General features: G+C 36.6%; 4 protein-coding genes across 5 annotated transcripts; 1 reads left to right on the top strand and 3 right to left on the bottom strand.

The window, feature by feature from the left end:
• Positions 1–46,366: 46,366 nt before the first annotated feature.
• Positions 46,367–53,481, bottom strand: LOC121421445. Its single transcript, XM_041616137.1, has 3 exons — positions 53,318–53,481; positions 51,520–51,654; positions 46,367–47,106 (listed from the first exon to the last, which is right to left on the bottom strand). The coding sequence occupies exons 1-3, from the start codon at positions 53,370–53,372 to the stop codon at positions 46,883–46,885; spliced, it is 414 nt and encodes a 137-aa protein (XP_041472071.1). The 5' UTR covers positions 53,373–53,481; the 3' UTR covers positions 46,367–46,882.
• Positions 53,482–58,401: 4,920 nt separating this feature from the next.
• On the top strand, positions 58,402–66,968 carry LOC121420986 (proton-coupled folate transporter-like). Its single transcript, XM_041615551.1, has 7 exons — positions 58,402–59,287; positions 61,190–61,474; positions 63,308–63,517; positions 64,142–64,273; positions 64,563–64,646; positions 65,437–65,593; positions 66,193–66,968. The coding sequence occupies exons 1-7, from the start codon at positions 58,756–58,758 to the stop codon at positions 66,257–66,259; spliced, it is 1,467 nt and encodes a 488-aa protein (XP_041471485.1). The 5' UTR covers positions 58,402–58,755; the 3' UTR covers positions 66,260–66,968.
• A 7,217-nt stretch (positions 66,969–74,185) lies between these two features.
• LOC121422145 (tetraspanin-11-like) lies at positions 74,186–105,849 on the bottom strand. Of its 2 annotated transcripts, none has more exons than XM_041617042.1 (8): positions 105,758–105,849; positions 85,993–86,115; positions 83,554–83,751; positions 82,921–82,995; positions 81,760–81,864; positions 78,205–78,390; positions 76,459–76,542; positions 74,186–74,847 (listed from the first exon to the last, which is right to left on the bottom strand). In XM_041617042.1, the coding sequence occupies exons 2-8, from the start codon at positions 86,071–86,073 to the stop codon at positions 74,803–74,805; spliced, it is 774 nt and encodes a 257-aa protein (XP_041472976.1). In that variant the 5' UTR covers positions 86,074–86,115; positions 105,758–105,849; the 3' UTR covers positions 74,186–74,802. The 2 variants fall into 2 exon arrangements, with proteins under 2 accessions (XP_041472976.1, XP_041472975.1); XM_041617041.1 differs by lacking the exon at positions 105,758–105,849 and adding an exon at positions 92,405–92,510.
• Positions 105,850–114,161: 8,312 nt separating this feature from the next.
• LOC121422144 lies at positions 114,162–136,055 on the bottom strand. Its single transcript, XM_041617040.1, has 12 exons — positions 135,935–136,055; positions 132,953–133,123; positions 130,663–130,797; positions 127,744–127,849; positions 127,287–127,398; positions 125,234–125,311; positions 124,412–124,530; positions 123,627–123,736; positions 119,188–119,263; positions 118,233–118,304; positions 116,693–116,826; positions 114,162–115,847 (listed from the first exon to the last, which is right to left on the bottom strand). Exons 2-12 carry the CDS (start codon positions 133,118–133,120, stop codon positions 115,695–115,697), a joined length of 1,263 nt encoding a protein of 420 aa, XP_041472974.1. The 5' UTR covers positions 133,121–133,123; positions 135,935–136,055; the 3' UTR covers positions 114,162–115,694.
• Between the last annotated feature and the right edge of the window lie 8,124 nt (positions 136,056–144,179).

Raw genomic sequence — 144,179 nt, 5'->3', positions numbered from 1 at the left:
TCTTACAAAGAGTTCCGATTGATTCGATCAGCCACAACTTTGGACGGCTAGCGATGTCAACATCTGAAATGCACGTTTGTTCAAATATATTTTCTAGATGTGATGTATAATCATGCATTCATCGTTTTCTTAAAAATTCAGTGACCGTGCTTCTCTTCGTTCACAAAGGACATTGTGCAAATTTCCTGGCGAAAAAATATGGCATTCTTGGATTTCCATAAAGTTCAAGATGATCGAATCAATCGTAACTCTTCCACTCTTAAAAAGGATTGGTCAAAATGACCAATCTGTTGGTTAATATGTGTCCGACCGATAAAATTGATCAATATCAACCAAAATTTTGGTCGATTTGAACCAATAATTCGGTTGCTTTTGACCAATTCTATCGGTCGGACACATATTAACCAACAGAATCCTTTTTAGAGTGTAGTGTAAGACGGGGCCAAGAAGTCTCATCTGCAATGTAACGCGTGTAATAATAATAACAACAGAAAACATCCTACCGGTTTCACATTGTTTTCGTTTTACAGGGATAGACTTCTTTCCAGGCTTTCCATAAGACCGTTTGTCATCGACATGGTATTTGACCGTCCGAGGCATTCCCTTCCCGTCCTGAACAACTGGTTGACAACTATCTTGACTTCTCTGTCCAGCCGCTGTCCAACCTACAGAGAATCCAATTGTAATAGTAGTGAAAAGGGGTGGGGAAAAAATGCAATCAGTTATTAGCCATAAGTTGGTCAAAATTTGCCCATAAATTCATAACGATATAGCGATGAACACCTCTTCATTAGAAGCCAGGGTTCTCAAACTACTGCACGCGGGCCATATCTGGCCAGATGAGCTTCCCAATCCGACCCACGAGACTCTGATGGGTATACACTCTTTTTTTAATCACTATGCCTATACACTATAAAAAAATTGGGTAAAATTATTACCACCACGAGCGTTTTTATGATTGTGTCCAACCTTGATTGAGGCCGCCATCAATTCAAGCCTAACCGCTCATGATGGCGGTCTCCTGCGTTCATTTATTACATTATATATATATATATATGTTTACATTTATAAAAGATTAATTTATACTCACATCCTCATTTGTATTTATTATGTAATATGACCACATTGTTTATATTGTGAATTATTTTGCATATTGTAATTATAAATAATTTTGTATTGTGTTTTTGAACGCAGAAATAAATGCAAACAAACAAACAATTTGGGGCAGCATTTTACCCAATGTGGGAAGCATATTGTCCAGTAAGGTAAAAAGTGAATAATAAAGAACAAATAATTTCAATTGGAATTTTCATCACATGGATAAATAAAAAGGCCCAAGCGAAATGCCCAGTGTTGTTTGGACACAAAATTACCCCAATGGAGCACTTTCACAAAATATTTTTAGAGTGTATATGTTCCAATAAATATCCCTCTATAAATAAAATGTGTGCCCATGCAACCATGATAGAAACAATCAAAGTCTAATTAAATTAAAATTTTATACAAACTTTAACACGATTGATTAGCAACTATAGTTGCTAATTAATTTTTAACAATTCTTTTAATAATATTTGCTTGAGTATCTGGTGTATGACCAAAACCAAACTGGTGTTGTTTAACACTTATCTGGTGTGGACAGATATAGATTCCGGGCTGGTGTTAAATCAAGACCGAATTTTTGCGGGGTAAAACGGGGTTTTCGGATTCCGGTGACCCTGGTTTGGCGGGGGTTATCTGAATTTCAAAAATAAAATCACATGTCCAAAAATTCAATATCTGCTCTTTTCTTTGATACCTTAATCACAGAAAATGGTCAAGAAGTAAAAAAAAATATGATCCCTCGAAACAATGCTTGTATTTCCATAATTTCATTAAAAATAAACGCGTTTTTACCGGTTTCCTACAGAAGCTAGCACGGTAACAAAAGACTAAATGCATGGCTGATCGTCAACAAAATGGAACGCTAGCCTGTAAAACCTCTTCATTTTATGAAATTATTGAAATTCAAGCCTTATTTCAAATAACCAGAACTTTGCTATTTCTTGACTATTTTCTGTAATTGGGGTATCAAATTAAAGAGCAGATATTGAATTTCTTACAAATGTGGTTTTCTTTTTAAAACCCAGATACGGCCCGCCAAGTGACCTTTGGTATCCCCTTTTCAAATTGTTTTTTCTCACTCATGCATGAATGGGAAATAATCTAAGTAATTCAGATGCAAGAGGAGATTCTAAGCTTTAAAATGGTAAGTCATTTGTCTATTGCATTTGTGATTAAGTCATGATAAATCATCGATAAATCTCGGTTTCGTTTTTTTTTGTGGGACGCACTGTACATAACAGAAAACCTCAACTGTTAAGAACATGAACAAAAGTAATAGTTTAGTATACTACCACCACCACGGTAACAAGTTGGCACCCTTGTACGGAGCCTAATTCGGCGAAAAGGCCCTCTTTTTTCATCACCCATTAATTCTAGCCTTTGGAAGTACTCACTCCCTTATGCAGTCTTGACATTCGTATTACAATTTTCTAGCTGTAATTATTATTTGCAAAATTTTGCTAATTTGACAAACTGCATATAATTATGCAGAAGTCTATTGTATAACATATTTTTGTCAGCATTCTTCTCTACTAAAAATATGTATATGACCGTCTAATGAATTGTTTTGAAATGAATGCCTTTATTTGAAATAAATACCCTTTCCATAAATTTTTTTTTGGGGGGGTCATTCATCGATACATTGATTAATTTCTGAAAGTACTCATCTCATAATTTTCCTCTCGCAGTATTCATGGCCTACCTATAAGTTGGGCGGAAAAAAAGGTATGAAATGCGAGCTACTAGCATCAAATGTTTGAAATTAGGAAATATACATGTACATTATTATTTACATAAGAGTTTATTTAACTCTATCGGCCCCCGATCGGGAGTATGAGAGTTTCACTACAAGAAATTACAATAATGAATATGCGTTTAAAAATCAACATATTTACAATAATAAATTTGCGTATAAAAATAAACATATTTACAATAATGAATATGCGTATAAAAATGAACATGAATAAGTGTATAAAAATGAACATGAATAATAAAATGATCATGATTAATAAAATGAACATTTTTACAATAATGAATGCAATTGTTTGCAATGTAAAAATATATGTTGCAAAAGGTTATAATATAACAACAACAATAGCAACAAAACTCACTGTAAACTAATATTTTACTGTGTTTAACACAATTATACTGTATAACGCACTGGTTGTTTAACCACCCTGCCACTTCTATAGTTACCTCACTCTAGTAACTGTATTATCATTTAAAAAAAAACCTTCCCTCAATAAATAGTTTAGAGAAGTACAAGCCGTACAACATTACTATTATAATGATTTTTTTTATTCAAATGGCACCTTTTATCTACACTAAGCAATCTTCCCATTTGGAAAGCACATTGTCTTATAAGATATTATTTGGGTATATGTAGGATGGGAGGGGGGGGGTCTGGTGTCCGGACACTTAATATTTTTGAAGCCTTCGATTTTGTCTTTGGATTACACAAAAAAAATCAATAGTTCAATAGTTGAAACCATCTTCTAATTTGTTCTCTATAATATTTCCTAACATTTTGTACTAAAAATTGATGAAACTTCACTTGTAAATTCTTCGAAATGACTTTCTAAAATCGATCGTCCGGACACACAACAACTGGGTATACATCTGTCTTTCTTAAATAAAGAAAGGACACGCAAATAAATAATGGAACTCATTCCAACTTCCTTCAGCGAGCATAATGTGTATAAAAATCATCATTCACTGATTCTCAAGAAAATACATGGAATAGCATCACTTACCCTTTTTGAAATAAATGACAAACAAGACCAAGACGAAAATTCCTCTAACAGCCATTGTAGAAAAATGATGTATAAGGTAGGTATGTATGTATAGGTACTACAAGCAGCGTCACTCTAATATCGATGATGTTCAACTTCGTTTGACAGAACTTTCTGACGCACGGGCGGCAATTTCCCCTCAAAGGTGGGGGTGTAGCGGCGGGGTCGGTTTCACTGGCGGATACCGTATCCGCCGATGTAGCGGGTATTTGGTTCCACCGGCGGATACCGTATCCGCCGGCAGATATTTGTTTTGGGGTTTTTTTTATATCTCTTTTTTTTTACAATCAAGCGCACACCAAGTTACAAAAAATGCATATAGCATTTCCATTTATTTGAAAGCAGGATAAAAGAGCATTGTAATTAATTGCCTTGCTCACGGGCATGGGTGACGCATTTCATGTATAGCCAGGCACCTTAGACCACTCGGCCACGGCACCTTCACCGACGGATTAGGTGCCGAGAACCGTATCTGCCAAGCACAGGATCCACCAGTACACCGGCAGATATCGTTCAAACTTAGAACCATATTCGCCAGCTTTGACGCTTTTTTATGTTTGCAGATTGGTTCCTCGGCGGATTTGATTCAGATTGACTGCGTGTATTTTCGTTATGACGTCACCCTCGGGGGCGTATTCGCGGCTCTGGCAATATCGGGGGGGGGGGGGGGGTGGAGCTGATTTAGTTTGAGATAATCGCGCGTAGCCACGTACCATATATATAACACGGTACGTCAGTAGCGGACCGTGACCCGGAGGAGACAAAGCATTGGGGGGCACAGCATTGTTCACAGACAATGCAGTGCCCCCCCCCCCCCTCCAATGCTTTGTCTCCTCCGTGTCACGGTCCGCCACTGCGGTACGTGCATGTAACAAGAACGATATCTGCCAAAGAGAGACTGGTACTGAATCCGCCGGAGTTTTGTGCCTATATACCGTATCTGCCAGGCACTGGATTCCCGCTATACCGGCAGAATTCTTGGAACCACATCCGCCAGGTTTGACGAGGTTTGATGTTTGCAGATTTGGTTCAAACTGACTACCTGTATTCATTATTTATTTCAAATTGACTACCTGTAATTCACTATGAGGTCACCATCGGCAGCGCATGGGCGGCTCTGGAAACATGGGGGAGGGGCCTAGCGAATAGCGAATTAGTTTCATATCGCGCGCGGCAGCGTCATACCACGTGATATATATATAGATAGATAGATAGATGACAATTTGTCGTCTATTACTGTACCCAAGTACTTCTAGCTGCTAGTATATGTATGTATATATGTATGTAATTAAGAAATAATCCCAGAAGGTCAAATAATGAATAGAATCATCGACATGACTTGGATATGATAAATGACAATGGTGTTGTCTCTCTTAATACTAGGGGCCTGGGCGTGGTCACAGATCATTCGCCAGAACTTTTTTACATTTCATTTTTTTATATAATATTGAGTATTATACAAAGTAATATAATCGATTATTTCCCCAAAAATCGATTATTTTCCAAAATAATACAAAAGAAAAATTATTTATACATTCTTCGAATTTCGATAACCGAAAGACAACTGTTATGCCTAAAACTATATCATTTAAAAAAAAAAATCCGAAATACATTTAAAGTATCTTTTAATAAGTATACTTTGATTTTGTTAAACTACACGATATATTTATTGTCCTCAATATGTTTATATGTAATTTCTTGACCTGGGGGTGTTTCACAAAGATTTAAGTATGACTTAGGTCGCACTTAAATGTCGACGCGTACAAGATATGCAACGCGCAATCTTATTGATCAATACGCAGTAGTGCGCGTCCTCTTGGCATGATCTGACCAATGCTGTCATGCCTTTTATACTGCGCGCAACTAGACATTTAAGTGCGACTCTAAGTCATACTTAAATCTTTGTGAAACACCCCCCTGGAATCGTGTCCATGATGAAAACTTCAATCTTTTTGCAAGATCTTCATTTGACCTTGCCGGGGCGGCGAAATGATTTCAAAACCCATAGGCATCGCTCAAGATGACGATCTAAATTCAATACTCTAAAGGCAGAACTGTTTTGAAACGTGGACTTCATTCGAACAGAATACTATGTTTATGGAGCTATACCTATATGTCTCGTATACATATCCGTGGAGCGTTGTGGCCCAGTGGATTAGTCTTCGGACTTTGAAACAGAGGGTCGTGGGTTCGAATCCCAGCCATGGCATAATTTCCTTCAGCAAGAAATTAATCCACATTGTGCTGCACTCGACCCAGGTGAGGTGAATTGGGTACCCGGTAGGATTTATTCCTTGAATGCTTTAGCGCCTATATGACCGCTCAGCTACAGCCGGGGTAATAATGATATACCACGTATATTTCAGCGCCTTGAGCACATAATCAATGTGGATTTGGCGCTTTAGAAATACTCTATATTATTATTATTATTATTATAGAGTGAAGACGAGATTCCAGACTGTGTCACATCAATAGGTTCATGTCAAATCGAAGCAAAAGTGTAAGTAAAAATCTCTATTATTTGAAATAAAATCTGACATCCGAAAATTATTTTTTTACCCAATTGATCGAGGGCCCGGCCCAGCCAAGGTGCAGCGCCAGATCGTCATGGCTCCATTTACCTTTGCGTTTCAGGGACAAGTTCACCCAAACAAAAATATGATTTGAATTAAACGAAAAATCCAACGAGCGTAATACTGAAAATTTCATCAAATTCGGATGTAAAATAAGAAAATTGTGACATTTTCAAGTTTCGCTTAATTTCACAAAATAGTTATATGCACATCCTGGTATGGGACCGATGTCATCACTCACTCACTCACTATTTCTTTTGTATTTTTTTATATGAAATATATAGTATTCTAATTTTCTCCCCATTGTCCTGTGAAACAAAGTTTTATTTCTCCCGAATTACCATTGTTCAACATGTTATTGTTCAGTCAAGTTGGTCCTTCTGGTAAAATCTGTAAAAATTGAAATATTGTATGATTCATACAATAAAAAAAGGAAATAGTGAGTGAGGATGAGTGATTCTTTCATTTGCATGTGACTTAATTGTGCATAATTGTGAAAAATAAGCGAAAAATTAAGATGTCATAACTTTCTTATTTTACATCCGATTTTGATGAAATCTTCAGCATTATGCTTGTCTTATTTTTCTCTATTGATTCAAATCAACATTTTTCTGGGGTGGACTTGACCTTTAATTTATATGAAAAATATATATACATTATTACTTTAAGAACATTTGAAGACAATATTTTGAGGTGCCGAGGTACCATGGCTTAGTAGTCTGAGGCGGCTGATTTGACGTTTAAAAGTCCGTGGTTCGATCCACCGCCACATCACCAATATAACAATTAGCAAGGCATTAAATTGAAAGAACTCTTTTTCATCATGCGTTCAAATAAATGGAAATGATATATGCATTCTTGGAGCTATGTGTGCATTTGTGGGTCTTTTTTATAATTTTTTAAAAGGTATAATTTGATTCTAAATGAATCATGTATCAAAGATATGGTGTGTAATTTAATTGGATTTTAATATATAGTCATTGATAATTTCGAGTTATTGATGTTCTCGTTCAGGACAGTAATGAGGAACAAATTGCTGAATGATAATTAAAAAAAGGCACTATAATATTAAGAAAAAACAAACATATCATTAGGTTTAAAGAGTTTTGTAAGTTTAAAAAGATTTTTTTTTTCTGCATGTTACAGGGCCCAATAGCAACTCACCATATATATGATATTACCAAACACATATTAGTTTCATGATGAAGAAAACTTTTTTGTAGACGGTATACCCAGATTTAAAACAACGCTTTAATGAATAAATTGAAAAAAAATAATCTCGACAGCCTAATCGATTATCTAATTACAATCGATGACAAATTGATCAGCATAAATGTGTGAAATATATATTTTTTTATATATATCTTTAGCTTTATTAATATATGGTGTCGAAAATCTGTCTTTCTGACGGTCAATTGAGTCGGGGTTGCCTTAGCCATTAACCCGTCTCTGTGGTCTAGTGGTTAAGGCACCGGCGTTCAAAGCTGGGGGCCCGGGTTCGATTTCCGGCAGAGACATTTTTTCGGCATCACCAATTTTTCCAAAGGGTAAATAGCTCTGGGGAACCTTGATTTAAGCTACGCCTACCATTGTTCTCTTCATCCATTTCTTTACACGATATATAAAATAAAAGAATTGCCAAAGCTGTTGTACATGTATAGCTTCACACACACAAAGGATGAATAAAAACATTGATATGACTTTGATATGATAAGTAACTAACCACAGTACTGTGTCTCCTAATACCAGGGACTTGGGGGCGTGGTCAAGGATCAATCACCAGAACTTTTCTACATTTCATTTGATTTAATGCTGGGTATTATTTATTATTATATAGAGTGCGCCACTGAATAGGCAACTAAATAGATCGGCGCCTCATAAATGCGATATATTATTATACAACGTATTGATTATAATCGATTAAATTCTTAAATAAAAAATCCTACAGATTTCTAAATTTGATAATCAATAATCAAATATAATATCAATAACTATTTAAAAAAATTAAAATAAAATTCCCCTCCCCCTAATTTCTTTTAAAAAGTCCTTTCATTAGTGCATTTCAATTATGTTAAACTACACGATTTTTTTATTTTCCTCACTATGTTCTTATCCGATTTACATTTCATGACAGTAAACTGTAAACTTCTACACTTTTTGAAGGATCTTCATTTGACTATGCCGGGGCGGCGAAATGATTTCAAAACCCATAGGCATCGTTCAAAGTGACGATCTTGAATCAATACTCTAAAGTCAGAGCTGTAGTCTAGAAAGTCAAATTTCAATACCTCTCGTCTACGTAGAGTGAAGACGAGATTCCAGACATTCTGTGTTAAATCAATTCCATCTTTGGCCGGGGTCTGAACTCCCGACCTCCCGGTTTTGAGACGGACGCTCTACGAACTTAGCCAACACAGAGGTCCCAGTAACTATATTGTGAAACCAGTCTCGCTACATCAGACTTTGCATTATGCACTATGCGAATTGCGGAAACCAAATGTCTTTGCCTGCAGACTTAGCCAATACTATTGCACCTCGATATTTTATTATTATAAGCATTATGATAATAGGTCATAAAGCGTTCCCAAACTAAGGGACTTGGGTGTTGTTACCACTGTGCTCGAGCACGGCCCCGGCAGCGATATACTGCCCTCTCGCGTCGGGTACAAAAGGAGTGACGGAGAAAAAAAATCGCGCCCCGGCAAGCGTTCAGGTACAAGACGTGCCAGGAATAAAATTACGTTGGCTACATATTAACCTCACCTGGGTTGAGAACAGCATATTGTGGCAGAAAGAAATTATGTCATGGCTGTGATTCGAACCACCGACCCTCCGTTCAGAGTCCAGAGATTAAACTCCCCCACCCTGGGAACGGCTGTTAATTTTTTGCATTACTTATGTCGTAGTTCGGAATAGGTCACTTCCAAGAAGTACAAGGGGCACAACAGATTCATGTTCACTTGTTTTTTATTTGTCCATCACAAGACAAAAATAAAAGAAAAAACCCCAGGATCAACACCCACTCGTCCGTGATCGTAAACCAACACTCCACACTGGTTGGATTCAGTTCCAGTGTAGAAATTACTTGTACTGCACACTTCGGAAGATCTAAAGTGTTGGGAATCACCGGCAACGAACTTTCACCCACAAAATGTGATGCTACGCTGATGCAAGCTCAAGAAGGAATGAATCCCGATAACCTGCCCGATGCTACAGGTATTCTGCTCACATCACCAACCTAACCGTATCACTAAGAATTAATACGCCTTGCATCATTAAGACCTTCAATCTTTCACCTTCAACAGTCTTTCTAGATACCTATTTACAATGTACCTTTTAGCTAATTTGCACATCTTCCGACCATTAATCGGTTAACAAAATAAAAGTGCCTACGCTGTTGCTAAGTGGAACTAATTTATCTTTTACGGGAGTATCGCTCACTGATTAGTCTTCAGTCATGAACACGAGACAAAAGTCCAGGGGTGGTATTCTGAGATCCATTTTATCTCAGATAAAATAAAATATTTTATCTCCGTTAAAATCGGTGAGATAAAATACCCTTAAAATCTCTCCGAATTGGTATTCTGAGAACCATTTTATCTTCATTTTATCTCAGTAAGACACACCTATTTTTCAATCAATATCCAATTAGAAACGCGCTTTTATAGCTCTCTCATATCACTCAACCAATTAAAATCCATTCCGCCAGGAGGTGTGGCAAAGGGGCCAGATTGCGTCAATTTATTGACTTCAAATACGCTTGCACTATACGCTTGCGCGTCTTTAAGGAGATTTCTTTTTAACAAAAAGGAGAATACTCTCATCTTTTTTCGAAGTCTATATCGCATCTTTTCAAGCATCATTTCAAAGACAATATTAGTAAAGAAAAGTCTTATGAAATACTCTCTGATTGTACAGGAACAACGTTAAGGTGTTATTCTCAATAAATATATAATTTTTCTTCATTTTCATGTCGCCATTTGGGGTTAATTCACCTAGAAATACTGGTGAAATCAATGTCGCAAAGATAAAATAGCCTCTACCCTCTTTTAAGTTTATTTTATTTTTTCTTCAAAGTAACATGGGCGCAAGCACATCATCTGCGTTGCAATGGCCAGATACGCGATGGGTATGTGTACGCAGGCATTGTTCTGTTGCGTATCATCTGTAGATACGCAAGATAAATTTATACGCAAGATAAAATCTAAAATTTTATCTTAGAGATAAAATGTCATCTCAGAATACCAATTTTATTTTAAGAGATAAAATAAAATATTTTAAAGATAAAATGACCTCAGAATACCACCCCTGCTGTGATTAATAAAAAAAGGAATCCAAAGAACCCTACACTGATTTGCTTTCATTCATAAAATCTAGATGGATGCGATTCTTAGTCATGTTTGACAAAACAAGGAATCCAACAACCTCGCAACCCAGATGACACGTCCTATCGAAAACAAACTTTGCATAGCCAATCCCTAAAATTTCTTTAACTAAGAGAACGCCAAATCGAGCTTCAAATATCTTTATCTATAGAAGGAAATACTTCGGCTAAAACTCAACTTTCCACACTTAAAATGTCGGGGAATTTTGTGTAAAGACTGCGAACTTTTTATATGATGAGCCTAAACCTTCTTGAATATTCCGAATTCATATCATATATATGATAATCGTTCAAAATAAAATTAATTGGATTTACAAATGTGGAATTGAATATAATTCCAACATGCTTATATAGCGCATATCACTGACAAATGCGCACATATGCGCTTAATTGGATATTATTACCCTGGTTTTAGCCCCGCAGCCTTTTACAGAGTGGTTGCATTTCAAGGAATAAATTCTTGCCAGGTGCCTATTTACCTCACCTGGGTCGAGTGCAGCACAATGTGGATAAATCTCTTGTCGAAGGAATTGCGCCATGGCTGGGATTCGAACCCACGACCCTCTGTTTTAAAAGTCCGAAGACTAATCCACTGGGCCACAACGCTCCATAAAACACCATAATGTTCATGAGATCATAATATGTACAAATTTTTAGTGCAAACTAAACAAAATATCGATAAAGCTTCCACTGGTCGAACTTTATAAAGTTTTCTTTATAATAGAGAGTATAACATGTCGATAGGTGCGTGTTTAAAGTTTTAAGTGATTATATTTTAATAAATATAGATTATGAAAGCAAACAAAATGGAATTATAAGGCACAATTGAATCAGGGATTTTAAATGCTTGATCAGATATAAGATTCAACCATTAAACAATTTTTATTTGTTTTTATTAACAATAACTAAACATTTGGATATTTCTGGTTGTTTTATTTTATATGAAAACATATATACATGACTTTAAGAACATGATGATATAATTTTGAAGTGCCGATGTACCGTGGCTTAGTGGTCTGAGGCGGTTGATTTGGCGTTTGAAAGTCCGGTGTTCGATCCAACGCCACAACAAGGCATTCAATTAACATACCTTTTTTTATCATGCTTTTAAATAAATGGAAATGATATATGCATTCTTGGAGCTAGGTCTGCATTAGTGTTTTTTTTTTTTTATAATAATACATGTTTGAAAGGTGAAATTTGATTCTAATTGAGTAATGTCTCAAAGATAAGGTGTGTCATTTCATTGGATTTTAATATACAGTGCGTATCAAAAAAAAGTTTACACTTTGAAAAATCCCTGGGAATACAATATGTGGGTAATTTTTTCACATATGATCTTTGGTTTGGGTCTCATCTATCCAATGAAAGTAAAAGTTTTGACAGAATAATACATTTGAGTGAGCACTGTCCATTTTTGTAAAACTCGCAGAAATCTGTTTGCGCAGAAATGCTCATTTTCACGCTGTGTCAAGGGGAACGGGCAAAATCAAACTTACCCCGAGAATCATTTTTCATGCATTTCCCATGCACTTTTAGTCAATTTAGATAAAACGGATACATTCAAGCATTTTGTAACAATTTTGACACTCATATTGAAATTTCAACACTTAGTAATCACAACCTTTACCCATTTTTGTGCCAGCTGGATCTGAGGACATAACTGAATCTGAACAAAAGTTTACATCAGACATCTCCAGCATTTTTTCACTAAGTTTATATCATGTAATGTGGGTTTTCCTTTCATTTTTCATTTAATACTTGTTTCTTTACACTTTTCCAAAGCTTGACAATGATTAACAAAATGAAAATCAAGCCTAAGCCATTTCATGTAAATCAGAGCTCAGTGTAAAGCAAATATCGTCTTGATAGCCTGGGATTGTGGGGGTGTGGGGTGGGGCGCAATGTACTCTTCGAAGTGTTCTAGGCAAGGAAACAAGTTGAAAAAGGTAAAAGATATCTTCAAATCAATTTTACTAGCTAAATTCCACGTGTTCTACATGATTAAGGTCTACTTTTATTCGCATAGCTATATCAAATTTCTGCACAAATCATTTTTCACCAACTTTTCAAAAGTAAGTGCTGCTCACTCAAGCGGAAATATTTTTCGATGGTTATATCTTCATTTGCTTAAATGGTCTGTACCAATGTTAAAATATGGACAAATCTTCAGGATATTAAAAATGTATAATTTTACAGGATTTTTTCAAAGTGTAATCTTTTTTGATACGCGCTGTATAATCATTCTTTATTTCGAGTTATTGTTCTCGCTTAAGATATTAGGACAGAAATGAGGAACAGATTGCTGAATAATAAAAAAAAGCACTATAATATCAAGAAAAAAAAACATATCATTAGGTTTAAAGAGTTTTGGAAGTTTGGAAATGTTACTCTAACACGGTCCAATAGCATGTCATCATATATATATGAGATCTTTTTTCTATTATGCTTAAAGGCTTTTCAGTCTATTTTAGACTATTTAAGCCTTATCATCTAACACATACTAGCTTTATGATGAAGAGAACTTTTTTTGTAGACGGTAGCCCCTAATTCAAATACAACGCATTGATGAACAATTTGAAAATTAAAAGCTGGTGAGGGAAAAATGTCTCGAAAGTCTGATCGATTATATAATCGATGACAAATTTTTTATATATATATATATATATATATATATATATATATATATATATATAGGGGCCCGGGTTCGATTCCCGGCAGAGACATTTTTTCGGCATCACCAATTTTTCCAAAGGGTAGATAGCTCTGGGAACCTTGATTTAAGCTACGCCTACCATTGTTCTCTTCATCCATTTCTTTACAATATATATATATATATATATAGGAAATAAACCCAGAAGGTCGAAAAATGAATATAAACATCGACATGACTTGCTAGCCTAATACTAGGGCCTTGGCGTGGCGTGGTCAAATATCAATCACCAAAACTTTTTTGCATTTCATTTGATTTAATAATCGGGTTTTATACTCGATTAAATTCCTAAAAATTGATAAAGGAACACATTTACACAGATTTCTAAATATGATGATAAATAGAAAATATCATGTTAAACCTATTTTTAAATATAAATTTAAAAAAAATTCCCCCATTATTTGTAAAAAGTCCCGAAATAAGTTCATTTCAATTTTGTTTTAAACGACATATTTATTGTCCTCAATATGTTTAATTCTGTTTTTGATGTCTTATTGGAGGACCATTGAATAAGCCGGGGCAGCGAAATGATTTCAAAACCTATAGGCATCGTTCAAGATGGCGATCTAGAATCAATACTCTAAAATCAGAATTGTAGTCTAGAAACGCAGACTTCACTTGGATTACTTTCTTCAAGGACCAACATGTCTCGTCTACATGAGTGAATACGAGATTCCAACTTTCTGTCTGTGTTAAATCAATATTTTCAATTCAAATCGAGGCAAAAGTGTAAGTAAAATTCTCTATTACTTAAAATGAAATTTGAAATATAAATAATTCGAAAATTATTTTTACCCAATTGATCGAGGGCCCGGCCCAGCCAAGGTGCAGCGCCAGATCGTCTTGGCTCCATTTATCTTTGCATTTCAAGGACAAGTTCACCCAAACAAAAAGATGATTTGAATTAAACGAAAAATCCAACGAGCATAATACTGAAAATTTCATCAAAATCGGATGAAAAATGAGAAAGCTATGACATTTTCAAGTTTCGCTTCGCTAAATTTCACAAAATAGTTATATGCACGTCCTGGTTTGGGACCGATGACATCACTCACTCACTATTTCTTTTGTATTTTATTATATGAAATATTCAATATTCTAATTTTTCTCCCCTTTGTCCTGTGAGGAAACAAAGTTTTATTTCTCCCGAATTACCATTGTTCAACATTTATTGTTCAGTCATGTTGGTCATTCTGGTCAAATCTGTAAAAATTGAAATATTGTATGATTCAATCAATAAAAAACAAAGTGCCGGGTTACCGTGGCCTTGTGGTCTAAGGCGACTGATTTGACGTTTGAAAGTCCGGGGTTTGATCCACCGCCACAGCACCAATATACCCATGAACAAGGCATTAAATTGACAGAGCTCTTTTTATCCTGCATTCAAATAAACAGAAGTGATAATGCATTCTTGGAGCTAGGTGTCTAATAGTGAGTTTTTTATGAAAAATATTTTTGAAAGGTTTAATTGGATTCTAAATGAGTCATGTCTCGAAGACAAGGTGTGTCATTTCATTGGATTTTAATTAATAATCATTCAGAATCTCCGTCATTTTTTCTCTTTTAGGATAGAAATGAGGAAATATGATCAAAACGATTGCTGAATTATAATTTAAAATCAAACAGAACGATAATATTAAGAAGAAAAAATAATTGGGATTTGAAGGGTTTTGGAAGTTTGAATAGATACTTTTTTTCTCCTGCATATTACTCTAACAGGGTCCAATAGTATGTCATTATACATGAGATTACCGACCACACTAGTTTTATGAATAACAGAACTTTTATTTCATGTAGACGGTATCCCTTGATGTAAAAACAATGCATTAATGAATAATTGGAAAATTAAAAGCTAGTGGGGGAAAAAAACTTGAAGCCTAATCGATTATCCAATAACAGTCGATAACAAAATTATATATATATATATATATATATATATATTATATTTAAGAAATAAGCCCAGAAGGTCAAAAAATGAAAAGAATCATCGACATGACCTGGATGTGATAAATGACATTGGTGATATTTCTCCTAATACTTGTGGCGTGGTCACAGATAAATCACCAGAATTTTTTTACGTTCCATTTTATTCAATCCTGAGTATAATACATAATATACATTAGTATGATAATCGATTAAATTTTAAAATATTTATTTAAAAGATCTATTTATACATATCTTTAATTTTCATAATGAACATACAAATATTATGTTAAAAACAAAAAAAATATTTTAATAAATTGTTTTTTTTTCTCATTACATTTAAAAAGTTTAAAAATGATTTTTTTTTATTTTATTAAAGTAAACGATGTATTTGTTGTCCTTAATATGTATATATATCCTAAATATTTCAACTATTTGAAATTTAAAGGCCTCTTTTTGATGGATCTCACTTGATTATGCTGGGGCGGCGAAATGATTTCAAACCCCGTAGGCATTGCTCAAAGTGACGATCTTGAATTAATTCTCTTAAAGACAGAAAACTGGTCGGTCGACAAAAGCAGTCGTCTCTTAGGGTGTGTTTATGCTTCCATTGCGAGGACAGAATCAGCAATTTCAAACGTTGATTCAAAACGCCGATCGTAAACGTGGTTCTGGGAGTGCTGTTTATGCTTAACTTTTCAGAGCAAATCATGATCTCCAGCTGGCTTCGCATCGTAAAGCGAGGTCAAATTGGGCGCGCCTTTTTTCGAAAGTTTTTTTTCCGATTGTTGTTATTACGTGGAGATAACATGGAGCAATACGACTGTATTTGCCCGCGGATTTTCATCTCACCGGAAGCATGTACCAAATGACGTCATTTAAACACGTTTACGATCGTGGTTCTGTTTATACTTCCCCAGAAAGCCTGATTCTGGTCAAACGACGTTTACAAACGCACCTTTTTTTGAGTTTACGATCGGCGTTTTGAAACAGCGTTTAAATGAAAGTAAGCATGGACGCAACCGTGTTTTGGACTAATCACGTTTGGAAACGCTGATTCTGGCCTGAAAAGTGGAAGCATAAACACGGCCTTAGTCTACTGATAAATTAATTGTATTACGTCTCGTCTACATAGAGTGAAGACAAGATTCTAGACTCTGGCAAAAAAATGAAAATGTAAATATCTAATATTTGATATGGAAAGAAGTCTGAACTAGAAATACTTAGAAAATTATGTTTGCCCAATTTATCGAGGGCCCGGCCCAGCCAAGGTGCTGAGCCTGATGAACCCTTGACCTTCACAAAGCAGCAACTCCATCTTTAAAACGTCTTTTGGTCTGACGCGGCCGGGGTTTGAACTCCCGACCTTCTGGTTTTGAGACGGACGCTCTACCTACTGAGCTAACACACCGGTCCTAAAAAATATATAGTGAAGCTAGTCTCGTTACTTCGGACCTTGCATTATGCGCTTGGCGAATTGCGGAAACCAAATGTCTGTGCCTGCAGACTTAGCCATGACTGTGACATCTCGATATTTTGGCCAAATCGTGGTTTTGGGAACCACTCGTAGATTTGTGTACGCGCACTTGTGTACAAAGCAAATGGAGGTGGAAATGGGGAACCGTGCGTGTGACTGAATAAAGCGCTGCTGTATGAAGTGAACGGTGGTTCCCAATATCACGATAATGCCGATATGGCATTATAATGAGCATTATGAGGCCATACTCAGGTCATATAAAGCGATCCAAGAGTGACTTGGGTGATAGGTGCCATGAGCCTAATTACATCAGGAGGGCTCAAGATATTCGTTCGACCCAACCCATTCGATTTTTTTTCAATTTGATGTTGCTGATTGACAAAACTGTATGAATATGATTCAAAATCTAACACTGATTCTAGAAATGGTAACTACTGAACTCCCTTCGCCCAAAGTGGGAAGATAAAAAAGTGACTTGGAACTATTTTTTTGACTGGCGGACTAATTAGGGCTATTTTACTGTTTGAGTCGATGAATTTGATCCATTCATAGTTATCTTCATAAATGGCAATTTATTTTTAAAATGAGCTGGCTACGCTACCCTTTCCTGGTCAGATATGGAATGCCAGATATATATCCTATCCAATGGTAGTAAACATTCCACCCTCTAATTTCACATTTATTTTTTATGAATTTTTCAAAAGTGCCATTTTAACACACAAGTCTATGGGGAATGTTTTACGCGCGTGACACCTGATATGGTACCATTGTCGCCGAGCGCGAATTTTTTTCCGTACTTTAATGCGCAATAAACAGATGTGCGCATGCGTTTGGACTTTTTTTTAATAATGAATTTTGAAAAATGTTTCATTTGATACTAAATGAAAAAGGTTTCAAAGAGAAGGTATGTCATTTAATTGTATTTTAATCAATAATCATTACAATTTCTAGGTATTATTGTTTTCTTCTAGGATGGAATTGAAGAAATATAACCATACAGATAGGTGAATGATAATTAAAAGAAAAAACGGCACGAAAGTAGTAAGAGCAAAAAAGCATTAGAATTTAAAGATTTTTTTATTTGAAAATCAGACTACTTATATGCAAAATCAGATTTTTTGCTTTTGCACATTACTCTAACAGAATCCAATAGTACGCCCACATATATATGATATTTGAGTACACATCTGCTTTTATGGTGCAAAGAATGTTTTTATGTCGACCGTATACCCTGATTGTAGAACAACCCATGAATTATTTGAAAATTAAAAGCGTGTGATGGAAAAATATCTCGAGGGACTAATCGATTAATTTATTACAATCGATGATAAATTTATCATATTGCTTGGTAGGTATTAACAAAATAGCACGAATTGTAAAAGATAAATGAAAATTTTGAAATGACTTATATTTGAAAAATAACCATAGCTCTATCTTTCCTAGTACTAGGGGCTTACAGTGATCAGAGATCAAATACCAGAACTGTTTGGCATTTCCTTTTACTAGTATTTTAATGCCGGATATAAGAGAAAATTTTTATCATAATCGATAAAAGTTTTCCACATCGTTCAAGGTGAAGATCTTCAATTATTGAACTAAATGTAAATCAGGATCACAGCCCAGAAACGCAGATCACAATTAACTATAAGGTCGTTCTCATTACGCCTTCTAAAACTAGTTTACTGGAAACCGATTCAGGAAACCAGTTTGGAAGATCGCTTTGCTAGCGTTCTCACTTGATCACACGAAAGTGGTTTTCAAAATCACTTCACGTAAAGCGCTCTTGTTGCTATGGAAACGCTCTCAGTGGGGTGACACGTTTCGCGCGAAATTCGAAACCGCAGCATAGACATTCTACACCTGTCGTGTGGAGTAGCGCGCTCAAAATGTGCGAAGATCGCTTCCCGAAGAACGGTTGTGTCCTCACTTACGCTAAAACCAGTTTAATGAGGCAAAGCGATCTTGAAAACTACATCGCGAGGTGGTTTTCCAAACTGGTTTGGAAGATCGCTTCCAAGACCGCTTTGACCGTTCTCACTACGCGTTAAACTAGTTTCCACTAAACTAGTTTCCAGTAAACTAGTTTTAGGAACGTAGTGAGAACAGCCTCTATGTCCCTCTGTCCGAATCAAATAGAGGCAAAATGAGAATGTAAATCTCTTATCATTTGAAATTTGAAGTAGAAATACTTCGAAGTTTGTTTTTGCGCAACTGATCGTGGGCCCTCGCCTCGCCGGCAGCGAATTTATTTTTCCTCTCACGAGTTCCAAACCCCAATATGAATATTCATATTGAGGTCTTCTGAAATAAGAGTACGCATGCGCGTGAGCCCTAGGGCTTTAATGGTTTCACGGAAGTAAACGTAAAGTTCGGAATTAAAGATAACTAGGGCCTACAAGTAGTGGTGGTCTCACAGGCCTAATTCATTCCCCAAAGACTCATGTGTTAAATTGGCACTTTAAAAAATTCATAAAAAATAAGGATGAAATTCGGGGGTCGAATGTTTACTACCAGTGGATAGGATTTATATCTGGCAATCCATGTCTGACCAGAAAAGGGTCCATTGACCGGCTCATTTTAAAAATAAATTGGCGTGTTTGAAGACATCGTCGGGGGGAGCAGATTCATCACCTCAAACAGCAAAATAGCCCTAATCCTTCCGCCAGTCAAAATATAGTCCAAAATTGGTGATATTTCTTCCCAATAATTGGGAAAAGGAAGTTCAGTAATTACCAAAAATAGAATCAGTGTTAGATGGACAATCATATGCATACACTTTGTCAATCAGCCATATCAAAATAAAAAAAATAGCAATGGGGTTGGCTCGAATGAATATCTATGGCCTGCCACTAGTGATTAGGCCCGTGAAGCCTGGTAGCGATCTCAAAACAGGCGCGGATCCAAGGAGGGCCGAGCCGGCCCCGCCCCTCCTCCTATTTTTTGGCAACAAAAAAAATGTCCTTGAGAGAAACACTGAAGGCACCCATCTCACTAGGATGGCGATCATGGCGACCATGGCGATCTGTCTAAATCCCGCAAAGCGTAGCAGAATCGTCCTCGAATTCTATTTTTAGCCTGCGAGGCGATTGCACTACAACTTCACTGCGACGGACCTGCGCTGAAGGCGATGGTAATACGCTGGTAGTACGACGCTGCCACTCTCTTGCCACGATTTGAGGCAGATGTGATGCGCTGCTTCTGCGATCAAAGCGACCGTACAACGAGGCCCATACGCTAATTAGGACCTCGGTACGGTGGTGCTACGAATGGAACGATTGTGTTACGTTCATGATGGGCTCTTGAAACGATTTCAAGCAATCGGCATATTGATCGCGGCACATGAGACATTTTTCAGTCGATTGCCAACCTCCGACCAAGATGGATGTCCAGAATTTGGTTGGACTTATACATCTTAGCATTATACAACTTCAATTAGAAGTTGAATACGAGGACCTGATACGAGGACAGTAGAAGGAGGAGGCCAAAAAGATACTGGGTCCGATCCTGGCTGTCACTTAAGTCATAATATACAATATACATTAAAATTTCACTCAAAAGATGTCGATGAGCCTAATAGTTAATATGAGGGATGCATCCAGAATTTCATAAAAGAGCATAAAAATGTTTTATATTTTGTTTATTTTTTTCCACAAAAGTTTGTCACTCAAAATTGTTAGGTAAATTCCTTTCAAATTTGCTTTCAAGAAGTAGTCTACTGATGTGAGAGCACTCATAAGGGGGGGGGGGCACAATGCCAGAATCCCCATAAAGTGTGCTTTCCCAATCAATACATCAGTGATCGAATCATTAAAATTTTAATATTGTTTACTGTCACTGTAGTTAGAATTCATTCTATTTTTAAAACATATTCAATTTATATATTTTTGCGGAGGTAACCCATTTCGTCATCAAGACATGCGAGCGTCTTTTTTTCTCTCTTTCAAGCTGGCTCAGCAGTTAGATTTTCATCCTCCTACTATACCTCCTCCTCCTCTTCCTCCTCCTCCTCTACCACCACCATAACCTCTTGTTCGCTTCCTCTTGGACCGCCGGCATAACAGATTGGGCAGCTTCCCTTTTTTGGTCCTTTTTCTGGGAAGTATATTTGAAAACGTCGTGGTGTCGCCCCGTAATCTGTAGAAAATGTGATAATCCGCTACAATCGGCACGTTGTTTCATAGCAGCGCAGACGGTCGCTGCTCAATCGCTGGCCAGTCATCAGCGGCGCAGCAAAAGCGCAACGCGAATGCCTGCAGCGGGCTGAGAACGTGTGCCACATGCCACCCAAAGGGAAAGCGTCGTGGTGGAAACGGTGTGAAGCGTGTCGAGCGCAAGGCAGTCGCCTCGTAAACGGAAGCAGCGTAGCAGAATTGTCTTGGGAACGGGCCTGAAAAACACGGGCGATCGGTGCCGCGTTTAATGCGCTTCTACTACGCTTTGTGCGTTGGAGCTTCGTTACAGCTACGAATATGTCGTTTGTAATACGCTCTTGACTCGATTATGATGCGCTTTAGCACCTCCGCGATCTCGCTACGTAAGTTTTGAACATGTTCAAAATTTTGTGGCGACCAGGAAGATGGTGGCGATCCTTGCCGCTTCAGAAAAGATCAAGGTACGACGGAGAAGATTGAAAAGATCAAGCCACGTTCAAGCTACGATATACAACGCTTTGTCGATTTTTGACGATCGCAGCGGAATCGCCATCTAGTGAGATGGGGGTAGAAAGCAGAAAGAAGAGTACTTAAAACTTTCAGGTTTTGTGTCGAATCAAGTGTGCGCTCGATTGACCGCCCGTGTTTTGTAAAAACAGTTACAAGTTAGACAATAGAAATCAGATTTCACAGGCTTTTTTGCACTGCCCGATGGCCCTTGGAAGCGGTGCTAAGGTGCTGAAGCACCCCAAAATACCAGCTCCTCCTAGTATTCCGGTAGGTATGGGAAGGTAAATGACAGAAATATAATGAAAATGAACGTTTTGTAGAAAACCTCCCCCCCCCCCACACACACACACACACACAAAAACATACACACACTTCAGATTTCCCGACGCAGTACATGAAAATGGTATTTGAATTTACCCCTTTTGAGATCGGAATATCAAATATTTTCTGCTCGCGCTTCGCGCTCGCATTGTTGATTTTATAACAAAAATATGTATTTAGGATGCCCAGATACAACCACACGCATGTTTATTCAGATACACAGCCTGTTTTTTGGGGGCGATATTCAAATTAGTTATATCAAATTCATTTTATCAAAATATTTTATCAAATGTTTACAAATAGATAAGTTATTTAATTTCAAAGTTTAGCAGTATTTTTTTGAAAAAGGTGATACGCATGTCGTCATGAATATTTAATAGGTGGGTTGATGATGCCACACCCCCACTGTCCTTGTTATTATGTTATTACATGGAATCAAAATGCTTTCATTCTTTTTCTTACCTGTGTGAATGCTATGTCTCCCTTATAGTGAAATAAGTTGCAGCGAAGAATATTTAATGGACCAAATCAGTTCAATTGTTTCGGTCCTTTTAGAGAAAATAATAATAATAGCGGTATTTATAAAGCGCCTTTTGCCTGAGGATACAAAGCGCTGCTATTATTACCCCGGCTTTAGCTCGAGCTGCCATCACCGGCGCTCAGTGCATGCAAGGAATTAATCCTGCCGGGTACCCATTCACCTCACCTGGGTCGAGTGCAGCACATTGCGGATAAATTTCTTGCTGAAGGAAAACACGCCATGGTTAGGATTCGAACACATGACCCTCTGTTTGAAAGGCGAGAGTCAGAACCACTAGACCACGACGCACCCAAAATATTGAATAAACCTAATTTCATATAATAAAATACAAAGAACAAGTGGGGATATGACATTATCTGCTTGCTCTTTTAATATTAATGAAGACATGCCTAAAACTGTTTAACCGGAATAGTGCTAATCTTTAAAATGCAATGATTTTTATATTCCTTGTCTGATTTTGATCAATTATTCATTCTTCTGTTCGTATGTTTTTTCTTTATCTCTTCAAACCATATTACATTCAGTCTCGAGTACACCTTTAAACATGCTTATATCATAAATTTTCTGCTCACACTTCGTGCTCACATGATTAATGTAGGAAAATATCCAGTTGCCCATAATTTTCTTGATTTACAAAGCATGTCATAGAATGTCCCGTTTTTAGGTCTGAAATCTCAATTTTGTTTCCGCACGCGCATAACGCTCGCAATTATTGTATAGTTATACACTTATCCTGTTCATTATTAGAAAATTGCTTAAGATGTCCCGTTTTTAGGTCTGATATCTTATTTTTATTTCCACTCGCGCTCCGCACTCGCATCAATACCTATCTTGTCCATGATTACAAAAAGTACTAAGAATGTCCAGTATTTAGGTCGGAATGTCAAAATTTTGAGCTCGCGCTCGCATCATTTCATTGTTCATATATGCATGGTCTTAATGGGTACAGTCCTTATAATTTTCGATCAGGCCAGAGCGTTATTGAAAATTATTTTTTTACATACGCATCTTCTTCAGGACCACTGAGACGGGTTAGTGGCTAGGGCGACCCCGATCCGATTGATCGTCAGATAGACAAATTTTCGACACTATACCAATTATAACTTCCTTTGTCGGATGAAGGTGAGTTTTGATCAATGACAAGCCGCAAAGCCATTTCTTCGGCATTTTTTTCGGCATCACCAATTTTTCCAAAAAGGGCAGATTGCTCTGGGGAACCTTGATTTAAGCTAATTGTGTCCCCCCCCCCATCTTTTAGGAGAGATTTCAGCACCCCCACTGCCTTTAGAACGTGGCAATGAGCCACGGTCGCCTTGGTTTAATAGACCAGTTCGTAGTTACTTCATGGACAAGTTTGGTCAAATGACCTTTCATTTCTTTCATTATGATAGGCAGATTTCAAAGCAAGATATTACGTAAGCTTGCCTTACATAGCAGGATGACGAAATTGAATAGACCAGTTGACTAGAATAGCACACCAATGAACACTTTATAGGGGCATTTACATTGCAGAGCAAAAAGGAAGTTGCTAGGCAACATACCCACAACAAACCAAAAAACCTCTCCAGAAAAATCACTCTTTACTTCCGTAGTGGGTTTTTTTTTAACTTCTCGGCGCGCGCTATTCAACGTCGCTCGTTCGCTCTCGATTTCTTCAGGAGCTCACCGAGCTAGCTCAGCGGCCAGCCCAGCGCAATCAGCGGCCCAATCACCGCTCAACCGATGTAAACCAGCAGCGCCTCTTTCGTTCTTAGCTCTTGCGCGCGCTAGGGCCTGCGACCCGGAAGCAACTCCGTGCCCTTCGGCAGGCTAGAAACTGGTAAAGCATGCGCAGTACGTATCCAAAAAATCGCGGAATTTTGTAAAACCGCGGTTTTTTGAGCAGTATAAATGGTGAGACAAAAAACCGTGGTTTTTGCAGTGTAAATGAGGCTCATGAAGGTATCTGTTGCATTCCTACTTTGAATGCATATCATAGCAAGTTGCACAATGTACTTGGCAAACAGTGAAATACCAGTCGCTCGTGGACGCATTGTTGTTTTTTGTGGATGTAAATGAAAACCACAATTCAAAAGAATATATGAATAATAAAAGACATCAAAGTTGGTGCTAATCTCATTAGATTTTAAACCACCATGTCACTTTAGTACAAATGACCTTCCTTTGATCATGCGTAGAATCTTTTGATCATGCGCAGAAAGGAACTACGATCTGGCTTTGGTCTTGTCCGTATATAACTAATAACACAATTGCCGATTTGCAGCACGGAAATTGAAAGCTTAATAACTGGTAAAGAAGACGCAGATCGATCTATTGTTGATCAAGACGGAGATCAAGATCGAAGGTTGCAGAGCCGCGTGCGTTAAACAATATGTATGCTATGCGTTCTGGGGCCCGTTGCAGAAAGAGTTGCAATCAATCGCAAGTCTAAAAATCATGCGCAACTTGATTTTCAACCAATCAAAAGCGCGCATTTGGGACTTGCGATTAATTTTTTGACTTGCGTTTAAACGCAACTCTTTCTGCAACGGGCCCCAGCTGACTGATGTTAATTTTTGCCTGAAGTTAGAATACGTTCCATGCTGATTTAGCGTAGATCAGAGTCTATCAAGATCTAGAGACTAGACTGGATCTAAGATAGATTAACTTAGATCTAGGACTGGTTCTGTATACGGACTAGACCTATTAAACCATGGCTACTAAGCTAATTGGTCTAACCTAATTAAACGTAAAGTTCGGAATTAACCAGTTCGAAAATAACCATGGCATTAGTCGGCTACTAGTATTAGGCATTAGACAGGTCAAGATTTGAGGTAAAGTTAATGCGCTAGCCTAAGCTAGCCCTAGCCTAGCATTTTGTCTTAAAATTAATGGCAGATAGTTTGATAATGTTTAGAAATGATCTAGATATAGACCCAAACATATAAGGCCTATGTAACTATATGTTAGGGTACCGGGAATTCGAGGGTGCTGATTCGTTCGTAGCAACGTGAACGCGGACCACTGAACGAGACACTGACAATGATATCCGTCCATGCGCATGCGTTACCTTATTCCGAAGACGTAAGTCATGAACATTCATATTTTGTTCCAGAACTACGGTGGAAAAAAATATTTTGCTTCCCGGCAAGAGTTCAGGTACAAGCAGTGAAAGGATTAAATTTATGTTAGCTACATATTAATCTCCTCTGAGTTGAGAACAGCATTGTTTGCAGAAGGAAATTATGTCATGGATGGGATTCCAACCCACCACTGTTCAAAATCTGGAGATTAAATTCCCCCTGGGAAGTGAGGTCATAGATGTTGATTTCTGTACGAGTACGACTGTAAATTCTTTATGTTGCGTTTGAACTTTCTTGAATATTCCGAATTCAGATCATATATCGTTCAAAATACTATAAATCAAATTTACAACACGCGTCATTTATTTGAGTATACATAAAACTGAAAAATACGAGTCCACCTACGGTGGCCAGTTTGGCAGTTGACGGGGATTGGAAAGAAAACGTAAAGCATAACTTATCTATATTCCGTAAAGCGCTTCGCGCGCGGTTAGCTTAACTAGATTATTAAGCCCACATGCAGTGCTCAACAGAGCTGTATACATCTTTCTGATAAATATGATTATGTGAAAAGGCCAATACCGTAGTAAAGCAATAAGTTATGGGGCGTACACGTAGAGGGCTGAGGCAGAAGGTCGGCAGTGGCCACCCTTAAAAGAAATGGGTCAAAGTGCATGTTGGCCCCCCCCAAAAAAAAAAAAAAAAAAAAAACACATACACATACACACGAACACATTCCTTCCACACACCCACACACACACATGCGCACTCTTAGTCTGCGACACACACAGAAGGGTGAGGCGCAAGGGGAGAAGAATAGAAGATGAATTTCAATTTTATAGCTTGCAAAATATTCTCGATGAAATAAACAATTACACATACAGTTATCTTTTTGAATATATTTTAATTCAATCACTGAATTATTGAATATCGATGTTCCTTGACAAACGATGCCTTCAATTCAGAAGATAATTCTTCCGCCGTGTTAAATCTTCATCCATGGAGTAACCAAAGAGTTTGAAATCGGGAGCGTAAATCTCGTACAATCTATGCAGATATTCTTTGGAAATCGTTTTATAATACTTGGTGAATACTTGGTGAATATTTCTTCGGTATTGCTTGTGTTCCTGTAAGGTTCTTTGAAGCGAACAAGGTGATCGACCCTCAGGTATCGTAAGATGTACTCCGAGTCTTCTTTCCCAGTTTCCAACTTCCCGATGTAGTCAAAATGCATGTTACACGGGAGAACCATTTGATACACGGGCTTCCAATGTCTTTCCATGTTGTTCTTTGCATCTTTATCTGTAATAAATCGAACGAATTCCGCGAACGTCACACCCACCCCAGTTTCAAGTTCCAACTTGGAAGGGTTGTCCCTGTAGCGTTCGATAATTCTTCGTCCGAAGGCCTTTTGATATGGCACGTTATGCTCTTCGAGTTTGTTCCTGTACGCGGATAGGACGCGCGCAAGGGGATCGCGCATGAACACGAACGTGGTGTAATTCCGCAGACGGTATTCGATCTCCTCGGGCGGGTACTGGCTCAGCTTCTTCAAGCTCGGATCATGGGCTCTCCATAAGGGTATTTCCTCGACAGTTTTAAACGTTCCCTTCAGAACGAGGAAAACGCTCTTCCAGTGACTGGAGCCCACTTTACAGATGAAGCCATATAATATCCGGTACTTATCGTCAACAATATAAAACCTAAGCAGTTTTCTGTTATTGTGTATGACGTTAGTCATGTTCAGTTTCAGTGATTGGTTTTTGCTACACTCGTCCCTCAGAAGCTGTTGTCGTAGAACTTGTCTCTCTGACCAGGTACCAACCGATGTCTCTATCATCTTTCCGCCATCAAGTGAAACCTGGAATAAACGCATAATGTCATGTCGATAACGGCGATTTTATCCCTCATTCGGAAGCGAATAAGTGCGAACCAGGGCCCCGTCTTACAAAGAGTTACGATTGATCCGATCAATTGTAATTCTGTGGAAATCCATCAGTGTCATAATTTTTTTTCTACGAAAAATTTGCACAATATCTTTTGTATGCAAAGACTAGCGCAGTGGATTTTCAAGAAAACAATGACTGCATGAATATATATGATAGCTAGAAAATATTTTGGAACAAACATGCATGATAGATGTTGACGTTGCTGGCCGTCCATAGTTGCGATTGATCGGATCAATCGTAACTCTTTGTTAGACGGGCCCCTGATGACGAGTTACGGTGTCGAGATGATGTTGGCTCATTTTGATGCAAGAAGACGCTCAAGATGCCGAGTTTGTGACAGTATGGTACTTCGACTTGTTTGGACAAGATGACGATGTGTTGGAACTTCGCCAGTTGACTTGTGTGTTGCAAGAAAACAATATTATAAGTTGGCGAAACCTGGCAAATGATCGACTTGTTTGGGAAAAGAAGGCAAGATGACAAGTTATATTGTCTTTTTGCCCCCAATAAATCGTCTTGCTGAATTCCAACAACTCGTCATCTTGTCTTCTTGTCCGAAATAAATCGACTTGCTAAATTCCAACAACTCGTCATCTTGTCTTGAAGAGTGACTTGCCATGTTTCACCAACTCGTCTTCTTGGATTCTTGTCTCAAATATTCAGTTGACTTGCCAAGTTTAATAACTCATCCATCGTCTTGTCATCTGTTCCCAAACAAGACGACCTTCCAAGTATGAACGACTCATCATCTTGTCTTGTTGCCCCAGACAAGTCGTCTTGCCGAGTACAAACAACCCGTCTTCTCATCATTTAAGCAGTCTCGTCATCTTCGCTTGTCGTCTCGTTGGCACTTATAGGCTTTCGTACACAGTAAAAAAAAAAATTATATAACGCTGTTTAGTATAGACCAATTTCACAACGTGAGAGGGCAGCAGACTGGCCGCCATGCTGCGGTGGGCGAATCAACTTTTACAGTACACAAGTCAATAGGGTATTTGGTACATTCGTTCGATTTTTTTTATTTTGGACCAATTGAGCAGATTTCTTGTAAGATTCACAATGAGCATTAATCGGAGAAGTTCAGGTGGCAGCTGTGCTGCGTTCAATTGCCACAACAATTGGAGAAAGCTTCAGAATTGGAAGCAAAGTGAATGTGAAATTCACTCGCCTTGGGCTCATGAAGCCTGTTTGTGTGTGAAGCCGTACTCCCTGCATAGGTTTCCAGGCCGGGATGAAGGAATGCGTCGCCAGTGGCCCTCTCTTCCCCTTCCTCCTTTCTCTCTGTTTTATTCTCTTGCCTTGTCCCCTCCTTTTGGATACTTATAGGCCTGCATAAAATGTGGTGGTGGTGGGTTTTTTTGTGGGGAGGGAGGGAGGATTTATTTGATCATGCTTAGATGGAAATATCAGTCCCTCTCTATCTCTCCCTCTCTATCTCACACTATCCCTCTCTCTCTCCCTCTCACTATCCCCTTGTCTGTATTACACTATCCCTCTCTCTCCTTCTCTCACACACTCTCTCGCTAGCCCCCCCCCCCCCTCTCTCTCTCACTACCCCCCCCCCCTTTCTCACTATCCCCCTCCTCTCACACATACTCTCTCCCCCTCTCCCCTCTCTCATCCTCTCTCTCTCACTCTCGTTCACTCTCCCGCTACTCTAACACAATTTACTAGCAACAAGAAGTGAGCTCCCTGATGAAAACCAACAGCGATTCTTGGTCATCATCAACTCACTTTTACTGACAAAACTAAGGGAAAAAGTAGCCAAAGTGCAAAAATTCATCATACCTTCATCGGTCAGATATGGCCATTGTCTTACATCGTCTACCCAGGTGTCCATGCTTTATTTTATTGATTTATGATGAAGTTAATGACACAATATCAGAGCTTATCTGTCATCTTTCATTGAATTTGTACACAGAGCCAATCGCGGTCAGCGCACTTGCCCACCGCAGCAATGGCGTCGCCGATAGAGGGCCAAATACATAAAATCTACATGGACGCCGTTGTGTGAACAACTACTTCGACAGCTCCGGGCTGATTTGTTTCATTTTACTTCCAATTTCACATATTATATTCATCATATTCCGGATTTTAACAGCTCAAGAACTTTGCCTTGGTATTCAAGCATACATTGGACCCATTTTGGTAGGATATTCCTCACTTATTTTCTGTGTTTTTATGACATTAGAGAGAACAGCACAAGGTAAAATGCCTCGCGACCTACGCTCGCAATCGAACCCTAAAACCAATGAGCGAATCCACGCTGCTGGCCCCGGTGCTATTGAGACTTCGGGTACTCACAACGTTCCCGTACGCGCAACTACTGATAGTACATCGAATGCCAATGGGTCGCTATCACTTATGGATGTGAACAAAAACATGGAATCATCGTTCTCAAGGGTTTTCGAAAAGCTGGACTATCTTACAGCTGATATTGCTGCTATCAAAACAAAAGTAAATGATATGGAAGGAGCTGTTGAGTTCAATTCGGGAAAAGTTATGGAGATCGAGAAGGATATTATCCCGAATATTACGGCCAACCTGGAGTCTCGAATTGCTGACTTGCAAAATCAGCTCACTTCGATGGAGATTTACAACCGCCGTTCCAACTTGCTCATCTACGGTCTACATGAGGATCCTAACGAGAACATCTTCCAAGTCATCCGCAAGTGCATCGTTGATCTCGGAATTGCCGCTGACGAAGCGGCCAACATGGCGTTCGTTAACGCTCATCGTCTTCATCGACGCGCAACCCAAGATGCACGCAACCATACTCAACCCACAGCTCCCAGCCCAATAATCGTTAAATTTGTCTACATGACTGACCGAAACAAAGTTCTATCTGCCTTCGAGAATAGAGATCGACGACCACGACCCAACGTGCAACATCCTGCCGGTACTCCAACTCGCATCTCGATCCGCACGGACCTCCCCCCTGCTCTCAAGGCTAGGCGTGGTCATCTCGCTAAGATTGCATACGACATGAGGAAAAAGGATGGTGTGTCGACCAAAATATTGCTAAAAAACAACAAGGTTTGTCTTCAGTGGAAACAAAAAGGAGCATCTACTTGGAATGACTACCAACTTCATGATGAGTAAAGTATAATCTTCTTCTAGTCAATTTATGCACTTTTCAAAGAAAAGAAAAAAAAGAAAAAGAACCTATATAGAAAAAAATCCTTTGTGATACTCTGATGAAAATTCACAGTCATTCCTATATTAATTTCGAGATCTCCCAACTGGCTTTCTTCATTCCCTAAGGTCTCTTGAAGAATGAGAAAAGATACCTGTATTTACGGTCGAATCTACCAGTCGCTTCGTTTACTCCAATTATTTCCTGAGCATTTCTTATCTGTCGACATTTCATTGGAGTCTACCTTGTTAGTGTTAATGACCTGTTCTTAAATCTTATTAGTCAAACTTTTCTGAATGATCATTGATTCGATATGTCTCTGTGATAATTAAACAAACTCTACGTCAGTTGAGTTCATATTACTCTCCGTTACTATTTTTTGAATTATTTTACTTGTTTGATACAGTGAGAAGTAAGCTATAGTATTTTTGGTATCAGATATTCCCCTTTTCATATTTTTCTCACATTTCACAGGGGTATACCATTTTGTAATGACTATACATTTTGACTCATTTTGTCAGTGACAATTTGACAGCTCGATAATAACATAACAACTTAGTCAATTAAAATGAAATGTAGTTGTTTATTCTACTCCCCCATTTGAAATCAAAGTTGTCTACTAAATAAATTCATGTAACTTCAGTCACAACTTTTTTTTTAAATATTTCAGGAAACTGTTACTTTCTGATATTTCATAGGAGTCAACCTCGTGATTATAATAGGTTGAATCGAGAATCTAGATGTTCTTATTCATTTCTAAAATGTTGTCCAAGCTTTTCCCACCTTTTGATGGGTCTCATAATTTATTTTCTCTGCGATAATGACAGTGTCTCTCTTTATGTCTGTTAACTTATCCTTTTATTGAAGATTTTGAAGACTGCATTCTCATGATTCACATTAATGATAATTTTGCCACAAGTATATCAATTATATTTGCAACTTTCGTCTGAAGTTCACTGATTAGGATTATTACCAGTTGTAAATGGGATGGGAGATAGTAAAATTTGTATCAGATTGACAAATGGCTTAATAATTTACTTTGCATATTAACGTTGGATGATGAAGAGCATTCATGTATAGCTCACCTTGTCAGTGAGAAATTTACATTTTATAGACTTTGGCAGCTCGTGAATGTCAAATCATCTTACGACACTAACATTCAATTTATAAAATTTCTCCCCTAGTAAAGCTTGATTTCGTTCACAATTTTTACACACCAATATGGTTTGTGATCTTCTTTTTGGTGTTTCAAAAAAATTTTCCTTCTGTACTTTCAACTAAGTTTTTAGCCATTTTGTCTAAAGCTCACTGGTATACATATAGCGGACAGAATCTAGGGTCAAATTTGAATCTGATTGTGGCTTATTGATATACTTTGCATATTGATAATCATTTTATTTTTTTAACATGAAGAACCATTTTTTACCGTAGACCTCAATTGGGTATGCAAAAATTTATGTTTTACACTGATTACTATTCTAACTAAGAAAGGGAGATGCATGCATAATTTATTTTTTTATATAGGAGTCAATTTCGTGATTCCAGTTGACATATGCTTACATTGTCGCCCAGGCTTAGTCTTCCAACACTTCTCTATTTTTTATCAGATGGAAACTGCAATTCATTTTCTGTCAACATGATAGCCTATTCTGCTCATTGCAAAAACTTCTGAATCTAATTTCACTATGAATCAAAGATTTTCCATTTCCACTTTAAGATAAATCTTATGTTAGATGTATCGCACCAAAAATAGGAATTTACTTTAACTGCACTCAGCATTATTTTGCCTGCCTGATTATGTGCTTTATATTTCTTATAATTATTTTGAACTTTAATCTTTCGATACAGTCATGAGTAGAGGAACCTGGAACAGATTAGGCTCAAATTTATATACGATTTGTCATGTAGGGCCTACTGTACATCATGCATGGATAAAGATACAAACCTTGTTTTTTGTCCTACATTATGAGAAAAACAAATTACCATGCACGGCATAAGCATGAATATACAGTGTGAATTACCCCTTAAAGATGATTTTATATACAGACAGAATATCATACATGTATTTGAATAACCTGTTGGTTATTACTTTTAGAATTATTGTTTTAACTCGTTTGATCTAACTTTAATACCCAATAAGTATTTTCCATATTCTTCTGATCAGTTCACTGGCGAGTACACCGGTCTATAGTTAAGATCTTGAGAATCGCTTAATTCTTGTTAATGTATATTTATTTCAATAGTCATGTTGTAGTACAAAGTCTGGTTGATATAAACTGGGATTTTGTTTCAGCTAGAATTTATGTAAAATCATTTCCTGAATTTCATAATAATTACTGTTTCATTGCTATAATATGAGAATCATTCGCATTCACTTCAACTATCTGTAATACAAATACAGCAATCTTCTCTGTGTTAAGCTCTTAGCTTTTAAATATGCAAGAATTTTATCATGTCCATGAAACTCTATTCAATCCATCTTCATTACTGTCTTATTTGACACATCATTGATTACAGATAAAGTTTACTGATATCAGTCCACCATTATTCATATTATGTGAGCCCTTTTTGGAAGTCATTCAGATGGTACGCATGCTTCTGCTTCATAACTGCTGTCCATACATTAATCATCTGCATACTTTATGAGTCTGATGTTTACCAAAGGATGCATACCTATTTCAGAACCCTTAATTAAACAGTTGTATAGGGTAATCAGATACATCTATACGGACCTTTACAATGTTGAATTATATACATTGTACCCCCTCAATTTATTCTGTTCACATCTACAATCTACCAAATATTTTGCTTACAATGATCTTTTGTTAGTAATCTATGCACGTATTATGTTTATGTGTAGTCTACGGGACAGGTGAACATCTAGATTTAGCCATACAGCTAATTTGTATTCAAATGAGAAGTCTTAACCTAGAGATTGATGCATTCATTGAAAGTAAAGTATCAATCGAGATTATTGCATTCCATAATACACGTGTCTGATGTCTAAATTTGAATTTTTCGGTCACGATTGCATACACTGTACTTATTATGTCATTGTACATATTCCCACGTTTCATTTAGAGTCAGTCTGCTTTTATAGACCATTGGAACTTCTATTACTGTATGTACCAAATTTCTTTGCAAGGTTCAACGAATCCCGGATGATTTCTTTTATTTCTCCTATTTCTCCCCTTTTCACTCGATTTGTCACTCAGCAGCCCGGAGTCTGTTCGTCACACTAGTGTACGCGCACCCAATCAGACATATCCTTATATTAAGCAAATACACTACACCCACCTGCACGCACCTTTCACCCTAATAGTCCAGTCATTTTAAATTTTCACTTGGAACAAATTGCAACAGAATTTATTCCAATGCAGAACGTTTCTTTGAGGTCCATAGAAGACCATACTAAAAGTCCCAGAAAATCCGAATAGGGGAAAGTGTTCTAATTTGCATAAACATAATGGTTAATTTTGGTCATATTCGCTCATTAAGTTTACGTAGCAGACGACGCCAGTGTATACTATGTACTCAGACCCGATTACAAATCATATCAATTCCGGCCACGATAGGGGATATACTATAAGCATTGACTTCCTCAAACTATCGCTGTATCATAAATATCAGTAATCAAAGATTTATACCACAAGAACATTGTTACTATTAACATTAAATACATAAATTCGATTCTGTTTGGACTGTATTAATTGTTTAACATGAAAGGGTCTAGGCATGGAAACTATCATATGCTAGTCACGTGACATTGTACACCAAAATAATGACATTTTCTGCTTGCTCGATCTCAAAGTTCAAGAGAAAAATAAGATGTATAGCTATTAGACCTGCCACATCCTATTATACTACTATTTAACTGTATACCAAAGTAGCACTTTTTTCCGTATTTTGCCAATTTATGGGAAAATCTGTCAATTTGGAGCCCCTGAAGAGGGAAGGGGTCGATGCGCCGTATTTTGCCAATTTATGGGAAAATCTGTCAATTTGGAGTCCCTGAAGAGGGAAGGGTCGATGCGCTGATAGACTAAACCTACTCATCTTTAAGTTTCAAATAATAAAAGTGACTTAACCATATAGCAGAAATGTCTTTTGCCCGAATGGGGGGGGGTCAAAAACTGCAATTTTGAGACTTCGGGAACCCCTAAGGGAGGTATAGGCTTTGCTGAGCCAGCACTTCTTTATTGTAGTTGATGGAGGAAAATCTACTTTTTTATCTCCAAGTGGTTACGAAACAATGAAAGAAGTTTGCTATAGAGCAGAAACAACGTTTTGCCTTAATAGGGGCTCCAAATTGGCAGATTTTCCCCATAAATTATAAATAAAATAAGGAGGGGAAAATAGGCAAAAAGGGTGGGGAGACTTAGGGAACCCCTTAGGGGGTAGGCTTTGCTGAGCCAGAACTTCTTATGTAGCTGATATAAAGGATTTTTTTTAATCTCCAAGTGGTTACGAAACAATGAAAGTGGTTTGCTATATATATATATATATATACATATATATATATATATATATATATATATATATATATATATATATATATATATATATATATATATATATATATATATAAAACATTCTTGCATCAACGAGGGCTCCGAATTGATAGATTTTTCCATAAATAGGCAAAATATGGAAAAGGGATGGTTGACTTTGGCAAACCCCTGAGAGGTAGGGTTTGCTGTGCCAGCACTTCTTTGTATGTAGCTGATGGAGGAAAATCTAATTTTGTTATCTCCAAGTGGTTCCAAAGAATAAAAGTGGTCTACTGCAAAGGGGGAAACGCCTTTTACCTCATTGGGGCTCCAAAATTTTACAAGAAATGGGTAAAATACGCTTAAGGGGTGGGGTGATTTCAGCAGCTCCCTAAAGGATGTAGGCTTTAATGTGCCAGCACTTCTTTATACGTAGCACATAGACAAAAGACTACTCTTTTGTTTCCAAGTGGTTTTAAAACAATAAAAGTGGCTTACACTGTAGCAGAAACATCTTTTTGCCTCAATGAGGGCTCCGGATTTATAGATTTTTCCATAAATTGGCAAAATATGGAAAAGGGGTGATTGACTTTAGCGAACCCCGCAGGGGATAGACTTTGCTGTGCCAGCACTTCTTTAAATTTAGCTGATAGAAGAAAATCTATTTTTCCATCCCCAAGTGCTTACTGCAAAGGGGAAACGCCTATTGCCTCAATGGAGCTAAAATTTGTGCGAATTTTCCAAGAAATTAGCAAAATACAAAAAGGGGTTGGTGACTTCAGAAGACCCCTGAAAGGGTAGGCTTTGATGTGCCATCACTTCTTTATATGTAACTCAAAGAGAAAAGCCTGCTCTTTTGCCTCCAAGTGATTTCTAGACAAAAGTTTTTTTCTTTGTAGCAAAACACCGCGTTGTCACATTGGGGGCTCCAAAAAGCACGATATTTTTAATAGTTGAGCTACGGATAAGGGGGTAACTTTGACAAGCTATTGCGGGACTATGCTGTGATGTTCTTGAACGTAATTGCATACAGCATGCAGATCAATTATGCATCCTCTAACTTTTTCTAAGAAATTTCATTAACATAAAAGTTACTTTCAAATGAAGAAAAAGCCCTTTGCCCACATATCAATTTAAGTAATATACACCTTTGTATCGCTAGACGTCATTGTATTTACGCGTGTTAGTCACACCAACAAAGGCGAAGCAAGACCGATTTAGTTTATTGTACTATCTTCAAAGGCATCCAAGCGATCGCGTTGTAGTCGATATAAAAGGGTGACTGGACACGGAGGTTGGTTTTTGGTGTCACTTTATCGCAATATCGCATAATACATTCGGATGTATTTGCCCTTAATCTAAGCAAGTTAAGACATTAATACTGTTATGAAGCATATCAATTTTTTCGTTGATATATCCCCTTTCTTGTCGAATGCTGATATTTTACATTAGTTGTTGATGCTAATGTTAAAACAGAAAGATTTCAATGCACATGCAAATTTTACCGAAAACAAAAAAAAAATTTGGCATAATTTCTCACATTTTTCGAAAAATATGAACCGGACCGTCCCGGAAACAATTGCAACCGATTTATGATATCTTAATCATAGTGAATTGCGTATTCATTTCAAGATTTTTCCATTATCTGTACAAAAAATATTAAGGATAAGGCATATCAATTAATTTTGGCAGCCATCTAGGATTTATGCAAATTAGATGCCTTTCCCCTATTCGGAAAGTTTGGGACTTTTAGTATGTTGTACTAGGGACCTTACAGAAATGCATTGTGATAAAAAAAATTCTGTTGCAATTTGTTCCAAGTTTGGTCAAAATTTGGGCTAAAATGACTGGGCTATAAATTCAACACACCGTATTGGTAACAGAAATTTCAGCCATTTATGAACCTGGATGACGTTTTAAACGACGCTTTATTTACACCTCAGTGTAAATACTACACTGCAAATGAATTTAATATAGCTTTTAATACCACCAAAATCGATAAACCAATCAACTTTAGCTTTATGCACGTTAATATTAGAAGCTTGCAAAAAAACTTCGATACTTTCAGTGAGTTTTTATCCATATTGAATACTTTTCCATTTTCTTTGATCGCAATGTCAGAAACCTGGTTACATTCAACAACTCCAAACATTTTCAATATTGACAATTATACTTTAAAACATAACGATCGTAAACATGGAATGGGAGGAGGTGTCGCTTTTTACATTCATAATGATCTACATTTCAAAATAAGACATGATATTAAACTTGAAGGTATAGAATCGTTATTCATAGAAATTGTTGAGGACAATAAAAAAAATAAAATAGCTGGTATTATCTATAGACCACCAAATAACATCACTAACACATTTTTGGACAGACTGGAAACATGCCTCGAAAAGATATCACGCGAAAACAAGGACGTTTATTTCATGGGTGATTTCAATATAGACATTTCAAAGCCTTACACTCCACTTGGTCAACAGTTTATTGATTTATTTTCCTCATTTTCTTTTAAATCACTCATTAATAAACCAACGCGGATAACTAGCACAACACATACAATACTAGATAATATTTTTTCCAATGTAGATACTTTGAATGATAAAGACAACAACGGTATAATTTACTATGACATTTCAGATCATTTACCCATATTCACGATATGTCAAGATGACAAACACTTACCAAAACAACAAAATAACGAAAAAATTACTCGACGAAAAGAAACTAAACGTAACATACAATCTCTCAAAACTGATTTGAGTGCAGAGGGTTGGGAAGATGTTTATAGAGAAGACAATATCAATAAATCATATGACATATTTTTGAATAAACTTCTTTACTATTATGACAAAAATGTACCACTGACAAGAATCAAACCCCATAAAAATAAGAATAAACAACCATGGATCACCCAAGGTATAATTCAATCAATATTCACCCGTAATCGATTATATAAGATATCGCTTAAATCACCAACTCAAGAACATCAAAACAAATACAAGAAATACCGTAATAAATTAACCTCAATAATCCGCTTGGCTCGAAGATCGTACTTTTCTAATAAAATTGAAAACAATAAGGATAATAACAAAACATTGTGGCGTACAGTAAATGAAATGTTAAATAAAAATACGCATGATTTTAACAATGTTGATTTCCTTTTAAACGGGCATAAAACGCAAGACCCTTCCGAAATTGCTAATGCATTTAATTCATTTTTTACCAATGTTGGTCCTAACCTTGCATCTAAAATTGCATCTAATGCCAATGACTTTTCGACATATTTAAGTAATCATGCCGAACATTCTTTATTTTTTAACCCTACCAATTCTCATGAAATCATAGAAATTGTTCGGTCTTTTAAATCTACCAAATCCAGTGGCCATGACGGTATCAGTGTATGTTTACTTAAAGAAATAATTCATTTTGTAGCTTCTCCGCTTTCTTATATATTTAATTTATCTCTATCAAATGGAATTTTCCCGGATCAACTAAAAATTGCAAAAATAATTCCTATTTACAAAAAAGAAGACCCTTGCCAAATCTCTAACTACCGTCCCATTTCATTATTACCCAGCATATCCAAAATACTTGAAAAAATTGTTTATACACGATTATACTCTTTTCTGGACACAAATAAATTGTTAATCTCAAATCAATATGGCTTTAGGAAAAATCATTCAACCGACTATGCAATCTTACAACTACATGACAAAATAATAGATTCACTTTCTAAAAATGAACACACCGTTGGGGTCTTTATGGATCTATCAAAGGCATTTGACACTATGGATCACCATATTCTTTTGTGTAAATTAAAGACTTACGGAATAAGAGGTATTGTTTTATCATCATGGTTTACTGATTATTTATCCAACAGACGTCAGTATGTTAATTTTCATTATAAATCATCCCAAGTTTGTACCGTTAAGTGTGGGGTACCACAGGGCTCCATCCTAGGCCCACTGTTATTTCTAATTTATATGAATGATATAATTAATGCATCACCTGTACTTACCTATGTTCTCTTTGCTGATGACACTAATGTATTTTATTCTCACAAAAACTTAGACATGCTTGAAACAATATTTAATCACGAATTAGATAAATTGTCTATGTGGTTTAAGTCGAATAAACTCTCCTTGAATATTAACAAAACAAATTTCATATACTTTAAACACCTTAATTCTAAACATACATTTCGTGGTTCCATTAAAATTAATAACATAAGTCTCGTTGAAAAACAAGAGACAAAATTTTTAGGGGTAATAATCGATTCTAATTTAACTTGGAACAGCCACATTCATAATGTTAGCACACTAGTTGCCAGAGGTATTGGTATATTATATAAACTCAAATATTGTCTTTCCCAAAGATCACTATTCATGTTGTACAATTCTTTTATTTTATCACACATTTCATATTGCAATATATTGTGGGGTAACAGCAATAAAACAAAAATAGATTCAATTCTGCGCCTTCAAAAAAAGGCACTCCGTATTTGCTCCCACTCGCAATATTTAGCTCACTCTGATCCCATTTTTCGGAAACTCAAAACGTTGAAAATAAACGATATCCATACTTTACAATCTGCCATTTTTATGTACAAATTCTCAATCAATGCTATACCTACATCCTTTCAAAACATTTTTACTTACAATAGGGACATTCATTCATATCCTACACGTCACTCATCAGACTTTCATTTGACAAACCCGAAAATAATTTTAGCACAGAAAACAATTAGACACCACGGCCCAGATATATGGAACAACATACCCAATCATATCAAACTCACTGCATCTGTCTTTTCTTTTAAAGCTTCATTCAAAAAATACCTTTTATCCAGATATTCATAAAACTCCCAACTGCACTTGCACCCACTAGCACACACTAGCACACACTTCATTTTTCAATTTCTACTTTTTTTCCCTTGGTTTGATGATTCGTGACATTAATTTTTTTACAGACACAATTAATTTCTTAGGTTTCCATGTAGCCCTTCCCTTTTTTGGCTGCTATGCTTCAAGCATGTATTTGCTTATATAGTTTGCCTCTGCATTTTACTCATTATATATATATATATATATTTTAATGTATTCATGTCTTCAGTCACTACAAGATTGTCACTTGGTTATGTACTTTATGCTATATTATGATTATGTTTCAAGCATTGTTAATTTGTTAAGTATATTATTTCAATAAATGCAGAAAATCCTGCAAAAAAAAAACCGGCCGTGAAATTGGTCTATAAGAACCTTACAGTAATTGTTTACAGAGTTTAAACAAGTGTAGTGTTTAAATCTTAAGGAACAATTTATTAATTAACAATTCATTTTCAATATTTAATCTTCACTAAATGATTGTTTAAAGGGTTAAACAAAATAAGGTTCATATGGTAAACAGCGTTGAATAAAATCTTAAACAGCGTTTTTGTGTAGTGTGTATGTGGGTTTTATTACCTTAAAATGCACCCTTGAGGAACCTCTGCATTAGTAATGCAGAGGTTGAATTAGCCTATAATTTTATTATTTGCAAAGAAACTAAAATTGTTGTAACAGGAAAAGCACATGTTAATAACTATTGCAATATGACTTATTGAGTTGTGATTATTGTTGTATTTTCATTAAAGTGGGCTTATATTACAAGACTATACCCTTCACAGAATATTAAATTATGGGTAATGATGTTGACCAGATTTGAGAGGTTGAGGACTGGATATGGGGCTATTAATGCTACTGGCTCAATTGCCCTTTAAATGGCAAGAACGGGAAGAGACCATATCCCAGGGACGAGGGGTGCTGGGGGTGCTGAAGCACCCAAAAAAAATTCCTGGGGTGCTGTCTGTGTTATTTTTCATAGGCACCACCACCTGGAAATGTGGTAGATATGATAAATGGCTGAAAATGAACATTTTGTAGGAACACCCACCCCCCCCCCCCTTTTTTTTTTTGCTTGAAAAATTTCAAGTTACAGAAATCACTTTCATTTTGTATTGAACACTGTTAGAAAATTTGAATTGAGACGACTTGACAAACTACAGAGCTTGACATTACCGATACTGCATCCGGGAATTTTCTTTCGAAGGATAAGCGCCTGACAAAAAGGATGAACGACGACAGAAAACACACCACGAAGACGGTGAGAATTTTCATTTCGCAAACGTTTGTTTCCTGATGTTGAAGGATAAGTTGGGCCCTTTAAAAAAAACGATTGGCATAATAATAATAATAAGAGAATGAAGAATAATAATAAGAGAATTAACAATAATGGTAATAAGAATAGTAATAATAATAATAATAACAATGATAATAATATAACAATAATAAAAGTCAGTTATAGATTATCTAATTAGATAATCTATTCCGATGTGCACTATTACCCCCAGCTTTAGCTCGAACAGTTTTTAATCCGTGAAAGTGTATTTTTTCTTCGAACAGTGCCCTTGTTTTTATATTTTTACTTGCTTAATCATAATCATACGATACAACTATTCTCACATTCTAATAAGTTGGCCCCTCTCATCCGATGTAAGTGGTGCCCGTTTATGCCCAGCACCTCCCTTCCCCCGATTTTTTTTGTACCTTTAAAAGGGAGCATTCTCCAAGATGAAAATGATATGATTGAACAAAACGTGATAAAAATCAAACAAGCATTTTGTGGACAATTTAAACATGATTGGTTGCAAAATTCAATTTTAAGGTATGAGATCTTTTAGTGTTTGCCTCACCAAGATCATGGTTGTCTTCGAGGTGACTATTTCATCATGTCCATCATGGGCAAAAATCCCAGGGGGGACGCGTTCCCCCTACCCAAAATAGTAGGGGGACACAATATCAAATGTCATCCTACTATTTTTGGTCTTTATCTGTTTATGATGGAGAGAAATATGTCATTCAAAATAAAACATTTTGGACGACCTTACTTTTTTTTTTATAACCTTTTTTTTTCTTTCTTTTTTGTTTTGCTTGTCAAATTTTACAGCCCCTGGTCCCCCTATCTTTGGAGAGAGATTTCCGCCCTTGATGTCCGTGCCATTATGGAAATGAGCATGATGATAAAGCAATCTACGTATTTTTCTCTTCCTTTTTTCATTTGTTTCATAATGTCAAAATTATCAAACCTTTGTTCAAACACAGACAAAGGATTGACCTCTGATTCATCATAATTTATAGCTTGTTTTTGTGAAAGCAAGGGATATGTATTTTAGGTACATTATACGAAAAATGAATTGATTATTAAGATTCATTTAGTAAATTTTGTATGAGAAAACGGGCAAGTTTAACAGCTTACTTGATACATGTCCATATAACGTGTTCCTTTTCTGTTTTTCCTTATTTGTTATATTTAAAACAATTAACTTGTTTGATTTACCACATTTTTTCAAATAATTTTCAGCCCGGAGTACTTATATTCTTTTTCTTCAATCTATAACAACCTTTTGTTAAAGACTTTTTTTCAATAAATAATTTAGAATATTGGGACTAAGAAAATGAAAGCTTATTTTTGGTACATTTTGACCGCATGTTTTTACAGAATTTGAAGTAACACTATCGCTTAGATCTTTAGAGGGGAAGTTCACCCTAAGAAAATGTTTATTGTAAAATAACATAAAAATGATAAGAAATATTGGTGCATGTTTGGGGAGTTAATTATTTCTTCTTTTTTTATTTGTGACGTCATATGCAAGCAGCTTCTTATTGTCATAAAATTTTTAAAAAGCAATGAAATTGTATTTTTTCTGCTATTTTTACAAAAAAAAAATTTCGTCAAGCCCAAGGTGAACTTCCAGACTGCAAAAACTCAGGTATTGATTTAACACCAGGCCGGAATTTATATATGTCCACACCAGAGAAGCATTGAAATAACACTAGTTTGGAATCAAACTGATGATGTTTTAATACTAATTTGTGATGTATAAACACCTTTCTGGTGTTAGACCAAAACGAAACTGGTGTTGTTTAACACTTCTCGGATGTGGACATATATAGATTTCGGGCTGGTGTTAAATCAACACCGGAGTTTTTGCAGTGCACTACCATGACTACCGGACAACGACAACTAATGAGTTTGTCATCTCCTTATCACGTATACCATTAACAAAATCATTCAGGCGTAGAGCTGAATGTATTGAGCTATTTAGTAATACATACCTTAATCGTATTGACCCGTAACGGCTTTCAAATAGCATTCAATGTGTAATTCTATCATCAGGTTTGTCCACGAGTAGTCTATGTCTTACACTCATTTCCAATGAAATATACTGTGCGTCCCAGAAAAATCGAAACAGAGATTTAGCGATGATTTATCATAACTTAATCATTAATAAAATAGACAAATAACCTACCAATTTAAAGCTTAGAATCTCATCTTTCATCTGATATTACTCAGATTATTCCTCATTCACGCGTGAGTGAGCAAAAACAATTTAAAGATGGGATACCAAAAACTCATTTGGCGGGGGGGTATCTGAATTTCAAAAAGAAAATCACATGCCTAAAATGCTCAATATCTGCTCTTTTATTTGATACCTTAATCACAGAAAATGGTCAAGAAGTAAAAAAGTTATGTTCCCTCGAAAAAATGCTTGAATTTCCATAATTTCATTAAATAAACGTGTTTTCATCGGTTTCCTACAGAAGCTATTGCACGGTTAACAAAAGACTAAATACATGGCTGATCGTCAACAAAATGGAGTGTCGAGTGAGTTTGACCGCTAGCCTGTAAAACCTCTTCATTAATGAAATTATTGAAATTCAAGCCTCATTTCGAATAACCAGAACTTTGTTATTTCTTGACCATTTTCTGTAATTGAGGTAGCAAATTAAGGAGCAGAAATTGAACTTTTTAAAAATGTGGTTTTCTTTTTTTAAAACCCAGATACAGCCCGCCAAGTGACTTTTTTTGGTATCCCCTCTTCAAATTGTTTTTGCTCACTCATGCGTGAATGAGAAATAATCTAAGTAGTTTCAGATGAAAGAGGAGATTCTAAGCTTTCGAATGGTAGGTCATTAATTTTGTCTATTGTATTTGTGATTAAGTTATGATAAATCATCGATAAATCATCGATAAATCTCGGTTTCGTTTATTTCCACTTACACGGCTTTTTGCCAGGAAGGAGACTCTTAAACACGTTTTACAAATAGCTTCGGGGCCGTTTTAGGGTCCACGAGGCTGATTTTTTCATACCTTATTTCTTTTATCAAGACGGTCGTCTATACGTCAAGTGAAGAGTTCAGCATTAGCCTATTCTACAATACAAACTGAAATATACTCGAGATCAGGGGCAGATCCAGGATTTTCCAAAGGGGGGGGCAAATTTTTCGGAAGAAAATTTTGATAAGCAAAAAATATTAAGGATATTTCGTACCCGAAAAAAAATTGACAAGCAAAAAGAAAAGAAAAGGTCTTCAATTTCAAAAGAGGGGCGCACCTCTATTTTAATGGCATTTTTACATTACAAATTTTAATTTTGCTTCTCAAAAGGGAGGGGGCACGTGCCCCTCCCCTGGATCCGCCAGTGCTCTAGATCACTTTGATAAGTTGAGGTCAAACCAACTAATCATGAGAAAGAGAATGAGAAAAATCGGCCTCGTTGAAAAATCCAAGATGTTCCTGATGAATAGTAATCGCAGCAAAGGGTTAATAATTTCCAAGCTTCAATTGTATAGTTGCAAACGATTGAGGTCAACCAATTCATCGAATATGTCGAATACAATACCTTGTATATGTCGAACAGTATTAAAAACTGCACTGGATGGATATGATCCAATATTATACCTTGCAAATTGAAATGACAGTGTTCGCATCTGAGATTAAATCCACGTTAAACATGTTAAATTCTTCGGCAGAATGACCATGTAGGCTGCTATGCTTCATTTGAACTTGGAGTCAGATCAGAAAATTTATTATCCTCGTGTCGTGTATAGGGCAAACGAGTGTGCCAAACGCATTCAGAAAATAGTGAAACGAGGGAATAAGTAATGAGCTTCATTCATTATGGTCCACTTAGCATAATGAGAGGCAAAAAATAAAATTACTGCTTTGAGAACCCGGTGAGAACCACGTCCCCGTTCAAAATTCTCCCGGCACGCTAGTTATTTGCACGCTTAATTGCGCATGAAGTTCTGTACTTAACTGACCGTATAGTATCTATAGGCATATACTGTTCATTATTTGGTATTCAACTGTAGTCCAACTAAATTTAGTTCAAGGACCATTTTAAATAGTATCAGTATCTCCTTTTTTAAGATGTTGGTGCCGTGGAACCGAGAGTGGGGGCTTCACATTTTTCAAATAACGTGTACATATAAACATAAATCATCTTAACATAAATATGGGGAGCGTTTCACGAAAGGACTTGTCGGGCGTTTCATCCGACAAATCCTGTTTTAACCGACAGTTACCGTAGTAACAATGGCTTTCAGCCAATGAAAATCTAGGAAAGATTTCAGATCTGACAACTTGTCGGACAAAATATTGATGAAACGCTGCCCTGATTGTAATTTTCTATGCATGTGTTACTCCCCCCCCCCCCCTCTCTCTCTCTCTCTTTCAAAACTGTTCCGCAACACCTGTTATAAATGGGGCACCAAAAATGCAATTGGCCCTTATAAATGCAATCAACCAACAGTACTGTTTCAAGGATCAGTAAATGGGATCGGAAACCAATTAAGTGACACGATAATGTAATCAGCATAATGGGATTACAATTTTTTCCAAAAAGACCTTTTTTGTGCTAAAACTTCATCTTTCCCAAACATTTATCATAAACTCTATTCCTACATGTACCATAATGAAGACTCTACACTTCAGTTAAGCTTAATATATGTATCTGAAAAGTCTCGTTTAATTGTTTCTTTTTCCACAAACATCATATACAATCAAATAAGGCAAGATTTTTTTTCTATATTTGGTGTTGATACTGGTATAGGTCTTAATATCCATCCCCGACCCCCCCCCCCAAAAAAAAAGAATTATGGTTATATATTTTTAAGACTAAATTGGAAAATATTTTATCAACGAAAGTGACAGCAATACTTGTGCTTTTGACAACATTGATAAAAATAACAAAATATGTAAAGGTCATGACGATAATTAAAAGATATAAAAATATTTTGATTTTGTTTACAACAATGAATAATAATGATAAAAATAAAGTTGATAATGATAATAATGAGGCAATGTTCTTTTGTTGAAAATGAACACGAAATATGAAATTAAAATGAAAAAGAGAATACAAGATATTATAAATTTTATCATTTTTCAAGTGAATGGTTTACATGATTTCCTTGTCTGATATTCTTCGCCTTACCCATATATCATGAAAATGAAAGACTTGATGAATAAAAATGGAAGTGATCACTCCCACTTTATACAACCAACAATCACAGTAATAATCATAGTAAATTGACAATCGATAGTAACTAAAACAGTGACGTCATTATTGCACATTGGCCAATCAAAATCAGGTATTCAGTGGAAGTTACTATCGATATCAAACTGGCCTTATTTCCCAGCACCGCGACTATGATACGGAAGAATCTACAGTCATTTATCGTATCGTAAAGTAATTATTATTAGCATCATTGTAAACTTACAAAATAATATTGGGAATCGTCTAACGATTGAAAATTATTTACACACTTTTGTCCATAAAAAAATGATGCCCCCCTCCCCGTATCCATGCAGTCCACTTTACAACAGGAATATTGCCCCAGCTTGTCCCGCCTTTTTATTTCAGAAAGCACTGTCTACCAGCTGACGAGCATCGAGAGGATAGACGGGACGAGGATGAGAAGGAATGTTGCCATGGATACCGTTGGCATGGTAACGCCGTTGTTTGCTCCCACGTTGCAGTTATCTGTCTCGCAGCAGGAGAAGCATGGCGGCTGCACTCCGGGACCGCACTGGCGTTCCATACGCTGGGACGAGCGGAATGTGCAATCGGTGCGGTTTGTACATCCACGGTTTATTGCTGTGGAAAAAAAATGAAGATGATATGAATTGATTAAATCAAATTCTGTCATATCAAGTAGACATTAATTAACGTATACATTTAATGATATGGAAAGTAGGGGGTAATTACTGGATTAAACTTTTATATCTTCGAAATTTGTACACTCTTATAATGTTGGGCAACATACTGTCCACACAACATTTTGTTAAAAAATGTATCCAACTTTGGGTAGTTTTCAACCGATACTGTGCACTTTTCACCCAAAGCTGCACACATTGTCGGTTTAAAACTACCCAGAATTTGATAAATTTTAACCAATTGTTGTGTAGACACTACGTTTTTGTAATGGTATTTTTTGTGTGTCCACTTGAAAATAAAAGTTTAGCAATATTTAAAAAAAAATAGAAGTAAAAATGAAAAAAAAAATCGTTATGTTATGTTAAGTTATCAAAATCAGAAGTCAATTAAAATTAGTCAAAGACAGAATCATAATAGATAAAACTTCCTAACAACAAAATACAATGGAATAAGTGGGGTATGACACCATCGGCTTGCTCATTGCAGTGTAAAGATTTGTAAAAAGTCACCATAACCTTGTTATTCCTTGACCGAATTTGGTGAGATTTTCAGTGTTTCGTTTGTCTCATTTTACTTTATCTCTTCAAATCATATTTCCTTCAGCCAGGAGTACACCTTTAACGCATCCATGATTCAACTGAAGTTGTCAGCACTGATAAATTGTTGTTATCCGAATGTTGCCATGGTAATAGTCAAACGCCTTTGCTTTAGACTCCGCCAATCAAAACAAAGGATAGATGTCACATCTTGTGTTAGGCGATAAACGCCCGGTTGTGTATGGGGGTAGAGCCACGATATTCTATTGAAGAGTGGGTGGGGGCAGAAAGAGAAGGTTAGGGGCACAAGACGACCAAGGAACGCCATTGAGAGTTCATACTATCGATGCCTTATTTCTTCATTCTTCCTTTTTCTTCTTCATTTTAATTTTCCTCAGGGCCTGGGAACGATTTTCTAAAGAGGAGTGCTGGTTTGTTAATACAAAATTTGACAAGCAAATTATTTTTTTTATGTTTCAATGGCGAATGATGGTGCCTTTTGTACAGAAAATATTTGCAAGCCCCCCCCTCAAAATAAATGATAATAATAAATGAACAAATAATTGATTGAATAGATAAATAAATAAATAAAAAAATGGATGAATAAATGATTAAATAAATGGATAAATAAATAATGAATAAATAAATAATGAATAAATAAACAAATTGGTTTTGGTAAAAAAAAATATTTCTTCCTAATAAATGTTAACTTTTCCACAAACCCCTTCCCTAAAAGTAAAATGTGACTCTGGCCGGCATTTGTGCTTATTTGGTAAAAGAGACCTATGATGTCATAGCAGACTAACCAAACTTCCAGGGGTGCTTCGCAACCCCTGCATCAGCTGCACCCCCGCTTCCCGGGCCATGCGTTTTCCAATCCTTTTACTTGGCATTACTAATTGATAATTGAAAGGAACGGCTGAACCCCCCCCCCCCCCACCTCTCCCTGTGACATCACTCCCATGTCTACACAACGGTACCTAATGTGCACGACACGAAACCATTATAAAAATAAGTTGCCCTTTCAAAAATGTTTTCGGAATTACGAAACTTCCGCATTCTCGTGCCTTGGGGAAATTGCTCCATCCTGCACGGCAGCCCATCCCAAGTTTTCTAGCCCGTTGACTTTTTTCTTGAAATAAAAGTCTTCTTGCTTTGAATGCCTGCATCGAACAAAAGCCAACGAGAGGATGGTACAATGATACACGAATCAGATACTTCATTCTGAAAAAATATGCAAATTTGATTATTTCAGTGCTCAATAGAATTCCTAGTTTGTTTGTTTTTAATAGAAGATTCTCGTTAAAATAATGTTTGAAGGGAAGTTCCAGCCTGAAAATGAAAGCATCTAAACACAAAGAGCAAAATTCAAAATGAAAAACACTGAATTTTAATGTTCAGTAATATTTTTTGAAAACAGAATAATTATGCAATAGGTAGGCTGATGAGTGCAGGCCCCAAATTTGATGCTATTGCATGAAATCATAAATATAATAATGATTTGATACATGATAATGTCTCCCTAGTGACATAATATAGTGCAACAATAATTTTCTTATACATTAAATCAGTATTCAGTTCAATTTTGCTATCCTGTGATGAAAAAATAGTGAATTCGTATAGAATAAGTAGGGATATAACATTATCAGCTTGTTATTGCATTATTGAAGACGTGCATATTAACGGTTTCACCGAAATCATGTACAAACTGGAATGTCTTATGTCAAATGTCCTTGATTTTTTTTGTTGGATCCAATTTTGATGAATTTTTATTGTTTTGTGTTTCTGATTTGCTTGATCTGTTCAAAGTCCTTCAAACCATATCATTTTTCAGCCTGAACTACCCCTTTTTAAGGTTAAGATATCCCACCCCCTTATTTTATCCTGATTTGTTTGAATATTCGTTTTCCGCGACTAAACATGCGTGTCTATTTGGAAATAAATAAATTATTGGGAATAACGAAATAATGTGACTAATTGCCTCCTCCCTGTATCCATGTCCAGCCCTTCTACCAATGATTTACTGTGGCTAACATTTCCAGCAAATTAAGATCCTTCCCTGTTCGCCAAATCGTCACCATTTTTTTTTCACGCTTTCACCCAAAAATATGATGAATTTCCCCTTCAATCAACGTGATGTCACTTGTTTTTTTTGTTATACCTGAGTTAATACTGAATTTAAGGAAGCCATAAACTGTACTCTATTTAATGAGACGGCCAGATAGTTTATCTTACCATAATTATCGACTAAATAGTATTGTTATGTTGACATGACATACGGTATCCTGCCAAGTTGACTTATAGAATCACCTCAGAGTGTCGACATATAAAAATGATATCTTGACTGGACGAGATAACTCATGTCGACATGTAACTTTTTATAAGTTGATATAGAGACATACCAACCGTATATCGCCACGTCGACATAATAAGGCTTGGCATAAGATTAAATATACCGCTACCTCATGAAGTAGACGATACATCGAAGCTCCGTATCAAATTTTCAATATTCAGCTCAGAGATTCATTGACGCCCGGTCAGAGTATAGCCGTGCAAAAGGCCGCACATCACTAATTAGTTCGGGTCATAATAATCAGGGAGTTCATTCCCCGACCCGTGAGGTCATACATAGAAATAAATTCATATTAAATCAATGATGCTCATCTGAAAACTTTTTATCGCATGAACATGAATTGGCACTATACTGCTTCAGATAAGCCCAATGAATAATGTACACAGCAAAAACTGTGGTGTTAACCGGTGTACAATGAGGACCACACCAGTTATTTTACACCGGTGTTAAATTGGTGGTGTTAGTTTTAGACCTATAGGTGTTATTACAACACCTATGGTTGTTACATTTACACTCTTTGGTGTTATGTTTAATCTCTAGGGTGTTATTTTAACACCTCAGGGTGTGGTCCTCTATTAACACCAACTGGTGTCAGTTTTAACACAACAGTTTTTACAGTGTAGTATCCTTTCATCCTATGAGTATCTTAAGGGGACTTTATTAGTTGCCCAAGAATTCCTATCACCATTATTGCTCCATCCAAGTTTCAGATAGGTTTCAGACCCCCCCCCCCCCCACTGAGAAAAGCACTTTGAAACGTATCTTCATAATTATTATCAGGAAATGATGGATAATTGATGATCTACTAATGGCAAGGGTACTGAATTATGGTATTATTAACGTTTAGGTCTATTTTTAGTGATTTATCATCATTTTGAAAACATGAGTCTATGGAAAAATAATTAGTAATGTATGTGACCTATGAATTCCCGGGTAATAATGGTAAGTCGCCATTAAAAACGTTGTATAAAGCGCTAATGTTGTACATTAGTATTTTCATCATTGCCATCATCATCTTTCATTAATGTTATTATCATTATTATCATCATTATTATTGGTAGTAGTATTATAATAATTAATGTATTAAAGGGGACAAACTGAAAAAAAATAGAGCTTGTGTGCGGGTCTCTCGCTGACTGTGTGTTATGAATAGCTGGTCTTGAAATGTACATTTTGATAAAATAACTATTAATAATAAGGATAATAAAATAGTCTATGACGTTATTATAGAGAAATTGTTTTGCTACATTGTAACACAATCACTGCCGTATGATTATGTTTAGTAATTAAATAGCAAAATATAATTAAAGTGGGTCTATATTGCTAGACTACTTGCTTCAGAATGCTGCATTATGGGTTAGGAACCTGGCCAGGCTTTATCAGTTGAGGACTATAGGTGGCGCCATTATTAGACTACTGGTTTGTGGCTGCTTTAAACAAAGAAATTGAAAATTTTTAACTTACTGCCCATGTTTGTGACTTCATGGAAGCATTGGGGGATCGACATGCCCATAACTCCGGCTTGGCATCTCATAGTTTCTCGTTGGGTCATCTGTCTCTTGCCGCAGTTGTTACATGTGTAACAATTTAAAGCCGTTACTATAGGGAGATAAACAGAGAAATTGATTACAAAATATTTGTGCATAAACTGACCGAGACATCATCTTGTTGTTGTTCTTCTTCTTATGCTTGTTCTCTCTATATTTCGAAGATTAAAAATATATCCAGATTGGCCGGGAATAGTTATCAGCAGAACAATGAAGATTTAGATTTAAATCATGTGGATTAAATTATTAAGCTAAATCATTTCAATTTAAATCTTTTGCGATTTAAAAGTAATTCTTTAAGATTAAAAATAAATCCAGGTTGGCTGTGAATGGTGACCAGCCGAGCAATATAGATTTTGATTTAAAATTTGTGGATTTGAGTACAAAGCTAAATTATTTAAATTCAAATCTTTTTAGATTTGAAATTAATCATAAAGAGTGAAAATAAATCCAATATTCGGTAGGCCACAGAGCCGAAATGTATTTATTTTAAATTCTTGGAGTTTAGAGTGCATACTGGTGCCATGACCTTAGCTCCTGCGACTTTTGCTCTTACTGGAAATGCACATAAAGCCAAACATAAGCCTGAGCTTAAAATATATCTTAATCTTAAATTCTAAAGCATGCACGATCCTGAAAACCTTGTCACAAGCCTCATGTTTGGTTTACTGTATATTTTCATAGAAATTTAACGGAGGATCAATAAGAGCAAATGTATACTCTCTAAAGGCAAAAGAGCCAATCTAAGTCCCTAATCGCACTCCTCTTGGGGTAATGTATATAGGGACAATCCCTTTGGATTGAATTTTAAGTCCTTTTAGAGGGAATTATGGCTCCTTTTGGAGTGAAGTGCACGGTGCTTCTTCTTGCAGTTCATTCCAAAAGGAGTCATAATGCACTCTAAAAGGATTTCATATGAGAAAAAAATGACGTATTAACCAGGAAACCCGTAATTATTTTTATAAGTGTTGTTTCGCTTTATTTGATAGAAAATAACAGATATGGCGTTCCTGACATTTCAATGCTTTTTTATAAAAAGAGATTTAAAAAAATGAATGCATATATTCGTATCATTGGTTCCTATTATTTTTTCTTAAATATACAGGTTATTTCGTAAATAATTCATAAAATCCACCATTTTGTTAATAAGTTATCCAATGGAGGTATGTATACTGGCATCAGAATGAATTGAAAGTTGTAATTATTTTCTTCGGAAATTAATTTCAATAAAGCTAGTTATTTTCAATAAAACGGTTGAATTTCACATGCCTATGCACTCTTTAAAAAGGATTGCTCAAAATGTAAAAGTGTATTATTTCATATCTGATCTTATTCCAAAGAACAGACAGCTTAAACTGACGTTAATACCGTAGTATGAGTATCTTTAATAATGAATAACACAGAAAATGAAATTCATGTTGACTTCAGCTAAATGACTAATACATAACAATTCACTAAACTCTGTGTTGATTTTGACCAATATTTGGGGGTCGGGCACAATCATAATTATATTCACCAACAAAATAATACAGACCAAGATTATCGACGGTCCATACCTGTGCTATAGCCAAGGCATGAATCAACACTTCCACGCTTTTGAAGTATTAAAAGGTACTAAAAAAAAGAAATGAGGAAGGCTCGTTCCAAGGAATGAATTTAAAAATGCCACGCCCATAAAATACATTTTTAATAATAATCTTTTATTTTAAACTTACCTGTGACAAGGAGACATGCTGCTATAACAGTTATAAAACCAAAAGTGGAAGCCATTTTTTATTCTTTTGATCTGTCGGCCAAAGGAGAGAACTAGGAGACAATTCAAATACACGTCCAAGGGAGACCGATTCGTTAGCTGAAATATCGAAGGGATGGGGGCAGGGGGACCGAAACTTAACTTTTTTGTACCTTCATGGCATAATAGACAGCCACACAGATTTCTAGTTTAGTTTTCGGTGGCTATTCGCCAAGTATCTAAACGTTAAAGGGGAATCCAACCCAAATAAAAACTTGTTTTGGAGGGAAAAGAGAAGTCAGACAAGCTGCTGGGTGAAAGTTTGAACAATATGGGACAAACAATAAGAAAGTTATGATATTTTAAAAGTTGTAAATATTGGTCATCACTATACCCATTGAGACTTCAAATTGGCCGCATATATGATGTCATAGTGATGTAAGGCAAGGACTACTCTTCCATGTAATCCAATACATAAAATGGCTAAATGTCATTATTTTCAAACGTTTTACTTCAAACTGTAATTTTCTTTCATGAGGACATAAAACAATATGCTACCTCGGTCACATTTAGATTACTACCCCAGGGAATGGGTAATCAGGTCGTGGAGAAAACCACAAATCCATGATAATTTAGTACATGGCCTATGGGAAAGGTGTCTTTTCCCTTTGTCATAATTTTCTTACTCAGTTGCCAATTTGAAATCTACGTAGTAGGCCTATTAGCATGATTAGGGATCTCAATTTTATAACAGCCATAACCTTCTTATTGCTTAACCGATTTCTTTTAAACTTTCACCATTCTTTCTTTATTTATTTTCTTCTTTCCACACAAAATTTTATGACCATGCAAGGCTGGATTCCCCTTTAACAAAATAATTAAGATAATATTTCTCCTAAAATGAAAATGGTAACAATATTTTAAGCAGAGTAAGGAACTTTTTATTGAATATTGATTTTTTTAATCTTTGGTGAAAACAAAATCTTTTTTATCAGAATTGTATAAGGGTTTTACTCACTGATTAACATTTGCGTTTAAGTCATACATAATGAGCATATATCAAAGATAAAATTTTCACTTTTCGAAGTGATAAAGCATTTTAATGTCAATATCAAGAGAGAACATTAGCATTTCTTGTTATTCATTAACGTAAGCTCATTAAACGATGATACAGTATTGTATTCACCTATCGCAGTCGGTGGCGCAATGAACCAAAAGTTTTGAGGGGCTAGACATGGTTCATCGTGGTCTAGTGGTTCTGACTCTCGCCTTCGAAACAGAGGGTCGTGGGTTCGAATCCCAGCCATGGCGTGTTTTCCTTCAGCAAGAAATTTATCCACATTGTTCTTGTATTATAGTGTGATGCGGTTGACCCAGGTGAGGTGAATGGGTACCCGGCATGAATAATTCCTTGCATGCACTGAGCGCCGGTGATGGTAGCTCGAGCTAAAGCTTGGGTAATAATAGCAGCACTTTGTATCCTCAGGCAAAAAGCACTTTATAAATCCAGATATTATTATTATTATCATGGTGTTTTGCATATTTTTTAAAAAAAACTTGTGAACGAAAATTTCGACAATAATACAAAAATCAAATTATGTGATAGATTTTGACCTAATATTTAGAAAATAATATATTTCACTCTTCTCTCTTTTATTTTTCTTTCCTTTTCTCTTTCTTGGTCGTATTTTTTGGGGGGTGGTGCAAGAGACTCCAAGCCCCCCCCCCCGCCCATCTCTATGCTGCCCAGTGACATATCGTCCCAATATCACTTTTTCGGAATATCCGAAATTATGTATTATGATATCCTAAAATTATGTACATGTACATTAGACATTAGTAGAAATTAATCATCATGCAATTTGATGGTCACTGAAACTTAATTTATATAAAAAAAACACAACACGATATTGTTCTTTCATATTTAGCTGGTCATTTTTAGAATAGAAAATGTGCCCTTCATGACCTTTTTTTTTGGGGGGGGGCTTTCTTCCCGGTCAATGTTTTTTTTATATTTATAGAAACTCCCCTCGATAAATACGTGATCCCCACCTGTATCCAATACATCCAATCTATTTTTTTTTCTCAAACTGCTCCTCCTCCCCCCCCCCCCCCCCCCTCTCCGACCGTTGGGGACGGGAAACACAAGTTTCACTTCGCAAGCCCCTGCGCGAAGAAAATCTCCCTTTCCGTTAAAACTTCGCGAACTCGCAGGTGACGAGATGCAGGGCATTTATCAGTTCATATTTTCCCTTCCTTCTCCCCCAGCGCTGATTACCTGAAAAATATTGGATTTCGATTATTCAGCTCAGCAAAAGGATACAGGGTGAAAATTGACGAGGGATTACGACTTATCCGTGACTCAACGCTTGTAACACATCTTTATAATTATGTTGCCGGCATGAATCGACACACGCGGGACTAAGAGAGAGAGAGAGAGAGTGACTATATATTAACTTTGCAAACAAATCTGTTTGGAATTAGGGGGAGTCCAAAAAGGGGTAAAGGTTTTTGTGGATGAATGAAGTATAATCAAGCTTTTAAAACCTCAATATATCTGTATATCGATTACCCTTTTCAAAAAACATTAATTTCGAGGACCAGAGGCAGACTGGCATCGCTGAAGTGAAAGATTAATATAGTATTATTTTGAATCATTGCAGTTCTACAGCAGCTTAACAGCAGTAAATTTCTGACTTGACTTGGAATATAATAGGGGCATTCAGGCTTGGAACAGGGGCCGCGGAAACGGAGGGGGTGGCTGGGTGGGCTTCAGCCCCCCTCCCCTACCTTTTCTTCAAAACCGTGTACAAAAACGTAAATATGACTATCTGATTCTGGTTTTTTTTGCATGGTCAGCAACCCCCCCCCCCCCCCCCACACACACGCACACACACTTTTGACCCACCCCACACATCCAAAACCGTACCACGGCCCATGTAGAACTCTGTACCACCCCAACCAAGTTCAACGTTAAAAGGATAGGGGGAAGTAAAAAAAAGGGGGGGGAGAGAAACGATGAAATATCAATAAACTTTTTTTGATGATAATGTCAAAATCTGTGGCAATATCGCGCCTATGTTATTTAATCGCTCGTTCGCTTTGCTCCCTAACAAATTTTCAACAAGAAATTCTCCATACTTCATGATATGCCCTTCAAAACGTTTGTCCGATTACCTATGCACCAACGCAGTAAACAGGCAAAGGATCTGTGAAATTAAAACTGACACTGTTGGTAGATAGACGATTACACCCTATTAGGTGTTGAAAATACTCTATTGAGTTTGACCATCAGAAGATTGAGAGGTGTTGTTTTTATAACACCGCCAGGTGTTAACTGGCAGCACCACATATAGCCGTTTCCGATGTAAAAATGAGTGTGAATCATTCACTCATCAGAGGATGTGAGTGAAAACATTTTGGCCCATTCTTGGTCACGTGACAGAAATTGTGACAAATCGTGACTTCAATTAGTTATAAATTTATTTTAGAAGTTTAATTTCATTTTGAAATACACAAGAAATTTAAAAATGAATTTAAACTTTCAAAATCATGCTTCTGTGTGAAGTCACACACATGACCAGTCTTCTTTGAACCTCTGACCTTGAACCTGCATATTGATGATAGTAAAATGTATTTCCAAATAATAGCAGACTAAATGTGTTAAAGCTTTACAACATTTGAATTACTAAATTTCTCAAAATTTTAGATTTATAACTAATTAAATTCAAGATTTGTCATGAGCTCCATCTGGATGAAAAGAGCCCTTTACTTGTTGTTGAGTCCATCTTGAACAAGTGAAATTTGGGTGAAACGTTCATTCTCGTAATGTTCACTCGATCTTACTTTGCTATAGACGAGTGATCATCGACGTCACTTCCAAGGGGAGTGAAAATCTAATGAAAATTCATTCAGTTTTTAGAGGTTTATGGACTCGTTAGCAATCTTAATCTAATTAAATTATTTCACTCACACAAATGAGTGAATAATTCACTCTACTTTCAGAAGAGTATGTAAGCCTACAGTGTTAAACACATAATTGTTATTGCGTGGTGTTCTGATGTTACACCAAATTGTTTCAATGGGTGATTTCATGTTCAGTATTGACCTTCTGGTGTTGGTGTTATGTTAATGTTTACATAATTATAACACCAAACATAAAATGAAGATGGTCCTGAAAAGTCACTCACTGGTTGTTGAGATGCCAATCATGTGATCTGGATCAGTTTTACAAACTCTGAATAGGTTTTGGAGGTATAGGGGAAGCAATCCAAATTTCAACACCAACACAAAAGTCAACACCGGACTTGAAATCACCCAACCTTGCCTGAATGGTACATGCCATCTTCGATTTCTTGCTTTCGATTTAAAATCGTGATTTTTTTTTAAATGCTTGATAAAGGTACCAGGGAACAATTATTTACTGGGCCACGGGACGGGTTTGAAAGTGTGATTTTGAGGGTGTGTTTGTGCGTAGTGTGTGTGTTTGTGGGTTTGTGTGTTCATTGTGTGTATGGACGCTGAATTGGAATTACAATTATGATGCGCGCCAGAGTAGGGGAGCATTTCACCCAGAATTTATTGTCGCTGATTTTCAATGACTATAAATTGTTAAAAGCTACCAAAATTATTGCACCTGAATCGCTGAGAACAAATTTGTAAGTGAAAACCCCATGACGGCTATATTGATTATTAAAACACCACCCGTTGGACCACGCGACACCCCCCCCCCCCGCCCCCATTCCCCTGTTAATACTGAATTTAATTGATTGTCCAATAAGCTTATTGCCAAGCTGTGTTAAACCAAGAATTGAATTCATTGTCCAATTAAATATAGCTGAATGCCGAGCTTTTTATTACCAAGAAAATGTTTTTATTTCTGAGTTTTCTTGTCGAGTTTTTCTCGAGGAGGCATAAAGTAGACCGTTTCTGGAGTTGATTTCTTGTTGGCAGGCCAATAAATTTTTAGAATAGAAAGAACCTTTATAGTCTAGTGTGGTTTCCGATAGAGCTTCCGACAGGAAAGATCACCAATACGGATGTAGGTCGATGTGCATGGTTACAGCTACAAAAACATGACATTATTCAGGTATATTCTTAGAACTTTCAATATTAACTGATTATCAGAATATCATGCGATATGATATTGGACTGCAACAATGTTTGGTTTAGGACGTTTGGACGTAGGCCCTATGGTCTCGACGGATATTGGGTTGCAACATGTTCATGTTTCTTTGAAATGATGATGAAATCGGAATTGAGGATTTTTAATGTTTCAGCATGACCAAGGAACTAACCACATGTGTGTAGTGACAGAATATGACAGGCAAAGGAGAGTTCTTCATTTAGTTCATACTTGTTTGGAACCTAGATTTCTTTGAGTATTTGACCGTGAGAACCTCACTTGAGACAGCCACCATCATGAGACCAACGAGAAGAAATTCTTTCACTTCAAGTCTTGATGTCAACTCCCTTTCCACCGATGTGTACACTTTGGAGAAGACCGGACGGGAGGTTGCCCGTAGCCGGTGGATCACGGTCGAACCGCTTTTGATTCTCTCCAACATGGCCAGCGCTGGCCTTCTGGTGACGAGGTTGCAATACCTGCGCGTCCGCATCGCGCACGACAAATTCAACCAATCAGCGGACTCGGGCGCGAACGAGTCATCAGAATGCGACGCAGCCATCAGAAATAGCAGTAGTATCGATCTACAGCAGGCGATTCAAGTCCAGCTATCACTATATTCTTTAATCTTGAACGCTCTGAGCACATTTCCCGCCATTTTCTCGACGATACTCATCGGATCGCTGAGTGATCGTATCGGTCGGAGAGTCGGCCTTGTTGTTCCGATCGTTGGTTTGGTGATCCAATGCGCGTTGTATGTTGCTGTATTCTACGCGCATCTGCCGATATGGGTGTGCTTTGTCGCTGATACGCTACAGGGAATTGCAGGTACCAGGGGCCCTTTTTCAAATTTACAATAACAGTTAACAGCTACTGAAATAATTCATTCTGGCCCCGAAACTCAAAGGTTAGCGATTTAATGCTAATTTGAAAGGACAAGTCTGATTGGATCCTATAGTCAGCCTAATAAGCAAAACGCGCATGTAACGACAATTTTGATACGCCATTTCATTTAGCGATTGATCGCTAACCTTTCTGTTACGGACCCTTGCTTAGTGATAGTAAATTTGTTATAGACAGTGTGTATTCGTTATTACATCTCTATGATTATGACACCGTTCTCACTACCGTCCTAAAACTAGTTTATAAACTGGAAACTAGTTTACTGGAAACTAGTTTAACGCGTAATGAGAACGGTCGAAGCAGTCTTGGAAGTGATCTTCCAAACCAGTTTAATAAACGACCTCCGGCGCGATAGTTTCGTTGAAACCGTTGTAACACTGAAATAAAATTTTGGTAAAAAATGCATTACAGCGCAGATCATTCGCGAATCCCATTTTAATTCATCTGTCCCTTTCATGCAGGAAAAAGAATAACTACCCCCGACTTTCCCTCGTTCTTCTTTATTCTATTTTTTTTATAAAATTTTGCCTATAGTTAAAAAAATATGGTAACATGATGACGGTTAACCATCCGTGCATGCGGTTAGGAAATTGGGAAAGAAGTGTGGCTTTTGCCTCTGTTCAGGATTCAAACGCTGTTTAGGCCTGTCACCCTAAAAATTACAATGATATATCAAATGATAATTTGAATGCATGCATTGCTTGTATTTAAAGTTTTGAGTAATTTTAGAGAAAAAAAACTTGCACTATCTTTCTGATAAGCTTTATGCTTACTAAGTACCCATACCTATATTTGTTTCAATGACAATTTAATATAATACTGTTTTGTTCATTTACAAATAAATTGGAATAAATGAAATGAATTGACCTTTCACCAAAGGTCAACTCGAGTTGAACTTAAACTCCATGTAAGTAATTAAGATAGACATCTAAAGAAATACGAATTTCCTTTCAAAATATTGTCATTTCCGTTGAGAGGAAAAGCATCATTTTACTTCATTTCGACCACCCCCTTCTTCGAATTCGTTCTCTCTAAACAAAACAGAAAATCTTCATTTGAATTAGTGATTCCGCCAAAAGGGAGACTTGTCTTACCCCCCCCCAAAAAAAAAAAAAACCTGATTGAGAATTGTAATGTTTAGATAATGAAAATCTAGACACCATTATCGAATAGGGTCTTACTTTCCTAAATATTTCATGTCGAATGTACAGTGGAGAAAAAAAGAGACCTATATTAGAGAAAATCGTTTGATTTTTTTTTGCGAAAGAAGTGGTAAGAGTTTAAACAGCAATTTTTATGTAAGCATAGATTTAATATTCCGAAAGGTTCACCAATTTTGATAGAAATTAATTAGATTCAAGCCATGCTTTTGCTGTATATACAGTATAAAGCAAATCGCAAAGGTTTTTTTTTAACTGTGTCTTTCAATCAATTTTCTCACCCGTTCAGAGGTTTATGATAAAATTGTATAACTATATAAATAGCCTAAATGTTTGCACCCAAACATGCTTTATCCTTAATAATAACGACAAATTATGGGTAAAAACTTTAACATCATCTATAAACCATAACATTTTATCATAAACATCTGAACAGATGAGAACATTGATTCAAGGACATAGTTTTTAAAAATATATTATATGTATATGGATTGGGTGCAAGTGATTCAGGCCTATACACCATACGCTTAATACAATGCCTTATAAGGAAGCACATGAAATGAATTTGCCCTTTCGAGTGCGGTTACCCACATCATGCACTGGAAATCCGTTGAACTTCAGATTTCCATCATTCGGTTTTCATTTCGATGATCCCCTATTTTTTCAGGTGGTTATGGGCTTCTGCTCAGTACAGCCTCCGCATACATCGCTGATATCAGCACTGTGGAGCAGCGAACGTGGCGTCTCGTCATCGCGGAGGCGGCGCTTGTTCTCGGCTCCGGGCTGATTCAACCAATCAACGGCTTTATCATAGACTATTTTGGAATGGGCGTGGCGTTCTGGACTTCGCTGGGCGTGTCGTTGCCAGGGTTACTGTATGCCGCATGTCCCTTAACCACACCGGAAACTGTAATGGAAGAAGCAGAGGAAACCTTGTCCGAGTACATCAAAGGTGGTTATCCGATAATAATTAGGGACAGGGAAAATTCCCTGTAATTTGTTTCCTGCCTATATGAATTTATGAAACTGTCAGTTATTAAATTTAGACCATGGCTGAGTTTCGAAAAATAGAATATAAATTGTGTATGAGTTGTAGAAGCCGGATTTTCATACCCCAGTAATGTATAGAAGTAGTTGTAGCCCAGTAGTGGTGGAGGTGGTACTAGTGGTCATCGTCGTCATAGAACTACTAGTAGTAGTAGTAGTAGTAGTAGTAGTAGTAGTAGTAGTAGTAGTAGTAGTAGTAGTAGTAGTAGTAGTAGTAGTAGTAGTAGCAGCAGTAGTAGTAGTAGTAGTAGTAGTAGTAGTAGTAGTAGTAGTAGTAGTAGTAGTAGTAGTAGTAGTAGTAGTAGTAGTAGTAGTAGTAGTAGTAGTAGTAGTAGTAGTAGTAGTAGTAGTAGTGTTACGATACTGCAACAAGTAACAATAAAAGTTTACTTTTAAGTTTGATTTCTTTTTCTTTTATTACAGGAAATATAACAATCATAAACTAGCAAAACATAAATAAATATTTATCTTACATCTCTTGAAGTGACAATTCTGAATTTATTCCAAATGATAATATCCAGGTTGGCTGGCAAAGATTCCTTAAATTAATGTCCACAATGCTGGCGATGATTAAATTGATGTTGAAGAACGATGAATAACAAGAGTCACTGTAACAAGATGAAATGTCCGTGAAGACGATGTTGATGATTATTAAACTGTCAATTTCAGCAATCCATGGGTTGAAAAACATTCATTAAAACGGGTTGATGATCTTGATGAGAACTGAGAATTCCTCTCTCAAAGAAACTGCAAACAGTTCATTGATGGCGTGCAAATAATTCCACAGAAGATGAATATTCCAGGTGGAAATAAACTCTGCTACGACATAAAGTCTGGGGTGATATGATGTGATGTGATATATGGTGATCTCCTTGAAGAACCTGCCAGCTTATATACAAACTATTCAGTATTCTGGAAGCTTCTAGTACAAAATGAACATTCTGCCCATTTCTAGAATGACCTCAGTGAAATTAACAATTGTAAACAAAATAGCTAATCCTATTGTTCATTTCCACTAAAGATGCTAACACTAAGTCTTTTGTCTACATTCTCTATTGTTCGTAAATTCCAGAAATAACAAAGATTATTCAAAGATTACTCATGTCTAACAAAGCTGTACTATAGAGCCTTAATGAGACATTCTGGAATATTCTTAATCATTCTATGCTATGAATATCCTTAAAGGGGAAATAATCAAGAAATAAATGAATCTAATTGCTTTTACAATTCTTCTTATATATAACAGTAGTAGAAGTAGTAGTAGAACTAGTAGTAGTAGTAGTAGTAGTAGTAGTAGTAGTAGTAGTAGTAGTAGTAGTAGTAGTAGTAGTATAGTGGTAGTAGTAGTAGCAGTAGTAGTAGTAGTAGTAGTACTAGTACTAGTAGTACTAGTACTATAGTAGTAGTAGTAGTAGTAGTAGTAGTAGTAGTAGTAGTAGTAGTAGTAGTAGTAGTAGAAGTAGTAGTAGTAGTAGTAGTAGTAGGAGGAGTAGGAGGAGTAGGAGTAAGAGAAGTACAGTGTAGTGTGAAGATTGTGGCTATGGTATAACTTGATAAATGCAGCATCATCGTTATCATTATCACCATCATCATTACCACCTCCACCAACACTATCAATATGATCACTATCGTCCTCATCTAACCATGACAAGTATTATTATTGATATTCCCAAACTCAATAGTTGCCCGATCGAGCATCACCTTAAAAATTAAAGTCCTTTTTCTTCTCTCAATCCAGATATTTTTCGAGGTATTTATCGCCTGCTTTCCATCAACGTGAACGGGAGACGATGGAAGATAATCGTTCTCTATATCGCCGAACTTTTCTTAAATACTGTCATCAACGGACTTCAAATTATACCCACATACGGGCTAGGTCCACCGTTCTGCTGGGGACCGCGTATAGTGGGCTACTTTACCGCCGCCGTGGCTATATTACCCGTCATTGGTAGGCCTATTTATGTTTTGTTTAGTTGTTGTTTTTTTTTGCTTTTGTATACTTTGTCAATCATTAAAATTCGAAATGTAGTGGAAGTTTCTGTCACTAATGGAAAACCTGCCGCTGAGCTTTTTAGAGAGGGGAGGGGGTGAATTGCTTCCTATCTTTTTCGAACAGAGATTTATACAAAAACTATGCTTCGAAAACAAATGGAGGCAAGGGAGTAAAACGTCCGAGCCTATATTGAAAGGTAGGGATACATTTTAGGGTGGGAATGTACAGGATCTTGTGGACATTTCTGGAGGTATCTGCTACCCCTGTGCCCCCACGTCCCCTGTTGCATATGGTCAAACTGATTAGTCCAAACCTTGAACACAAACTAAAAGCATTGATTCAATTTTTTAAGAATACACGCATTTTTGTATTATATTTTTACAGGCTGTTAGGCCTTAGTGACTTACTTTTGCCTAAAAGCCTATAAAAATCATACAAGATGTCTTACTATTAACAGAATCATTTAATTACCCTGTACGTGTGACAGTTTGGAAACAATTTTAAGCAGTGCATTTTGAAAAAAAAAATGTACGATGTCTTGTAGTTTTGAATCGCTATCATTTTTTTGTTAATGTACAGGTGTAACGGCAGCAGTGAAAATTTTTGCATACTGTATGAATGACCTCTGGATGATTCATTGTGGGACACTCGCTATGGCAGTAGCCTGCATAGTCACAGGTGTGGCGCCCTCTACGTTGTACTTATTCATAGGTGAGAATGAATTGTGTTTGATTTTATTCAATTTAACTTGATGGATTCAAGTCAATGAAATGAGAAAAAAAATATGCTATTCACTGATAGGCATATGTGAGAGTCAAAAAGGGAAATGTTCTTAACTTATGTGAAATTACAAGTATATCTGCATGGGTCCTTTGATATTGCACCATTCTTTATATTTATGGGGTTTTTTACAACCAGTGCATTCTCTGCAAATACCGAGCAAAAGTAGTACATAATTTACGAGCAAATGATTTCTAAAGTTTCATTGTTTCGTTTTCAGCACTCGCCCCGTATAGCGTTGGATGTCTGATATCACCCGTTCTTAAAGGTGTTCTTTCGAAACTCGTTGATGAACACGAACAGGGTACGTTGGTAAGATGGAAGGTGCGCCGTGTATCCTAATGATGATGAGGAGGAGGTTGATGATGATGAGGAGGAGGTTGTTGATGATGATGATAATGATGATGATGATGATGATGATGATGATGATGATGATGATGATGATGATGATGATGATGATGATGGTGGTGGTGGTGGTGGGGTGGTGGTGGTGATGGTGGATGATGAGGTAATGAGGATGATGATGACGATTGTGTTGATGATAATGATGATGAGGATGAGAATGACGATAAGGAGAAGAATGAGGTTTAGGATGATGACGATGATGACGAGGTAATGAGGATGATGAGGATAATTACGATGATGAAATCACGATTTTGTTGATACGGTGATATTGAGCAAGGTAATGACCGTGAGGATGATGACGATGATGAAGATGATTAAGACAATGTTCATGATGATGATGTCGGTGGTGATGTTGATGAATATGGTTGTGATTATGATGATGAGGATATAATGACGATGATGATGAGGGAGGAGGAGGTTGATGATGGTGATGGTGATAATGATGATGATGATGATGATGAGGTAATAAGGATGAGGATGATGTTGACGATGATCATGATTTTGTTGATGACGATGGGGAAGGTGATGATTGTGAGGATGATGATGATGGTAATATAACAATTGTTGGTTTGCAAGAATGAAAATGCCAACAATGATGGAATACAATACATTCTATTATGTAAAGATGTTGGTATTGAGAACTGATGATATTTTTTCCAATTTTGGTGTCATCTCCCTTTCTACCCTAGGTTCAGTCTTTGCCCTTGCTGGGTGCATGGTGAATATTTCTCAGTTCGTTGGACCGGTTTTAGCAAACGCCCTCTACGCTTCAACTGTGTCATTCTATTCACCTCTTGTCTTTTATGTTTTCGCTGGATTACTGACGATTCCAACAATACTGAACGGGTAATTTTTTTCCCAAAATATTTGACCTATTTCATAAGGAATCTCCAGATGCTAATCATGATTTTTGAAATAATTCAACATAATTTAGAATAAGAATTACGAAGGTTTCAAACTTTGTTCTCTTTATGATCTCCCTATTTTGTCTTCTCTATCACTCCCTCTCTCTCTTCTTCTTCTCTCCTTCTCTCTCTCTCTCTCCCACATGTGCATGCACGCACCCCCCCCCCTTCTCCTCTTTTCATTCTTTTCTATCCTTCATCTTCATAGTTTGTGATTATTAAATTTTTCAGATTTACTTGCTGATTTTATTTTTTTAAGAATCGCTTATTCCCGAAGAAAATATTTCAGGTTAACCATCCTGTCAGAATAGTAAAGAATGATTTCCGAGTAATTAATGTTCAATGGGAAATATATCCTGTTCATTTTAATTATGGGACCATGGCACTTTTAATATCCCGTTTCGAGTCAAATTACAAAACAAAATCAGCTCGGGACTTTGCACTTTTTTTATTGAGTTTACGCGGTACCATTCGAGAAGCTTTGGCAAATAAAAAAAATTTTTTTAACTTTCTTCATTGATATTATGTTGATTTTTGCAGGATTGTTCAAAGATACGGGACAGAAACTCATATTGGATACACACGCATACCAGACGATGACGACTGATCATCCGATCGCAGTACGATCATTTCGTTTGATCGACTGATGTTGTTTTGGATGGCATCATGTCGATTCTATGGGGTTTTTTCTGTTTCTGTTATTGTAACTCCCGTAGGAACTCGGCAGGACAGCTCTTAGCTGGTGTAATATGATATGATCAGGATATATATAACCATAGTCAAAATGCATCTCCATTAATTGCATCAAGAAATATCAAGGATTTTATACTTATAACTTATAAGGCTCTGGCTAGTAGGTGCTGTAAGATACCCTCGGCATGTATAACAAAATCGCGACTCGGGCGTATTTTGGTACCTAAATTGTTCCAAAAAGACAAAGTGATCATACACCTATATCTAAAAGTTTGAAAAATCATAAGTTCTGTATAAACAAAATCGCGACTTGGGTGTATTTCGGTACTCAAATTGTTTCATGTGATCATCCACCTATATTTAAAAGTTTATATTAAACAAAATAATAAATGCTGTATGGGGTACGAATTCATGGTACATTCCACCAAAAGTTAAAACGTATATTGATTATTGTTTTTACAGCATATACTGCATAATCATGATATAAATAGAATGCAGTGATTTGAGCCCGGCAGTAGAGTTATAATTAGAGATATTAAATTCAATTGTTTTATTGCAATGGGGCCGATCCCCTAAAGGGGGTTGATTTGAATCGATTTTGATAGTTTTAACTTTACCCATTTTGATTGTTTTATAACTTTACTCATGAAATATTTATAAATCGTATTTAGTTTATTTTACAAGTAATAACTTATGTATGATTTTTTTTTCATGTTAAGTATTTAAATGGTCATTTTCGTGGTGCACTTTGGATGATTGTATTCAAAGTTAATTTTCTACAGGTACCCTTTTTAGGGTGCCTGGATACATTACCGAGTTTTCTGTTTGAATTTCTCCTTACTGATATTAAGTGCACTGCGAGAGTGACCCTTTAATTCAAATTCTTATGTTGATACTGTAATTCCTTTTATCTGTAATTCATGTTCATTTCAGTTTGTACTGCGAGTCATTATGTTTTTAATAAAATCCATTTTATCTATCTATTTATCTTATCTAAAAAAATCGAACAAGCATAACGCTGAAAACTTCATTAAAATCCGATGTAAAATACGAAAGCTGTGACATTTATATTATATTGGATGGATCAGAATGGAATACCAGAAATATTCCAAGGGTTTGGGAAAGTATTTTACGATGGTCTCATACTTAATAGTACATTTTGTACACGAGCCTATGGGATATTTGTCGGATTTCGGTCATTTTTTAGGGATACGCTCTGATTCTGCACAGGCAATTGATGCAGACCAATATACGCGTTTTTAATGTATGTAGACGATAATCATGATAATATTAAACATTGCATATTTTCACAGTACAGTAACAATATGTGCAACTCAGTGATGGAAATGAAAGAGCCAATGATGTCACTTTCTCACTATATTTCTTTTATTTTTTATTGTTTGACTTACAGAAATTTCTATTTTTTTTACAAATTTAACCCCCAAAAATGTTTTTTAACAAATTGCAATTCTACATGTGCAGGGGGGGGCGGAAATTCTGTTGCACCCGATAATGAGAAAATTAAAATATCTTATAGAAACGAAAGAAATAGTGAGTGATATCAAAGGTCCCCTTGATTTCATATTGACGAGGATGTGCATATAGCTTTCTTGTGAAATTAGGCAACATGTCAAAACTTTCTTCTTTGACTTCCGATTTTGATGAAATGTTCAGTGTTATGCTTGTTTGATTTTTCTCTTTTTATTCCAATCAACTTTTTGTTGGGATGTTGTTGAGTTGAAACAACTTAAACAAGCGGAGTGGTATCATTTCTGTATAAAATGTGAAAGTCGGTCATCGTATTCTTCATGTCTTCCTTTAACTTTCTCTTATACTCACCAGACCCGTATAATAATAATAGGCATTTATATAGTGCAGTAAACAAAAGAGTTAATGCATGGCTGATCGTCAACAAAACGGAGCGTCGAGTGAGTTTGAACGCTAGCCTGTAAAACCTCTTCATTTTATGAAATTATTGAAATTCAAGCCTTATTTCAAATGACCAGAACTTTGTTATTCCTTGACCATTTTCTGTAATTGAGGTATCAAATTAAAGAGAAGATATTGAACTTTTAACAATGTGGTTTTCTTTTTAAAACCCAGATACAGCCCGCCAAGTGACTTTTTGGAATTCCCTTTTCAAAATGTTTTTGCTCACTCATCTGTGAATGAGAAATAATTCAAGTAATTCCAGATGAAAGAGGAGATTCTAAGCTTTAAATTGGTAATTCATTTGTCTATTGTATTTGTGATTAAGTTATGATAAATCATCGATAAATCTCGGTTTCGTTTTTTGTGGGACGCACTGTATAGCGCCATGTATCTAGAAATAATCTATTCCGAGGCACATTGTTTATTATTACCCCGGCTTTAGCTCGAGCTGCCTTTCAGCGCTCACTGCATTCAAGGAATCCTGCTGGGTACCCATTCACCTCACCTGGCACACACCTCATTGGTACACACACCCTTACCCCCCCCCACACACACATATTGCACCATACTATTTTGCCCAACCAACCAGACACCCACACCCACACATTGTACCATACTGACTGCAATTGCCCAACCAGACACACACACACATTGTACCACACTGTTGCCCAACCAGACACCCACACATTGTACTATACTGACTGCACTTGCCAAACCAGACACACAGTCACACACACCCTCACCCGCACATACTATACCCCAATGTTGCCCAAAGAGGCGGACACACCAACTCATATACTGCACTGTCACCTTAACAGGCACACAGACACACCAACTCATTTTAAAACACAATTACCCATAAGAGGCACTCACAACCCCAAAGAGGCACACACAACCCCACACATGTTTACTTCAAACAGGCACACACACCCATTACCCCCATGCACTCCCCCCCCCAAAAAAAAAAAAAAAACAGGCACAAGTTCGCACAACCTCATTCATTTTTACCCGACACTCACCCAAACAGGCACACCTACACATTCACATTGTGCCGCATTGCCATGCACCTTAACGGGCCAACACACACTCTCACCCAAATAAACACCCACACATGTATTGCACTGTCGCACAAACACCTCATATCGCGCTTTCGCTTTTTAATAGTAATAATAGTAATAATAGGCATTTATATAGCGCCATCTATCTAGAAATATTCTATTCCGAGGCGCGTTGTTATTATTATTATTACCCCGGCTTTAGCTCGAGCTGCCTCTCAGCGCTCATGCATTCAAGGAATTAATCCTGCCGGGTACCCATTCACCTCACCTGGGTCGAGTGCAGCACAATGTGGATAAATTTCTTGCTGAAGGAAATTACGCCATGGCTGGGATTCGAACCCACGACCCTCTGTTTCAAAGTCAGAAGACTTATCCACTGGGCCACAACGCTCCACAATACCCAATATTCCTCATTTTGTGCCACCTCATTTTCAGAATGAAACTGTTTTTAAGGGCATTTTGGGATAAAATGAAACCTTCCATCTACAGAATTTTTCTTTTTCTTTTTTCTCCCTCTCTCCCCCTCTCTCTGTCACTCCCTTTCTGTCTCTTTCTCTCTATCTCTCTCTCACCCCTCCCATAAGTCAGAAGAAATGCATTAAATTATTTTACTTGTAAACAATTTGCAATCTACACGTTTTTATTCAGTACTGCTACATGACAGAAACATAATGAAGTGTAGAGCGAAATTGAAATGAAATTTGACGTAACAGTGCTCAATTAACTACAATTAAAATGATTTAATGCTACAAGCATTAGAAATTATCTTGTGATCAATAAAAATCTACACGTCTATGGTTTAAACAGTGCAATAAAACTCGACAAATAAAAATTAATTTTATAATGTAGAATTAAAAATAAATATATTGTGCTAATGATTTTGTGTATGCAAAAGTTTTAAATGGCAAATTTAATAAAATCTGAATACAATGATTATTAACAATTCTACTTGTCATGATGCTTGTTATATATCGATTTAAATTGGCTGCTACCCCTAGTATGGCAAGCCATGTTCTCACTTCATCATATTCTTTTATATCAAGCTTTCCATACATATGAATAATGGCGTTTTGTTAACAGGATATCAAGATATTGAATGCTTTATATTGTTGCTAACAAAAGGCAATGTTTTTATAAATAGAAATATGATTGAGCAAATGGCTTGTCAAAAGTATGTTGGGATAAGCTGGCTGAAACATTAATGTGTAACAGCACTTTAATGCAGAGCTGCCAACCCGAAAAGGAACATTTCAGTATTTTTGAAGCTGAAAATCAGTATTTCGGTGAGGAAATCAGTATTTTCAAAAAATACCATAGGACCACACATACAATTGAAACTTTAGAAATCAGTATTTTTCATGAAACTATCAGTATTCTTCTCACTTTTCAGTACTAAATACTGAAAATTAGTACTACTTGGCAGCTCTGTTAATGTTTAGATATGAATTAACCTTCTAACATGATTTAGAATTTCAGCCAAATTTCAGTACGAAAACAAAATTTTGTATGGAATACTGACCTGCTTTCTGTCATCAGTCTCAAATATGAAGTTTTTAATCAATTTCAGTTCAAAATAAAAATGTGTGAAACATAGACCTGTTTGAGTGCTTTCCTTAAATTGTACAAACATTTCTCCTAAAGTATTCTTCATTGATCCACTCTGATTATGAATATTAAGTACACTTTAGCCTAGCATCATAACGTTCAAGAATGTCAACTACCACACGAATTTACACTCACAAATACAATTTTTTTTCATATAAATACAAATAACATGCAAATTACAGGCACTCATGATAGTGTTGTATTATTAAGTATCTAATAAATATATATATTAAATTATAAGGATGGAATTTGAAGACAGTGACACCCTGAAAACGAATATGAAAAATCAGCACTTTTTCAGCCATAATAAGAGGTATTTGAGCAAACTAAAGTAGCGAGGTATTCTTACCCCCTTCAACAAGTGAGATATAAAATGAAAGGTATTAATCTGCATCATGAACTCGATTTATCTAAACTTGTGTAAGTCTTTGCCAAAATTATGGATGGCCCAATTACATTTCACTTCTTTGCCAGGATCTTTTTAAATGAATGATATAAAATTATGATGAGTAGCAAATATCTCATCTATAAGTAAGCTTTGTTTACCTTTCAATTCAATCAGTGCATGCCAAGTAAAGCTAAGTGAAGTAAATATCCCTCACAGACCGCTTTCATCGCTTCCAGTGACTAATTTGTCTCTGAATTGCACATCGACTTATAGAAAATTGTGCTGCACTTGGCTATCCACTTCACTAACCATAAATGAAACTCACAGTTAGACTTGAAACGAAGTTCAAAATACAGGCTGTTCACTTTACTTCTAACCCATAATGATTTGTATACATATAATTGCCATATTCTTTATACAAAGACTATAAATTTAAAGGGATGATCAGCCACGAGGATGCTGTAAAGTAAACGACCTAGCAGAAAGGGAGATGATATATCAGCCAATGATATTCAGCCTACAAACTAAAAAAAAACAGAAAGACATTTCAGAACTCTTGAGAATAAAAAGAGGACATAGATATCCCAATAATAAAATTCATGTTATGATGCATATTCACCATTTTGAAAACAACGAAAATTGAAAAAATATAAGTATAATTTTTTTTCTATATAGCTAAAGTTACCTCATTATTAAATGATTTGAAAGAGTTTGTATTCAAATTGGCACATTAAGACTAGCAGGAAAAATTCAAGTTTGGAAATACATGTTTCCCCAAATGGCAAAAATAGTGTAAGTTAACATATGTTTTTGTGCAAACCTTTGATATAACAGGATATCAATGGGAATGATTTTAATTAAGATTTCTGATCTGAAATGAAAATTTTGCATAAATTCAGTTGATTTCAGCAGTGCACGAAGAATTGGCAAGTTTTATCTTTTAGAAAGGAAGAAGACAATCAATTAGTTGAAATCTAAATTGATAATGGGCAAAAACCATAAAAATAAATCCACAGCATTTAAACATGGCCATTTCCTAAATATCACTTAAGATTTCATTCATTCATTGGCAAAATCTAATATGGCAAAAAATTCCATCATTGATAATCGTCTTAATACTTCGTTATCACAAGACTGTCTAATCAACGAAATAAGCTACTTACATGTAAATGATCACTGAAAGATTAACCTTATGGGACTTTGCAGAAGGTTAATGGTGATTTTTTTTAACCTGATCACTAAGAAATGCATGAATGCTTGTAAGTTGATTACTTACAAAGGACCAAAGGCTTATGGTCCTCTCCGAGGGACCTGGTAATAAGGATAAATACCTTACTTCCCGGTGATATGCAATGATTAATTTTGGGGGGGTTTGATGCAGAAAAAATAAAATAGCTTTTTCAGTTGATAAACTGTATAGATATTCTTTGTAATACATCAACATCATGGAATAGACCTTTGGAAAAAAGAACTTTTTCATCTATACTTCTCAAACAAAAATTATTTTTTAAACCTGAAAATTTGCCACAAATTGACACATTCAGTTTGTACAAGCTTAACTCTAAGCATGGTAGTTCATAATAAAAATTTACAGCTCACCAAACCTCCGTCTCTAACTAGATTCCCCGTTAATAAAAACACAGTTAAATAAATTAATGAACAGGACTATTGAATTGAACATGAGCAAACTGATGCTACAGCTAATTTACCATAATATTTATAGATTTAAAAAATCCCTCATGACCACTACCAATAGCAACTATTATGTATTTTGTGACATCATTACATATGAACAGAGCTGCCAAGTTGTATTTTGCATTTTCAGTATTGTTATCCCCCAAAATCAGTATTTTGACCAAAAAATCCGTATTTTTACCATGAGATAAATATGCATGCATAATGGCAAAGTTCGATCACTTCTTACATTATTTTGCGCCCCACACCATCGCACACGAGACCGAAAGCTTCAGTCTAGATATTTGTTGTTCCGCTGAACTGCGTTGGCTCACTCTCCAATACATAGACTGAAGAATTTGGAGGCCCGTACGCACAGACAACGTATTAGCAGTAACGTTAGATCCAACATTCGACGGAAACCTGTTTTTTTTCGATCGTTTTTTGGCACATAAAATCATAAAATGTCACATTATGAAAAAGAAATTGCATCGATATTTACGGAAAAATGTATGAAATTCAGAAATATCGTACCTTAGACCGCAGTTACGGCTAATTCGTTTACAATTATGATCGAAACATCGTCAGTTTCGATCCTTCCGTCGGTCAACGTAAGTTGCCATCTTGGATGACGTCATCATCCTTACAGACGTATTTACCAGTCGCAAAATATCGCGATTTGAGCCGCTGCTTTGCGCTTGTAAACTACGTGTGCGCTCGGAACTTGTCACCCGCATTGATTCGCCAGGATATTGAAAATTCTAATCGGAAAGCCTTGATGTAAGCATAACTCATTGAACGTAGAGGGCAGCAACACACAGAATATCTTTTCTTCTCTAATTTGTTTTTTCCCGTATTTTATCATGAAAAAGCGTACTGCCGTATTTTAAATTGATTTCCGTATGAAATACGGAAAAATCGTAGGATGGGGGGTGGGGTGTCCGGACACTTTATATTTTTGAAGCCTCCTTTTTTGTCCTTGGATTACACTAAAAATATGAATTCAATAGTTTTAATCATCTTCTATTTTGTTCTCTATAATATTTCCTAACATTTTGTACTAAAAATTGATGAAACTTTGCTTGTAATTTTTTCCAAATGACTTTCTAAAATTGATCGTCCGGACACACAACCCGTCCGGATACACAACAACTGGGTATACTACTTGGCAGCTCTGTATGAACATTAAAAGAAGCAAACATTCACTGAAAGTCAAAGTGAATAGTCCACTTAGGAAATGTATTAGGTAAATATCATCTTCTTGGAACTAGATGGACGTTAATCAATTCTTTCAACGTAGTAATACTGCCCTTTTGGCAGTAAATAATGGTTGTCTCTTTCCAAAGAGATGATATCACAACAAAAATGAAGATAAATTGATCTTGGAACAGATAGAAGCAGAGAAGGATACTGTGTCCCCAGAGCAAGAAGGGTGTTAACTGAGTTAAATCCATGAGTTAAGGCCCTTCTAGCTTTGATAGTCAATATCTGATGAAGGTTTAAGTGATGAACATTTCACTGTCTGTACACAGTGTGAGACACCTTCAAACGTATCTAACCAGGCATTTTCCAATTGTATTAAACGGCCAAGTATCAATGAATATTTTTTGGAGCTGTACAATGCAAACTAAAGATTTATTTTCATCAGGCAATTCAAGAGGCCTCCATTCGGGGATCGAATTGCCTTCATATTGACGTTAACTTGCAGGTAGAATCATAGATATATTGCTTCTCAACATTCCCAAAGACAGGAGAAAGACCTAGATTACAGGAGATTGAACTCAAGAGGGCGCTGCATCCTTACAGACGCTTGCAGAGGCAGAGTGCACAGATCATTCCCATCAGCTGCAGAGACAGAAAGAGAGAGGGAAGGAGGGGGGGCAAAGAAAAGAAAGAAAGGAGGGGCAAAGAAAAGAGAGGGGTTTGGTGAAAAGAAAAAGATAAAACAAGAAAAATACTTTTAATTTAAAACATTTGGGATCAACTCTCAGGTTAATTTAATTGACAATAGGTTAGGACTGACATTTACTGCAACTCATGTATGATTGTTTATGACTTCATGGGTAGCTATGCCTTGTCTTACTTTGAAATAAACCACCGGAAAGAATACCTCTTAATTGCCTAAGCATCAACATATATGTATCAAATTATTTATGATGAGATACTCGTTCAGGCCTTATGTATAATGATTTTGTGTTAATTAGTGCTGGTTGATAATTGATTACAAAGTAAGTCTACTATCTGCAGGAAAAGACGGCTTTCATTGGTGCTTGTCTCTTAGAAGTTGGCATTTGGTTACCAATTTAGGAAGTTCTGAGTTGGTTTAAGGCAATACAGAGCAGCATTTGTGGTCAATAAATGATTGCTTTTCATAATTTACAATATTTTTTAGTCATATTGTATTACCGCGATATATCAAGAAAATCATTAACCCCTATCAAGGCCAGGGGGCACCATTGCGCGATCAACAGCCACGATCTTAAGGGGGCCTCGCAGGCCCCTGTAAGATCTTGGATGTTGATCGCGCCATCGCACCGAAAATTGGCACGCAGGTTGTCTGGGAAATAATCTACAAAAATATATATTAATTTATTTTATGCAAATTGTCATTCATTGATTATCAATTAGTATGCAAAATCATACTTTTTCCCTCTAACTCCCTAAATAAAGCTCCAAATGTTCTAATTTTTGGTGTAGAAATTCTTTGTGGTGTTAGCAAATGCATGTTAAAAAAGTGCACTATCAGATCAATATCAATTTCTTATGAATTATATTGTTTTTTGCAATGTTTTATGTATTTGGTTATTTCAACCTTTTGTTCATCACTGTTTTTTGGATGAACATTGTCCGGGAGTCTTTTGAGACCATAAACAGCATGAAATAAGTTGATTCAGACAAGCAGATCTAAAAATAATTATACATCTATAATTTTGGGTTGAAAACACAATTTGCATTGACTTTGTGACCAGAATCACGTTTTGAGCAATTTTTAGTCTTGACATGCACTTGGATGTTGCGTGATTTCAGAACCGCATACCTGGGTGTCGCAAATTTTGTCTGAAGATGCGCAAGACTTGAAAGTAAAATTCAGCAAGAGGCGCGGTAAAAAAATTCATGCAGCGAAAATATTGCGCGAATTGTCGAGGGAGGGTAAGGATGCAACCTCTCCCCCCCCCCACTTGGCCTAGATAGGGTTAAATCATTGAATATTCAATATCTGATTCAATATGCATATCATAAGTAAATACACATATTACAAAAAAAATACATGTACTCACCTCAGATTTGTAATGTATGTTTCAAGTGACAAAATTCATAGCTCTGATGTATCACTGATTTGCTTTGAAGTAAAAAAACTTCAAAACTTCTTTTGTACAATATGTTTTCCACAATCTTTGCTCAACAATAAAAAAAAATTGTTTTGCAATATTTGATGGAAACTAAAGCCTATCTTACTTGGATGACGGCGACGATGATTCCGATAACTCCAAGAACGGTCCCGTATTCAGCAACCTTGCCCTTTACACCCTCAGAACAGCCCTGCAAAAAAATGAATGACACGTGTGATTTAAAGATCCCGTAAAATGCTCTTTATTTTTAAACTTTCAGCTTTCCCAACTCCAGAGAAGAATATACTTCTGGGTTCCGTTTCATATCGAGACTTGTTATCATAACAAATGAACAATTTCTATGACAAGTTTCAAATCAGCCAATCAAATGGAAGGATTTCAGTAGCTTTTAACTGTTATTGCATATGAAATGACTTTTCTCACATGAAACGATATTTAAGTTTTCAAATTCACATGATTTCAATCAGTTCATGAACTGCGGATCGTATAAAAGTTTGATTGCTTTATTGGATTGCCCTCCTCTGACTCATCTGTTTTCCTTTTAAAGAGAAATTCCAGTAGTTGCAGTAAACACTGATTTCATGAGAAAGTCTGTAAAACCAGGCTTAATTGTCAGTATATCATCGAGGATCTAGATCTGGTACAGTTACATTAACTGAACTTTGTGAATCTTAAAATCTACGCTGAAAAATATTCACACCGAAGATCCCCAACACAGATAAGCGCACGCTGGACAATGTATAATTATTGCTTAGAGCGTCAGGCCCGACGCCCTACCCGAATCCTGTGCTTATTTGCTGATTTCTCAGCAATTACACAATATCTTCCAGAATCCTTTGGCACATGTTTTTATTTATACAAACAGACACTTTGGTGGTCATTTCATTGGATTCTGTACAAACTCATTTTGATATCGTTACCAAAACTAGCATTTACCTTTAAGCAATTATTCACTTCATAAACAATACAATGATGATGATTTATTTTTTCTGGCAATGGAAGAAAAAGAGGAACATGAAGTTAGGGTGGGGAAAATTAAGGCTCAAAGTCCGTATTCTGAAGTCAGGTTTAACGTATACCACGGTCTAACTCTGTGTTAAAATTATGGGAGACAAGAGTTCAAAAATTATGTTTATATTGTATTTTTCTTATTTATCTATTTTGTTTGCTTTTGCTTTCATAATGAAGAGAAATACGTATCCTTATCATTCCCAGACAATTATGAACAATTTGGATGTCATATGAGTTAATAAATTGAATGTTTACTGTTAGGGATCTGTGTTCCAATTGGCTCTCCATAGTTAAACCACAACTTTAAACCAGGGTTTGATTTAAACCCGAGTCCAGGATACGGGCTAAAGGGAAGAGAGGGGATCATATTCAAAAGGGTTCAAAGCAGGAGATCTCCAGCTGAAAACGAATAGTTGGGTGTCTCTGATGATGTCGAGGGTCATTTGGCATTGCCCCAAAACTTTACCCTACATATACAACAGGTTATTTGTTCCTTTCAAGACATCACACCTGACCAAAGATGTAAAGTGGCATATCTTCCGGTAGCATGTTGGCAAGAGTTGGCCCTTGATCCCCCCACCTTCCCTTGTGGAGGAGCCGTGGTCTAGTGGTTATGACTCTCGTCTTGCAATCTGAGGGACATGGGTTCGATCCCATTCTTTCCCCTGATTATTTGTTACATTTGAAACACCATAACTAGTCACTGATGTCAGTGGCACTTTGGAACACTCCAGCAAAGTCTTGCTATTCATGAAGTTCATGAAATCGACACTTGCGCACATTACCCCTATCATTTTTTCTCTGCTCATTTTTTTTAACTTATGAAAACACCATACATTACCTGGTCATGGATGTAGGTGGCATAGCTGCCGGTGGCATGCTGGCAAGCATCGGCCATTTCTTCGTTTTTACAGCAAGACACTGGAACAATGTCTTTGGGTGTACCCGTCTGATTGGCATACCATGTACTCATCCCATACATGCGAACGGCTTCACTGGCATTACCCTTTACTCCACAACAGTCAAACTGTAATAATAATAATAACAATAATTATAATAAGAAGAATAAGAATAATAATAATAATAATAACAACTAGAATTTAATTCGTCATGCGGACGAATTAGGTGGTCTGTCATGATTTGTCATTCAGTGCCGTCTGATGTATGAAATAAATCATTTAGATATCATTGATAATCTTGATCGTAGACATCCTAAGAATAAGTTTTGACCATTGCTAAATGTGATTATTGATGTGGTGATGACAATCGTCAGACATACATCTTCAAACAGATACATACAAGATAGATGATTATACCTCACGGATCAACACGGCAATGCCGGCATGATCCGGGGAGGTCCGGGATAGTTTTGCCCCAGATGACTGTGAACACGGCATCAACACGGCAGCTTCACACGGATCTACACGGATCATGCCGGCAGAGCACGTCGTCAACACGGACCAATACGTCAGCAACACGGACCTACACGTCAGCTACACGGACCACCACGTCAGCAACACGGACCTACACGTCAGCAATACGGACGAACACGTCAAATCCGTTATCCATTGAGCTAGCATATTCTCCATAGAAATTACACGTAAGCAAATTTGAGAATTACAAATCCAATTTTGCAAGCGATAAACGGGCATGATCTCGGCATCAAATCAAAAAATGAAGGCACAGGTGTGAAAGCTAAGAATCTCAGCTACAGCATACTAAAAGCTCAGGGAACACTGACAAGAAACAATGGAGATATGGCTCACGAAATAGAGGAATGTCGAATCTAGTTTTGAGAAAAAGTCATGTCCCATAGAGATTACACGCAAAATACATGTGATATGAAAAAAAGTAATTATAATCTGTTTTATCTTGCTAAATTTAAACTTTTATACCTTTAAATTATCATAAAGGATCATGTAAGAAGTGGCAAAAAGAAAAAAAAAAGTGAAAAAAAAATTCATCTTGTCCACCCCAGGACTCGAACCCGCGCCCTTTAAGAAGCAGTCAAAGCCACGATATTCCCCATAGAGAATACACGTAAGCAATTTTGAGAATTACAAGTCCAATTTTGCAAGTGAAATACGGGCATGATCTCGGCATCTGATCAAAAAATGAAGGGCACACTTGCGAAAGCTTAGAATCTCAGCTACAACATACTAAAAGCTTAAAGAAAACTGACAAGAAAAAATGGAGATATGGCTCACGAAATAGAGGAATGTCGAATCTGGTTTTGAGAAAAAGTCATGTCCCATAGAGATTACACGCAAAATGAGGAAAAATGACATGCCTCTTTTCATCGCTGTTTTACGCAATAATGCGTTTCTCAAAACGAATATTCATGTTCACTGAGGAAAAAGAGTACATTCTAAACCACAACATATCGAAATCTGGGCGAAAAACGATCTATATTCGAGAAGTTACAACCAAATTTGCATAAATTTGATGACGTCATTTTTGAAAAAATGAAATTTTTAGTTTAGGCGCCATTTTGATGACGTCACGATATAATTTAGGGACAATGGTGACATGAAATCGAATCTACAACTCATACTCTATCGATATATGAAAAAAAAATTGGGGGTCAATGGACTATTTAAAGAGCTACAGTGAATTTGCAATAGGCATGTTTTTGCCCATATATGGCCTATAGTGAGAGCTCGCGCGCACACGTGCTGCAAAATTTAACGGGTGTTAATTTCGTCATTAATGGTCGTAGAAGGTTGATCAAGGTATCAAATTGTTCAGAATTTTATTATCAATGCAATGATGTAAAAAAAACGGTGTTTCTGCGTTGCGTTAAGGTGTTACGCGCGGAAACGCGCACGCATGCGTGCGCGCGCGCAAATTTTTGAAATGCTTAGAATGACCTAAAACGTACTCTCGTTTGGTCAAAAAGTGATTTTGAGCATTTTTAAATTTTGACGCACGCGTACGCGCGCGTCATGACCTCCAGGTGACCTTTGATGACATGACCTGATGACCCTTGACCTGAAATTGATGTGATGTAAATTTGATTGATTTTTGATAATTGATAATGGAGATGTGATTGATAATGTGATTTTACAAAATGGCGCCTAGATGACGTCATCATGACGTGATGACCTTGAAAAGCTTATTTTGACGTGTCCATGACAGATCCTATAGATGACATGAAATTCACTGAAATTGATCAAGTCTATTTTGAGATAACTTGGCGACAAGAAAAATCCGTAAAAATAAATAAATAAAAATAATAATAAGAAAATTCTGACGAAATTAAAAGGTGATCTGTCATAAATGACAGACCACCTAATAATGATAACAATAATAATTATAATAATAACAATAATATAAATAATAATACAATAATAATAATAATTTTATTGATTTATTAATTTTGTTTCTTTCCATTTTCCACACACAAATCAAAAATACAATTACAAACAAAAATGAACAAAAGTAGTGACCTTACATTTGCAAAAATTGGGTAATGTAATTTATACGAACAAAATATGATACTTAGATAATTATATAAAAAATCACAATAAATGGTGAAAATCTGTATCAAAACACCTTAAAATTTTAATCAAAGTATCTATAAAAGTATCCTAGTAAAACAGCTAGAAATCATTGTAAAATAGGCGGAAAGTATTTTCAATAAAATGCCAATAAAATATTGAAAGTATACAATCTTTTTTACTTTCAATTAGGACAATTTATGTTTAAATACAACGCAAAAGAGTTGCCAAAGTTTTTTTTCAAATTTATTTAGTAAAAACAGATCGATATGTTAGTGTTTTTTCCTTGTGAAAACGATTGTCATTATACTATTCATATTGTTAAAGGACCTAAACAATACAAGCCCTGCTTTTAATTCAGTTTCCACCACGTCGAGTGTAGTGGCCCAGAGGATAATTATTCTCCGGACTTTGAAACAGAGGGTTGTGGGTTCAAATCCCAGCCATGGCGAAATTTCCTTCCGCAAGGAATTCATCCACAGTGTGCTGCACTCGACCCAGGTGTGGTAAAGGGGTACCGGCAGGAAGTAATTCCTCAAAAAGCGGTGTGCACCTGAATAGGTAGCCTAGCTTACCCGGGTAATAATAATAGCAGGGCCGCTGGGAAAACAGTTTTCGGAACTGAAGTGGCTACTCTGGATAAATGTACCGTTATTATTATTGTATTTATATAGTTTAATTGAATACTTTGTTAATTTTATATACATGTTCACCTTTTCAAATTTACATTGTAATCCAATTATTCTTTACTTTTATGTATTATAATGATAATTATTCTCTGTTTATGGATATGTTGTTATGGAAAGTTAAAGAGAACGAAAGTGGAAAAAATAAATTCAATTTAAATTAAATCATATATTAACCTCATGAAAGCCGTTTACTAAAATCAGACTTACTGTTTTCTGGATGAAATCCCATGAACTTGTAATGCTTTCGTCTGCAGTGCTGTTTCCTCCGTAGTTATCCTTCAATGTTTTAGTCAGGTCATTTTCAACATCAGTCTACAGAGGGCAGCAAACATATTTCAATGATTTAGGGGAGGAAATAACCACTAGGATAAAATTATCTTTATGGAATCATGAAATATCTGAGCTCAAAACAGATATTTCTGATGCTCACTAAAAAAACACAGAAAAGCATGTGGGACAGTGTATTGTTGCTCAGAAAAATACCCAACATTTGATGGAATTCCATGCATATTTTGCAAATTTTTCAGCAATTGGGCATTTTCTTCCAGAGCCACTTGGCACATACTTTTTATTCATTCATACAAACACTTGGGTGGTAATTTATTGGATTTTGTTCGAACTCATTTTGAGATTGTTACCACAAATGGTATTTTTCTTTAGACTGTTTTCTTCAACACAAACAAGGAGTTTAAAATAAATGTAGTAACCGAAAATCCATTTCATCTGAAGCTGCAAGCACAACCAATGTTAGACATACAGTCATGCATTGCGACTTTGTGAGACTTTCGGTCACTTGGGGGATGGGGAACGAGGCGACCTAGCTCCCACCTTAAACTTTGAGGGGGCTGTTACTCTCCTATGCCACTGGTCAGATGATATGAGCATTAAGCAGTACTTATTGTCTTTTGCACTACTGCATAAAGAATGCTTGTCAGAATGTTTCCTGAAATATATTGGGCATGCTTTAATTCCAAATCTGACTTACATATACACTGAACAATCACATATACTATCTGATAAAAAACAGAATATTATAGTAAAATATAAGAGTCTTTACCAACTTTTTCTTTGAATCTAAAAGATGTTTTTTATCATTATTCCCAGGCCTGCCAACATTTGAAAATGACAAAAAAGGAGTCCTTATCGCACGACGCAAATTTTCTGCTCGATGTCAGGTGCGTCTCCCTCACTTTATTTTTTTAATCAATACATGTTTAGCATTCTTATATTTCAACATTGAGAAATTATAAGTGTTGAAAATCTGTATTATTCTTACACCCATTCTCCTGGAAAAAACGGAGAAGTTGGTAGGCCTGTATTCCCTACATGTATATTCTACCAACTCTATTTTCGATTAGATTCACTTACCTTTACGTAGAAATAGAGGGCGACACAACCAGCAGCAAGCTCAATGATGAAAATAACAACCAAGAAGAAAACATACTGAGGATAAAATCAAATAGGGATGACAAAAAAAATCAAAGTATTAGTTGTCACAAAATAGCTCTGAAATGGATGGATTGATGGATGGATGAAAGAGAAAAGAAAGAATGAAAGAAGGAACAAAAGAACAAACAAATGAATGGATGGATGGATGAATGAATGAAATGAATGAATGAATGAACATATGAATGAATGGATAGATGGATGGACAGACGGATGGACAAATGAACAAACGAACAAATGAATGACACTGAAATTGAAAAAAAAGAGAAAATAAAGAAATTAATGATAATAATCTTACAACTTTAGTGCGTATCTTTTATCAGAAAGGTAAAATTTCCTTTATGAAAATGAAAGAAATGCTCATTCACCTCCAATTTTCATGAATTCATATCAAACTTTTTTTCGGGCAGGGGGGAAGTCAAAGAGAAAGGAATTTTTGAACACAAAGTATAATATATATCAATGGGGGAGACAAATGGCAACCTTTTGGATTTCTTTTTTTTGGGGGGTTGGGGTTCCATTCTTGAAACCCTGCTTTCGCCTCTCGATACTAACCATTCCCAGACAGCACTTGCTTTCCATCTTAGCTCCGCAGAATCCAAACACCGACACGACCATGACGATGATGCCAGCGATGAGGAAAATGTAGGCCGCGGTGTGGTGGAGGTTGTCCGTCAGGATGGCGGTAAGATGCTTCGAGTCAGTGTCAACAAGAACCCAGATACCAAGAGCCATTAGGATGATACCTCCAAGCTGTGGAGAGGAATTGAGAAAGACATAGTAAGGCTCATTTGAGATTTGTTCTGTTCATATATTGAATTAAGGAGTGGAGTGGTGAAGGTTTCAGTCAGGAAGGTGGTAGGATTTTCATTTTTTTTTTCTTTAAAATATTTTTCCTATTTATCACATTTTACTTCCCAATTTTATGATATTGTATATTTGTACATTTTGTACAATCGAATGAATTTCCACATTTCATTAACTGTTATTACTTAGCCTTTTCTCAATTGCTTAATAGAAATTATGTTTTCAACTCACTATAGGGGATCCATGCTCTACAAGCAATGCTTTTTAGTGGATCCCCTCATTTCCATACACACTTTTATACATGTACAAGCATTTATTATATCATGCTGAGGTAAAATTGATCCTGTACTCATACTTTGATTTGTATCTGTATTTGATTTATACATGTCATGGAAATGAAAATAAACTTCTTGAATCTTGATGCTTGGAGATGGTATCAACCAGAACCAAGGTGTTTCCTACAGTTTGTTGAGGGATATTGACAAGAGAAAAGAAAGATAAGGCAATTTAGAGATTTTTTCTGTTCATATTTTGACTCAAGCAGGGGAGTGGTGGAGGTTTTGGTCAGGAAGGTGGTAAGATGCTTGGAGACAGTATCAACCAGAACCAAGATGATTCCTACAGTTTGTTGAGGGATATTGACAAAAAGAGAAAGATAAGGCAATTCGGAGATTTGTTCTGTTAATATTTTGACTCAAGCAGGGGAATGGAGGTTTTGGTCAGGATGGCAATTAAACGCTTAGATAACGTCGACCAGAGGCATGAGAGTGATGCCTCCCAACTGAAGGAGAATATGAAAGGAAAGAGGACATGCAGTAAAAACTTAAATACATGTATTTCATACAGTGGCGTAGTGAGTGATCAATTTTGAGGGGAATAGACATGGTAGAGAGGGCAAATTTCTTCTGTATGCCAGTAATGTCATACTTCATACAAAAATATGATACACCCATATGGAGGGATTTCTTTTGAAAAGGAGACATGTGACAATACTTGAATTCATCATTGCAAATTTGAAATGTCTTTCCAATGAAACTTGAAAACATATCTACATTTACAAAAATATTTCTAGTTATCCTATTCAATCCCTCCCTCTTTATGATTTGAATTATAACTTCTTTTTTTCTTTCATTCTTGTAAATTGTAATTTTTTCTTCTCTTAATACTTGTAATTTTTTTCATTTGAACTGTTAAGAGTCTTGACCTTTCCTTGGAATGGATACGTGCCCACAAGCACTGATGTTACTGGCATTATACGGCCGCCATCAATTTCAAGCTTAACCGCTCATGATGGCGGTCTCCAGCATTCATTAAGTACATTAATACCCTTTTTACACATGCTAAAATTTCCTTAACCCCGTACTATATTTGGGGCTAAATTGCCATTTAGCCCCACCTATAGTATGGGGTTAAGCTTAGCCCACTTTCTTTATACACAGCATTTTTGCAAAGTGGGCTAACCCCACCTTTAGTACAGGATTATTTGACCCTGCAAAAAGCAGGGTTATCCCAGCAATTGCGTTGCTAAGAGCGATAGTACAGGGTTAAGATCGCTAGTGTAAAACGAAAGTGGGCTAAGCGCTCCCATTCATGCCCTGCAACAGAGCAGGCCCTGTTGTCCAATCAGAGGTAAGCATAATGAATATAGGAGCAATTTCATGAAACAAACTGCCTTGTTTAGGTCGTTTCCTTTTTATTGATGAATGTCCGGTGGCATTTTTTTGTACAAAATCCTGCACCCAATCCCAGTCAGTAAAATGGAAAAAACTAGTGCAAGACCAGAGTGTATAGGCCATGGTCACTTCACAGCCACAGATCGTAGTCATCCACATCCAACGCATCGCTAATGTTATAACCAGTTGTTTTGTGTCCGGAGAGGTTCTGTGTCTGGACAATCGATTTTAAACAGCCATTCGGAAAAAAAATATTTTAGAACAAAGTGTTAAGCAATATTATAGAGAACACAATTGAAGAAGATTACAACTATTGAATTCATATTTTTTGTGTAATCCATAGACAAAAAAGGTTTCTAAATTTGAGTGTCCAGACCCCCCATCCTATGCGTAACAGAATCAGGACAGAACAGGCAAAGACAAAAGCTGCAGCTTCTGCCTAGTTTATAGGCTACCTTTGACCCTTTGATAGCCCTTTGATAGACTGAAAATTGATACACTGATTGAAACTTACCAAGAAAAGGAAGTTGAAACAGCAGAGGAATCCTCGGCAGAAGTTACCACCCCACGAAAGCTTCTTCTTCAGGTCAGCCATGATGGTTCTGATTTGGTGTCTCCTTCAAGAGGTTGATAAAAACTGTGAAATTTATGAAGAAAAAGTAGAGAAATGCAAATAAATTACATGTAGGCAAAGTCAATATGTTTCTGTTAAAAGATGTTAAGTCATTATTACACTGTATGTAAACATATCTGTATTTTTTTTACTTTTGGACTGTCATTTACAAGCTCTTTTTTAAAAGCTTTCTACAGGTATTCAATTTTTCCATTTATTTCTTTTGTTTTTTTATTGTTTGAACTATGAAATATTTTGATTTTCTTGTAATTGTCATGTGAAATGAAGTTTCATTCCTCTCTGAACATTTGGAATTCCATTATTTTAACATTTCGTGCTTCAGGCAAGGAGGTCCTAATCATCAAATTTGTAAAAATTGAAATATTGTATTATTCAAACAATAAAAAAACAATAGAAATAGTGAGTGAGTGACATCATCGACTCTCATTTGGATGTAACTGGCTTGTTCAATTAAGTATTTTGTAAAAAAATAAGCGAAACTTTGAAATGTCATAACTTTCTTATTTTACATCCGATTTTGATGAAATCTACAGCATTGTGCTTGTCTGATTTTTCTCTATTGATTCAAATCAACATTTTTCTGAGGTGTACTTGACCTTTAAAGCTAAATGATAGTAGTTGCAGTAAAACACTTATTTCATGAGAAAGTGTGTAAACCAAGGTTAAAGTATGACTATATCATCTTGGATCTAGATCTGGTACAGTTACATAAACTGAACTTTGTGAAATCATAACATCTAAGCTGAAATACGATCACACTGAAGATCGCCAACACAGATAGGCACACGTGGGACACTGTATTATTATTGCTGGAATAAAGACCCAACGGAAGTGACCGAATCCGAACTTATTATGCTATTTCTCATCAATTCCACAATTTCTTCCAGAATCCTTTGGCACATATTTCTTATTCATACCAACAGACACTTGGGTGGTCATTATATTAGATTCTGTAAAAAGTCATTTTGAGATCATTACCAAAACTGGAATTTACATGTACCTTTAAAGTGAAGTGAACTTTTTTACAACCATGACCCAACCTAAATACAACCTTCTGGTGCCTCTAAGTCCTTGTTTTGACCTTTCGATAGTGTATTTGATTCTATGATCTATCATATACATGTATGTAATCATGGTATTATTACCTTAAGGTCGAGCACACATACTATTCGCATTCTATTTGCACTTTTGGAAAGAAAGTCTGGAAATATAGACTACATTGATGACAATATAAATACATATCTCCTGGTGATACAAGGACGTATACAATTTTAATTACATGGCTTCTTTGGTATGCTACTGTGATCTGATTGATGCCGGCTCCAACAAGCAATGTACGATATACATATTTTGGTCAAACAACATCCTGTAGTATTGGTAATTCATGTCATCCCTACATACATAGATGTAGGCATTGATATCCTCAATCCTCATATTCAACAGTAAAGTTCCCAAAATAAATGTTCTCACTCCCAATTTGAACCCTTTCCTTTCTTATACATTCTGTTAGTGTTACCCTTTTCTTCATATTCTTCCACTTCTTTCCTTTTTGTTCTAAGCCCCCCCCCCTTATAGGCATCTCCTTCTATTTCCCCCTCTGACTCCCCCCCCCCCCTCATTCTTCCATTCTTATTCATAATTTGGTGTCTCTAATTGACTCCTGTATCAAATCCAAACTCATATCAACTATCAATTCAGGGGGTGCCCGAACGAGTCACCTTTTTCAACTTAGAAATCGCTAAGTTTAACATGGGTCAACCTTATGCAAAAATTTTCTAGACTTGCCCAATGAAAAATAAGTTCAGCCCCCCGGCACCCAATATCTACACCAGCCCCCTCGACACACTCAGTCCTTCTCTTCTTCTCTCTCTTTCTTTACCCAGATCTTTTTTCTCATTTTCTCTCCCAAACCCTCTCTCACAATGAAACAACACTCCACATCTGCTCATGTGAATAGTATACTGCTTTGTTATAGTGTTAAAATCAATTTCTAATCATTGTTTATCCAATGTAGTACAGCTGAGCACAACAAGAAGGCCTGTACGTGTTTCTGGAGCACAGTGCATATTGCATATCATATTTCATCACTATAGAAGTATGAATACATCTACATGATTTGTCATTGCTTGCTGTTAGCTAAACAAACAAAAACACAATAGTAGCAAAAGGCATCCAGGTTCAGCGTTATGTCTGTGTATACAGTACAGAACAGCGTTAAATGTTTATTCTTGAAAATGGAGACAATTATTCCCAAGCACTTGGATAGTGAGATGTTGGACTACATTTTCTCACTTCAAGGACAAGTTTTATCTGGGACCTGGGTCATGACTCCAATGAAAAGATTGCTGACATTTGATGTGTTTTCTGAAAATATACATACAAAATTACAATCACACATTGATATACTTTTCACATTGCATTTCCTTAACCCCATGCTATCTTTTTTTTGATTCACACTGTCTTTCTTAACCCCAGACTATCCCACAACTCATGAATATTGATGATTTTACCATACAGAGCGTGATTAACGTGCAATTTCGACTTCTGTGATCGGCTATTGCTTAGCCTCACTTTTCCTTAGCCCGGTTTCGTTTCTTACTGCATCTCTTAGCACTGCACTAGCACCACAATAAGGCCGCTAACCCTGCTTTTTTGCAGGGCCAGATAATACCGTACTATTTACCGTGCTAGCCCACTTAAACGTAGTGTGAAAACGAAGTGGGCTAAGCTTAACCCCTGGAAATTGGTGGGAGTAAGACCCCCCCCTTAGCCCCACCAATTTCCAGGGGTCAGGGAAAAAAAGTACAGTGTGAAAAGCATATGAGAGTTTCACGGCCCTTATCCTTATTTCAACTCTTGATAGGCCGAGATTTATATTACATTGAGTGAGAAATTAATTAGTGCAGGATATTTTACATGTATACAGGAATAACGAACAAAGTTCTTCATTTCTAATACTTAATTGGTTTTGATTTCCATAATTGACTTTCAGGATAAAAATAAATGACAAATGAGACCCACTCAACAGATAAGAACAATATAAGAAGAGTGTAAGCTATAGTATAATGTATATACAGCTCTGAACGGTGTTGATCTACAACTATGAAGGATACACCGGGGGGGCACGTAAATTGACGAGTGGATACCATGCGCAACCAAAAAAACATGTAATAAGGATGTCTTTTCAAGATAGGGCATGTTATGTATGTAACGTAATAAGGGTGTCAAAAACACTAAAATAATGAAAAAAGGGTATCTACTTTCGATAGGAAAGCTACATGTCTATAGGGTCTAATTTGAGAGGGTATAAAAATTCAGACTAAAATGTTTTATAAAGGATGTACAGAAAAAGAAGAATGACAAAAACAGACAAAAATGTAGAAAGTTCATTTCAAAATTTACATATTTTGTACAATTCCATAGATAATGAAAAATCACTAATTACTATTCTACATGTACTTATCACTATTATCAATGCTATTTTATTATATTTCAGTTTATTTAGTATTCAGATTCATTATGTTGCATCATCCTAATCACCATTTCATTAAAATTTGATTTATCCCCAAATGACAGGTAAGGCAAAGATGATACTTTGCCTGAATGCCTCAATTGGGTGATTTTTTTTTTGTTACTGGAAATTTTTGAATAGCTCTTTTGAAGGCTATGTTCATTAATGCAAGGCTGAAAATAATTTTTTTCCTGCTTGACTGATCAGTTTCCATTAACTTCACCCATCAAATCAAAATTATGGGGAAAAAATCAATCAAAATACATCTTACTAAAAACATATCCCGCTGATATTTTAGATATTATTACTCTGATAATATGTTCACACAATTCTAGGTCACATGATCAATAATTTTTCAAATCTAAAAAAAACTGATTCAAAAACTAGAAGTTTGAAAAAGAATATTGTTTTCAAATATATTTTCCATTTCCATTACCTAAGATACTTTTCCCTGAAAATTACACGATACTGTATCAGATTGTTATATAGTTTAACTAAAGTCACTACAACTAAAATGCATAAAACAGGCTTTTTATCCCCTTTGATTGACTTTCGTGGAAGCCTATTTAGTATGCCTAGCAATTGAGTCTTGTAACTCCCCAGGGAGTGGAGAAGGTGCATAGATTGTATGCAGGCATGCAAGGACCCGATGACCGAGGTGATCTGGAAAGCGCTTAGAGACGTTGTTCCAATGTGTTAAGCACTGTATGAATGCGGAATAACATATTACCATTTCAGATTATTGAATTCTTTCAACTACACCTCAAATTGTCTACATTTTCGGTATTCTTTTTAAATCTCAAAATGTTTATCAATCCCTTCAAATCTTTACATGTCAATGGCTAAATGTAGGCCTATTCTTTGGACTATCTTCTAGCATTGAGGAAGATGAAAATTTGCCAGCTGCTTAATGAATGAGGAAAATGAAGGGGGAAATTGAATTTACGAATCTACTGTGACTTAACAGCTAATTGGCAAGTTATCAACTGATTTAATAAAGATGATGCAATATGGGACAGGTTGGTTTTAAAATGGATTAGAAGTATTGAATTGTCATTTTGTCTTGTTGATTCAATCAAAGCTCTTAATTATTATGTGGTTTGATGACTTTAAATATCACTTGTTTTCAAAGATAGCAGGTGCCAACATCATATAAAGTATTACATGAAGTATAGTCTAAACTTATAGGCCTATTAAAATTAAATCAACTTATAAGTGTGTTGAATTATTAATGTCAAGTGCTTGATTATTTGCTATTTTTCTGTCTTTTTTATAAAACCAAATCTCAAGCATGCAAATTTCAGCATCTATGTATTGCTCTTTGATTGTAATTTTAAAAAATATATGCAAAGACATGTCTTCATTGACGGCTATGTGAGATATAGTACTAAAGTCTGCACTTACATCTTGATTTCTTATCTGGAGATCTACAAACTCCCCCTGGTAAATTTGAAACACACTTTTTTTAAGTGATGCATAATAGATATAGTGTGTGTAGTGTAAGACGATTAATGGGTCTTTTAATGGCAAACTACCTGTACACTGTTTATATTTTTATCTTATTTACGCATCAAACAGGTGTGTTCATTAATTAGTAGCCTCTCCAGGAGTGACAGATTAAGAGGCCATCTGATGTTTCTCACACTGGTTTACTGGTACTTGTATGTGCATATATGCACTATGGGGGGGGGGGAATAAATGAATTCCCCCCCCCCCCTGGGAAAGGCTTGTAAGACAAGGGTTCTCACTCTCAAAAAGGACCTGAATGAAGGAAAAATAACATGAATGAAACAAATCTCTCAACTTCTTTCAAAAGTGGAACTTTTCACAAAAAGGGGAAGTTGAAAGATAAATGCCAGTAGTTGCAGTAAACACTGGTTTCATGAGAAAGTCTGTAAAACCAGGCTTAATTGTCAGTATATCATCAAGAATCTAGATCTGGTACAGTTACATAAACTGAACTTTGTGAAATCTTGAAATCTACGCCGAAAAATGTTCACACTGAAGATCACCAACACAGATATGCGCACGTGGGACAGAGTAATATTATTCCTTTGAATGTCGGCCCGACGCTTGACCCGAATCCTGTGCTTATTTGCTAATTTCTCAGCAATTACACAATTTCTTCCAGAACCCTTTGGCACATATTTTTCATTTATAAACAGACACTTTGTTGGTCATTTCATTGGATTCTGTACGAACTCAATTTGATATCGTTACCACAACTGGCATTTACCTATAATGTTTTGTACATCTTTCTCAGCAAAACCAACATGAGATGTACATTAACCCTCCCCTTTTGGAGAAAAATGCCCCCTTTTGAAAGCAAAAGAGCTTTTTTTCCATTCATGAGGGGGTTTTCCATTTGAGTTTTATGCAAATTATAGATTTTTTTTTAAATGATAACCTTTTTTCCTATTGTCTGCACCCCCAACCCATTCAATAATTTTTTGCAACTTATCTTTTCAATACACAGCAAGGATTGGTACCCCTTCTTTTACTATACCCTTAAACATCACTTGTTTTATATTTTATTATAAGAGAGATGAGAAGAAACATGTCCATGATACACATAGCCTATACACATATGTCACAAAATTATATTCCCAATTTGATATGAATATATATGTGAACATCCATCCCTTATACCATCGAAATGTAATCCTCTACCACCACAAAGCACAAACCAGAAAAGATGAGATGCACACTTTATTACCAACGAGAGCCATATACGGTAATGATTCAAACAAGCATACATATATATTCTCACTATATACTCACTATATTCTCCAACTATACTATCCACAAACATGCACGACTTGATCCACTGTCCACCCTTACAGTACGACAACTAGAACGCATCTGTGTGTGATTGCTCACACCCTCCGATGGGCTGATCACTCGAGCAACACGCGCTGTTTTGGAATTCTGTAAAAGCCCATCCCACTTAAAGGCCCACACTCCTATCATTCCATATCCTTTCATTTACGTTCAATTCATCCTTCATCCCACGCAGAATATAGGTTCACTGAGTACCTAGTCTAACTTCACAGACATTTTCTCATGATCTTATTAATAATTTTTTTTCTTCATATTGATATTTTTACAACAAATTGACAATACTTCAGAGGCATTTAAATAGTGATATGAATTACAACTTTACATTTTCCCTCAATATTCTCATCTATATGTGTCTCCAATTAGCTTCTTCAAATGTTATCATCGTCTAATTTTCATTGAACTACTGTATTGTGCTATTTTAGTGTTTTGTTCTTTCTTGCTAAATGTAAATAATAGATTATATTTTGTGTGATATGGAAAATCAATTAGACTGAAACTGAAGCTGAATCAGTTGGTTGTATGGTCACCTCCAAGATTTGGAAGAACAGAAAGTACTGGTGGTAAATACCGGCAAGATAATTTTTTTAGGAAAATGGGAAATAGTTGGAAATCAAGGGAAATAATACGAAATACTTCTTAAATATTTCCAGGTATTGCCCAGGTGTTTCTTTAGCATACTCTAGAATTTCCCTTTACTAAGTTTCCTGTATAAATTAAGTACTTCTTACACTGCAAAAAACTGATATTAACACTGATAAACGTTGTTTAAATGCCTATCTGGTGTTAGCTTAAAGCTGAAGTGGTGTTGTTCCAACACCTCTCTTTGCCGTTTCCTATAGATGCTGAACTGGTGTTAAAATTAACACCAGTATTTTTTGCAGTGTAGCATTTACTAGTTTTTCCAAGTATTTCCCACATGGGCAGGAAAGACCGACGCTATTATAGTCGCCGCTCTCGTAGTGTTTTCCGCCACACCCCCAGACTTGAAATAGGGATTGAAAAATATCCATCAGATTCATTTTCTTTGATTTTCATTTTAATTTTAATCCTCTTCATATTACTGCAAAGTACACTTTTTAAATCAATTTTCATGTACATATTATATATATATAGGCCTACTACTTACATCATGTATGTGGAAATACCTAGGGTAAATAGAGATATGTGGGCCTAACTGTATGCCCTATGTGTATCTACATGTATATGAAACCTCCCCCCCCCCCCTCCTCCCTTCCAAGCCCCTGCAATCATGCAATGAGAAGTACCGTAGACAGATTGTCGCTAAACAACACTGAAGGAGATATAAGCACAGAAGCAGAACGCCTGCATGCCTCAGAAGCTTCCGTTAGGCGTATACAAATACCAGACAATGTCAAGCCTGTTTGTCCTATTAATTGACAGCAAGATCATTAAAGCTTTAACTCAGTCTACATACATCTTAACTGAATGTGTAAGTAATGGCAGACCCAGGGGCAGATGCATGGTTTGCCCCTCCCCCCTAGCTGAAGGAAAATTGTGAATTTATTCATAAAGTTCAATTTTTTTTTAACACTCATATAAACATTGCCCTCCCCCTTATATTAACATTATCAGACTGTACAGTCCTATTTTTTTTAAGAAAAGGTGAGTTACTTTTTTGATCAAATGGTTCAATTAAACCTGAAGTGAAAGAACAAGTAAACTAGAAACAATTTGTGTATAAAACCCCAGTATTTTGAAATAGTAAGATCCTGCAATTTTTTTCTCTCCTCTGACTACTTTTGAGCATAAATTGTTCCAATGACTTTCACCATACAAATATTGATACAGCACACTGAAAAAAGTGCATAAAGGGGGGAAAAAGGGCTGACTATAGACGGCATTTTCTATCCTTACAAAAAGTGCTGTCATTCCTCAAGTGATTTGTAAACCCCTTTACATCATATTATTTTTAGAGTGTGTTGATTTCCCTGTCTAATGCCATATCATAAGGCCTATAAAATAAAATTGTAAGTGAAAGGGTCTACTGATTGTTGAACATATTAGTTCATTTTTCTCAAACTGTCCTAAAATACAATTTAACTGTTAACAGAGATGTTTAACAATTCTTTTAAATATTAGTAGAGATCCTAATTATCATAATTACAAATCAATGCACTTCCCCCTCTCTATATTGACTGATATTTACACAAAAGATACTATTGTTTATTGAGCATATTATCAAGTTCATAATCCACAAACATGACTGCCCTATATTAATATGATTCAGAAAGGAAATTTCTTATCACAGGCATTTTCTAAATACTTGCCCTTTAAGTGACCAGCTGGGCATGACGAGCACAGAATGAGTGGGAGAAAGGAGCTAGTCTTGAAATCTTCAGACTCTTTTCCACCATATCAATTTGTTTGCGCTCCTTTTTTGCAGTGCGTAGCGTGTTAAATTATTTCCCTTTGGAGAATAATAGAAAATACGCCGTTTTTGAGGGATTTGCTAAGATATCTCCCAAACGCGTCAACAAGGTGATCTATCAAAACAGAATAGAATAGAGCAGATTCTCACCTTTAACATGATATGATTTTCATTTAATTTTAGTCAAATTAAGTTCTGTCACTTTTGAGGTTTTTGGAACCTTTCTTGATGATTTTGGAAATCCATTTGTACATGAGCCAATGGGCAAGTGCGAGAAACGAAACGTTTGGTGCGACTTCACATTGTTGTAAAAAAATATATACGTCACAATAGACCCTATCAAAAAAAGACATTTTGCAGAAAATGCTGTAGATTGCGAATACCTAAGAATGATTTTGATTGGATAAAAAAAACCTCTGTCACTTTTCACATTTGCAAAAGCTTTTGCAATAATTGGTCACTATAGTTTGGCGGGTTCAGCCGATGGCATTGTGTGTACACAGTATAGTACACAGTACACACGCATAGCTAGGCAACGCAGCGCGTGTATTCGTACAGCGACGACTTGAGTGTATGTTGGATAGGACCGTACCATTTTTGACCGGGGGGTGTGCCAATGAATGCAAGTGATCAAGAAGAGTTACAAAACTGAAGGGAGTGAGAAAACAAGGAAAGTGAGAGGGAAATTTATGAAAACAAGTAATGCGAGGAAAAATGACAAGAAAAGGAGAGAAAGGAGAAGAAGTGAAAACACGCAGCTGAGTGCGCTCGCGATATGTAAGTTGAACACCCCTGCACCTCAATGTAGCAGCCCGCCACTATACACGTAGACTGCCTGCACGATGCGAAGACAGAGGCGCGTATTAGTGACTGTGCGTCAAACGTCCCATTTCTATGCCTTATAAGAGGAGCGTTTTTTGTACACAACAAATTGATATGAATTTCATATTGAGAGGTACATCTGTACATGTAAGATGAAATGGTTCTATGGCATTTCCTCTGGTGACAATTGCTCTGCCACAAATTCCACACACTAATCAAATTGCTAATTTTTTATTTCAACACTGGATTAAGTCTGTAACACAATACCCTACCCTAAAACTAACATAAAACCCTATAGCAACCCTATTAAACCCAAAACCTACGTCTTTTATAAACAAAAGCCTGGAGCAATTGTCGCAGGAACAAATGATGTGTCACCGATGTATTTTATAAATGACTAAAATTTCAGAAAACCTTATTGGACCATTGAAACATTGGCAACCAAGACATGAATTTGCGCTTGCCCTTCTCAATAGAGCATTTCTTAAGGCCTGGTCACACCACCCGAAGCGTTGTTTGAGCGGCCGTGGAGCAGAGAGAAAAAAATCATCACTGCCCGCTACCGTTCACCATTTTCGATAGTGATTGTTTGGTTTTTTTTTTCAATTTTTCCCCCAATTTTGTGAGCGAAATTCAACCCTCTCGATCTCCCTACCGCTCCAACAACGCTCGGGCGGTGTGACCAGGCCTTAAAGAAAGAGCAAATACAGACAACAATCAACAGAAATACTATTCTTGTAATAAAAACAATGTTCCATTTCTAAAGTATTCGCTGAAGAGGTTAGGAAGGAGAGCTCATGAGCTCTTGTTGAGGACATCTATAGGCTACATGTAGGTATTGAATGAAAACTGCAAATTTTTCCACATCACATAATTTTTTACAGGGTTATAAATTTTTAACACATGCATGCTTCTTCTCTCATGTATGGGGCAGACATTTTGCTTTGAATATTTGTAATAAACGAAATGCTCACATGAGTAAATACTCTGTGTACCACCACCCCCCCTCCTTTTCTCTCGAGATCTCTCCCTCTCTATTTCTTTCCATGCCTCTCTGGCCCGTATTCTGAAGTCAGGTTTAACTCAAACTCGGGTTTAAATTTGTGGTTTAAGTATGGAAAGCCAATTGTTACATAAATCACTAACAGTAGAGATATCATACTTCAGCTCACTTGGCTCTCAAATCATTCACGATTGTATAGGAAGTATAAATAGATGATTGTCTTCACCATCGATGAATCAGGAAAGAGCACAATAAACTCAAAGAAATATACAACTTAATAAAAAATTTGATACTTTTAGCTTCCCATACTTAAACTACAACTTTAAACCTGAGTTTAAGTATTACAGATGACTTCAGAATACGGGCCTCAGTCTCCAACCCTCACTAGAAGTTACTTCCAATTTTTCTTTCTTTCTCTCACACTCTTCCTGTCTACATGTATCATTATCTTTCATTCGCTCTTTTTTTTTCTCTCTCTCTCTCTCTTGGTCTCTCACATACATAGCCATGTTATACTACAATATTTTCAATAGTTGCTTACAGATATTATTATTTTACAAATGAGGAAAGTGAGAAAAGTGAGAATAAGGCAGGCATACCAGTACAAGTACTTGTATGTATTAAAGTAATATTAATAATAATAGGCAACATTTATATAGCGCTTAATACAAATATTTCTAAGCACTTCATACTCAAGTAATCACATGAAATGAGTCATTCACTACATATGCTGGCCCATTAAGTACGCAACTCCAATCTATCATCAAGCTTTGGGTTTCAATGAAAAGTAAAAACACAATATAAAGGGGTATTCCCATTACCAATCTATCATCAAGCTTTGGGTTTCAATGAGAAGTAAAAACATAATATAAAGGGGAATTCCAGGGCGGAAAAAATATAACCTTATTAAATTGATAATCAATTTGAGGTATAAAAGGTATATGAAAAAAAAATTGAATTCAAAGTTTTGAAATATTTCAGTTAAACAATGCTCATGAATAGGTATGTATGTACCATGTGTGAATGGGTGTCTACTTGTCCCACTCTTCTTTCTCCAATGTGTATTTTATAAAATCTATTTTGTTGGGGGAGGTAGGTTCATTAGTGTGAAAAAACAATCTTCCTTGTAACAAAATATTTGCTATGATGACGATCTTGCCCGTTACATCCATACCCCATCACATTTAACATATCCTGAGCAGAAGATTTGACCAATTGTGATTTCATTAAAAGAATAATGAAATATGAAAAAAAAGAAAAAGGGAGATGAAGCAGACCTGATTTTTGGTATGAATTGTGCCTTGATAAAAGCGCTGAAATGCAAAGTCTGTACCCAGAATTCTTGCTTCATTCCATACTTGAACATTAAAGTGCAGTTAATGATTTGAAAAACTATGTCCAATAAACAAAGACCTTGACATGATGAAATCTGTAATATCGTCATTCAGTACAAATGTATATTTCTCCCAGTATTATTGAAACATTCACACAAGTTTGCGTTTTATGGTAATGATATATATTTTATCTACTTACTTAGGCTGCGTTTATGCGACCTCAACCCAGAATCATGATTTGAATCACCATTTGAATTATGATTCAAAACAGCAACATGAATCACGATCCGACAGAATCAGCGTTTATACGACCATCTTTCTAACGCTGTTTCTCCCTGAATTCGGGCCGATCCAGTGCGCATCACAGTGCGCAGTTTGACCCAGGAAGTATAGGTCAACATTTTCGCGCTTGTTTCTAACTTCACGTCGGCTGCTAGATTTTTGCTGCCGCCGGAGCTATTAACGAGCAAACGTTTGTGCAAGTGCAACGCTTACTCGGCTTCCGAAAAATAAATCTTTTACTTCCAGAATTCCGTGTATTGTACCTCATATTGTTTTTGATCGGGAACCAGAAGGGGTCATTATCCTCCCTCCCACCTCCCAATCGATTTTTCTTGTCTATGATGGTCCTGTACTGGGCACGAATTCTGTTAATTTTGTCTCGACAGGCGGTGCCACATCTCCGTTGAAATCCCTCCCTCGCAAGCGCCGCTGAACTTAGGGATCGTCTTATTTCTGTGAATCCCGGTAAGGGATGCTTGTGCTTCAGGCTGAGCCCAAAGCACAAGCAGAGCCCTGAGTTAATTCATCGTCGATCAGTCCAATTTGTGCCTTTGGAACTTGAAGAAATGATTGATGAAAACAATGAAATATACAAATGACGCTACAGTACAACCCCGGGGTACAATACACAGAATGATAATTCCTAAATGCTGGCAATACTGCTACACGAAAATTAACCTGCACGAAACACAGCGCGCGCCTTTGAGTCGAACCCGGAAGAAGCACGACACAATGACGTCATAGAATCATGATTCAAATCACGATATCGTTTATACGACCTTTTTCGTTCGTGATTCTACAGAAACGTCTTTCCAAACGCCCCTTTTTTCGTGTTTCATGTTTGTGATTCTAATCATGATTATATTCAATTTCGACTAAACGCAATCGTGATTCTGCAGAATCGTGATTTGAATCATGATTCTAATCATGATTCTAGGGTAAAAAAGTGTCGAATAAACGCACCCCTAGTTGACTGAGTTCTTTCCTTTACGTTGACGGTTGACCAATGTTTGTATCTCAAATGACTCAAAGTGCTTTATATCTTGTGGAAAAGTCAATTTATATTGATCAACTTTTATCATTAAACTTTGAAAATGAGTAGGCGTAATTTGACTCAAGGATATAAAATTGCTGGATATCTACATGTAAGAATAGGTGGGTGTTTTAAAGTAAAGGTCTGAATGACTTTTAATTAATTTATAACAGGAAGAGAAACCACTATGGTTTAGGAACTACAACCCCAAATATGACTCATCCCTAGCAACAGTGTGTACAGTATACAAACTGACATCTATGTGAATTACATCGTAAATACCAGAACAAGCAGACAGATTTATTAAGAGATATACATTGTACGGTAGAATAAAAGACATGGTGGCTGAGTGGTGATGATGATGCACAGCATTTGTTTATCTGTCAAAGACATTCAAAGGCGTATTTTTGGAGGAGCCAGCCAATCTGGGTCACCTGGAAGGGCGTGCACACAGAACTGTGACCCGCAGGTCTCTCCTCCCGATACAACTTGTTGGGGGAATTCGCCAGGTGGACCACTGCACCAGCTCAGTGGTAGAGAGCATCAGACTTGTGAATAAGAGGCCCTGGGTTTGAACCCCGGCCAAGTGACAGCCAAGACATTTAAAAATATATATTACTTTTATACGTTGCGGGGGCGGCTGTGCTGAGGCAATGCCGGGCGTGGTGGTGGTTTCCAGCACTGGATGGGTGCCGTTTCGACATCATTGTTATCGATGACTTGTAGTGGTGTGTAGTGTGGGTTGGTATGGTGTGTTGTGGGTTGTGTTGTGGTGTGAGGTGTTTCTGTGGTGTGTGGTGTTTTTGGTGTGGAGTTTTGGGGGTGTGTTTATTGGTGTGGTGTGGATGGGTTATTTGTGTTTTTGTAGTGTGATGTGTTGTGATTGTTTCAATATCGGACCGGGGCAGCGTCGGAATTACACGGGGGCGACGGGCGATTTCGCCCCCATGACAGCCCAAATTGCCCCTAAAAATTCTCAAAACCCAATGGTTTGGGGCGACTATTTATTTCAGAATCGCCCCAATAAAATACCATCGACAATGCAAAAAATACTTCACACAATTAAGTTCCCAGGCGGCGGAGCAAGCGCATCTTTTATATCGCCCTTGCCAGCTTGAAGTTGCAATATCCGAGCCTTCCGCAACACCGGAAGCTTCGCGATCGTAAATAAACGCGCAATGCAATATGGGATGCGGAGTACGCATAGTCTTTAGCACAGGCTTTTTAGAATTGTTGACGCACTTGCCGCATGGCTTATGTATATGTATGCGTGCACGATTAGACTGCACAGCTGGTAACGAGACCACATGCATCGTGCGGTTTGTGTACTAGGCGGTGTAAGCAATCAGCTGGTGATTGTGACAGCTCTGCTTATCGACATCGTCGAGTCGGAATGAGAGATGGATAAGCAGCGAAGCAATATCGTACATGTATAAATCTGGAAAGCTAAAATCAAGTAACTTTCAATTTACGATAAGCACAGTTTCAAATTGCCAAGTGCGTCTCTTTTTCAATAGCATGGTTTCTCCATACTTCACCATGTGCAATATCTAATGCACACATTTCCCATTTGGGATATCACAATTCTGTGATATCGTAATTTTAATTGCTCAGGAAATAAATCCCTGTTCACAGCACATACGATGTGCAAGTCTTTTATCCTCACAGTCGCTGTCTTTGCTTGTCATTTTTTTTAAATTTATTATTTGATCTGAATTCTCTCCTTTATGTTTGTTTTATTCATTAATTTTAATTAAGCCCATGTGTCTGTGGTTGTAAAGGATGTGGAGTGAGGGTGTCAAAACACACTTCAACGTTTAAATCTGATTTCTTAAATGTTTGAATAAGCCATTTGGGGCCTCGATTGGCTCAAATCTGAAGTGTGTGAAGCTGATTATTGTAAGGCCTGTAGAGCATTCCTCCACCACCGGGAGATAAAAAAAAATGTTCTAAGCTGTTAGGCATCACCGTGAGTCTCGTAATGTCAAAAGGTAATTGCTGATATGCGATAAAAAAAGTAGCCCCATGAATTTGAAAATAGCCCCAAGATATTCAGTGGTAGCCCCAATGTAAAAAAAAAAGTAGCCCCTAAAAAAAAAAATTAATTCCTACCCTGGACCGGGGCCCATGGATGTGTTGGACTGGCACCGTGCTTGAGGCGTTTCCCCCCTCGGCACCAGGTAAAGTTTTCAGTGCAGCTGCCCTTGCAGCTTATCATTTTGTTCTGGGTTAGGTAATTTTTGCTTTGTATATTATTTAATGCCATTATTTTTGTAATTATTTATTAAATGTTATATATTGTTCTTTGTATACCAACAGCCGGAATATGATTTTTGTGCCAATGTAATTTTTATTTCGAGCAAGACAATAAATTTTGAATATCTGAATATCTGAAATAGGGGGTTTCAAACCGCCTCGATCATACAAGGAATCCCCATTAAATTACGAGAACTTTTTTAGGCTAAAAGTTATTAATTATTCTTGCATTCACATCGCCCTGAAACATACCTTTTGGGATAAGTTCCTGCAGTTACGAGCAGGCAAGGCGAGATATTCAAAATCACTAGCCCAGCAGCCACCCAAGCTGCCCGCGCCCAACGACACGCTGGGCTTAAAGTTCCCGTAAATTGCTTTCACATTGCCAAAATACCTGCGACCTTGGAAAATCCACATGAAAGTTCTTGTAATTTCGCCCAGAACCTACTATTTAGCGGATATTTCCTTTCAGGAAAATTACGAGTAGTTTGCTTTCACATTACCAAAATACCTGGAACTGCCGACCTTCGAGGCGGTCTGAAACCACCTAATGGGACCTCATGCTATCTAGCAGAGAGAATGGAGAAGGCTAATAATAACATATGACTGAAGTGGCTAACCTGGATAAATTAATTATTCAGAGAAACTTGTAGGCCTACATGTACGTGTATGTCAGAGACAGATTATAAATTGGGGCAAAACATCAATGTCAAGGAGTGTGCAAGAAATTAATTTTAAAGGGGAATCCAGCCTTGGCCATAAAATATTGTGTTGGGAAGGAGAAAAATAAATTAAACAGAATGGTGAAAGTTTGAAAGAAATTGGACAAGCAATAAGAAAGTTATAGCTGCTTTAAAATTGAGATCACTAATACTATGTAGATTTCAAATTGGCAACTGGGTAAGTAAATTATGACAAGGGGCAAGGACAACTTTCCCATAGGCCATGTACTTTATTATCAGGTATTTGTGGTTTTCTCCTAAGTACCCATTCCCCTGGGGCAGTAATCTAAATATAACCCATGTGGTATATTGTTTTATGTCCTCATGAAAGAAAAATATAATTTGAAATAAAACTTTTGGGAAAAATGACATTTTAGCCGTAATATGTATTGGGTACATGGAAGAGTAGTCCTTGCCTTACATCACTATGACATCCCATATGCGGCCAATTTGAAATCTCCATGGGTATAGTGATTACCAATATTTACAACTTTTAAAAATTCATATCTTTCGTTTTGTTTGTCCAATATTGTTCAAACTTTCACCTATCAACTTGTCTGATTTTTCTTTTCCTTATTAAAAAAAGTTTTTATTTGGGTTGGATTCCCCTTTAAATATTGCTTTGAAGTGGAAGCAATTAGAGAGGACAAGTTTTTAAAACTGCATGTATATGTAGAACTATCATTGTATCAATATTTTTTTGTGAAATCCAAAGGTGTACGTTTTATGCAGTGACCAATGACCAGACACCAAACCCTCTATCTTATATTCTTAAAAGTCACTTAAATGTAACAATGTATTAAGCCTATTTGTGTAGGTGTTCCAAGTCGTGGATTCACAGGAGCCTTTGGCTCCATTCCATGTTTTAATCAACAACATATTACATCGTGTTGTATCAAGGAAGCGAAATGTTGACTGTATCACACTTACAACCCCAGGGTCTCTAACCATCCCTCCCTTTCCTCCCCCCCCCCCCCCTTGCAAAAGAAATAACCAATCTTAATCATTTCATTTTCCTTTAAACCACTAATCAGATACAGGGAGTACTTGGTTTGATTTGTTTTTATTTACCGTATAAAAATAACAACAAAATATATCGCACAAGCTATAAGATTAATATGTATACATAGAAACACTTAAAAATATATGAATGGATCACTCTATTCAGAGCCATTGTCAATGCCCATTGATATATAATTTGGCTCTGTTCTTCCTAGAGGTCCAGACAGAGTAACATGATAAATATTAAGACATTATAAATGATAACAAGTATTTGAATCTAGATCAAGGTCATAAGGCTAATTGTCAAAGAAATTGTAACCTTCAGCCAATCAGATGCAAGCATTTCATTAGCTTATCACAATAATCAGTGAAAATCACCACTTGCTACAAGAAATGCTTCCCGATGTAACTTAAAACTACCTCCCAAGTCTAGGTCTGAATACAAGACTATCGTAGGGGGTGCTGACATGTGCAAGACGAGGAAAGGAAATTCAACTTCCTATACTACCCACTCACAACTAAATAAACACTCTAAAAAACAAGACGAGAGAAGGAAAGGGGTAAAGTGTGATCAAAACGAATTTGCCAGGTTCCAATTTCCTGAATCCTCTTTGATATTGATACGAGACCTTGATCTAGATATACATGATATGCCCCTGCCCCTCACTCCGTCTCTAGAACTAAATCATGAAGGAAAAGGTAAGAGGTTAGAAGAAAATTGGAATGAATCATTTTAATACTAGTAGTATTGAACAATTATATCCTAAATTAGTAACTGAAAAAAAATATTAAGTATTAAGCAGTATATATTACTAGTATAAAAAACCAAGGGTGCCAGGTGGGGATTTTTAGGGGTTTTTCTTTCTGGGGGGGGGGGGTAGATGACCCTTACCCATAGGCTCATGTATAATATTTAAGTATCAAAAGGGACATGTTCCCCAATAACCCCTTCCTCAAATTATATTGTAAATTAAAAAGCACTTTATAATTTTTTAGAAACAAAGTATTTTGCAGTATTTGTAACTATATAGTAGTATTAAAACTCAAAGGTGGAGATTTTGTGCCAAGATGACCCTCTCCCATGCATAGGATCCTGTACAAAATGTAAATATTGAGGGGGGCATGTTTCCCCGAACCCCCCCCCCCCCCTAATGCTGCCAATGCCAACACACATCATCAAAGGCATTGGTATAAACACACACACGCGAGGTATTGTACCTTTGGTGCAGTTCTCTCCAGTGGCATAATGAGTCAAATATTTTGATGCTGCATGTCAAATGCCCTTTTTTATTTTAAATTGTGCTTTCAAAGTGATATGATTATGATACTGTCACCGATTTCATTTATTCTTCTCATTTTTCTATTCTTGATTCAACATCATCAGATAGAATGGGTGATTTCAAGTTCAGTGTTGACCTTTTGCTGTTGGCGTTAGGTCAATTTTTACACAATTATAAATGATAACAATGATAACATCAAAGATAAAATGAAGATGGTCTCATGAAAAGTCACTCACTAGTCGTTGAAATGTGATTTGGATCAGTTTTACAAACTATGAATAAGTTTTGGAGCTGGGGAAGCTATCCAAATTTTAACACCAATACCGACCAAGGCCAACACTGGACTTCAAATCACCCGATCAAACTATTTGCCACCCAACTTTGCAAAAGAAAGTCAACAAAAGTGACAGTTCTGTGAAAGAGCAATCAACTCCAACTATACATGTAGATCTAGAAACAATTAAGCAGTTCTTATCTCACATCAAGAACAGTTCAAATGTCATGCTTTTCCATGAATTTTAGCCTTAAAGAATCTATTTGTAAAATGAACATTGAAAAACTAAATTTCAGTTTAGCATCTGGGAATGTTTCCAGCTCTCAGCTCACTTCATCCAGCTCCAACCTCTCTTTACAGTCAACCTAGACAGGAATAACCATCGTTTCTGGGAATTTATTTAACAATATCTGAGATTTTACTATATTGGTGAGTGGAGCCAACGAATTAAGTTCAGCGGAACAACCAAATAGAGAGGCTGAGACTTTTGGTCTATACTAAAAAAAGGTCAAACCCTCCTATTCGCTCGGGTCCCTAGCTAGGACTACCCAGCCGTAAACCCGGACTCGTACAAGGGCACTGAACAAGCAGCTGCCCTGCTTCATACTAAAAAAAGGTCAAACTCTCCTATTCGCTTGGGTCCCTAGCTAGGGGTACCCAGCCGTAAACCCGGACTCGTACCCGGGCACTGAACAAGCAGCTGCCCTCGCTCTCACTTCAATTTCACTCTCAAAATACAGGGCCTCATCAGCGACAAAATTTGAATCATATGCCTAGTATAACTCTGAATTACACGCTGAAATTACTGGATTTTATCTCATACACCTTAAGCAAGAGTTTAGTACAAAACATGAATATGCAACCGTGTAAACATTCTTTTTTATGGAGAAACATACCTTAATCTGGATGGCTTGGAACTCTTGATGCCGTAAAGCTACTTTCGGAATCGCATACACAAACGGGGCCGCTGTGCACACCACCAGACGTGCTATATATACCCATTACACCTGTCATGTTTCGGTATTGGAGCGTCGCGTCGTATTGGTAAAATGGGCGTGGTCAGAATAATACACATGGAGGGAAGATATGGATTAGGGTCATGAGAGACCAATTCAACAAAAACAATTTCCTACTTCAATTATATTGTTATTTACAACATTAAGTGGTAAAGAATAGATCTACTCGTTGAATCTCCCGCGGTTGAAGTTCACACCGGAGTATTAATTAGTTTTCATTCGGATAAATTCATATTTTTTACAAATATAAAACATCAAAACACCAAAACATAAAACATCAATAATCAATTAATCTCCTTTTTTACGTGAACAGGTGAATTGTTAATTCCCTGCTTGACCAAACTCATGTTGTTCATGTATAAGATTTAAGTGGGAGTCGTGCAGTTATCTTTGAAAGCCTCAACGATGTCGAACATATTTTTTCTCACTGAGCTGCTACGTAACACCTGTCTATTTTGCCCACCATCAGTCACAACAGAATATCGTGGTTTCTTGTTTTGTTTCCCTTTTCTGCTAATGTTCTTTTTTATCCCGAAACGTGTTATGTACAATGTGATTTTCATTCTGTATATTGCACAGTAATGATATACTCTGCTATATTTTGTCCCTTCGTCTGCCATAACCATTAGCCTTGCCCTATAATATTTGTTTCCTTATTTTGCTTCCCTACTGGCAATTTTTCCTAATTTCCCTTCCTTGACCACCAGCAAAAAAAAGAGAGTCAAGGTCCGTGACGGTACGTGGCATACCTGGAAACATCGTCGGGGGGATCACACCCCTCATCCATTGGCGGCGGAAGCCAAAAATTTTAGGAGGGGACAACCAAAACATTTTTAACAAGCAAAAAAAAAAAAAAAAAAGGTTCTCAACCCAAAAATTTTAGGGGGGACGTAGCTAGGAAAATAAATTGACAAGCAAAATAAAAAAAAAAAAGGTCATCAACAACAAATTTAGGGGGGGACATGTCCCCCCCCCGTCCCCCCCGCTTCCGCCGCCTATGCCCTCATCGGGTATTTAATAGTGGTCAAGGTGATTTCCATTTTGTACATTATCAAGAATGAGATATAATCTGTCGTAGTATTATATGCCCAAAGAGCAGCTCCTTGGAAGCCTATTCTATCACCTTCCATTCCACATGTTCAATATTTCCCCTTCTTAAAGGTTAAGTCCACCCCCAAAATGTTGATTTGAATAAATAGAGAAAAATGAAACTAGCATAACGCTGAAAATGAAATCGGATGTAAAATAAGGAAGTTTCGCCTTTTTTCAGTGACATGCAAATGAGACAGTCGATGGTGTCCATCACTTACTGTTTCTTTTTTTTTATTGTTTGAATTATACATTATTTCATTTTGACAATAAGGGCCAACTTGACTGAACCATATAGTGTTATACAATGCTATTTCCACGAATCAATCGTTGTTTCACTTGAAAATGAGGAGAAAACTAGAATATTTCATGTAATTAAACATTAAAAAAAGTGGGTGAATGACGTCATCAGTCTACGCATTTGCATACCGACCAGGATGTGCATTTAGCCGTGCCTATTTTGTGAAATTAAGCAAAATTTTAAAATGTCATATGCTTGTTGAATTTTTCTCTTTTCATTCAAATCAACTTTTTTGTTGGGGTGGAGTCGTCCTTTAATTTATCTTTATAATTTACTTCCTGAATTACCTTATAAAAAATATTCATATTTCGCAGCAAAAATTGAGGATGATACACATCCTGAGTCAAAATTACTAAATGTTATAGGAGCCTGCCATCGCTTTCAGTTAGTTTTTTTTTGCATGCGGCTTGTGGTTACCCCCCCCCCCCCCAAAAAAAAAAAATCGGGCGTGATAGATTAAAAGTTTTTAATTTTTCCGGAAAGTGGATCAAGAGCTAAAACCTTAATTATCAATTCCATATAAATTCAAACCCACCTATATGTCAAACAGCACGAACCAGCGGACATGGGGAGCTTTTCATTGAAAGATAATGTATGCTATTCACTGACAAAATTAATTCCTCCAAGCAAATCAAAATTAAGGTTTCAGAAGCCGTCGATAGAAAAACTGGAAGTCACTTGTATTTTGTTTCATGACTGCTCCTCGATTCTTTTCCTTTTTCATTTAATCTCCTATCTCTCCGGGACGTGTTATGCCTCTTTCCTGCTCACATGAGAGAGGGAGAGGGTGGGGACGGGGGAGGGGGCTTGTTTAAATCCCTTATTAGCACTCCATGAGTGAATCCGCCTGTGCAAAGGGTGTCCATTTAAAGGGCGTATGGGTCTGTCGTCTTCTTCCTTTTCTTTTCGTTTCTTCTTCTTCCTTCTCCTTCCCTTATCCTAAAACCTGCTTTTCCTCTTCTTTTTCTTATTTTCCCTCTTCTTTTCCTCGTCCTTCTTCTCATTCCACTTACCTTTTCTCCTTCTCCCGCTCCTCCCTTTTTCTTTTTTTTTCCTCGCTCTTAATCCCCTCCTTCTCCCTCTCTTCCTCTTCCATTTCTTCTACATTTCCTCCTCCCCAATCCTCCTTATTCAGAGTCCTTTCAATTCTCTCTGATATCTGGAGCCCGTTGGAGAAAGAGTTGCGTTTAAACGCAAGTCGAAAAAATCAATCGCAAGTCAAAAAAATCAATCGCAAGTCAAAAATGCGCGCTGTTGATTGGTTGAAAATCAAGTTGCGCATGATTTTTAGAGTTGCGTTTGATTGCAACTCTTTCTGCAACGGGGCCCTGGTTACATGTTTTTTCCAAAGCAATAACTGATCCCGGGACGCTATAGTTCAAGCAAAACTAGCTATTAAAATCCACCCTTCCCAGCCGCACGTGAAATCTTGCCTCAACACTCATCACAGAGCTGCAAACATTGTGAAAAAATCCTATTCTTATTTATATCTATCAAATTTTCAAGCCTTAACTCCTTTTTCTTTTAAATGTTGAAAAACATACCACAAATCATCATTCCTACAAGTTTCAGAAATGTTTTTTCTCGGGGGAGAATCCTATGTAGTGTCACTTTCCCCTCTAATAAACATACTACTAATTGGTAGCTCATTATTATTCTGGAACAAAACACTTGCCACTATACCCTAACACCATGTGTTCAGAAAAATTAAGGCAAAACCAATTTTTACTTAAAGACATCATCAGCCCACCTAATGAATATTCATGACGACTGTTTTAAAAAAATATTGCTTAACAACTATAAACTTCAATAACTTTATTATTTTTCATCCAATTTGATGAAATTTTCGCCATTTTGCTAATTGAATTTTACTCTATGTATTAAGATATAAATACTTTCAACCTGGACCATCCCCTTAAAGAAAGCTCTGAACAGGTCATCAAATAAATAATTGCACAAATGAGAGAAAATGTTGTATTATTGCAAATAAAACACCATATATGGCCATTTTAATGTCTCACTCGTGATACAAACATTGACCAAGAAGTGTGAAGATTATCATCATACACAACCTTCAACAAGACATCATTTAACCATTTCTCTTTTTCAATAGTACACAGTAATAATACATTCAAGGCACAAAATCATAATCTGGGCATATACTGTAAGCTCCACACCAAATGTTTCATGGATATAATGTTCTACAAAATATCATTCCAGGAAGCGGATGAAACACAGACGGAAAATCATAGCACATTTATATCAAAGCATGCCAACATAATCAATCTACTTCACAATAGAAAATTCCTGGGTTTTTAATGTCAAAAGTGGTCTGGTTTTGCAAAAAAAAACTTGACTGAGCTAAATGGGGCTTGCAATGGGTACTGAACATATTCCCTTAAATTTACATCTAGCAATGTGTGTGTAAATGAGTTTTTAAGGAAGTGTAACAGACAATCAGTTACAATTATTTTTGGAACCAACCTTAAACATCATAAAGCTTGGACCTCTGCATCACTTTGGGCCTTTTCACACGTGAATCTTGAATCGTCATTGTAATGATTGCTATTGTAATCGCGAATGTGATTAGCGTTCATGATTCTAATCATGTTCTTCTTTGGTTTCACACGTGCTAAATATTCGTCATTAACCTTATTTTTCACTGGAATCATTCAAATTACGATTTTTTTTACGGTGTGAAAGGGCGGTTTGTAACTTCCCCAGTGTAACTTTGATTCAAGACGCATGCCACAAAGCCAAGAAATTTGAGCTTCAGCTAGACTTGTCTCAATGCTCACTTTTTTAAATAATTCATTAGGGTCTGTGTCTGAAGACTAATCTATAAGGGAGGGGAGCCTCTTCATTTTCAATCTATAAACATGTTTGGTTTGATTCTGGAGGCCATTAAAAAATGAAAATGTTTAGCTTTAATGTAAGAATTTAGATATTGGTAAGCTACATGATCCTGCAAATTCACATTAATGACACTTTAACAAGCTTTAAACAGGCTTTAACAGTCCAAGCAAAGAAAATTATTTCTGATCAAGTTGGAAACTTACCACATTTACAATACTTTTAAACATTCCATTTTTATATCGTTGATGTTGACTACTAAATACTGATTGTATATCATGTAGCACAAATAAATACATATCTCATGAATTTATCAACAATATACCATACAACAGACCTACAAGTATGATCATAATCAAATTTCATGCATACTTCCTTTTTAATAAAGGTTATTCATGACAAGCTTACAACTTTCCAGGGCCTTGCAAGACATAGCAACATGTTATATATGCAATGAACCAAGATTTCATTTTTTATTTCACCTATTTATAACCGAATGGATGCATACCCTTCTAAAAAGAATTCATAGAAAAATCCATAAAGTGATCATCACTAGACCAATGGTCTAGTCCAGTATTAGTCATGACTGATGGTTAATGGCTATCGATCGATAACAAATTTTTACTGTAGTAAACAATAATAACTGGCATTTATATAGCACTTCATCAATCTACGACTGCTTAAAGCGCTTCAACATTATTATTACCCGGTCACTGGATTCATAGCGTTTCAAGCAGCCTGTTAGGAGCACACTTGCTAAACCAACCACGATGACGGTGGTTTCCTACCGGTACCCAATTAGCATCTGGGCGAGAGTGGCAAAGTGTGGATTGAGGCCTTGCCAAAGGATGCTAGGCCAATGTGGGATTCAAACACACTTAACCCTCTGATTACAAAGTGAGAGTAAGAACCGCTACATCGCAGCGCTTCCACTAGTTCTGCCATAATACGGCAATTCAAGACCAAGATTATAGATTATAGTAAACAGTAATACAGCATATGTAGACTGTATTAGTGTATTACATTGAAAAAGAGCCGTTCTCAGAATTTCTGTTCGGAATGGTCAAGACAGTCACTACTACTGTTACACAACTGCCAATGACCATAAAAAAATCTAGAAGTGAGCATGCTTTTAGTATACAACCTGAAAATTGTCCACTTATTTTACCCTCCCCACCCCCACCCCCGACAAAAAGTATAAATTATAATAATTAAGAAATAACATTTGAAAAAATAAATAACACAAAGTAGAAGAAATTTTTCAAAAAATAAATGAATCTTTTCATGAAACTAAATGAATCAATATAAGAAATAACTAAGAAAAATAACTGAATATGGGCATTACATAATTAAACACTTTTCAAAATAAATGTGACTGCGATTGTCATATAAGACACAGGCACTAAATAGAATTGGCAATTACAGTCTGTGCCGGCAGATTGAGTAACAACAGCAATGGCACAGTCAAATCAGTGCAACCAATTCCAGACCGACCAAATGTATTTCATTAATAATTATCCCATTGAAAAAGCCCTTAACACATCGGAACAACGTCTCGACATGCTTTACAGATATATTATTACCCCGGTCATCAGATCCTTGCATGTCCACATACAATGTATGCAACTTCTCCACTCCCTGGGGAGCATTCCAACAAGAGTTGCAAGACTCAATTTCTAGGCATACTACAAAGGCTTTCGCATCCTGCCGGGTACCCATTTAACATGTGGGTGGAGAGTGGCAAATTGTGGATTGATGTCTTGCCAAAGGATGCTCGGCCGTGGTGGGGTTCGAACACACAACCTTCCGATCACAAGGCAAGAGTCAGTCCCGCTACACCACAGCGCTTACATAATCAATTAATTATTTTATCAATTATTATCAATGTCAGAACATTGGTCAGTTTAGTATCAGTTGCCTCAATGTGACTGTAGAATAAATATATACCAAGAAGGTGTATGCCTCATGCAAACACTAGGCAGTAGGGGAAGGCGGGGTAAGTTGTGACAGTTTTTGCTTTTTGCATGTTAGAATTGATATGATTAATAATCTTGTCGAAATAAGTACCTTGCCTTGAAATTTGATTCTTCTGAAATATTTTCCACCTATATATAACTTTCTATCCCCACACTGAAAGTCATCGTGACCTTTGAAAAAAACGATGTCAAATGGCTCAACTTGCCCCATATATGGGGTAAGTTTGAGCCACCTTCTGGGGTAAGTTGAGCAACAAAAACAATGTACAAAATGTATGAGGGGAGAACCAGCATGTCAATTTTTTGTTTAAAGTCTTTTCACTTGCTAATTCTCTATAAATACTAACATCCTTTAAAAGGAAAAGAGCAGTCATGTAAATTTGCTCCTTTCAGCCAGCATTTCAATTTTTTTTTTTGGTTTATTTTTCAAGATACATTACCATAAGAATTACCATGGCTCAACTTGCCCCATGCTGTTTGGCTCAACTTACCCCAGTCCGAACTTAGTGCGATAATTTTGTATCCACACATTTATTATGCATCCATCATATAAAAGACTATGACAAGAATGAAGATCCATACCTGGACTAATAATGTTGTTATCATGTCTTTATTATATTCAAAGACGTGTGTGTTTATAAAGCACTTATCTATTTCACACTCTTTTTTACTTTTTTGGCTGAAATTCATATTTTTCCCTCTAAAAAACTACTTTTTGTTTCAAAGTTGAAAACAATGTGGTGGGGTTAGAGGTTATACTATGGGTCTTCAATACATGACACCACCACAATGTCTGACTCATTCATTATTGGCCTGGGGCTGGTGGCTCAACTTACCCCGCCTTCCCCTATATATAGAGGTCTTGTGGCTCAGAGGATAAGTCTCCTGACTTTGAACTGGAAGGTCTGGGGTTCAAATCCCACCACAGCACTCGCATCCTTCGGCAAGGCGTTTATCTACATTAGCCACTCTTCAACCGGGTGTAGTAAATGGGTACCTGGTAGGAAGAAATTCTTTAAATGCTTGTGCACCAGATAAGGGTAGCCGTGCTAAAGTTGGGGTAATAGTACACAGCGCTTAGAAACATTTTTATTAAGCGCTATATAAATGTTGCATTATCATTATTATTTATAATATTTAATGGTTATACTGGCATCAATGCGGCAGACTCATAACCATACCATGATAAATCCTATTGGATACCGAGTCTGCCAAATCAACGGCAATATAGTCTTTAATAACCATAGTTAATCCATTCCTAGAATAAGTACAATAATCAAGTTCAACACTCCAATGTGCATTAGACCATCAAAACAATAACTTATCATGATTTCATGCACAGGTTTTTATTATTTGCCCTCCAATATGTCTGCCTCTGGGAGCATGTAAGACATCAAAGATTGAAAGAAGAATAATGTTGGTTTGAGTGGCATTACTATATACTCCTTACAAATATTTCACCAATATATGTGCAAAGCACATCAACTGTCCGTATAAGGAGGAAAGTTTATACAAAATGCAACTGTATGCTACCTTTGCACACAATCAATGTGTATGAAATATATAGCAACAAACGTATATATGATGTATCGTCTTGCATGCATATATGGAATATTCAAAAGAGACAAATATAAATATATTCAACAAACATTCCAACAATGCACACCCCTAAAAGGGTTAAAAGCTCTTAGTCATCTAAGAAACTTTTTTGTACAATAAGCTACCTGCTTGATTTTAAGTATGACATCTTGTTGGAGTTTAAAATTGGAGAAATATGCAGAATTACATGAACATATATATGTTTCAGTATACAACTTTTATCCTACCAAAATTTGAATTTTAAGTATGCTCAAATCACCATGGTGACAGCTGCCTACATGTATTTTTGAAAAAAAGTTACTTGGCTCTAAAATATAACAAAAAGGTTGGCAAACAAGGAAAAAATTGTGCCAAAATAATCATTCAATTCTATCAATTTCAACTTAACAGCCTTCCACGCAATTTAAATTTCCAAATATAGCCCAGTCCCACATATTGCAAATTGTGTTTTTTTGTGCCGGTATTCATATATATAGTCTAGTCCCATGCACTGAATATGATGTCAGCAATAATTACATACCAACTTATGCGGAAACAAATCAATATTTTAAACAGAATTTGATGGTAAGGAGCATACCATTCTCCCCAAACGTGGCAATAAAGGTAATGCAGAAATGTGCCCTACAGAAAAGAGGTCATGCCCGATAAATAATGCATTTCAAGTCTAGTTTCTATTTTATCCCGCTTCCATGATTTTCTTTCAGAATTCATTTCACAAGACCATGAAACCCTGACTAGATCCTATCCTACAATAAATACACACAGCAACATTCCATAATGATGCCTGACTCGTTACCAAAAATATGTTCCAGGGGGGTGTTTCACAAAAGAGTCAAGTGTGACTAAAAGCAACCACACACCTCATGATTGGTCTAAAACCAGATTTTGGAATAAAATGTGGTAAAATTTGATGTGAATATCGAGAAATTGTACATTTTACTGTGTACAGTTCCAGATTATTGAACAAATACTTATGTTTGAATCTATGACTATGCTACTATCATTATTGGTACAAAAGTGAATTGACTTAAAAAATAGTACAAAAGTGAATTGACTATAAAGTCATTATGACGTCATAGCAATCGTACGATTCGCTGCAGTTTGATACCAATTTAGCCTTCATTTCAGAATAAAGGCGTGCAATCATCCAAAATTGTTATATTAGTATTATGAAAGTTAATTGAACCTCAAATAAATGGATACATTTCATTAAAGTTTTCAGAAAATAAGCAAAATGAGATTTGTTCCAAAATCAGATCATGGACCAGTCGAAAGGTGTTATAAGTCATTCATAACTTGACAAACAGCTTCATGAAATGGCCCATATGTATCAAAAATCAGTAAACGAGAATTCTGTTTCATAACAACTGTCATTAAAGGCAAGTTCCACGCTAATGTTAAAGACTACCGAAATCCTGCAATGCGATTGGCCAAGCGCTACTTTGTTACAGATTTCAAGCATTTCTAATTGAACACAGAATTTATGAAACAGGACCCCGACATTCTAAAGTTTCAATTTTCTACCAACAAAGTATTTCTTAGCAGCATATTTGGCATTTTCTGTTAATGTTACATCTCCCAAGGGATGAAAATATAAAATCTGTTTGTAACCAGAAGGAAAATTAGTTTCTTTTCACCCATTCGGTAACAGAAATGTCTGATTCCACAGGATAAATAAAGGTGCAATCAGTTCTGGACGCAAATGGGCAGAATTATGCTATACATACCATATATTCCAACTATTATTGGTAGGTGGCGATTGTGCACAAGGTTTTGATTTCACGCTTATTGTGATGTTTCCCTATTATAAATATAAACCATTATAGTAACAAAAAATTACGAGAACTCATTCACGAAATGCGCAAAAAAGAAACCTTTGTAATGATAAAGCCACTGCCAAAATACAAATTTATACAGTATATATGGTTTTAAACTCCTTCTGACCACAAACAGTATCTATGCAATATGATCTATAATCTACAAGCTAGAATCTATGAAACTACAATCGCCGCGCACCTTTCTTGATCGGGACCTCGCCGGCAGTGTTTAATCTCGGCCTCGGGAGGTCGCCGAACATCTCCGTTCCGTCATTGACGCTGAATGAGAGCGCCCTCATGCTGGCGACCATGTGATCGGGTTCTGGCATTGGGACCTAAAAAATATATGTGAATATCATTAAGATCCAGAATATTCTTGAGTGGTCCTGTGATGTAGAGTTATTTTCATCATTGTAAATTAGTAATACTATTTACAGACTATTTCAAAACTTTTGGCTCAAGAGCATTTTTAATCTTTGTTGAGAATTCTGATGTATGCCGATTCTCTCTTCAATAAAGAAAACAAAAACGAAAGCATTTAACCAATACATGCATTTAAAATTTCTATAAAATTCATGCTCAAAATGTCAAAAGCTTTTGAACACAAAGAGTCCATAAAAACAATTGCTTTCATCTTGTATTGGACACATTCTAACCCTTCTGAAAGATTTTCAATTATGCCAGTCCTGATAAAAATGAAGTAACATTGATATTCAATTTGTGTTGAATCACAGTGTTTTTATACTGATCGTTTGTTTTTCCTGAATAAATACATTTCAATAAAACAAAATTAAGTATTTTACAATGTACAAGAGTTGCAAAATTCAAAGTGTTGCCAATTTGAGTAATGACTACCTTCATTTCAGCTCATTTTTTGTAAATGAGTGCTTTCCTTCTACCTAATTCGCATGCACTTTTATAGATTTAGTGTAATCATCATTCCTAAATTGCAATTTAATAATCATTTCACTCTTTAAATTGGCAATGCACCTTAAAACATGTCATCAAAGTGGTATTTAAAAAATTGGCTATTATTTAAACTTGATGTTTCACTTATGATGCATTCTGAGAGGAGTTACTTTCATGTCTAATGTTGTTTCTTTTATACTATGAATGAGGATTACAAAATTTCAATTGTTGCCAATTTGAATATAAAGATTACATCTAAATAAATCTTTACCTTCTCTTCCGCTTCCTCTTCGAACGAGTGCTTCTCCTTCTTCCACATCGGCATGGAGATGGGAACGGAGGTCGCGTACTCGTGATGCACTCTCGTCACCGGCGCACCCACATTCTCATCATTCAGCGAATTATCTGAATGGACACAGATTAGGGAAAAGATGAATTCCTTTTTTTCAGAGATTTTTTAGCTCACCAGCCCAATTGTGTTACATTGTATTACAGTTTACATTGGGTGATTTCAAGTTCAGTGTTGACCTTTTGGTGTTGGTGTTAGGTCAATTTTTAAACGATTATAACACTGAACATATAATGAAGATGACAGTTTACATTGGGTGATTTCAAGTTCAGTGTTGACCTTTTGGTGTTGGTGTTAGGTCAATTTTTTAACGATTATAACACTGAACATATAATGAAGATTACAGTTTACATTGGGTGATTTCAAGTTCAGTGTTGACCTTTTGGTGTTGGTGTTAGGTCAATTTTTAAACGATTATAACACTGAACATATAATGAAGATGACAGTTTACATTGGGTGATTTCAAGTTCAGTGTTGACCTTTTGGTGTTGGTGTTAGGTCAATTTTTAAATGATTATAACACTGAACATATAATGAAGATGACAGTTTACATTGGGTGATTTCAAGTTCAGTGTTGACCTTTTGGTGTTGGTGTTAGGTCAATTTTTAAATGATTATAACACTGAACATATAATGACGATGGTCCCAAAAGTCAATTACTAGTTGTTGAGATGTCAATAATGTGATCTGGATCAGTTATGGAAACTCTGAATAAGTTTTGGAGCTAGGGGAAGCAATCTAAATTTCAACACCAACACCAAGGCCAACACTGGACTTGAAATCACCCATTGGGCCCCATGGGAATTCCTGGGAATCTGGAAAACAAGTCATAAAAATCTAGGAACCAGCAGGATTTAGACCTGTCATATACTGCTTTCTAGGCACCAACCCAACCAGCGGGCCATCACTGGTCCATGACACAATTATGATGTAGAAACAAATACCTTTATAACCCCTCTGGTTTTACTCTAACTCACATTCACAGTCCACCATTGCCATATTTTCTTTTGATATCTGGGGCCCATTGCAGAAAGAGTTGCAATCAAACGCATCTCCAAAAATCATGCCCAACTTCATTTTCAAACAATCAACAGTGCGCATTTTGGACTTGCGTCTTTACGCAACTCTTTCTGCAACGGGCCCCAGACCAAGTTGGATGAGTCAAAATTGGCAGTATTTTCGAAAGAGGTTTCAATCGTACCAAGGTCTATGCAGATTTTTGTAAATGATTACAATTATTTTATTGCATACACTTAGAAAGGTCAAATTATTTCATCACATACACTTCAAAAAGTCAAATTATGAATGCGCGCTGTTGGCACTCCTCATTGAAGCGTGATGAAACAAATCTGCAGAAACCAAAACTTGTACAGTAAAATTGAAACCTCTTTCAAGAATGCGAGCCAATGTATGATAGACAATGTGGGATTAGATTGGGTGGCAGTTCAGCTAAGTTTCTTACCATCTGTACTGCTCTCATCAGACTCAAAGAAAGGTTCTTCATCTTGGGTGAATCCCTCAAGATCAAACATGGCTGAAATAAAAGGAAACAAAGAGAATGTATTTAGTATTTTACAAGAATCTGGGGCCGACTGCTTGAAAGAATCTTATTAGAGACTGTCGTTCATCATATCATGATATGAAGAACGATGTGGCTTTTTAAACAAATTATTTGCAAACATATCTATTCACTCATTAAAGTGAACAAAGACCTTTGATTACAGATATTATATGAAATGTCAAATAATCATAATATATTCAATATTAATCGAATTAATTTTCATAATTGACAATAAATTTACATAAGGTGCCTCACAAGGTGTATCAATAAACAGGACATTCTTTGCAGTCCCTATCATGCTTTTACAATTTCTGATCAAACTAAGACAGACATTCCCTCTGCCCAGAACGTCCAAGTCTTCTCTCCTTCTCTACATCTCCTTTCATTGACCCATGCCAACCTTCTCTCATCTACGCAAGCCTCTCTCACCTCTCCAACTCAACCAGCCTTCTACTCCAGCTTAATGCTCAAGCCGCTCACCCTGCCTACTACTCAAGCTTTCCACTCCTGGTTAACAGTTGTTTTACGGATTACACTCGTTCAAATACAGTGTTTTCATGATAAAGGAATAGATTTAGTCATTGAATGTCAATGATTGTATCCTGAAATCTTGTGATCAAATGAACACTAATTGTAGCCAAAATATCTCTCATTTTGTGCTACAGGAAATCAACTGTAGAACCAACTACAACATTACTTTAGAGTTGGTACTGTATCACTCAAATGCAAATATTCAAAATTGAAACCCCAGATAACAAAGTGGGTGTTATGAAAAGGAAATTGATAAGTTTACTTTTAATAGAATAAGGGGAATTAGAGGGTGGGCCTTTTCTACGGGAAGCCATAAGAAACTTACTGTCTGCATCGGAGCTTGTTCTTGTGACTTCACGGTGAGTTGTATGGGCAGGAACGGATCTAGCAATACTGCTATGCTGTATAGATACACATTGAATGAAGGAGTATTCGTGATGAAGATTGTATATGAAAATTTATATTGTCACTGTGAGTACCCAGGGGCAGATCCAGAATTTTCCGAGGGGAGGGGGAATTTGGTTAGTTTAAACAAAAAATTTGACAAGCAAAAAACAACAAGGCATCACTCCTGAATGAAGGCGATTTATGTCAAAATTTGACAAGCCACCATTCCCCCAAAACGTTTTACTTGCATTTGCTTCACATTTTCATCCTTTTTTTAAATGACTAGGGGGGGGGCGGGCCAGATGTGCCCATACCTGGATCCGCCACTTTGCGAAACTCATAGCTACCACCATCATCAAAGTCATCAGCAGCAGCAGAAGCAGTGTCATTATCTCCATCATCATTTCAACCATGAAATGATTTAATTGAATTGTCTATCATTTTTTTAACAGAAATACTGCACGATATAAATGCTGAGGATCATTATCATCAATCATCATCATCATCATATCACCACCACACCCCCCACTGCTATCTTCATCATTATCATCTTCATTATCATCATCATCATATGGGCAATTCCACAGGTTGGTGGACATGAGCTTCAAAATTCAAATTCAATATTTTCTTGAATTTCTTAATACTGTAAGTCCTTCATACATGATAGTTTCAGGAACAAGAAATAAAAAGTTTATTTTCATATGTATTCTTTGGAAAAAAAATGGTCAAAAGTTGTGTCTTCCATTCTGTACCAAAATACAAGAAAAATAGTGAAAAATGAAATATGCCTTATTACCATTTTGTTATTGCAACAACATACCACTTTATATATTTTTGAAGTTTAGAAGAGTCAAATTACTTAAAATACACAACAGCTTTTCAAGTAAATTTGTAGTACTCATTTAAACAAGTGGAATGCCTCTGGCCATCTCACCTGCATCACGCGGTTCAATATAGCAGCAGTGCTGACTTTGAATACTACTCTAACTCGCACAAGATGTAGGGACAGTGATTTTCCGTTTCAAAAAATTGCCTTTTCCGTTTCAGAAAATCTCAAATTCCGTTTCAGCACGTCAGGAAACGGAAATTCCGTTTCCCCATAGACTTTGTACACACGGAAAAGTGACAATTCCGTTTCCACATTGAATAGCAAAATTACACGTACACTCGCACTAGTCCAACTTTGTATCTGCTACTGTACCAACAACACAATAGAATCCGTTCTAATCGGATCTATGCGGGTGTAAATAATATTTTTACAAAGACATTTAGCATGCATACATCCTCACCTCTCATATCATTAGCATTATTTCACGGTGAAATGATTTTTCATCGATAATTTGGGGGTTTTTTTGACATCGTTATCATCTGTCAACGGCTTTTGCCGATCCGCCATCTTGGATTTTAAGACCACGATATCGTGCTGTTACATCTTCAAACGTAGAGGGCAGCAACACACGACCGTTCATCGTTGGAACGATCTTTGGTACAGTGCAGTGAAGCCCAACCCGGCCGGCAGGCCGGGTATGTACGGGCGTGGGGTACTGTACAATCGAGTGTGCTGATGTCGGGTGCAGTCATGATTTGTGAATTGTCGTGATTGTAGCGAAGTGAGATCGTGTTTTCTGGGGTTTTGTGGCCATTTAATATTCTCATTTTGTTGTGATTTTGGAGTAATTTCTGTTGCTATTCTGTGTATTTTGAGGGAAAATGCGTTTTCCGTGATTTTCCGTTTGAAATGCCACTTTCCGTTTCAAAAAGCATTTTCCGTGAATTCCGTCCGTTTTCCGCGATCGCGGAAAATCACTGTCCCTAAAGATGTTCAGTGATACATGGTTACTCTTATGTCCACTTTTTATGAACTAGACCAATAAACTTACAGAGATATGATGGTTATTCAACAAAAAACCCCAACATGGCCAAAGTTCATTGACCTTACATGACCTTTGACCTTGATCATGTGACCTGAAACTCGAACAGGATGTTCAGTGATACTTGATTACTCTTATGTACAAGTTTCATGAATCAGATCCATAAACTTTCAAAGTTATGATGGTAATTCAACAGATACACCCAATTCGGCCAAAGTTCATTGACCTTTGACCTTGGCCATGTGACCTGAAACGCGAACAGGATGTTCAGTGATACTTGATTACTCTTATGTACAAGTTTAATGAACTAGACCAATAAACTTTCAAAGTTATGATGGTAATTCAACAGATACCCCCGATTCGGCCAAAGTTCATTGACCCTAAATGACCTTTGACCTTAATCATGAGACCTCAAACTTGCACAAAATTTTCAGTGATGCTTGATTACTATTATGTCCAAGTTTCATGAATCAGATCCATAAACTTTCAAAGTTATGAGGGGAAATCAACAGATATCCCCAATTTGGCCAAAGTTCATTGACCCTAAATGACCTTTGACCTTGGTCATGTGACATGAACCTCATGTAGGATGTTCAGTGATACTTGATTAACCTTATGTCCAAGTTTCATGAACTAGGTCCATATATTTTCTAAGTTATGATGACATTTCAAAAACTTAACCTCGGGTTAAGATTTCGATGTTGATTCCTCCAACATGGTCTAAGTTTATTGACCCTAAATGACCTTTGACCTTGGTCATGTGACATGAAACTCTAATAGGATGTTCAGTAATACTTGATTAACCTTATGGCCAAGTTTTATTAACCAGGTCCATATACTTTCTAAGTTATGACGTCATTTCAAAACTTTAACCTCAGGTTAAGATTTGATGTTGACGCCGCCGCCGTCGGAAAAGCGGCGCCTATAGTCTCACTTTGCTTCGCAGGTGAGACAAAAATGAATATTGCAACCTGCTCAGGTGATGTAACGTGAGTAACAAAAAAAAATGACTTTGTTTTCTGAGAGAAAAATTCTTCACAGTTAATTGGTGGGATTTTAAATTCTCTTCATTCAAACAATCTTTGACACAGTGATGACTATCAAAATCATTAAAAAGTACAATTTTTTTATAAAAATGATGAAGAAAAACTGTAACGTAACTTTGTAACGTGAGTAACCATCATGTAATGTGAGTAACCAGTAAAAATTATTCAGTTAGGTAAAATTTTCTGTGGGATGTCAAGTTTTAAGTCTCATGGTGAGTTATGAAGTTATTTTTGATTAATTAAAAGCAAAATGAGGGTACACCTCTTTGATGTGAATCTTTGTTCTTAAAAATATCAGTGGTCATACAATCACACAAAAAATTGAGTATTAGTAGAAGTATTCACAATGCGAGAGTGAATTAGTAAGACTTGGTTTCGATTAACCAAACTTTAAAGAGTGTTCAAACAACACCTTGAATGCCCTTACCTGTAACCCTATCTAGGCCGGGGAATTTTTGGAGTTGATATGGCCCGGGGGGGGGGGGGGGTGGGCCCAGGCCCCCCTTGAGATCTCGGCCATTGGCCGCACGATCACGCCGAAAATTTGCGCGCAGGTTGTCTTGGACATAATCTACAATACTATACAGTAATTTATTTCATGCATATTGGTATTAAGTGATTATGCTAATTAATGCATAAATATTAAGCAAAATCATACTTTTCCCTCTTACTCCCTAATAAAGCTCCAATCGTTCCAATTTTTGGTATAAAATCTCTTTTTGATGTTCCTAGCAATGAATTTTACACACATTATTTAATTTTTAATGACATGTGTGTTGTTAACCATACATGGACAAAATGTAACGTGAGTAACCATAACGTGAGTAACCATATTATCTTCACCCCAAGTAAAAACCATGTGTTCTTTAATATTTTAATTATATACAAAGTTTGTCTCCCTAATATACTTCTTTGAAATGGATATAATCAACTTTCATAAAAGCCTTGTATGAGGAGACTTTTCACTTATGTTGACTTTTTATTTTATGCATGTCCAAATCATGTAACGTGAGTAACCGACACATTCCAAAGATTTGCCAGGAGCATAATCAAATTTCCCAAGTTTTGTTTTTATACAAAGGATAGTCAGACTGTGTACTTTGTTGTGATAAGGAGATGTTTAGTTCCTATCAATAATAATGGAGTTACAGCTCCAAGTATGAGTCAAGGTGTCTCCAAATGTAACGTAACCGTGGAATAGCCCATATCATTACCACCATATCTACCTCTTCTATTTTCATCATCGCCATCACCACCATCATCATCATCACCATCATCATCACCATCATCATCACCATCATCACCATCATCATCACCATCATCATCATCATCACCACCATCATCATCATCACCATCATCATCATCATCACCATCATCACTACCATCATCATCATCACCCTCGTCATCATCAACATCACTACCACCATCATCAACATAAATGAAGATTTGATTAACCCTACCGGTACTCTTCTAGCTTGCTGTGGGATGGGTCGGCTTTTGGCCATGGACGGAGTGAATTGACCCATAGGGGCTCTCGATGCTGGTACAGATGAGGCAAGTTTGTCTGATGCTGCAAGGAAAGTAATAATTATCACTTAATATCATTGAATCACGAAACTAAGAAATTGGTGGGGAGGGAGTAAGATCATTTCAGAACAGAGACCCTCCACATGTAAACTATATTTTACAAGTAAATTTAGTTTGGTATATACATTCTTTTTTAATAGTGGAAAATAAAGTTGTATTTGAAATGAATCGACTTGCTCAGCTTCGGTGTAGTACAAGGATAATCTATGCTACATGCCATGACTTATTGCCTAAAATTTCAAAGTCAGCATGATGAAAATTCAATTAAAACAGCTGATCATATGGAAAAACAATTCCATGGAATGTTACCAGATCTAGCCTTACATTCATTTGTAAGATTGTTTCTGCCGTAACTTATCTTTATCTATTCGCATCTATTTAAACAGTCCCAGGCCTTAAAACTGGCGTGATAGGTGGGGTTAGGTTACTGTCCTTTCGAAATGAGTTTATCTAAATTTGTCACATTCCATCCCGTTGTAGAAAATGGATACTCGGTAGGGAGGAAGGAATTCCTTGATTGTTTCAGCACCTGATTATGATAGCAGTGTTAAGGCCATGGCAATAGTATGCAGCACATTATTTTAATTTGTGCAATATAAATGTTGAATATAATTTCATCGTGTTTATTGTCCTATTTTATACTCGTGACTATACTCACATCTAGTTTGTACAGTCCCAGGCCTTGAAATTGGCGTGGTAGGTGGGGTTAGGGTATTGTCCAACATAGCATCTGATAGCGAGTCTTCAAGGTTTCTCTCTTCAGCATTTAGGATGACACTAGGAAGGAAATGAAATTAAACTTTTATCATTTTCCATAATTTCCACCTAGACTTTACCCATTTTCTCTAAAATAAGCACTTGGTCGAACACCACTTAGACTAAATGATTAAATGAATTGTTTATTTTCATTTGACAAACTGTAAAATGATAAATGGATGAAGTGGAAATTAGCCCACCTGGGCATTAGATTAAACAAAAGTTAGACTAAGGGAGTATGAGAACAAGGAATTCCTCAGAAAGCTGTGAGCACCAGAGTAGGTAGACAAGCTTAGACGAGGTAATAGAGGAGCGCCTTGACCACATAACAAGGCAGATATGTGCGCTATACAAATACCCCATATATATTACAATTACAGTGGATGAACCTATGTGGTGGTAGATTATCTGAGAATTAGATCAGCTGGATATAGAACATGTGAATATAGAACATCACCATTTGGCTGTGTGATTATGTGCTAGAGGCGGTACACTGGTGGAATCTATACATTATCAGCTTATAATCACTGTGAAAGCCTTGGCCTTCGGCAATTCTTGCAAGCCCAGTGAGATAGTCAACGAACATCAGATACATAATAGTCTGATCTCGAGGTTGACATCCCACCGGTAGTAGAAAAAATAAGAGAGAGAAAAGGGGATTTGTTTTAAGTAGACATTGTTTAATTAGTGTAGAGGACATACAGAAATCTTTCCCAAAACTTACCCAACCATAACATTTTTATCCTGGTATGCTCTCTTCTGCAGCTGGCTGAATGCTGCCTTCTGTTCCTCACTGTATCTCCTGAAAGAAAGAAAGAAATATTTAAATGTTTGTTGAAATGGACACTTTTCCCTTGTCAAAGGAAGCCAAGTACCAACGAAGGCAAAAACATATGAATGCGTAGGGCCATCACATGCAAATATGTCAAATAAAGGAGTGGCCTGACAGTTCTTCTCATTCTAGCACGCAGACAGGAGGGGGGAGGGGGTTCACTACATATACATGTAAACAAAGCTTGGAAAATCACTGTCATGACTGCCAACAATACCATCAACCTTGTAAACAAGAGATCATTTTACATTCCAAATGTTTTGACAAAACAACTTTCAAATCTGACTTTCCGACATGAAAGTCCAGAGGCTGCACCGTAAGTTATATAGGACAGCAGAGAAAACTTAACTTCCAGGGTAAGAAAGGTAATCTTCGAACATGAAGTGCTCAGAATCCACAGTAGTCGACATCATTTAAGTCCAGACAAATTCAACTCAACTCGATTAGAGAAACACGATCACAGGATTTGGCTACCAAAGAGCCGATCATCTCTCATATTCTACAACATATGCCAACAGCAGACTCCCATGACAATGGAAAACTACCAGATCAAATCTTCCAAACTTTTCAGACACAACCTAGACCAAGTAAACAGCATCATCATTATTGGAATCCAACTTAAATTGATCAAAGTGAATTGTTGTATTCAACACACATTGTTTGGTACTTGCTTCCAGACTGTTTATCTAGAAAAGTTCTTTTGTTTCTTTTGCAGATAATGCAAGTCTAGACACAACAGAATGCTGGGAATTTAAGAAAGATACAATGTTTTTATCAGATGATAACAATACAGTGCCTAGGAAGCCGATGTCAATGATATGCACACAATGCTTTTCAAGCTGACAGGTGCGTGTGTGTGTATATATAGACTAAAGAATGTTAGGAAACTCGGTCAACAACAATCACTTAATATATAATGCAAAACATTATGATAAAACTTTCTTTCCATTCATTTTCCTCTTCAAGTTTCTTCCTTTCTCAACTTTATCATAATTATCCCCCCCCCCCATCCTGACATCCCTGCACCTTTGTCTTTCCATCATTCAACATGGGATCTTCTCTTTGTATAATTATGATACAATGCATTTAGACAGGTACATTACACCTCGGTCACATTTGCTCTATGGCGGCCGTACGGCGAGTCAAAAACAGCCGTTTTATTCATTTTTATACATACCACCTATATTTATTTTTATACATACCACCTACATGTAGCTGGTACAACTAAAAAATGATATCAAAACAGCTGTTTTCAACTCGCCGTACGGCCGCCGTAAAGCAAATGTGACCAAGGTATAGAGACTACCCAAGGGAGGTAAGAAAAACGGTAAATTGCCAATTAATCCACTCACCACATGGTCTACCATCATTTAGTCTTATGCCATATCGTCCATCAACAATGCGTCTAACAGCCATTTGGTCCAATCATCACTTTATCTAATCACCAGTCCATTTATGAGCATTTCGTCTTGTAACCATTTCGTCTAATACCCATTCTCTTTCAATTCATTTTGCCTAATTAACATTAAGTCAAATTAGTCCAAATGGTATATGGACTAAATGGCTATTGGACCGACTGGTTATTAGATAAAATGGTGAGTGAACAAAATGGCAATTAGACCGTGTGGATAGTCATGGCTAGTTTATCTCTACCCCCCCCCCCCCCCCCGCCTACTACATGTATCTCCGCTGCCCCCTCATTCTCTGTCTTTCCTTCTCTATCCCATGTCCAGAGCAGCCAACTCTCAGTATCTTTAAAGCTGAAAATCAGTATATTGATGATGACATCAGTATTTTGCATGAAACCATCAGTATTCTTCTTATTTTTCAGTACTAAATACTGAAAATCTGTACTACTTGGCAGCTCTGCATGTCCCATATCTAGCTTTTTCTTCTCCCCCCCACCCCCTTTCCATCTCTATGACTCCCTTACTCTCTGTCTTACCTTATTCTCTCTTCCATGGCTAGTTTTTCTCTGCTGATATATTTGTTGAGATGATCTTGTAGCTGCGCTACTGTCTTCCTTATCACCTCCTGGTTACCAGTCATTGGATGTACTGTTTAGAAAAAAAAAAATTGGAAAAATTTCAATTTTTTTTGTTATATTTTTTTCTTTCTTGTAATTTATACAGATGATACATGTAGTATTAAATAATAACATTATTTATCTTTACTGCTCCCTCCCCTCCCCCTGAAACAGTAATTTTCAGGGGCTTTTTGTACTTCTGAACACCTGTAATTCCATTTCAAACTTGATGTATATTCTGCTTTGCAAAGGTTAATTCAATAAATTTTTACATGAAAGAAAAAGAACAAAATCAGATTTTCTATTTTAATATAGGCCTTAATGATACACAGAAAATTATCGCCCCACTTTAACAGGGTGAATCTATTTACTGTACCTAATGATGAACTGTTTGATTTCTCTCCACTACCCGTCAAGACGACTTTGTACAGCGTTGAGAATGCTGCCGATGACTGGATACTATCTTGTCTCTTCTCATCACTCTATGAAAAGAAAAAAAAAAGAAGAAAATGTAACAGGGAGAATATTAATAAAAGATGCTTTACACATAGCATGTACTTTGTACAGCATTGAGAACACTGCTGATGACTGGATACTATCTTGTATTGTCTCATTGCTCTATGAAAATAAAAAAAAAGAAGAAAAAGTAACAAGAGAGAATATTAATAAAAGATGCTTCAGCATGAGTAGGCCAGGGGAGTTTTTTACAAAAGGACTTGTTTTATTTGACAAGTTCTGTTTGTCGGATGGTTACAACAGTAACAATTCTTCTCAACCAATCAAATTCAAGGAAAGTTGTGAGATCTGTGTCCCTGCCTTACAAAGAGTTATGAATGATCCAATCAACCTCAACTGTATGGAAATCTATCATATTGCTGTCTACAGGAAATTTGCAAAATCACTAGTTTGTAAACAAAGAAAAGTACACTGAACTTTCAAGGAAATGATGGATGAAGGAATATACATGCACATCATATCTAGTAAACATTTTGAACAAACTTGCAATTCAGATGTTGACATTGCTGGCTTTCCATAGTTGTGGTTGATTGGATCAATCGCAACTCTTTGTAAGACGTGGCCCTGACAACTTGCGACAAATATGTTGATGAAGTGCTCCACAGGGACCCGTTTCATATTGCAAGGGTGCCAGTAAGTTTTAATCATTGTGCCTGAAATGGAGCTTGTACTTGTGTGTTGAATACTAGTAATATAAAGCTTGAAATTGCTCAAAATAATATAAAAGTGTGTAATATCGACTCTCTCATGTGCATATCACACGTTTTACATATAAGGTGACAAAACCTTACTCCTGCAACTGTTGCTCCCGTCTTTGATATCTCAGAGGGCATAGGGTTCGAGTTAGGATTGTCAAAGAGTTTTTGGTTCTGAAGAATGTAAAAAAATATGAGATTAGGGTTCATTTACTTTTTTGAGACTAGGTTTTATTTTTGGCTTAACGTGCAGACTTATCAATGCAAATGTCACGGAACCATATATACAACAGTTTGTGCAATGATAGAAACTTTAAACTGTTATATCATTCTAATTTGTACAACTAACAAGATAAAAGTACATCTGATTTTGATAGAAATCTTCAATTTTTTTTTTTTGTAAGATTTTCATAAACCCGTACTTATTATTAACTCTTTGCATGCTGAATTAATTTTGGGGGATAATAATGATAATTGTTTCCATGTTATTTTCTTCAATTCAAGATTTCCATATTGCACCATTGATACTTATAATTATTGTATAGAGTAGATGTTATCCAAGAACTGTTGCTTTTTATTAGCTTCTCTAATTTGAAGGTGGAGGAGAAAACTAATTATCATGATTGTTGAATGTAATTGTACGAATGTGCAAAATTGCAATCCCAGCGTGCAAAGGGTTAAAAACCTCTTGTTTTTCAGGTAAAGTAGCCATCAAGCGATTCGCCTACAGTTACAAGTCAAAAGGTTTGAGAGCTGAAGAGAACATTGAGGGGCAAAAATAATTCTTCCTTTTCTCATTTTCCTGGAAATCAAGCCTAGAACATTGTGCTGGCTTCCAAGTGTGGCTTTTCTTTCTCTTTTATGTTTTTTTTTTTATAAAGTTGATCTTTTGATTTATAGCAAGCTGCTATAAATAGGTAAAAGGGAAAGGCAGGGGAAACCAACCTCATGAAACAAAATGTCAATGGGATATCATATTCCTGTATGAGATAGAAATCTACGTCATGAAAGCAATCAAATATGCAGTATGGAGGTACATTAGCATTCGATGTGGATTTTTTGCAAAACTATGTTACACTTTACAATACAAAAAGGTTATTTCATAATAGCATGTAATAAATACACTGTAAAGAATAACAACCCTGTATCCCAAGTTTACTTGTGCATTATTTATTGGGGAAATCTACCCAGAAGTGAGTTTAATAATAATAATATTAAAAACACACAAATTATTTATTTTAATATCATTATAATTCAAAATTATACAAATATTTTTATTTTGTGATATTACAAAAAGTTTTAATGGTGCATTATTTATTGGGAAAACTTCAACGAAGTGAGGTTAATAATATTAAAAACACACTAATTATAAAAAAATTTTATTATTGAAATTCTTTCAAAGAACAGAATTCGAAATTATACAAACATTTTAATTTTGTGATGTTACAAATGTTGCATTATTTATTGGGGAAATCTACCCAGAAGTGAAGTTAATAATATAAAAAACACAAAAATTATAAAAAATTGTTATTATTGAAATTCTTTCAAAACACAGAATTCTAAATTATAGAAACATTTTAATTTTGTGATGTTACATGCTAGCAGCATCCCATGGGCATTCAATAATTACAAATGTTTTGTATGGTTTCCCTACAGGTGAATTACACCAAGACTAGAAAAACACCAGTATTATTCAACGCCAGTTTGACATCTAGAAAAACACCCGATAGTCATTTAAACACCAGCATTAAAACAGCATTGGTATATTAATAAACTGGTGCTGTCACAACACTTCTCAAATTAGATTCAAGGTCGGTGGCAAATTACCACCTACGTTTCGCAGTGTAATCAGGGGGCTGTTTCACAAAGATTTAAGTATGACTTAGGCCGCACTTAAATGTCGACGCGTACATGATATGCAACGCGCAATCTTATTGATCAATACGCAGAAGTGCGCGTCCTCTTGGCATGATCTGACCAATGCTGTCATGCCTTTTATACTGCACGCAACTAGACATTTAAGTGCGACTCTAAGTCATACTTAAATCTTTGTGAAACACCCCCCTGAACTCTTGAGTACATACCACAAGTCTGGTGTTAACAAGCACCCTTTCCAAGCCCTTGGTGGCATGGGTAGCGTAAGCCGGTATCTTGCAGTTAACACAGGTCCTGATACACCAGTCTGCTACTGTTGTCTTGTGCACAAGGTACTTCTGCTCCTGAAGTGTTAATAAGGTGTTGAGAAACACATAAAATACATATTAGACTGAATAGCAATTGGACCACGTGGCAATTCAACCAAATTGACATTAGACCAAATGGGTTTTGCGTATATGGCATCAGACTATCTAGACAAACTGCTTGTAGACCAAATGAATATCAACCACTCAGACGAGACACAAAAGATTGTTTTTAACATGAACAGCCCAGGAAGGGGATAATCTGTAGAACAGGCAGGAAATTTATTTCACAGTTGAACATCTGGCTGTCTATCTCTCTACAAAGTAACTGTGCATATAAATTTCCACATACATGTACATGCCTACAAGTATACTGTACAGTAATAGTTCGGTGACTACATGTCCACTGAACATGTATGTACCTCGATAATCTTTACTTTAAGATCAAAACCCATTGCATAAAGTAACTAGTACATATGGTAACTTTGCCATCCATTGATAACTTCTCTGAAGTCCTTGATCTTGATTGGCTTCTTAACAATAACACTGTAACCATGGCAAATTTACAACAAGTGGAATGCCTCTGGCCGTCTCACCTGCATCACGCGGTTCAATATAGCAGCAGTGCTGACTTTGAATACTACTCTACCTCGCACAAGATGTTCAGTGATACATGGTTACTCTTATGTCCACTTTTTATGAACTAGACCAACAAACTTACAGAGATATGATGGTTATTTAACAAAAAACCCCAACATTGCCAAAGTTCATTGACCTTACATGACCTTTGACCTTGATCATGTGACCTGAAACTCGAACAGGATGTTCAGTGATACTTGATTACTCTTATGTCCAAGTTTAATGAACTAGACCAATAAACTTTCAAAGTTATGATGGTAATTCAACAGATACTCCGATTCGGCCAAAGTTCATTGACCCTAAATGACCTTTGACCTTAATCATGAGACCTGAAACTTGCACAAAATTTTCAGTGATGCTTGATTACTATTATGTCCAAGTTTCATGAATCAGATCCATAAACTTTCAAAGTTATGATGGTAATTCAACAGATACACCCAATTCGGCCAAAGTTCATTGACCTTTGACCTTGGTCATGTGACCTGAAACTCATGCAGGATGTTCAGTGATACTTGATTAACCTTATGGCCAAGTTTTATTAACTAGGTCCATATACTTTCTAAGTTATGACGTCATTTCAAAAACTTAACCTCAGGTTAAGATTTGATGTTGACGCCGCCGCCGTCGGAAAAGCGGCGCCTATAGTCTCACTTTGCTTCGCAGGTGAGACAAAAATAGCTCTTTGTATGCAAATGATTTGATGTGAAACAAGTGTGGTCCCATACACGAAAACTTAAAGACAAAAGTTAAGTTCTAATGATCAGATTGAAATGTGGTAGAAACACTGACATTTACATTCTACACAACAGGAGGGGATCCAGGAGGGGGTGGAATGTGTAAGCACAGCCAAAAAAAAATAATATAATTGTGCATTCCATGGCACGCCTTTATTGCATACCTTAAAAAATACCTTTATTTGGAAGTACCAAATTTCGTACATCATAAGATTTTTTTCGTCGTAAAATCATTATGGCCAGAATTCACAAAGGTGGTTTTGAAAACCCAAGGGTTAGTCCATGGTTTATGCAGATTTCCTGTATAAATTACGCTTAATTTACCGCATATCAGACGGGTGTATGAAAATGTCCAATCCTGATGCGCGCAGTTGTCACAGTGCACCAAATTGACGCCTGTTGCCGTGGTTATCAACACTATTTTATTCATGAGTTCACAGTTTTTATTCACGAGTCCATTCTTCAAACAGTGGACTCATGAATAAAAGCATATCTAGCCATGGTAACAAATATCAATTTGGCGCACTGTGACAAATGCGCGCATCAGCATTGGACATTTTTCATACACACGCCCGATACGCGGTAAATTAAGCGTAATTTATACAGGAAATCTGCATAGACCATGGACTCAATCGTGGGTTTTCAAAACCACCTTTGTGAATTCGGACCAATAAGTTCATTTGATTATACCAAGGGTCACTCAGAATGCATAAAATTCTTGCCTCTTCATGAGTTGATATATTTATTTTCAGTTACCTGAAATTATTTCAAATTATGTAGAAAAACACAAACATTCCAAGTGGATACATGTATGTAATTACCTCTGTGACTCCGCCTAAGTCCAACTGCACCTCGGCGATGTCACGCTCAAAGAAGGGCGCCCTCAGTTGGTCGATGGACAGGCCAAGGAGGGTGGGGTCCAAAGGTCGAAGGTCATCTCCTTTGGTGTGGATGTTGATGTTCAGACACTCGCAGGTTAGTTTACCCATGGTCTAAATAAGAAAAATGAAAAAAAAATTAAATCATTAAAGGTCAAGTCAGCCCCTGAAAATTGTTGATTTGAGTCGAAAGATGAATATCAAACAAGCTTTACACTGAAAATTTCATCAAAATCGGCTGTAAAATTCAAGAGTTATGACTTTTTTAATTTTCGCTTATTTTTCACAAAACAGTTATGTCACAAAGTGGAATTTTTATTTGGTTACCCGAGAAGAATGTGCCTAATTTGCATAGTATTTTTGTACAGGTGTTTGGAATTTTCTTGATTGGCCTGGAATTTTCTTGATCGGCCAGATCACTAGATAGGGTTAGGATGATCAGTGTATGTATGCTCGAAAAATATAATTCTAGTTATTTTCTAATCCTTGTTACGTAATTTACGGATTTTAAGGATTTGTTTTCTCGTAATATTGAGTGAAAACAATATACCTGTATGTATACTTATATCTTTTCATATTGGCTGTTTCAAAGTTTAACAAATCCTTAGCGGAATAATATCTTCTGGGTGGTTCCGCGACTCCACTGCTTGTTGGCATTTTACGTTAGGTAGATTGCACGTCCTGGTTCTGGTGCAGGTCAGATTGCAATCGTCCTTCCAGAAACTTCCTTAATTGGCTAACCCAACCCACCCACCGACAGTTATATGATTTGACCTTTAAAGAATGGAATCCTTGGAGCAAGTTTGCATACAGTATGTGTGAAAGCAGGCTAATCAACCAATATGATAGTGGTTTGAGCATAATTGGTCAAGCAATGAATGAGAACAATGAACATTTGAGTGTCACAATCAAATGCAATTGAGATCCTACCATTGGCAATGCAGCCAAGATCTGTGACATCACTCATTTACAACCCTCCCCTTCGGACACTGAAAATATTTTGTTTGGCTCCACAGCTTCTTGGTTACAGACAGGTCATCTTGTGATGAAACTCCAAGTTTGAAAGGGGCCCCTCATGTCTGCGCACCTTACAATTTAACTTTAATAGGCATCCCTCTCTAATAAACAAACTTTTAAAAAATTGTAAGCGAGCAAAGCAAACCAACAAAATTACCCTTTTAAAATCAATACAAAGATCTCATTCTTTAATGGACTGACATAATATTTATAAAATCATTTCATATTTCATCCCATTTCATTCCCGTTCTTTCTTTCTATTCTTTTCTTAGTCGTGAAATTTTTTGGGGGGGACCATGGCCTCAAGCCAGCCCCCATCTGTGTGCTGGGGATTGCTATCACCCCATCTGAAAAATACAGAACTCTTATAACAAACACACAGCCAGGGCAAGGTTCTTTCTTCAATCATTCGTCGACATGTTTGTATTACTGTATTACAATTTGTAATACAGTAATACAAACATGACGACGAACGATTGATCTAACACTGTGGCGCAAATTCACAAAGGTGGTTTTAAAACTTTAAATTTCCTTGACTTCCTTCTCCCTTCCTCTTCTGTTTCATTTCATTCTTTCTCTCCTTCCATCCATTATTTTCTCTTTTTGTTTCATTCTCTCCTCCCTTCATTCTTCCTTTCTTTATTTTATTTTTTTTCTTACTAATTCTTTCCCCTTATTCGTTATTTCCCTTCCTTTGTTTCGTCAATCTTCCTCCTGGTTCACACGGAGTTAATTAAAAAAAAGCTTGCTGGTTGTGACTTTGTGCATGTTTTGTGTCTGACTTGTGACCCCGGGAGGCACTCAACCAAAAAATTGGTGGGGGTGTGCCGCGGGCGAGACAAAAAACGGGGCCTTGGAGCGGGCTTATTGTAAAAAGGAGGGTCCTCGGAACGGGCTTCGGAACTACAAATGTTTGTGAAAATGGGGGTCCTTGGAATGGATCGCCAGCATTGTGAGTGCGTATGCCTCCCCCTATGGAACGGACATGTGTGCATGATCAGCTAGCGCGGCCTCCACTGGTTCGCTCGCGGAGAGCTGAGGCGATGGTAGGACAGCGCTCTGCGGACACTTTTCACCAAAATTGCAGATGAATGCGATCGGAACGGCGTAACGAAAAATATGCAAAGCTCTGGAGCGGATTTCTTTCTTCTTTTTTTCTCGATAAGAAGAAAATGCTATGGAACGGAAATTTGAGTGTAAAATTGGGGGTCTCCTCCGCGACACTCTATATACCCAGTTGTTGTGTGTCCGGACGATCAGTTTTAGAATGTCATTTGGAAAAATTTACAAGCGAAGCCGAAGTTTCATTAGGCCTGTATTGTGTATAGGGATCTAAAATCATAAATGTTTAGTATACCCAGTTGTTGTGTGTCCGGACAGGTTGTGTGTACGGACGATCAATTTTAGAAAGTCATTTGGAAAAATTCACAAGTGAAGTTTCATCAATTTCTGGTACAAAATGTTAGGAGATATTGTAGAGAACAAAATAGAAGATGATTACATCTATTTAATTCATATTTTTAGTGTAATCCAAAGACAAAAAAGAAGGCTTCAAAATTATAAAGTGTCCGGACACCCGACCCCCCATCCTACAAAATATTATTAAGAACAAAATAGAAGATGATTGCAACTAACTAGTATTGAATTCGTATTTTTAGTGTAATCCAAAGACAAAAAAGAAGGCTTCAAAAATACAGTGTCCGGACACCCGACCCCCCATCGTACTGAGTGCCCCCCCCCCCCCCCCCCCGGACTTGTGACTTGTCATTTTCTCACTCAGCTCTCATGTCAGACCTTTTCTCTAAGTCTAACGTTAGATCTACCGTACCGGTACTCTATCTAAATAAATAACAAAAAATACAACGAAGACTAGATCTAGACCCTATCTTTGACCATCCAATTACTTACCCTTTTTCAGCTTGCTGATCGATGTTAATTGTTTAATAGTTAATATAGTCTACCTGTAGCTGTATTTACACTCCCTTCGTCATCGTTCTATTCTAATCAGCTGGAATATAAGGAGCACAGAGCTAGAGCGACAGAAGACATTTCGACCACACAATTGCCGGCCACCAGTACACATTCGGCGTACTTTTCTGACCTGACTGAAGGGGAAATAAAAAGATGGCTGAAGAAATTCTCGTTTCTAATTAAAAAGTACCTGTACCTGTATCAAAACTGGACTGCTAACAATGCCATTTTCAAGATAGTTATCAATCAAAGTATTCTTAGATCCTTACTGCCTTTGCTTTTCTGTGATACTCACCAAAACGAATAAATTTGGAAGTAAGTAACTCGTATTGGCGAAAATCTTGTAGAGAATAATCGTTGGACGAGATGTTAGTGTTCTCTTTGAAGGGGCATGTGAAGTGAATGCGAAACTTGGATGTGGGATCGCAGAGATCACGCACGTAAATCCATTTGCTGCGGTTGAATCATGTGACACAGACAGGACTCGTTTTTCTTAAACTAAATATATTCCTTCGCATTGTTCGATATTACTATCAATCTAACTAAAGACGTGATTTCAATCTTGTATTTTCGTCATCAATCCTGCGGAAATATTCTGGAAGCAAGATACCAACTACGCACCTGTGCAAAAATGGGCCCTGGAACTCCAGGCACGACCAAAACATCATTGACCCAATTTCCCTGCCCAATTTCAACGACTAATAATCAATATGAAAAAATTACAAAATTCCGGGACAAAATTGAAATCATAATTGATCTCGTTTGCTGAAAAACAATACTTGATTACGAACTGTTGCCTGATCATGTTTACGTTTGGTTAATGTTGGCCGCTCTGCCGAAGGAAACAACGGGGGGGGGGGTCTAAGGGGCCGGCCCTTGAAACTTAGGGACACTGGACCGACACCATGCTGCTTTTACGTACATAAAAAAAAATTAGTCCAGAAAACACGTCCGTATATACGCAACGATTGCCCCCGCCCCACTGAAATTTGGAATACCTTTTTAAATGAACTTCACCCCCCCCAAAAAAAAAAAAAGTGGAAAAAGTCCTTAGATTTCACACTAAAACATGCAAAAATGCCCACGCAACAATATGCTTCGCTCCCTTGCTTTCGAAATTTTCACTTATCCTGACCTGCCCCTCCCCCTGGAAAAAATTCTGCATACCCCCCCCCGGGGGGAGGCCACTTACATTGACGAGTGGATACCATGCGCGACCAAAAAAAAACGCGTAAAAAGGATGTCTTTTTCAAGACAAAAATAATGAATAAAGGTATTTATTTCGCTCGGAAAAATATACGTGTTATAGGGTCATATATGCGGGGATGATAAAACAAAATAAAAAATTGTTTTATAAAGGACGTCCTTTTTGCCCCAACATTACGTGTTTACAATCCGATTTGCGCGAGGTGTGGAAGGTGGGTCGTACTAAACCAAAATAATGGTGTCTAAAGGTTAATCCGACGACCGACGTACGGAGGCGTGAACAACGTTTAGGGGTTCATTTCAGGGAATATATTCGTTTTGTTTCCAATACATGTTAAGGGGTGCACTTTCAGAATATGGAAAATACATCGATGTACTTAATTGTTTAGGGGCTCAAATCTGGGAATACTTTCCAATAGTATTTGTTCCCAATACTTGTTAAGGGTTGGGTTTCACACACTAATACTTGTTAAGGGGTGCATTTTCAGAAGATGGAAAACACGTGTTTAGGGTGCTTTTCAAGACCCTGTGGTCGCGCATGATATCCACTCGTCAATGGAAGTGGCCACCTGGGGAGCGTTTCATGAAAGTACTTGTCGGACGTTTTATCCGACAAGTCCTGTTTTATCCGACAGTTACCATGGTAACACTGCCTCTCAGCCAATCAAAATCAAGGAAAGATGTCAGATCTGACAACTTGTCCGACAAAAATGTTGATGAAACGCTCCCCAGGATACGGCCATGCATGCCTGACAACAATAATTTGTTACGTTAATATCACCACGCTAAATGAAATCACAATAATTTTGAAACATAGTTCCATTTTTAGGCATATCATGCGCACTATACTTTTTCAACAGCCTATATAGCTGTTGAAAAAATATAGGCCTATAGGCCTTTATTTCAATTTCAGTTTCGCTGATTTTTTTTTAACTTGACCCCTTTTCACTTTCGCCCGATTGTACACAGTAAAAAAAAGTAGCACGTTAATTAAGCCTGTCATTCTAACAACAAGTTTTTTAAACTATTTTGTAATTGTTAAAACTCTTTAAACAACTTTAAAAAAAGTTTAAGCAGTTGTTTAAAAAGTTTAAAAAGTTTAAACAATAGCTGTTAGAGTGATGGGCTTAAACAAAGCCGTGCTTAAAATTTCAAACAACGTTTTTTTTTTTAATTCTTGATCCCCTTTTACTTTTACGCATCTTCATCGCCCGATCGTAAAAAAAAATTTAATTTGTAAATGTGCTGGGATATCCATAGACACTGACTGGCTATCCATATTAATAGCAGGGACCCGCAGAACTGTTCCAAAGAGGGTAAATCATCAAATGTATCAACAATTTAAGTGCCAAGGCCTATTTTCTGTTTCTGTTGCAAGGGTCGTCACAAAAGCAAAGCTTGCCAAGTGGGACAGCCCTGGATAATTATAGCCAAAATAATTATACCGTCATAAAACGTGCAAGTGCATGAAGGGATTGGGAGCATGTGTGTGCGGGGGGGGGGGGGCAAGGGAGACGGTCCTTTTTTCTAAATCAGTTTTGTGTTGTTTCCTTTTTAAATATATACATAATTATTATAGTCAATGTCTCATTAAAATAATAATAGAAATGATAATGATAATGATAAAAACATTCATCGTTGTATAGGTATTGGTTTGATTGTGATTATTTCATAGCTCGTTGAAAGGAATCAAATGATCATTCTACATAGGCCCAATGAGTGAAACTGGCAATGCGTTCCAAATATTAGGTTCATATGACATAATATCCAGAAAGATCTATCATATTCACCCTTTCCCCTTTACTTTTCCTTCTTGTTTTTCTCCTTTTCTTTTTCCTTGGTGACTTGGTCTTGAAACTTTTTTGGGGGGGGCATGGGCCCAACACCCCCCCCCCCACACACACACACACACACAGTGGGTGTACATATTATCTTCAGAATGGTGCCCAGGGATCCGTTGCAGAAAGAGTTCCTATTTAACATGTTTAAGATCCCGAAGGCGGGCTGCTGATTGGGTGGAAATCTACATGGATAATCGCATTTGTTTGCAACTCTCCGTTTTTCGTGACCACAGACCAGTCCTATAATGAACTGAACTATAGAGGGCGACAATGTCCAAAGCGTAACGTGAGGATTATGAGTTTTTAGCCCTCCAAAATAAAACTCAACGGGTAGACCAGCATGATGGCCATGGGAAGCGGGGTGTTGGGGGCCGGGGTTGGGGGTGGGTTGCTGAATCATCCCAAAACAATTTTCTTGGGGGTACACTCTAAAAACAAATCATTAAGAGATGACAAATTAATAGGGTCAACTGGGTGTAGCCGTGCAATTGTTCTAGTCATATTTGACTATTTTCTAGTCGTATTTCACTCCAACAGGGTTATTTCTGACCCGAAAATATATCAGTTGCACCCAACTGACTAGTCAGTTTGACTGATTTGTTGTAAGAGTGTACTGAGTGTATTATTCTCCATAGGCAGCATGCCAAAGTATTTTTTCAAAGGTGTGTAAAAATAGATAGATAACCGAAATGGCCTTCATTTAGAAGTGAAACCCTGTTTTTCTTTTTTTTCTTTTCATTTCTTTTATTTTTGCCTTTCCTTTCTTTTCCTTTCTTTTCTTTTCTTTCATTTTCTTTTCTTTCATTTTCTTTTCTTTGCTCTTCTTTTCATTTCTTTTCCCTTCTTTTCCTTTTTTTCTTTGCTCTTCTTTTCTTTTCTTTACGTTCTTCTCTTTTCTTTTCTCTTTTCTTTTCTTTTCGTTCTTCTTATTTTTGCTCTCCGAATTTCTCGGGACCAATTTGATTTCCATTTTGTAGTGAAAACTTTTTTTTTTTTTGGGGGGGGGTTCAAATTTATATCGGCACCCCCAGAAAAAAAATCGCTCCCTGGGCCCCTGAGGTAGACCTTATGATTAGGCTCTTATTATTTTCAAAATTAATATTTCTTTGATAAAGCTGAAGTAAAGACCAAATAACTATGCTTATGCAGTTAAAGCTGGAAACATTACATGCAGTGAAAAAAACAAAACAAGGAGTCTACTCAAGTCCGAAATAAAACTTAAACATTTCCAAGATGATTTTTTTTATTTCCGACCTTATTTGGGCTAAAAATATTTCGGGTTGCTTGTCTGATATTATGCCTTATTGCCCGAAAATACAGAGAGGAAACTGAATTTCATAGAGGCTATAATAAATAATGATAAAAAATATTATTATAATTGACAGTACTCAATTAGATGAAGTGGACAGACACAATCAAAATTTACAAAAATAGGTGATCTGCTCACACAAAAAGGGACTTTTAACCTCCTGGAACAAAAGGGGCATAACCCCACCTTAGGCCCAAAGCACTTAATGTCATTTACATATTCATCTAATGACCATGTATCAGAAGATTGTCACTAAAGGGATAGTCCGGACTGAAAATATTTATAACTTAATACATAGAGTAGAATTCACTGAGCAAAATGCCGAAAATTTCATCAAAATTGGAATAAAGTTATTGAAGTTTTAAAGTTTAGCAATATTTTGTGAAACAGTCGTCATGAATATTTATTAGGTGGGCTGATGATGTCACGTCCCCACTTTCCGTTTTATTACATAAAATCATAATTTTTTTATAATTGCATACTTGTCTGTTTCCCTTATATAATGAAATAAGATTTTTTTTTAATATTAATTCACACCTAAAAAGGGACATTATAATCAAATTTGTGTAATCACGATAGGTACCTGTCTTGCTAAATAAAGCGAGCGCGAAGCGCGAGCTGAAATTTTTGCATATTTTGACCCCAAACAGCGAGATTTTAAGGAATATATTTTAGGAATCCATATATGCATATCTCACCATAGTCATCTAATACGAGTACTAAGCGCTTGCTGATTTTATTAGACCTACATCTGAACACATGAAACACTTTTTGTAGTCATTGCAATCATGATTATCATACGCATCTCACTAATCAAATATTGCGAGCGCGAAGCGCGAGCTGAAAATTTAGACAATTTAGACCTGAAGTGGGGCATTCTAAGGTTTCTTTGTAGGAAGTAACTGGGACCATACGTATTTCATTAGTCAAATGATGCGAGCGCGAAGCGCGAGCTGAAAATTTTTGATATTCAGATCAGAAGAAGGGACATTTTAAGGACTGATTTTAGGAATTCATGAAGAGCAGACATATCTCACCAATCCACTAATGCGAACGTAATCACGGACAGGAAATGTTTCATGTATAGACCTTAACATGGGGCAATCAATTTTTAAGTCATGTAAAAGAAGCATATGTCACTACATAAAACAATGATAACTCAAGTGCTAGGAAATATATTTGGTTTATATTGACTTGAAAACGGGATGTTTTTATGGAAGCTTAAAAGTGCCACCGAGATGTTGAGATAATTATCTCGGGAAGTCGACATCTTGATAGCAAAAGATAAGATGACGAGATCCTGGATCTCATCATGTCGACATCTTTTAGAAGAGATGATGAGATGACAAGATCCCGGATCTCATCATGTCAACATCTTTTCGAAGAGATGTTGAGATGACAAGATCCCGGATCTCATCATGTCAACATCTTTTAGAAGAGATGATGAGATGACAAGATCCTGGATCTCATCATGTTGACATCTTTTGGAAGAGATGATGAGATGACAAGATCCTGGATCTCATCATGTTGACATCTTTTGGTAGAGATGATGAGATGACAAGATCCCGGATCTCATCATGTTGACATCTTTTGGAAGAGATGATGAGATGACAAGATCCTGGATCTCATCATGTTGACATCTTGTAGAAGAGATGATGAGATGATGAGATGATCTTGTCATCTCAACATCTCTTCTAAAGATGTTGACATGATGAGATCCAGGATCTTGTCATCTCAACATCTCTTCTAAAGATGTTGACATGATGAGATCCAGGATCTTGTCATCTCATCATCTCTTCTACAAGATGTCAACATGATGAGATCCAGGATCTTGTCATCTCATCATCTCTTCCAAAAGATGTCAACATGATGAGATCCAGGATCTTGTCATCTCATCATCTCTTCTAAAGATGTTGACATGATGAGATCCGGGATCTTGTCATCTCAACATCTCTTCGAAAAGATGTTGACATGATGAGATCCGGGATCTTGTCATCTCAACATCTCTTCGAAAAGATGTTGACATGATGAGATCCGGGATCTTGTCATCTCATCATCTCTTCTAAAAGATGTCGACATGATGAGATCCAGGATCTCGTCATCTTATCTTTTGCTATCAAGATGTCGACTTCCCGAGATAATTATCTCAACATCTCGGTGGCACTTTTAAGCTTCCATATGTTTTAGTACTTCAGGATTATATATCTCGTTAAACAGACAATGCGAGCACTAGGAACAATGAAGACGTAGGCCCTGGGCAAATTATGTTTCATAAAGTTATGATAAAAATGTTTCTTATGTAATGTAACATAACATAATTACAATATAACATAACATTATAATGAATGATATTTTCTTTTTTCCCCACTACTTTTCTCTTCCTTCCCCCCTCTTTTCTCCCCCCCCTTTTTTACGCCACTGTATGTCCATATGGCAAATACCCCTCCAATATTATTATTTTTCTTACCCCATGATGGTTCAATGGTTTTATTAGAGATTACATTAAAAAAAATTGACTTTCCATCTTAATCCCTTCCCAAAGACCCCAACATTGATGAACTGGAAGAAACGAGGGTTTTCTCTCCAATGTTATAATAAGGACATAAGTATTTCGTTTGGAAATGGTGAACTGGCTCTTTATTTGCATTTTATGATTCAATAATATTGTTTTATTTGTTAAGCGGTATTTTAGGAAGAATTTTTACCAATAAAGCAACTATCTCTTGTGATTTTTTTTTCATTTCTTTCGTAAAAAGTGGGGGATGTTTGTACAGGCCATCCCCCCTTCCTCGAAAAGTGGGGGGATATATATACCCCCATCCCCCGGGATTTACGCCAGTGTCAGCAGCAATAAATATCAAAATGCACTAAATCAGCTGTCAATCCAATTTTTCTAGTCTAGTTCTTTGAGGAAAATTTTTGAATAAACCTCATTTCATATAATAAAATACAAAAGAACAATTGGGGCTGTGACAACATCAGTCCACCTACTGATTCATGACGACTGTTTTCACAAAATATTGCTAAACTTTAAAAATTCAAGAACTTTGTTATCCGATTTTGATGAAATTTTTGGAATTTTGCTCAGTGAATTCTGCTCATTTATAAGCAATGAATACTTTCAGCCCAGACCATCCCTTATTTAACAATGTACTATGAATAAAAGATGGCGCTTATTGCTTTATTCATGGGCTTTTTATTAAAAAAAAAGTAAACGAAAAAGAAATAGAATTCGGGAGGGGGCTCAGCAATTTGCCCCTTTCTTCGCGGCACCGCGAGCGTGCATTGTAGACAGAATCTACCCGAGAGAGTTCAGTGGCACAAAACAGACAGCTTGCAGCATCAATGGAAAATTTTCAAGTGCATGGACATGTTGAACAAACAACGTAATCTCTCTGTTTAAAAGCCCGCGACAAAGGCTTTTACTCACCTTCTAACAGAGAAAATAGTCTGAATTCATTCAAACTGCGTTAAATCTATTACGTAAGTGTAATCATTACTATTCAATAATATCTTTACACTTAACAATAATAATTTCTTTGCATCTCAACTAAAATATAATATCATTATAAGCATCGCCTTTTATGCTAATCGATGAAAGCGCATCGTTTATTTTATTTTAATCAGTCGTGTCTGCGATCAAGAATAATTAATTTCGCGGTTGGGAAGTATTCCCGAAGGACATGTCTGGAAAAAAGAGGTGTGGGCTCCATAATAAGGCTCTGCTTCTTTTGATTGGCTGTTATCTTGGGGGCTCGTCTCTGACGTCACAATTGCCTGTCTGCTGCATTCGGTGCAGGTTCATCTTATTTCGGCGGGTAAATCC

Source organism: Lytechinus variegatus, chromosome 9, assembly GCF_018143015.1.
Source record: "Lytechinus variegatus isolate NC3 chromosome 9, Lvar_3.0, whole genome shotgun sequence".
In the NCBI taxonomy this organism is placed as follows: Eukaryota; Metazoa; Echinodermata; class Echinoidea; order Temnopleuroida; family Toxopneustidae; genus Lytechinus; species Lytechinus variegatus.
This window is presented reverse-complemented; position numbering and strand designations above follow the sequence as displayed.

Excerpts from the sequence above, each read along its gene's own strand:
- LOC121421445 (XM_041616137.1), bottom strand. The coding sequence starts at position 53,372 with ATGGCTTCCACTTTTGGTTTTATAACTGTTATAGCAGCATGTCTCCTT. Across the intron at positions 51,655-53,317 it reads AGCATGTCTCCTTGTCACAG|TAACGGCTTTAAATTGTTAC; the intron begins GTAAGTTTAAAA and ends ATCTCCCTATAG. Across the intron at positions 47,107-51,519 it reads TGAAGTCACAAACATGGGCA|CAATAAACCGTGGATGTACA; the intron begins GTAAGTTAAAAA and ends TTTTTTCCACAG.
- LOC121420986 (XM_041615551.1), top strand. The coding sequence starts at position 58,756 with ATGAGACCAACGAGAAGAAATTCTTTCACTTCAAGTCTTGATGTCAAC. Across the intron at positions 64,647-65,436 it reads CGTTGATGAACACGAACAGG|GTTCAGTCTTTGCCCTTGCT; the intron begins GTACGTTGGTAA and ends TTTCTACCCTAG. Across the intron at positions 65,594-66,192 it reads ATTCCAACAATACTGAACGG|GATTGTTCAAAGATACGGGA; the intron begins GTAATTTTTTTC and ends TGATTTTTGCAG.
- LOC121422145 (XM_041617042.1), bottom strand. The coding sequence starts at position 86,073 with ATGGCTGACCTGAAGAAGAAGCTTTCGTGGGGTGGTAACTTCTGCCGA. Across the intron at positions 81,865-82,920 it reads CCCTCTATTTCTACGTAAAG|ACTGATGTTGAAAATGACCT; the intron begins GTAAGTGAATCT and ends TGCCCTCTGTAG. Across the intron at positions 76,543-78,204 it reads CCACCTACATCCATGACCAG|GGCTGTTCTGAGGGTGTAAA; the intron begins GTAATGTATGGT and ends ATTTTTTTGCAG.
- LOC121422144 (XM_041617040.1), bottom strand. The coding sequence starts at position 133,120 with ATGGGTAAACTAACCTGCGAGTGTCTGAACATCAACATCCACACCAAA. Across the intron at positions 124,531-125,233 it reads GATAAAAATGTTATGGTTGG|TGTCATCCTAAATGCTGAAG; the intron begins GTAAGTTTTGGG and ends TTTCCTTCCTAG. Across the intron at positions 115,848-116,692 it reads AAGAGGAAGCGGAAGAGAAG|GTCCCAATGCCAGAACCCGA; the intron begins GTAAAGATTTAT and ends TATATTTTTTAG.